General features: G+C 37.6%; 1 protein-coding gene across 1 annotated transcript; it reads left to right on the forward strand.

The window, feature by feature from the left end:
• The first annotated feature begins 126,477 nt into the window (after positions 1–126,477).
• Positions 126,478–127,058, forward strand: LOC117071449 (tubulin-specific chaperone A-like). The gene is given in 2 exon segments (XM_033191431.1): positions 126,478–126,667; positions 126,669–127,058. Coding segments are annotated over 2 exon segments (327 nt in total). The 5' UTR covers positions 126,478–126,553; the 3' UTR covers positions 126,882–127,058.
• Positions 127,059–144,179: the final 17,121 nt, after the last annotated feature.

The raw sequence follows: 144,179 nt of genomic DNA on the forward strand, positions 1-144,179 counted from the left end.
GTGTTGTTCCCATCTATGTGTCCATGTTCTTAACAGAACTAGAGAAAATTATTTTAAAACTCAAATGGAACAACAACGAAAAAAAGAGCTGAAATAGCCAAGGCAGTCCTAAACAAAAAGAACAAAGCTGGAGGCATCACACTACCTGACTTCAAACTATACAACAGGGCTACTGTAACCAAAACATCATGGTACTGGTCTTCCTATTTTTCTGAGAGTTTTATCCTGAATGAGTATTGAATGTTGTCAAATGCCTTTTCTGTGTTAGTTACTATGGTCATGTGATTTTTTTTCTTTAGTGAGTTAATATGGTTAATTACATCTATTGATTTTCAAATATTATACCAGCTTGCATCCCAAGAATAAACTCCACTTGGTCATGGTATACAATTCTTTAGATATACTGCTAAGTTATATTTGCAATATTTTCTTAAGAATTTTTGTTTATATTTATGAAGTCTGTAGTTTTCTTCTTTTGTACCATTTTGTCTGATTTTGGTATTAGTGTAATACAAATGTCATAAAATGAATTGGAGAGTGCACCCTCCTCTTTTAGTTTTTGGAAGAGATTGTGTAGAATTCGTTTTAATTCATTTAAAGTTTGTTAGATTTCTCCAGTGAACACATGTGGACCTAAAAACATTCTTGTAAGGGAGATTTTAAATTATGAGTTTAATTTTCTTAATCGCTGTATGACTATTCAAATAATCTGCATCATGTTACATTCTGTGGTATTTTTTGCTTTTTGAATAATTTGTTCATTTCACCTAAATTGTCAATTTTTTTTTTATTATACTTTAAGTTCTAGGGTACATGTGCATAACATGCAGGTTTGTTACATATGTATACTTGTGCCATGTTGGTGTGCTGCACCCATCAACTCGTCAGCACCCATCAATTCGTCATTTATATCAGGTATAACTCCCAATGCAATCCCTCCCCCCTCCCCCCTCCCCATGATAGGCCCCGATGTATGATGTTCCCCTTCCCGAGTCCAAGTGATCTCATTGTTCAGTTCCCACCTATGAGTGAGAACATGTGGTGTTTGGTTTTCTGTTCTTATGATAGGTTGCTAAGAATGATGGTTTCCAGCTGCATCCATGTCCCTACAAAGGATGCAAACTCATCCTTTTTTATGGCTGCATAGTATTCCATGGTGTATATGTGCCACATTTTCTTAATTCAGTCTGTCACAGATGGACATTTGGGTTGATTCCAAGTCTTTGCTATTGTGAATAGTGCCACAATAAACATACGTGTGCATGTGTCTCTATAGCAGCATGATTTATAATCCTTTGGGTATATACCCAGTAGTGGGATGGCTGGGTCATATGGTACATCTAGTTCCAGATCCTTGAGGAATCGCCATACTGTTTTCCATAATGGTTGAACTAGTTTACAATCCCACTAACAGTGTAAAAGTGTTCCTATTTCTCCACATCCTCTCCAGCACCTGTTGTTTCCTGACTTTTTAATGATTGCCATTCTAACTGGTGTGAGATGGTATCTCATTGTGGTTTTGATTTGCATTTCTCTGATGGCCAGTGATGATGAGCATTTTTTCATGTGTCTGTTGGCTGTATGAATGTCTTCTTTTGAGAGATGTCTGTTCATATCCTTTGCCCACTTTTTGATGGGGTTGTTTGTTTTTTTCTTGTAAATTTGTTTGAGTTCTTTGCATATTCTAGATATTAGCCCTTTGTCAGATGAGTAGACTGCAAAAATTTTCTCCCATTCTGTAGGCTGCCTGTTCACTCTGATGGCAGTTTCTTTTGCTGTGCAGAAGCTCTTTAGTTTAATCATATCCCATTTGTCAATTTTGGCTTTTGCTGCCATTGCTTTTGGTGTTTTAGACATGAAGTCCTTGCCCATGCCTATGTCCTGAATGGTACTACCTAGGTTTTCTTCTAGGGTTTTTATGGTATTAGGTCTAACATTTAAGTCTCTAATCCATCTTGAATTAATTTTCGTCTAAGGAGTAAGGAAAGGATCCAGTTTCAGCTTTCTACTTATGGCTACCCAATTTTCCCAGCACCATTTATTAAATAGGGAATCCTTTCCCCATTTCTTATTTCTCTCAGGTTTGTCAAAGATCAGATGGCTGTAGATGTGTGGTATTATTTCTGAGGACTCTGTCCTGTTCCATTGGTCTATATCTATGTTTTGATACCAGTACCATGCTGTTTTGGTTACTGTAGCCTTGTAGTATAGTTTGAAGTCAGGTAGTGTGATGCCTCCAGCTTTGTTCTTTTGACTTAGGATTGTCTTGGCAATGCGGGCTCTTTTTTGGTTCCATATGAACTTTAAAGCAGTTTTTTCCAGTTATGTGAAGAAACTCATTGGTAGCTTGATGGGGATGGCATTGAATCTATAAAATACCTTGGGCAGTATGGCCATTTTCATGATATTGATTCTTCCTATCCATGAGCATGGTATGTTCTTCCATTTGTTAGTGTCCTCTTTTATTTCACTGAGCAGTGGTTTGTAGTTCTCCTTGAAGAGGTCCTTTACATCCCTTGTAAATTGGATTTCTAGGTATTTTATTCTCTTTGAAGCAATTGTGAATGGAAGTTCATTCCTCATTTGGCTCTCTGTTTGTCTGTTACTGGTGTATAAGAATGCTTGTGATTTTTGCGCATTAATTTTGTATCCTGAGACTTTGCTGAAGTTGCTTATCAGCTTAAGGAGATTTTGGGCTGAGACAATGGGGTTTTCTAAATATACAATCATGTCATCTGCAAACAGGGACAATTTGACTTCTTCTTTTCCTAAGTGGATACCCTTTATTGCTTTCTCTTGTCTGATTGCCCTAGCCAGAACTTCCAACAGTATGTTGAATAGGAGTGGTGAGAGAGGGCATCCCTGTCTTATGCCAGTTTTCAAAGGGAATTTTTCCAGTTTTTGCCCATTCAGTATGATATTGGCTGTGGGTTTGTCATAAATAGCTCTTATTGTTTTGAGGTACGTTCAATCAATACCAAATTTATTGAGCGTTTTTAGCATGAAGGGCTGTTGAGTTTTGTCAAAAGCCTTTTCTGCATCTATTGAGATAATCATGTGGTTCTTGTCTTTGGTTCTGTTTATATGCTGGATTACATTTATTGATTTGCGAATGTTGAACCAGCCTTGTTTCCCAGGGATGAAGCCCACTTGATCATGGTGGATAAGCTTTTTGATGTGCTGCTGAATCTGGTTTGCCAGTATATTACTGAGGATTTTTGCATCGATGTTCATCAGGGATATTAGTCTAAAATTCTCTCTTTTTGTTGTGTCTCTGCCAGGCTTTGGTATCAGGATGATGTTGGCCTCATAAAATGAGTTAGGGAGGGCCGGGCGCGGTGGCTCAAGCCTGTAATCCCAGCACTTTGGGAGGCCGAGACGGGCGGATCACGAGGTCAGGAGATCGAGACCATCCTGGCTAATACGGTGAAACCCCGTCTCTACTAAAAATACAAAAACTAGCCGGGCGAGGTGGCGGGCGCCTGTAGTCCCAGCTACTTGGGAGGCTGAGGCAGGAGAATGGCGGAAACCCAGGAGGCGGAGCTTGCAGTGAGCTGAGATCTGGCCACTGCACTCCAGTCCGGGCGACAGAGCGAGACTCCGCCTCAAAAAAAAAAAAAAAAAAAAAAATGAGTTAGGGAGGATTCCCTCTTTTTCTATTGATTGGAATAGTTTCAGAAGGAATGGTACCAGCTACTCTTTGTACCTCTGGTAGAATTCAACTGTGAATCCATCTGGTCCTGGACTTTTTTTGGTTGGTAGGCTCTTAATTATTGCCTCAATTTCAGAGCCTGCTCTTGGTCTATTCAGGGATTCAACTTCTTCCTGGTTTAGTCTTGGAAGAGTGTAAGTGTCCAGGAAATTATCCATTTCTTCTAGATTTTCTAGTTCATTTGTGTAGAGGTGTTTATAGTATTCTCTGATGGTAGTTTGTATTTCTGTGGGGTCCTTGGTGATATCCCCTGTATCATTTTTTATTGCATCTATTTGATTCTTCTCTCTTTTCATCTTTATTAGTCTTGCTAGCGGTCTGTCAATTTTGTTGATCTTTTCAAAAAAACCAACTCCTGGATTCCTTGATTTTTTGGAGGGTTTTTTGTGTCTCTATCTCCTTCAGTTCTGCTATGATCTTAGTTATTTCTTGCCTTCTGCTAGCTTTTGAATGTGTTTGCTCTTGCTTCTCCAGTTCTTTTAATTGTGATGTTAGAGTGTCAATTTAGATCTTTCCAGCTTTCTCTTGTGGGCATTTAGTGCTATAAATTTCCCTCTACACACTGCTTTAAATGTGTCCCAGAGATTCTGGTATGTTGTATCTTTGTTCTCATTGGTTTCAAAGAACATCTTTATTTCTGCCTTCATTTTGTTATGTACCCAGTAGTCATTCAGGAGCAGGTTGTTCAGTTTCCATGTAGTTGAGCGGTTTGGATTGAGTTTCTTAGTCCTGAGTTCTAGTTTGATTGCACTGTGGTCTGAGAGACAGTTTGTTATAATTTCTCTTCTTTTACATTTGCTAAGGAGTGCTTTACTTCCAATTATGTGGTCAATTTTGGAATAAGTGCGATGTGGTGCTGAGAAGAATGTATATTCTGTTGATTTGGGGTGGAGAGTTCTATAGATGTCTATTAGGTCCGCTTGGTGCAGAGATGAGTTCAATTCCTGGATATCCTTGTTAACTTTCTGTCTTATTGAACTGTCTAATGTTTACAATGCAGTGTTGATGTCTCCCATTATTATTGTATGGGAGTCTAAGTCTCTTTGTAAGTCTCTAAGGACTTGCTTTATGAATTTGTGTGCTCCTGTATTGGGTGCATATATATTTAGGATAGTTAGCTCTTCCTGTTGAATTGATCCCTTTACCATTATGTAACGGCCTTCTTTGTCTCTTTTGATCTTTGATGGTTTAAAGTCTATTTTATCAGAGACTAGGATTGCAACCCCTGCTTTTTTTTGTTCTCCATTTGCTTGGTAGATCTTCCTCCATCCCTTTATTTTGAGCCTATGTATGTCTCTGCATGTGAGATGGGTCTCCTGAATACAGCAGACTGATGGATGGGTCTTGACTTTTTATCCAGTTTGCCAGTCTGTGTCTTTAATTGGAGCATTTAGTCCATTAACATTTAAGGTTAATATTGTTATGTGTGAACTTGATCCTGCCATTATGATATTAACTGGTTTTTTTTTTGCTCGTTAGTTGATGTAGTTTCTTCCTAGCCTCGATGGTCTTTACATTTTGGCATGTTTTTGCAATGGCTGGTACTGGTTGTTCCTTTCCATGTTTAGGGCTTCCTTCAGGGTCTCTTGTAAGGCAGGCCTGGTGGTGACAAAATCTCTAAGCATTTGCTTATCTGTAAAGGATTTTATTTCTCCTTCACTGATGAAACTTAGTTTGGCTGGATATGAAATTCTGGGTTTAAAATTCTTTTCTTTAAGAATGTTGAATATTGGCCCCCACTCTCTTCTGGCTTGGAGAGTTTCTGCCAAGAGATCTGCTGTTAGTGTGATGGGCTTCCCTTTGTGGGTAACGCGACCTTTCTCTCTGGCTGCCCTTAAGATTTTTTCCTTCATTTCAACTTTGGTGAATCTGGCAATTATGTGTCTTGGAGTTGCTCTTCTCGAGGAGTATCTTTGTGGTGTTCTCTGTATTTCCTGAATCTGAATGTTGGCCTGCCCTACTAGGTTGGGGAAGTTCTCCTGGATGTTATCCTGAAGAGTGTTTTCCAACTTGGTTCCATTTTCCCCCTCACTTTCAGGCATCCCAATCAGACGTAGATTTGGTCTTTTTATATAGTCCCATACTTCTTGCAGGCTTTGTTCATTTCTTTTTCTTCTTTTTTCTTTTGGTTTCTCTTTTCGCTTCATTTCATTCATTTGATCCTCAATCGCTGATACTCTTTCTTCCAGTTGATCAAGTTGGTTACTGAAGCTTGTGGATTTGTCACGTATTTCTCGTTTCATGGTTTTCATCTCTGTCATTTCATTTATGACCTTCTCTGCGTTAATTATTCTAACTGTCAATTCTTCCACTCTTTTTTCAAGATTTTTAGTTTCTTTGCCCTCGGTACATAATTCCTCCTTTAGCTCTGAGAAGTTTGATGGACTGAAGCCTTCTTCTCTCATTTCGTCAAAGTCATTCTCTGATCAGCTTTGATCCATTGCTGGCGATGAGCTGTGCTCCTTTGCAGGGGGAGATGCGCTCTTATTTCTTGAATTTCCAGCTTTTCTGCCCTGCTTCTTCCCCATCTTTGTGGTTTTGTCTGCCTCCGGTCTTTGGTGATGGTGACATACTAATGGGGTTTTGGTATAGGTGTTCTTCCTGTTTGATAGTTTTCCTTCTAATAGTCAGGACCTTCAGCTATAGGTCTGTTGGAGATTGATTGATGTCCAGTCCAGACCCTGTTTGCCTGGGTATCAGCAGCAGAGGTTGCAGAAGATAGAATATTGCTGAACAGCGAGTGTACCTGTCTGACTCTTTCTTTGGAAGCTTCCTCTCAGGGGTGTACTCCACCCTGTGAGGTATGGGGTGTCAGACTGCCCCTAGTGGGGGATGTCTCCCAGTTAGGCTACTCAGGGGTCAGGGACCCACTTGAGCAGGCAGTCTGTCCCTTCTCAGATCTCAACCTCCGTGTTGGGAGATCCACTGCTCTCTTCAAAGCTGTCAGACGGAGTCGTTCGGGTCTGCACAGGCCTCTGCTGCTTCCCCTGTTGTTTTTTAGCTGTGCCCTGTCCCCAGAGGTGGAGTCTACAGAGACAGGCAGGTTTCCTTGAGCTGCTGTGAGCTCCACCCTGTTCGAGTTTCCCAGCGGCTTTGTTTACCTACTTAAGCCTCAGCAATGGCGGGCGCCCCTCCCCCAGCCTCGCTGCTGCCTTGCGGTTAGATCGCAGACTGCTTTGCTAGCAATGAGGGAGGCTCCGTGGCCGTGGGACCCTCCCGGCCAGGTGTGGGATACAATCTCCTGGTGTGCTCGTTTGCTCAAAACGCAATATTGGGGTGGGAGTCACCCGATTTTCCAGGTGTTGTGTGTCTCAGTTCACCTAGCTAGGAAAAGGGATTCCTTCCCCCTTGCGCTTCCCAGGTGAGGCAATGCCTCGTCCTGCTTCAGCTCTCGCTGGTGGGGCTGCAGCAGCTGACCACCACTGATTGTCCGGCACTCCCCAGTGAGATGACCCCAGTACCTCAGTTGAAACTGCAGAAATCACCAGTCTTCTGTGTCACTTACGCCAGGAGTTGGAGACTGGAGCTGTTCCTATTCGGCCATCTTGTTCCCCCCCCAATTGTCAAATTATGCATAGAATTGTTTGTGGTATTCTTGTATTGTCCTTTTGATGTCTGTGGGATCTGTGTTGATAGCCCTTGCTTCATTCTTGATACTGATAACTTCTGCTTTTTTTTTTCTTTTTTTTTCTGTCAATCTTGCTAGAGTTTTGTCAATGTTATCCATCCTTTAGTGGAACATATTTTTGTTTTATGGATATTTTCCATTGTTTTAAACTCTGTTTATTTCTGCTTTCATCTTTGCTAGTTTTTTCTGTTTGTTTTGAGTTTATTTTTTCTTCTTTTACTAAGTTTTTATGATGGGAAGTCAGGTTAGTGATTTTTTCTTTCTTAATTTATAAATTCAGTGCTATAAATTTTCCTCTCAGCACTGCTTTACCTGTGCTTGCCAAATTGTAATATGTTGTATTTTTATTTTAATAAAATTTAATGTATTTTTCATTTCCCTTAAGAAATCTTCTTTGACTCATGGAATATTTAGAGATATGTTTGTTTAGTCTCAATGCATTTGGAGAATTTCCTGTTATTTTTTCATTATTAATTTCTATTCCATTGTGTGGGGTTGAAGATCACAATCTGTGTAATGGCAATTCTTGAGATTTGTTTTTTGTCCAGAATATGATCTATCTTAGCATATGACTTTAAAGGAGATTATCGTTGATAATCTGAGTTAGCCTGATCCATTCATTTAAAAGGATTTAAGAGCATAAGTGAGGTTTGCTTAAAAAGAATAAATTCAATTTCCAAGTTGGAAAAAATGAATAATTGAAAAGGGATTTGCATTTTCTTTTCCACTGACTTCATTTTGAAGGCAAGAACTCTGTGGAGAAATCTCCAAGTGAAGCTGCTATTTCCTAGTCTCACATTTGATTTTAATGCTCAACTTTTGACAAATAAGAAGGAATAATATTTCTGCTAAGGTCAGATGTTTCTGTGGTTATATCTGGCCCTGAAATATAAATATCCTCGAAAAGAAAGAGTTCATATCATGTACTCATACACTTAAGGTTGTTAAAAAGTACGTATGTATGATTGTGCATATGTGTGTGTGCATATGTGCATGTATGTGTAGAAATTCATTCTGCAAAAATAATTTTTAACATTGAAATATGAGGCTTTTGCTGTACAAGTTGTACATGATTTCCCCAGAAATTAGTGCAATAACTTTTTGCATGTATACTGTGTAAGACAGCGTCCTTTGGATGCAAGAGCAGTGTTTTATTTGTTTTTGGATCCCAAGCACCAATAGAGTGGACACCTCATAGATATTCAATAGATCTTCCTGATGATTAAATCTTGTGGCCAGAAATTTCCAATGGCATTTGATATTACAAACTAACTGGTTTCAAAAATATATATAATTAGAGGTGGCAATATAATGGAAAAAATGTACTTGAAGTAAAAAGTAATGAAACTATCTGGATTCAAGCCTTGATTCAAGCCTTGGTTCTCATAAGTTACTACTGTATGGCCTAGATTATTGTGCCTTCGGTGGATAAAAGGAGGAGGGTAAAGAAGTGTAAAAATAGTCAAATAAAAAGACTACATGGGGATTACTAAAAAAAAAAAAAAAAAAAAAAAAAAAAAGAACAAATTCCACCTGTAGACGGCAGCAGCATCAGCCCTGGTTTGGAAGTTTCCAGCTTCCTTTTCTTGATGATTGGCCCTGCAGACTTTGAATTTCAGTCTCTGAACCTATCTGTGGTTGTTTCCCCAATTCCAGGATGCATAACTGTAATAGGCATAGTCCACTGGCAGAATTGTTACATTCTCACATTGGTTCCCTGACCTGTGGTGTGAGAGCTATTATTCTGGAAATGGCCAAGTGGAAGACACTAAAACTGCCTCCACCGAGAAAGATAGTAAACTAATATCAACACCTTATTCTGGAGGGATTGCAGAGATTAGTGTCACCTTTAAGGGCTTTAACATACAGGGAGGTAATTCTCATTCAACTCATCTATTTAGCTTGTGCAGGAAACAGATGGATTTTAGAGAATAACCGTAGATTATTATAAATTTAAACCAGATAGTGACTCCAATTTATAGCTGCTATTTCACATGCGGTTTTCTTGCTTGAGAAAATTGGTATGTCTCCTGATACATAGCTATTAAGATATTAAACCCAACATTCAAGTATTAATCTGGCAAATGCTTTTTTTTTTTTTCTTCTCAATATCTGTTACAAAATGCCAATAGGAGCAGTTTGCTTTCAGCTGGCAAGACCAGCAATGCATCTTTCTGTCTTATTCCAGGATGTAGCAAGTCTTCAGGTTTATAATTTAGTCTGTAGGGATCATGGTCACCTTTCCCTTCCACAAAATATCACACTAATCCATTATACTGATCACATTATACAAATTGGCTATTGTCAGAAAGAAACTGCAACTACTCTAAAGATAATGCTAAGTATGTGTCAGAGGATAGGAAATAAATATAAAAAATCAGGGGCCTTTTACATCATTGGAATCTCTAGAGGTCTAGTGGCCTGGATCCTGTCAAAATATCCTTTCCAAGGTAAAAGATACATTGCTGCAAGTGGTCCTTCCTGCAACCAAAATAGAAGTACAATATCTAATGGGCCTCTTGGGAGTTTAGAGACAACATTTTTCTCATTCAAATGTGCTACACCAGCCCATATACCAAGTGATCCCCAAAGCTACTAATCTTGTGTGAGACCCAGAACAAGGGAAGCTCTGCAACAGGTCCAGGCTGCTATGCGTACTGCTCTGACGCTTGGGCCATATGACCCAGAAGATCCAGAGTGTCAGTGACAGATAGGGATGCTGTTTGGGACCTTTGATCTGCCCACATAGGTGAATCACAGTGCAAATCCTTAAATCTGGAGGAAAACTCTGACATCCTTACAGATAATTATTCTACCTTTGAGGAATAGCTTTTGGTTGTGGCTGGTCATTAGTGGTGATTTCACACTTAACCACAGGTCACCAAGTTATCATAAAATTTGAGCTGCTCATCATGAACAGGCTGTTGTCTGACCCTCCATGTCATAAAATTGGGCTTGTGCAGCAATACTCTATTATGAAATGAAGGTAGTATATACAAGATCAGATTCAAGCAGACCCTAAAGGCAGAAGTAAGTTACACAGGAAAGTGGCCCAAATGCTTGTAGAACCTACTTCTACTATATTACTGAGAGGTGAAGCCAGCTGGACTTCTGGGTTGGGTGAGGACTTGGAGAATTTTTCTGTCTTACAAGAGGATTGTAAAATGCACCAGTCAGCACTCTGTAGCTAGGATTGTAAAATGTACCAATCTCCGCTCTGTGGCTACTTAGAGGTTTGTAAAATGCACCAATCAGCACTCTGTAAAAACTCACCAATCAGCTCTATGTGGCTAGTTAGAGGTTTGTAAAATGGAGCAATCAGTGCTCTGTAAAATGGACCAACCAGCACTCTGTAAAATAGACCAATCAGCAGGACATGGGCAGGGACAAATAAGGGAATAAAAGCTAGCCATCCCAGCCAGAAACTGCAACCTGCTGGGGTCCCCTTCAGTGCTGTGGAAGCTTTGTTCTTTCACTCTCCACAGTAAATCTTGCTGCTGCTCATGGGTTCACGCCACCTTTGAGAGCTGTAACACTCATCGCGAAGGTCTGCAGCTTCATTCTTGAAGTCAGCAAGACTATGAACCCACGGGAAGGAACAAACTCTGGACACATTACCTTCTCTCTTCCAGACCACACTTATGGCTTCATGGGAAAGCCTTTTTGAGCGGTTGACTGAGGAAGAAAAATCTTGACCTGGTTTGCAGATGACTCTGCACAATATGCAGTCACCACCTGAAAGTGGGTAACTGTAGCACTAGACCCCTTCCTGAGACATCTCTGACAGTAGGGAAAGCAAACTTCATGGTAGGCAAAACTTTGGTAAGTGTGCCTGGTCCTTCATTTTGCCTGGAAAAATAGTGAGAAGTATGATTCTACATTCATGGACTGTGGCCAATTGTTTGGCTGGATGGTCAGAAACTTGAAAGGAACATAATAGAAAAATGTTGACGAGATGCATGGATGTCTCTGAAGGGTCAAAGATCATTAAGATATTCGGGTACCTTGCAAATGTTAGCCAAAAATTGACATCAGCATCAATGTGAGCTGGAAATATCCCTTGATTTTGACATCCACTTACTGAAGAGGATATTTTCTGGGTATCTTTACCCAATGCTGATTCACATTTTTAAGCCTATCCCAGGAGGAAGATTTTAACCGTCAAATAAATAAAATGAACCATTTTATGTATACCAGTAAGCCTCTTTTCCTAGCCACACCTGTAATTGTGAACAAAATGGCTATGATGGTAAGAATGGGAATTATGCATAAGTCTAGCAAAATGGGCTCCATGGAGTTCCAATACCTCTACCAGGCAAAGAACTGGGGCTATAATTCCCAGTTGTTCAACCTAGCTGCAATTAGTGCTGAGAGCCCAATCTGCTGGCAGCAGAGACCAATACTGCATTCCTGATATGGCTTCATTCCTTTAGTCATCCAACTACCTAGTGGCTGGTTGATTACAATGTAAAGAGTTACACTTTGTTCCCCTCTGATAAACAGTTACTCTGGATGTGGATTTGCTTTCCCTACAAGCAATGCTCTTGCCATAGCTACCATGTGCAGACGTATAACGTCCTTTATTCATTGTCATGGTATTTCATACAGCATCGTTGATTTAAATACTGTGCAGCAATAGACCCGATGCCATTGAATTCACTGGCATTGCCATATTCCCCAATCGGCCTGAAGCAGCTGGCTTGATAAAATTCTGGAATGTCGTTTTGACAACTACTTTACCATCTGGGTAGCAACAATTTGCAGGTCTGGGGCAACGTCTTCCAGGAGACTATATACACTTTCCATCATCATCCAATATATAGGATGCTGCTTCTCTCATAGCCAGGATTTATGGGTTCAGGAACTAAGAGGTGGAAATGGGAATGACATCACTTACTGTTACCGCTAGCTGATCCACTAGCAGAATGTTTATTTTCTGTTCATGTGGCCTTATATCCTGCTGGCCTAGAGGCCTTCGTTCCACAGGGAAAATTATTCTTATCAGGAGACACAACAATGATTTCACTGAACTGGAATTTATGACTGTCACCTAGTCACTTTGGGCTCTTCATGCCTCTGAATCAACAGGTTTCAAGGGGAGTTACTGTACTGGCTAGAATGATTGATCCCAATGACCAAGAGAAATTGAGCTGCTACTGTGCAATGGAGGTAAACAAGGGTCTGTATGGAATATAGGAGATCCCTTAGGGTATCTCTTAGTATTACTATGTCCTGTGACTAAAATTAATGAAAAGTTATATCACTTCAATTCAGCCAGAAATTCTAATTACCCAAACTCTTCAGGAATGAAAATTTCAATAAGTCCACTAGGCAAGGAACCATAGCCCAGAGGTGACTGCTGAGGGCAAAGGAAATATAGAATGGTTAGTGGAAGTTAGCTATAAATACCAACTACAATCACATGACCAGTTGCAGAAATGAGGACTGTAATCATTGTGAGTGTTTTTTTGCTTATTTTGTTATGAATATATTTGTATATGGACGGGTATACCAAATATTTTTTCTTTCCTCTTTTATCTCATTGCCATCTAACATATGATGTTTTAATAATAGTTAACCTTATATATCAGTATTTAAGTTGTAGGATATCAAGGAGAAGAGTGCACATCATCTAGGGAGTTTGCATCTTCTGCTGAGGAAGGGGTTAGTGCATTTCCAGCTGTAAACACAGTTTTGTCATGTTAGATGGAAATATGACTTGTTGTTGCCTTTATTTAAAGATTAAGTATAATTTTAAGAAACATGTATTGGTGTCAAGGTGACAAATTATGGTCTGTGGAAGTCAATTTTATGTGTCACCTTGACTAAGCTATTGTTCCCGGTTATTCAAACCCTAATCTAGATGTTATTGCAAAGGTAAATTTGTAGATGATAGGATTAATACCTACAATCAGTTGATGAATAAAATATTGATAGATTTACAACATGAGTGAATCTTGAAAACTTTATAGTAGGGAAAAAGCCAGTCACAAAAGGTCATATATTATATGAAATGGCCAGAATACACAAATCCATTTAAAAAATAATAGATTAGTGGTTGCCGGGGGAAGGGATATGATGAAATGAGGAGTGACTACTCAAAAGCTCAGGACTTCTCTTTGTGGTGATTAAAAATGTTCTGAAATTAGGTAGTGGTGATAATTGCACAAGTCTGTGAATATTCTAAAAACCACTTTTAGAGGATGAATGTTATGCTGTGTGAATTATATCTCAACAAAGCTATTAGATAAAGAGAAGTTGAATGAATCCCTAACAAGATAAATTCAAATAAATCTGTAAAAACATCTATTAAAATTAAACTTCTGAAAACTAAAGACAAGGAAGAAAACTCAAATAAAGGAATAGGGAAACAAACCCTTATATATATCAGAAAAATAGTCCAGTTACTACTAAATTTTTCATCAGAAACCATAAACACCAGCAGAAAATGGCACAATATCTTTTTAGGGGCTTCAAAAAAAAAATAACTGTCAACTCATAATCTTACTCCTGGAAAAGATACCATCAGTAATGAAAGGGAACTCAAGACATTCTCAGATGTAAGAAAACTGAGAGAATGTGTTGCCAGCAGACCTACTCTAAAAGAATAGCTAAAGGGAGTTCTCTAATCAGAAAGGAGATAAAAAATAAAACAAGGAATCATGTAACATCAGTGTGTCATTCAGCATACCACCAGAGAAATAGATATTAATAGGACATATATTAAGAGATTTATTGAAACAAATTGGCTTACACTACTGTGAGAGTTGGCTATGCTAGTCCAAAATCTACAGGGCAGGCCTTTAGGAAAAGCAACCTGGAAACTCTCAGGCAGAAGTTGACAGTCTTGTCCACAAGCACAATCTTTCTTTTCTTTTTGTCAGCTCTTGTTAAGATATAATTCACATATCATGCAATTCACCCATTTAAATTGTGCAACCCAATGGTTTTCAGTATGTTCTCAGGGTTGGGCAACTCTCACCACAATCAATTTTAGAGCATTTTTATCACCCAAGAAAGAAACATCATAACCATTAGCAATCATTCCCAACTTCTCCGTCTCCCTCAATATTTTTCTTCTTCAGAAATATTCAGTTCTACTCTTAAGACCTTTCAACTAATTAAATAAGGCCCCCACAAAACATTAGGAGTAATCTCCTTTACTTTAAGTTAATTGATTATAGCTCTTTCCTTAATCTGCTTGAATAATATTTCACATATGAATATAGCACATATTGTTTATCCATTCATCAGCTTATGAACATTGGAGTTGTTTCCACTTTTTGGCTGTTATGCATTATGTGACTATAAACATTCATTTAAAAGTTTTTGCACAAGCATATGTTTCTAATTCTCTTTTATAAACCCTAAGCGTAGATGGTTGGATCATATGGTAACTTAATGTTTAATACTTTGAGGAACTATCAAACTGTTTTCAAGAGTGGCTACAAAATTTTGCAGTCCTACCAGCAATGTATGAGAGTTCCAACTTCTCCACATCCATACCAACACTTGCTGTTTTCTCTCCTTTTATTATAGCCATCCTATTTGGTATGAAGTAGTATCTCATTGTGGTTTTGATTTATATTTCCCTAATGGCTATTGATATTGAGCATCTTTACATGCACTCATGCACTTAACAATTTGTATAAATCCTTTGGAGAAATTCCTACTCAGTCTTTTGCCCATTTTCAAATTTTCTTGTTTGTTTTTTTTTATCATTGAATTGTAAAAGTGATTTATATTTTTTGTGTTTTGATTAATATAGGTTTGTAGTAAGCTTATAAATTTGAGAAGTATGAGCCGCCCAATTGTGTCTTTCTCTTTTAAGATTGTTTTGACAAAAACGGGTCTTTTCAGTTTTAATATCAACATGTCAATTTCTGCGCAAAAAGTGCAGCTGGGATTATAATAGGGCTTAATAGGGATTACAGTGAATTTGTTGATCAGTTTATAGAGTATAGCTATTTTCACAAAATGAAATATTCTGATTCATAAACGTGGAATTTTTTTATCGATTTTGGCTTTATTTGTCTTCTTTCAACAGTGTTTTGTAATATTCAGTATATACATGTTACATTTTTTATTAAATTGATTTCTAATTATTATTTTTGATGCTAATAGAAATGGTTTTCACAAATTCATGTTTGCATTGCTCATTGCTAATGTATAGGTAAATAACTGACTTTTGTATACTGACCTGTAGTATACAGATTTTCTGAACGCATATATTAGTTCCAATTGAATTTTTGTGGATGACTTAGAATTTTCTGTGTACAAGTCCACTTCATCTCTAAATAGAGATAATTTCACTTCCTTCTTTGCAATCTGGATGTCATATATTTTTTCCCTTGCCTTATTACCCTGGCTAGAACCTCCAGGACGATCTTCAATAGAAGCAGTAACAACAGATATTCTTGACTTCTGCATGAACTTAGGGTGAAAGTTTTCAGTCTTTCATCCTTTAGAATGTTAGCTAGATTGTACTTGACTTCTTTGAACATCTTACATGTGTATGTAAATATTTTTTGTTAGATTTTGAAAGTTGTTAGCCACAACTTCTTCAAATATTTTATCTGATTATTTTTCACTCTCTTTCTTTCTTTCTGGGATTTCCATTATGCTTATGCTGGTATGATTAATGGTTTCTTACATTTCTCTGAGGCACTGTTCATTTTTTGTCCATTCTTTTGTTTCTCTGTCATTTGGATTGCTCAATCTCTGTTGAGCTATACTTAAGTTTGCCAATTTCTCCTTCCTTCCTGTTCAGATGTACTCTTGAGTCCTTCTGGAAATTTTTATTTCAATTATTTTTCTATTCCATCACAGACTTTCTTTTTGTTGATCTTTATAGCTTCTCTCTATAGATATGTTGCACTTGGTGAGACATTGTTCTCACACTTTAATTATTTACATAAGGTTTCCTTTAGTTTTTAAAGTACATTTGTAATTGTTGATTTAATTTCTACATCTAACATAAATCTAACATCTGGGCTTCCTCAGAGAGAGTTTACATTGACTGCTTATTTCCTATTTATGGGTCACACTTTCTTGATATTTTTGTGTGGCTCTTCATTGGTTAAAAACCATACTTTTTTTTTTTTAAGACAGTCTCTCTCTGTCGCCCAGGCTGCAGTGCAGTGGCATGATCTCAGCTCACTGCAACCCCTGCCTTCTGGGTTCAAGCAATTCTCCTGCCTCAGCCTCCTGAGTAGCTGGGATTACAGGCCTCTGCCACAGTGCCCCGCTAATTTTTGTATTTTTTTAGTAGAGACCAACATGGGGTTTCTCCATGTTGTCCACGCTGGTATCGAACTCTTGACCTCAAGTGATTTGCCCACCTCGGCCTCCCAAAGTGGTGGGATTACAGACGTGAGCCACTGTGCCTGGCCAAAACCCACACATTTTAAGTAATTTTGTTTTGCATTCTGGAAATAAACCTCCCATTGCATGATTTGTTGTTGTTTGGGTTCCTTTGTTCCTGTTTAGTGACTTCTCTGAATCAGATTGCCTGCGTCTCTAGAACCCAGTATGACAAACATGAAGCAAAAAGAAAATCCAGGCAACTCACTACCATACTGTTCTGTGTGTCCTAGGATTCCCAATTACTCTCTCTTTTCTCTCTGCTTTTCAGAGTTGTCTTATGTTTGTTTTATAAGTAATGTTTAGAGATTCTTTTGTTTTACTTAGGAGGAAAAATAGAAAAATGTTTATCTACTGCACATTCCCAGGAGTGGAAATCATAATGTCATTCACTTTTAAAATCTATTTTAAATATGGAGAATTTACTGATAATTCAGTGATGGTTCTAAAGGGGAAGGCAAGGTTACAACAATCATTTGCCTGAACAGAAGAAAGGACTTCTCTTCTCTTCTCTTTAGAGATCTTTGAAATACCTATTCATAAATCTCTTTCTTGAGCAAACATTACCTCTAATACACTGGTGATTCTAGCACAGTATCAATTCCTGAATAATTGAACTTTCTGCTGTGTCTCAAAAGTTAGAAAAAAGTAAAAGTATTTTTATTATATTTTAAGTAAATTCACCATTTTCTTTGTAGTACTTTGCCCAGGCTGCTGCAACAAAATACTGGAGAAATTTATTTTATCTTAGTTCTGGACTCTAGGAAGTCCAAGATCAAGGTGCTGGCTAGTTGAATGTCAGGTAAAGGCTTTCTTCCTGGCTTGCAGACAGCCACCTTCTCCCTAGGTCCTCACATGGCCTTCCCTCTGTGCATGAAGGAGAGAGACAGAGGGAGAGATTTCTAGATTTCTATTCCTACAAGACCACCAGTCCTATGAGTTTAGGGTCTCATCCTTATGATCACATTTAACTTAAATTACTTCCTAAAGATCCTATATCAAAATGCAGTCACTTTGGGGGTTAGGGCTTAACATGTGAATCTGGGGAGACAAAATTCAATTCCTAGCATTCTTTTATTTTATTTCTTTCCAGTATAAACAGGTCCAGTACACAATATTCACAATAAAATGGACTTGTTTAGTGAGTGTGTGAATATATGGACGAATACATGAGAGAATGAATGGAGGCAATCATGAATGCATCAATGGCTAAAAGTGCTATATCTAATCTTTCCCTAAGTGCCTTCCCAGGGTCTCAAAATAATACTCCTTTGTGCTTGGAACTGTGCTAATTGGTTTTACACTGGGTCTTATAAATCCTCACAACACCTCCTTCAGGAAGGCATGTGGGACCCTCATTTTACTGGTCAGAGAACTAAGGCTTAAAGAGCTTATGTGAGCTACTCAAGATCATACAGCTGTTAAGTGTAGAACACCATGGATTAAATAGAAATTTAACTGAGTCCAAGCTCACATAACAATTACTACGTGTCACTGTGCTATGTCAAATCCCATGAGCATTATAGTCTTGTACCTTGTAACACATAAACTAAATCATGCATATAGAGTACAGATAACTGTAATTCTAGCATTATTAAGTAAACTTGGAATTTGGTTCCTTTTACATAAATCTGCAGAACATTCAATAATTTCAAACTGACATTTGTTTATTTTGATTGAGAAGCTAACATTAAATTCCAGCAAACCAGGATTTGAAGCTCTAGTGGATGATAATACTTGCTTTCTGGAGAAGCCTCAGAGGAATCCTGGAAGCACGAAGGAAGGAAAGCAGAAAGTTAGGTCAAGAGTGAAGGCCCTGGGGGAGATGCCTAAGAGAATAGGTATGATATTGACTGCTTCTCCTCCGAATTTTTTAAAAGCACTGACGGATAGAAACAGAAGCACTGACTTGGGCTTTATGCACAATTTCCCAGCCTCTAGAAGATAACATTTCTGGCCAATCAACTTTACTCAATCTAAGAATGTCAGAGACAAGACTCACGGTAAACAAGTGATAATCTGGGATTTAACCGCATGCTGGTCCATTGGTAATGAGTTTTTTTGTGGCTACAAAATGATGTTTCAAATGCATGATGGCAACTTCTTGTCCTGTAGATTGAGTTTTCTAACTAAGAATTTTATAAAGTCAACTCAGATCAGCATATATTCCAATGAAGAGTAAGGTGAGATGACAGTCAAGTGTTAGTGGAAGAAGTGATAAGAAGTCAGGCGTGCTTTATACACAAGTGGAATAGTCCCACCTAGATATGCATACTGTCTGGTGGGAAAATAATTTCTAGGAGATACAGGTCTGAGGTGGAGTTCCCAACAATACTTTAGAAAGAATGCATTTCCAGACCTTACTGGAACTAGGGCTTTTCAACACCCATCACACAGCAGGCACCCATTACCTATTATGTGATACCCACTACCTGACAGGTAAGATAATAGTCACTCATTATGTGAAGCACCTGGTGGGAGATGACACAGACATCCAAAAGTGAAGAATGGCTTTTCTGGTCCTGAGCAGACTGCAAACTTAGTCACCCTTGGCCATTTTTTGAAAATTGAGTGATCCTACTTCCATTTATCTCCCCCCGCCCCCCACAGAAAGGGGCACAGAAGGCTACAAATTGTACAAGGCAGATCAAATTATACCAAATGAAAATAAAGTTTTTGATAACACCAACGGTCTCTACATGTGGAGCAGCAGCACATCCTAGCAATGATGTGTTTGCGATTTCAACACCTCATTCCACAGGACTGAACTTGTCTTTCTTTGGCGGAGCTACTAGCTTTATACCCGGGGATAATAAGTTTACTTTTTAAAGTTCATGCAACTTGTTGCGTATTCTCTACATCCCACTACCCTATTACCCTATAAGAGATGAGGCTATGCCTTCTTCCTTCCATACTAAGGGGAAAGGTGAACGAACAGGACATGTATGCAAGATTTGACCTCCCCTGCAAAGGAGGTAGTTGGGCCTATAGACTGTTTGATGTGAACCTGACCATAAGGAAAGGCAAGAGAGAAATAACAAAGTTGCTTGTTATTTTGTTGACAATATTTTTTTCTGAAACCACCTTTTCTAAACCTTAGTCTCAACAGTTACTCTCAATCTTTGCCTTTGTCTTGTTTATCTAAAACCAATACTGAGTGCTGCTCACATCAATCAACGCTGCTCTCAGAATGATGACAAAGGATTCCCAATTCTCTTGTTTAACAGCTTATTCAACACCTATTGCCTTCAGAGACCTTTTAAGAGCTACCCTTTCGACTTCAGGGCTACCAATCTTCTAAAGTGAAAAATGATACAGTTTAGATGAAAAATAGAGCTAGACTTGGCCACTTCTAGAATGGTAGTAGCAATGGGTATGAAAAAAGGTCACATTCATCAAGGAGATTTGGGAGACATCAAAACAATTCAAGGTTTACAGTCTCCAACTATTGGACTAATGAGAGGAGTTTAACAAAGTCTAAGTAGTTCGTACCTTACTAATTTTGAATTTATAATAAATAAAACTAAGACTGAACTGAAACAAATCTATACATAAAGTAATTTGCTAGACAAATTATCAATGCAAACAAAATGGTGGTCAAGAATATTTACTTAAGGCAAAAATGTTTCAAACACTGGAGAGGCATGTATTTGCATATAATAACAGAATTATTTGTATATGCAAACTGAAAATCATAAAGGCTGTCCTTCTTTTCAGAATCTCTTTACTGTAAGTCACAGTGTTTGCCAGAAAATAGCAGACACTGCCTTGGATTTAAACAAAATATTGTGGCCGGGCGCGGTGGCTCAAGCCTGTAATCCCAGCACTTTGGGAGGCCGAGACGGGCGGATCACGAGGTCCGGAGATCGAGACCATACTGGCTAACATGGTGAAACCCCCTCTCTACTAAAAAATACAAAAAACTAGCCGGGCGAGGTGGCGGGCGCCTGTGGTCCCAGCTACTTGGGAGGCTGAGGCAGGAGAATGGCGTAAACCCAGGAGGCAGAGCTTGCAGTGAGCTGGGATCGTGCCACTGCACTCCAGCCTGGGCGACAGAGTTAGACTCCATCTCAAAATAAATAAATAAATAAATAAATACAATAAATAAACAAAATATTGTAGTTATTAAAGCAGATAGGTGTTTTCCCTAATCTGAATTAGTGTCATTTCATAATATTTTAACTTAATTATTTCATTTTTTAAAAGTTAATTAATAGCCTACATTCTCACATAAGAAAAAATGTAACACTACTCTTAGAACCAAGTGCTCCTACTGTAACTTTTTGTTAATGTCATCAATAATGTCATGGTTTAAATACTGTGCTACATTAAAAAAAGAATCATGTGCCATCAAATAAGGGAAGGTAATACCAACACGGGGTCAAATATTGATGTCCTTGAGACTTCCTCTAGTGGTCCAAAAACTCACCCAATCTCAACATATGTTTATGGATTTTTAAATAAATTACCTAATTGCAGAAACATACTCGTGTTGTGTATGCAGTATAAACAATAGAGGAATAGTAAGCAAAAAAGTATGAGACACAGGATATATTTTGTTTATTAACAGTGTAAGCAACTTTTTGTATTCACTAAAATTATTATTAATAGAATTTCTTTCTAGGACAGAATTATTCTTTATTTCTCCAAGTCTATAGAAATTTAAAGGTCTGATTCTAAGTTCAGTTTGTTTCAATTACTCTGTTACTATGGTTGTCAACGTTGAAAAAGATTTCACAAAAACTTGGCATGTTCTGTAAATATCCTCCACCAATATAAATAGGTGTTACTGAAATTCAACATATTTTTATCCCATTTTTATTCAATTGGTTTATTGTACAAAATTACCAAAAGGTGTTGCATTTTTATATTCTCAATAAACGGGTTGAAAATCTACTAAAATTGTAATTTAAATGTTGTTTTAGAGGTTAGAAAATTTATGTTTTGAAGGTTTTGTGTCTGTGTGTGTAGATATGTGCATATATTCATGTGTGTGTGTCCATCCATGTGGCTATGTGGGGATTTCTATGTGCACATATATTATTTGATAATGATTCAGAATATACTAAAAAGCTACTGTAACTAAAACAGCATGGTACTGGCATAAAGACAGATACGTAAACCAATGGAACAGAACAGAAGGGCCAGGAATAAATCTACATAACTATAGTCAACTAATTTTTGACAAAGGTGCCAAGGACACACATTGGGGAAAAGATACTCTCTTTAACAAACAGTTCTGGGAGAATCAGATACCACCAGCAAAAGAATGAGACTAGACTGCTACTTCTTACCATATATAAAAACCAACTAGAAATGGATTAAAACCTTAAACATAAATTCAAAACCATGAAGGAACTAGAAGAAATCATGGGAAAGTGCTTTAGGACACTGGACTGACAATGAACTTTAAATAAGACCTTAAAAACACAGGCAACAAAAGCAAAAATAAACAAGTGGGATTATATCAAACTAAAAAGTTTTTTTTCATAACAAACAAAATGATTAACAGTTAAGAGACAATCTACAGAAAAAGAAAAAAATATTCACAAACTGTACATCTCGTAGGGGTTAATATCCAGAACATATAAGGAACTTAAGCAACTCAGTAGAAAAATAAATAACCTGATTTAAAAATGGGCAAAATACTTTAACAGACATTTCTCAAAAGAAGACACACAAATGTCCAACAGGTACATGAAAAAATGCTCAACATCACAAATCATCAGGGAAGTGTAAATGCAAGCCATGATGAGATACCACTTCATTTCTGTTAAAATGGCTATTATCAAAAAGACAAAAGAAAAGTGTGGCGAGGATATGCAGAAAATACTGCCCATTCTGTGATACTGTAAATGAATGCAGCTACTATGGAAAACAGTTTTGAGTCTCCTCAAAAAATTAAAAATAGAACTACCATATAATCTAGCAATCCCAGTGCTGGATACATATCCAGAGGACATGAAATCAGAATGTCAAGGAGATATATGCACTCCCTTGTTTATTGCAGCACTATTCATAATAGCCAAGACATAAAATCAGCCTAGGTGTCCAATGACAGATTAATGCCTAAATAAAATGTGGTGCGGATACACAATGGAATATTATTCAGCCATAAAAAACAGTAAAATATTGTCTTTTGTGCTAACATGGATGAACATGGAGGACCTCAAATTAAGTGAAATAAACCTGCACTATACAGATTTACTATAAAGATAAATAACACATGATCTCATTCATATGCAGAATCTTAAAAACAAAAAAGTTGATATAATAGAAATAAGTAGAACCGTGGTTACCAGAAACTGTGGAAGGGAGTGGGGAAGAGAGAATGGGAAGAGGTTCGTCAATGGATACCAAGTTAAAATTATGAATGCTGAATCAGTTCTGGCATTCTGTTGTTAAGTAGAATAATGATGGTTGACAGAGAGATATTATTGTATATTACAAAATTACTAGAAGAGAGGCTTTTGAAAGTTCTCACCACAAAAATGATTAACATATGAGTAATGGATATGCCAAATATCCTGATTTGATTATTATACTATATATATGTATTGAAACATCAAATTATATCCTATAAATATGTACAATTATGTGCCAATAAAAATAACTTTAAAAAAAATTTTGATGTGCAAAAATGTCATTTTCATTTTACCTCAAGGTATTGCTATTAAGTTCTATCTTTTTGTTCACATACATATTTTGAATCAATATTAGATTTTTCAAGAATTAAAAATGATATATGGCAGTAGTTAGGGTTTTTTAATAGTCCATGTACATTTTATTTAAGTTAATTAATATTATATATATTACATTTATATATTTATATATATATATACATATATATATCTCCCCCAGGTGCAGTGGCTCACACCTGTAATCCCAATACTTTAGAAAGCTGAAGCAGATGGGTTGCTTGAGCCCAAGAGTTCAAGACCAGCCTGGGCTACATGACGGAACTCCCTCTCTACAAAAAAATACAAAAATTAGCAGGGTATGGTGGCACACGCCTGTAGTCCCACCTACTCGGGAGGCTGAGGTGAGAGGATCACCTGGGCCTGGAAGGTAGAGGATGCAGTCAGCTGTGATTACGCCACTGCACTCCAAGGCTTGGGTGACAGGGTGAGACCCTCTCTCAATAAAATAAAATGAGGCTTATATGTATTACACACACAGTTAACCAGGTAGGACCATGTAAATTGCAATATCTCACACTATGCTTAAAGTGAATGCTAAGTCAGAGTTCCTCCATGAGACTACCTCACCTAATGAGTGAGTATCAGACATATTGATAAATGATGAGGCCCCCTAGGGCTAATCCACATATTATATATGAATAATGCTTAGTTTTCTTATTTTATTGGATGGAAATATTCATACCTCTTAATGTATTTTTCCTACACTCAAGGAGCTCTCCCTGGTATTTCTGAGGTACTTGCTCTCCTCTTGGAAGAACAATGATTTAAATAATAAAACCTTATCATCTTGCATAGGAAAATGCGCTTTTCCTCTCCTAACTTCTTGTGGACAATACCTCTACATAGGTAAATACTTAGGTGCAGATTTTTTAATGTAGAAATGTGAAGAATTAAAAATGATATATGGCAGTAGTTAGTCCAAATATGGTTTTCTTACATCTCAAATTGTATTTGTATACTGGCATTTTTCTGGACTTTGACAAATATAAAACACAAAAACAATTGGGACATTTGAAACTGAAATAACTGATCACTATAATTTTTCTTTCAATGTTAATCTAGCATCATTTAGCATGGAGAAGCCATCTATCCTGTTTACTTTGACACTGGCCAAAGTTAGAGCCAGGACACAAATAAAATAATTGTGTTTTTGTTTTCTCTTCAAAAAAATGCATTCCTTCTGTTAGTCTCCAAAAATGAATAGAAAACTACTTCTTAGAGAACTAACAACTTGTTAATTCTAAACAATTTATTTTTCACCTTACTGGTAATATTTTCAAATGTTCATGAAACAAAAATGGAATCAAGAACTTGTACAATGTCTGTGTCCTTCCTTATCATAGATAAATTTTTAAATAATGAATCAAATCTTACAGATTCTCAAAATAGTTTTAGCTGGGTAATACACCATCCATTCTCTCAATCATTGACTGTCACTATCAGGGAAACTGTGTGGCAATATGAATAGCCTAATCCTCTCACTTCCATTTCAGTATGATATTCTACCAACTATCGGAAATAAAAGGATGCAATCCTTCATCATAAATTTGTCAGTTGTATGATTATTATAATACTAGAAAAGATCAGAGCTTTGGTCAAATGCTAACTAAAATTTATTTGCAAGTGAAAGTATGGGTAGTGGGTAAATTCTTACTGTGATAGAATTTTGAAGCAGTGCAATTTCATCTCCATTGGAGTTCCCAGCATGTGTAACAAAAGTGAAACAGAAAAAATCTGTTCTCCATCAACATAAGGTTAATTTTTTTTCTAATTGGTAAGGAAAAACAAATCTCATTTGACTGCCCCGTATTTCTTTCCAAATTAAAGCATAGCAATCCAGCTCCAGCTCTGCCACTTTTGGCAAGCTATCTTTAATGGACATGAAATAAACGGTATCTCTCTTCATAGTTATGCTTTCTTTACCTTCTCAAATCAACCATAAATACAAATATACAGTTGAAGAAATAATATTACAGGATTGGCTTCATTAATGAATGAACTGGATTTTAAAAGCTATTGTGTGATCCATTGTGTAACCTCACTTGTTGAACATATGTATTGATGTAAGTCTCTAGGATAGCAGGGAAATATGTATTTAATATATAACATACTCAACGTGTAAGTCATGTGAAATATACACCACGTGGGTCCATGTTTATATTTAGAGTGATTGGTGACTAAGTGCATGTAAAGGAACATATGTGCAGGAGTCTGATATCATAGAAAGTGTGTGCTTTTTGGAATCAAATAGTCTGTGCTTGATTTCTTGTATCTGTTTGTAAATATCTAAAAGAGCACAGTAATGATTACATTTCTTTCATTAGATTGCTGTATGGATTCTGCATGCAAAAGGCTACACTTCACCCATTCATTTAATGAACCTTTACTGAGCACCTCTGCTATAGTCTGAATGATTATATATCCCCAAATCCATATATTGAAACCAATCACGATGTGATGGTACTAGGAGTGGGGCCTTTGAGAGGTCATTAAGCCATGAGGATGCAGACCTCATGAATTAGATTAGTGCCTTATAAAAGAGTCCACAGAGAGCTGCTTTGGCCCTTTGCTATGCTAGGACACAGAAAGACAGTATCATTTATGAATCAGAAAGACCTTGCCAAACACCAGTATGCTGGTGCCTTAATCTTGGACGTCTCAGCAACCAGAACTGTGAGTAATAAATTTGTGTTGTTTATAAGCCACTCACTTGTGCTATTTTATATTTTATAGCAGGCCAAACAAACTAAGACAATCTCCTATGCCTAAATTTTCTGCTAGGTGCAAGAAAACATATAAATATGATACGATCCCCTCCATTAAGAGACTGGTCTTTTGTTTTTTATCCCTGGAAGTTGTACATGCAGTTGTAGTAGCAGTAGCTACAGTAAAACAAGTAACAGATAATACTGATGGACTTCAGCAAAGGCAGTATGAGAAGTATGTATTTATTCATTCGTCAGCAAACACTGATGATCAAATGATAAATATGGTGTAATCGCTGACCTCAAAGAAGGGAAGAGTATCAGGTAAGGTAGTTGTAATATTCTTAAATAATGACTGAAGAGGTAGCAGGAATGTTTTATGGAGCATCAAAGAACAACACACAAGTCTTGCCTGAGGAGATGATACTAGAACACTCCTCTTAGGAGATCCCTTGGAGGCATCTTGAGAAGCCTGGGCATGCATGGTATGCTGCAGTTTCTTCAGGGAGCACAAGTGGTGGATGGAGTTGCAGACAGAGGTGAGAATTCAAAGGCCAGGAGAGTCAAGATTGTGAAAGGCCTTCAGTACCAAATTTGGAGGCAACTGACACACACTAAATAAAAGATTTTAAAGAGAAACACCACCTTTGCTTTCTGTACCAGATAATCAAGGATATGGGAATTAACTCTATCTCATGTGGGACATGGGTGATCATTCCTGGGGTCAGTCTCCAAAAGCCTGGACATAAAAGAAAGAAAGAAATGAGGCTGACAAGCACTAACAGTAGTAGCAAGGGCCCTGTGGGGTCTGGGGTAGCAGCCTTGAGAACCTGACCTTTTGGGAAAGTGGGGGACTCAGAAGACCCTGGAGACACAGCTCTATTCTCTAAAAAGCTCTGTGTTTTCCATTTCTTTTTACTTTCCCATCATGTAAAATGGCCACAAAGACTCTATCTGAGTCCTCTAAAATGCAGAAAGGGGAAGGGGAAGGTTTTCACATTGATTTTACAAGGGCAGGCTATAGACCTCGGGTTCATGAGCATTTAAATTAAGTCATCCAATGAGCACTTACAGAACACTTCCCACAGGCCAGGATCTATATATAAAGGTAGAGCAGTGTTTCTCCAACTTTGGCATGCATGGGAATCTCCTGGGATCTTGTGAAAAGAGAGACTCTAACTGAGTTGGTTTGAGGTAGGGAACCAAGATTCTGCATTTCTAACAAGGAGCGACACTGATGCTTCTGTTCCAGGGACCACACTTGGAAACACAAAGAGTTACAAAACAGAAAGGGCCCTGGTTTCTGCTGCAGTAGAGATGATAATCTAAATGGTGATACAATTTATAAATCTCTGCAATGTAGTGTGGTAGGCACTATCATGCAGAGGCATAGGCACTGTGCAAACAAATATCAGTAATTGTAAATACGCAGCTGTCATGAAACATTCCTGTTTACAGACCTTTTTTTAAACAACTAGTGAAGGACATGTGTGTGCTTCAAGGATTGAAAGTAAGAAGAGTATGCTCCTTCAGTTGAATGCATTTAAGAATCTAAAAACAATTTACAACATCAAATTTGATTAGGAGAAACAAGTTATGGTCTTAAAGACGGAACAAAGAGAAGTGACTGTGTCTTACTCTGAGAGTCAGGGCTTGAAAATGACACTACATTGTTATTTCCTCCTGTGTGCATTTTTCCTCCCCACTATTCACATTGATTTCTGCTGTAGGCAGATTTGGCTAACAACCTTTGAACCAAGATCTGTGGTCATTACTCATAAGTCTTATTAGCAAAAAGAAAACTTGAATGCTCCAGTGTCTCTCTCACAGACTAACCTATTTGGGAAATTGGCAGAATCTTTGATAAGAAAAACTTTCACAGCATTATGAAAGAGGATTTCTAATTGGTAGCTACATTTTCCATTTAGAATATGTTTGAGGCAGCTGTTCTATACTCCTTCAGGGTGGAATCGCAAAGGTAACTTTCCACTTTTCACATTTTACATGAACTGAGATGAGAAAGACCAGTCAATATTATGAAGTGAATAAAGTATGAAATGAAGAGCTCTGTGTTCCATGGGAAGCCCTACAGCCTGCATGCTTATTTATATGTTAAAATCCTAACTCCCAAGGTGATGGGTATTGGGAAGTAGGGCCTTTAGGGAGGTGATTAGGTCAGGAGTATAGAGTCCTACACTCTTGAATGGGATTAGGGCCCCTATAACAAAGGCTCAAAAGAGCTCATTCCTCCCTTCCACCATGAGGACACAATGGGAAGAAAGCCATCTATGAACCAGGAAGTGAGCCCTTACCAGACAGTGAATCTGCCTGCACTTTGATGTTGGACTTCCCAGCCTCCAGAACTGTGAGAAATAAATTCTTGTTGTTTATAAGCCACCCAGGTTATGGTATTTTGCTCTGGCAGCCCAAAGGACTGAGTGAGTTCGGAAAGAATAATTTGACAGAATGGTGAAGGAAGCTGAACTGAAATAGATGGAAGACAGAAAGCAACATGAGAACGATTCTTTAAGGTCACATGCCTTTGTCATGAAGCTAGGGTAGTACATGCAGAACGTGAATGTTAAGATATTTACAAATTTAGATAAACAAGTATTCAGTTATACATCATATTTCTGTACAACAAACACTAATGGTATTAATGCTTATGTATTATTTAGCAAATATTTACTTAATTCCTACTATGATCAAACTGAGATATTTTGAGTTACAAGATTCATTTTATATCTGCTCAAAGGCTGAGTTGGTGAAAGTTTTCATAATGGACTTCCTTAGTCTTTGGTCTCTACTCCAGACTATGATAAGTAACTAGGTAACTTTAGGCACCAATCAAAGGATTCTGATAGGCAGTATGTTAGAATAAATAATTATGTATGAAGAACTTAGACAAAATCAAAGTGAATTTACACTCACTAATTCAACAAAAATTTAGTGAACACATTTCCCCATACAGGAAGCTTCAAGTGGAGAGGGAGGTACAAAGAAAAATTTCTTGAGCACTCTGCAGTCTGAAAGCTTGTAGAAAACTTGCAGGTAGATAAGAGACAAACAACAACAACAGTGCAAGGCAATATTTAATAAATGACATGAGGTGAGAACATGCAAAAATATAAGAATTTAGGGGAAGAAAAAATTACATCAAATGCTGATTAAATTTGAGATTAGCACTAGCTGGGGACAGAGCTAATGGATTGATGACAATCAGTATTTCAAAAGATAGCAATGAGCTAAGGTTATGTCAATGTATCAAGATAAAATAATGTCATTTGGATAACAAAATGAAACAAAACTAAAAATATTATAACCTGAAGCAATATTAATAGCTAATATTTATTGAACAATTTCTATGTAACTTGCAATATTCAAACGCTTATGCATATTAACTTATTTGACTCTAAAGCATCCTAATAAATGAATATCATCATTATTTTCATCTCAACTATCGAGGAAATTCCCATGTGTGACAATAAATGGTATAGCCAAGATTAGAACCCAGATATTCTGGCCTGAAAGTTTACATGTGTCAGACAGTACAGTGTACTACCATTGTTTATATATTATTTATTAAAAATTGGAGCATTCAAAACCAAAACTGCAATAGTCCTACTATACTTAACACTAATCCAACCATTTCTAGAGAGTTGTGCTCAAATTACTTCATGCATTAATTAAATATACCATGTCTCATCTCAAAAAAAACTGAGAGGGGATTTAAAAAAAAAAATTGAAATTCAAGATTCAAAAAAGGGATAGTAGAATTTAAACATCCTAGGTCATATACAGAAAAATGAGACCCGGATATCTTTTATTATAATACATGAATATTTACACTTGCAAGCAAAGATAATACTTGGCGTAGAGAGAAGACTTCAGTCATGTAGTGGTGAATAACTTTAGAAAAATGGAGTAAACTCCTGGACCCCAGATGAGAGAGTCTTGTTTGATTTAGTACTTAAGTGATCACTAGTCTTCTTAACTCTTAACAGAGTAAAGAGAACAAATGATGGATTTATTTATTTATTTATTATTGTCACTATTTCAGAGAGAGGGGATTGAGGAGTGAATGGAGGCTGGGATGCACTCACAGAGAATTCCCAGAGTGAAAAGAAAGCAACCAGGGAAAGGAATCATATTATGGAAGGAGGAAGAACACTTTCTGGAAGTTTCATGAATACTCGCCTGATGCTTTCACTCCATAAACCTTCATGTCCGGCTACAAATGAGCCATGCCTCATCTCACCAGTTGGACTCATTATGTGTGTGTTAAGTGGCTGAATCATCGCCTTTTCTACCTCTCACATTACTTCACAAACACTAAAAAGCAGAATTGTCTTCTTTCCCATGCTCTAGTCTCATGTCTCACAGCAAAGTATACCCATTGAACTAAAATAGCTGTCAACTTGCTAATAAATAAGAAGTATTAAACTAAACTCACACTAATGGAGCTGTGTAGGGGTGACAAGGTATTCAGAGCTAGTCAAGCGTCCCAGCAGCTCACTCCTGAGGGCGCCACTTCATAAACAGAGGCATTGATGGGCATCCCTGAGCGCCGGGGGCTTCCCAATTCCCACATGTCATGAACAAGTGAGGACAGATATTAATGGGAATGGCACTTGATATCACCATCAGAGTTAAACAAACTCGCGATTACATTACGGGAGAGCCTTCACAACATTTGGGTATGAAAGACCTCTGTTTTCACAGCGTGTGTGTGTGTGTGAGAGTGTGTGTGTGTGTGTGTGTTTAATGCTACATGGACTGTTTATTTTGCTTTTTTTAAAAAAAAAAAAAAACAGCTAACATGCACAAGCAGAATGTTTCTGACAAAATAGTGAGAAAAAGTTCTTGGAATAAAATTTTTCACTTACAGTCCTCCCACTCCCACCCAAACTCTACCAATATTTCCTTCTTATGTACCTGAAGTATGGCAACCCAGAATGTCCATAGCCCCTAGAGCTATTGATAAACAGTTGTTGGTAAACAGAGCATAGTTCTGAACAACATGACTCAAACCACTCCAGAAGACAGGCGGTATGGCTGTGGACCATTGAACTTTCTACTGCTATTCCAGGAATAGCAGGGAAATAGGAAGGCAGGAGGGACTTCATAATTTTCAGCACCCAGGGCTAAATAAAATGGTAGAGCTTCTTGTTCAGCAAAGGGTTAAATATTTCCAGACTGTGACTCAGAATATTAGAGCAACCTTGGTGCCTTCCATGAGACTGCACAGACCCTGTGGAAAGGATTCAGGGACTGGCATGCCTCTAGAACAGCCACATAAATTTTTTACTATTTTGTTCAACTTAGAACACCTACATTCATTATTTTGCATTTCCACAGTGCCCCAGTTTTTTAAAAATTATCCTTTCTTTTCAAAATCTTGTCTTTGTTTAAATCATGGGTGACTTAGAATTATTTTCCTTAAAGGCCGTATGAGTCAGCTCCCCCATTGCCCACTCCTGTCCTTCTATTTCCTATCCTTCTACAAGTCCCTTGTCATCTGAGAAGAGCATAATTCTGGAAAGCTCCTCATGTTTCCGTTCTTTACTAAATCAATGTATTTTCCTGTTTCAGTTATCTTCCCAGGGAAAGACGAAAAGTGGATCCTGGCCGGGCATGGTGGCTTATGCCTGTAATCCCAGCACTTTGGGAGGACAAGGCAGGCAGATCACAAGGTCAGGAGTTTGAGACCAGCCTGGCCAACATGGTGAAACCGTGTCTCTACTAAAAATACAAAACTTAGCCGGGTGTGGTGGCAGATTCCTGTAATCCCAGCTACTTGGGAGGCTGAGGCAGGAGAATCTCTTGAACTCGTGAGGCAGAGGTTGTGGTGAGCCAAGAGTAGCGCCATTGCACTCCAGTCTGGGTGACAGAGTGAGACTCCGTCTCAAAAAAAAAAAAAAAGAGAGTGAGAGAGAATTCAAAAAAATGAATCCTGTTTCTGCTCTTTTTACCACCCTCAGCCTTGGGAAATGATAAACGCTTAGAAAAATTCTCAAGCCATTACTAAAACTACCTGGTTGCTCACTGTGATGTGGGGAAGTTTTACTGCCCAGATTTCCTAAGCTGACCCTCATTAATATCCAAGGGTCATCCCCTAGATTTCTAAAAAGTTCATTGTAGATGCTGCTGCTGTTGCATCTTCTGTACTGGGAAGTATATATTGGGAAAAATGCCACCCCACCCCAAATATGAGGAACTGCTCAAAGGTAGTCACACAGAAAAAGAGGAGGAAAAACGTATTTCTGACATTTCTATCTAAAGGTGAAGTATGTCTCTTCTTCTTCTTTTTTTTTTTTTTTTTTTTTTTTTTTTTTTTTTTTTTGAGTTTCACTCTGTCACCCAGGCTGGAGTGCAGTGGTGTGATCTTCATTTCGGCTCACTGTAACCTCCAGCTCCCAGGTTCAGCGATTCTCCTGCCTCAGTCTCCAAAGTAGCTGGAACTACAGGTGCACACCATCATGCCCAGCTAATTTTTGTATTTTTAGTAGAGATGGGGTTTCACCAGGTTGGCCAGGATGGTCTTGATCTCTTGACCTTGTGATCCGCCTGCTTTGGCCTCACAAAGTACTGGGATTACAGGTGTGAGTCACTGCGCCTGGCCAGTATGTCCCTTCTGAAACAAGATCCTAAGTGTTTCAAAGAAAACACAAGTTTTGTATTCACCTCTGTTAGACAAAACCATAGAGATAACAAGAAATCCTGGTGATAAGACATGTAGACAAATGAGACTATTTGGCTTTAAATGTTTGAGATGAACAAGGTTTCTCTATAACCACCTCTCACATCACAAACTGAGTTGAGCTACAGGTTGTAATTAAATCTTCATTTTCTCACTAACTTATTTTCCCCATTTACAGTAAGTAGAGAGAGACAAATGTGAAAGTATCTATAAGGAAAAAATATGTATGTAATATATAATAGAAAGGCATGGGAGCTGTGGCTCATACCTGTAATCCCAGAACTTTGGGAGGCTGAGGTGGGTGGATCACGAGGTCAAGAGATTGAGACCATCCTGGCCAACATGGTGAAACGCCATTTCTACTAAAAGTACAAAAATTAGCTGGGTATGGTGGCACACACCTATAGGCCCAGCTACTCAGGAGGCTGAAGCAGGAGAATCACTCGAATCCGGGAGGCAGAGGTTGCAATGAGCCGAGATCATGCCCCTGCACTCCAGCCTGGCTACAGAGCAAAACTCCATTTAAAAAAGAAGAAGAAAAAAGAAAGAAAGAAAGGCATATTTATAATTATGGCCTAATTCACTTTTTCTCCTAACCCAACTAGAAAGGCAGTCATGTACGTAGGGCCTTTTCTCGCTTTGATGGTACAGTTGGATGGTTTTTCAGTCATTTATTTCAAAAACTGATTATTGCCCAGCAGAGAGATTTAGTTAGGTGGGCATGTCTGGCAAGAGCTGAATGATTAATCATATCATTCAGATATCTGTAATTAAAAAACAAACAAAAAAACCATTACCTAAAACTGTCTATTTAAAAATAGATTTGGTTTCTGACCAAGAAATCAGGGGGGAAAGTGTTTCTCTCTCCAAGCAGCAAGGAACACAGATGCATCTAGAGGGTTAAGGCAGTTAAATAGAAAGATATATGTTTTAACGGAGTTGTGCTTTAAAATTACTTCTAATTTATCCACTTACCAGACATGTATTGAGGTAAAATGATCAGCAGTAACGTGCAGCAGAAAGATATATACTTTTTTAATTGTAGCCAGGAGGAAAAAAGCAGCATGGAATAACTTAATCGTTGCTAATTATAATATCACTGAGGTAATTACAATGGATTTTGATTGTCTCATTTTCACACCAGCGGAGGGCACAATGCTGGCGTTTCTCTTAATACATATTTGTTTTTAGAGAAGAGCTGACAATTATACTAATTGTAGTCACAGCATGAAACTTTGTTTTTAAAGAAAAATTTGTCTACGTGTCACATGGAATAAATGCACCCTTTCTGTTTGGTTAGGTGCAAATTAAACACACATTAATTGCCTTGTTTGTTGTGGTAAGAGATCTCTGCATTGTTGCAAGCATTATCAATTTTCCAAGAGCCTAATCCACTGCAAAGTCCTCAACATCCAATAAACTGTCCCACTGCTTAAACAGGTCACTTTTTGAAAGCTTTGGAAGGCTGTTCTTTCACATTGCCTGGAAACCACTTGTTCAGATTCACAACTTCCATTCAGGAAGTTGAGAGAAAATGCTGATAAGAAAATGCCAATGAAAGCTGAGTTGTAAGATGCATCTTATGCTCCTGTTGCAAGAACCCACTGGGGTCTCCAGCATATCAATGTGTACAGAATGTACCTGCGAGGAACAAAGTCTCATAGCCATGGGCTGTGGAAAGCTTGACCTAAGCAGAATAGAGGAGAGAAAATTATGGATTTCAGATTTGTAAGTGTAATCAGATTTGGTATTGGGTTGATTGGTTCCTCTTGTTGCCCATAAGTGGCCTGCAGTCCAGCAGAAGTGGCAGTCTTTGTCCTTGGTAGTAAGAAAGCAGCCTCAGATCTGTGCATCTCCCTCCATTTTATGAGATCCCTAAGCCTGCTCTTCTGTTTTGACCTCTCCAATGAGACATATTAGAAAAATAGACATGTCTCCTCTCATTTACAATCATCATGCCAGAACTTATGCAGGAGGAAGGCCTCCTAGCCAGCTGGAATGGAAGGGGAGAAAAACAATGGCCAGCCGTTAGGATTCCTAGAATTCAGTTGGTATCATTGACTTTGATGACATTTATTGTATCAAAAGCTCTTTATAGTAACCCACGTCGAATTTCTTTTGAGTAACCTACACAGAGAGGCAAATTAACTACTCAAGATCAAATCATCTTCTCCTGCACTGGAGCATACCAAGCAGTTCCCCCAGCACTGGTCACCTACAGCACCACAGCAGCACAGATACTATGCAGTTAGAGTAAAACCACCCATTAGAGGAAGAAACATTTACTAATTTATGATACAGTGAATAGCGGAAGTAAAATGCTATTTTAATGTTTTGGGATTTTAAATTTGTTTCACTTGCTAAAGAATCATTACATGTGAATGTTAGAGAAAACTGGACATTAAATGTGTCTACTGAGCCAGGCAAGGTGGACATTTTAGACCCTTGTAGACAGTCAACACAATAGAGCTAAGGTCAGGGACCTTTCTGCACACATTATCAATGTGGGTATTAGAATTTTCAAGAACCCTCAAGTATTTCCCCAAGCCACTAGGCCACTTTTACTGCTTTATGACATCCCAGAGTCAGGCCTTCTACTTCCTCTTCTGACCTCTTGCACCCAATTTTTCTCTCCCCACTCTTGTGATCATTATTGTGAGCTCAAGCCTCTTGATCTCACCATCAACTCTGCAATGAACCCTAACTGGCCTCTTTGCTTTCCATTACACCAAATCCAATCCACCATAATATCATAGGCAGGTAATCCACATTCATGACACTTCCCTGCTCAGGAACTTTTAATGCATGCCTATTACCTACCAAATAAAACTTCCACTGCTGAGCCTGGCTGACAAAGCCCTTTGTTACTCTTCTCCCAACATAGATTCTCAACGAGACCCCTTCCAGGCATCCTGTGCTTGCTCCAGCTAAGCCAGATGACTTCAGCAAGCATATGTAGCACTCAAGAGCAAGACACTTTGGCATTAGGAAGGTCTAGGTTTGTATCCCAGATTTCTTATTTACTGTTATGTTTGCTTTCTAAGCTTTGGTTTTATTACATAAATAAAAAATACATGATGGAAAAAAAAATCTACCAAGAACACATGAGGCCAGAATGAGAAACAGGTATCTACTTATCCCCATTTCCTAGGCACATGGCAGTGTGTTAGGTAAATAAGAGCAGCTTCCATCAGCACCGTCATTATTTTTAAACATTTCTCTTATTTTTCCATCTCTAAGCATTTGTGCCCTCAACCTAAAATGTCACTAAGATGCCAGTTAAAAAACACCACCATTTTCATGAAGTTGGTGCCCCTTCTCTTTGCTTCACTGTTACCTGCATTTTTCTGACGTGTTCACCAAATGTTGCCTTTTATTGCATTGCTCAGAGCAGCAGGCCCTAAGTCCCACACTGGGGAATCCAAGACTAGTGAGCTCAAGCCCTTCATGCATGTGGAAAACCAGAGCTCTAGCTGAACTTAAACCAGAAGCTCTCTCTCTTACATCCCAGATCCAGCTGTTACTGGGTCTTTCCCTCTATGCTCTTCACTCCACTCTCACTCCTCTTCTACATTGAGGTCATCATCTCAGCTCAGGCCCTTCATCAATAGGACAAGAAGATGTGGCTGAAGTCAAAGAATAACAAGAAATCTTGAAAATATAAAATATGTTCCCCTCAAAATTCCCTGAACAGGTTGTATTAAAAAAAAAACACAGACTTCATTAAGATTACCTTGGGGATCTGGAAGATAATAACATATAAATAAATTTTCCATTACCAGGAGCAAAACGAAAGAAAATAGCATTTGTGAAAATATGAAATAAAGGTCTACCCATCTGCTTCCCTCACTATGTTATAGGAGCTCCAGAACAAAAGATAGACAATGAAAAAAACAATAGAAATAGCTCAGAGCTATTTTATACCTGAAGACATATTCCAGTCTTTAGATTTGCAGGAGTGCAATCCATTTTTTCAGGGATTACAGGCTTGAGCCACCGCGCCCAGCTGTGAATATGTTTTTAAATGAGTAGCCAATGAATCATAATTATCTCCACTCCAGGGAGAGCTAGCTGAAATAAAATAATAGAGACATACTTCTAGACACATTGTGATGAAATTTCTGATCTCCAGAAATTGAGAGATATAGAAGAACCGAGAGGTGGTGAAAATACTCCAGCTGCCTAAGATTTCACAACAAACCAAAATGCACCAGTGGACCTGCATTATTTAAATTATAGAGATATTCACCAAATATATTACAGAAATGGAACAGTGGCTGTTTCTGGGGAGTGAATTGGAAAGAAAGAGCTAGAAGAAAACTTTTATGTCACACGTGATTCCCTTCTATACGTTTGCAATTTTTTTTTGTTTTGTTTTTACTATGGGGATATAGTACTTTTACTATGAAATAATTTTCTATTTGTTTTTTAGTTTATTTATTTATGTATTTATTTATTTATTTATTTATTTATTTTGAGACAGAGTCCACAGCCTGGACCTCCTGGGCTCAAATGATCCTCCCTCCCCAGCCTCCTGAGTATCTGGGACTACAGGGATGCACCACCATGCCTGGTTAATTTAGAAAATATGATTTTTATAGAGATAGGATCTTGGTATGTTGCCTAGGCTGCTTTCAAACTCCTGGGCTCAAACAATCTTACTGCCTTGGCCTCCCAAAGTGTTGGGATCATAGGCATGAGCCACAACACCTGGCCTCTGCGTATTTTTAAAATTTTAACATGGCATTGTATTACAAACATTTTTACATAATTAAATTTTCTTCAAACACAGTAATTTAATTATTTTACAAAATTTTAGGTTATAAATATGTCATATATTATACAATGACCTATATCTTCTGGGATATTTCTTGATTTTTGCTACTATAAATAAATTTATGAGGAAAATCGTCACATATTCAGTTTTCTGAGAATCTCTGATATCCTATGGAATTAATTTGGAGAAGTAAAATTATATTTTAAAGGCTTTGGTGTTTATTACCAGTTGTTCTACCAGGAGATTGTAAGAATTTAAAGCTCAACCAAAGAAAGATAAAATGCCCTATTGCCACACTCACAACAATGAATGCTGGTTGTGAATATGTTGGGGTTTTTTTGTTGTTGTTTGTTTTTTGAGACAGAGTCTCGCTCTGTTGCCCAGGCAGGAGTCCAGTGGCCGGATCTCAGCTCACTGCAAGCTCTGCCTCCCAGGTTTACGCCATTCTCCTGCCTCAGCCTCCCAAGTAGCTGGGACTACAGGGGCCCGCCACCACCCCCAGCTAGTTTTTTTGTATTTTTTTTAGTAGAGACGGGGTTTCACCGTGTTAGCCAGGATGGTCTCGATCTCCTGACCTAGTGAGATGCCCATCTCGGCCTCCCAAAGTGCTGGGATTACAGGCTTGAGCCACCGCGCCCAGCCGTGAATATGTTTTTAAATGAGTAGCCAGTGAATCATAATTATTGAATTCATCCAGTTCTCAAGGTGCAAAGCTAGAATGTAATGACCTTCCATAGGAAACAAATGATATAATACCTACTCCTTAACCAATGATCTACTTGAGGATATGGGTAAAATATTTGGACAGTATAACAAACTAAGGAAGCTTTTCATGAGTGCCAAAAGCAAACAATGCAATTTTTTAATGCAGATGACAAAGGCCTTTCTAAGTATGTTATAAAGATCAGAAAGCACAAAAGAAAGGAGTTGACATATTTCAGCTACATCAATTTAAAATAAAACAAAGCAAACTTCTCACCGAGCTGCGGGGCAGGAGAGGACAATAAAACAACAGAATTCCAACTATATGTGTAATAAATAACAATAAACGACTTCAATGAAGAGGTTTCTAAGGAAGGAGAGGAGATAGAAGGTAGAAGAGATTCAAGAGGAAGATGGGTAAAGATCATGAACAGACAATTCATGAATGAAGAAATACAAATGGCAAGTACATGTGCACTTGTTCAATTTCACAGATAATCAAATAGTGCAGTATTATTTTTGTTAGTAAGACAAAATTTAAAACTTTACAAAAACCCAATGTTTAATGAGTATGTGCAAAAATGTGTGCTTTCACTTGAGATGTAAATCATATGAACAGGATGACCTTTCTAGAGGAGAGTTTGATCACATGTATCAATTATTATGTGCATATATCCCTTGACCTTGCTAACCCACCATGAAGATTTCAAACAAGAGATAATCAGACACGCTGGAAAAGATGATTGTACAAGTTATTCATTACATCATTATTCAAAAAAATAAAAAGATGCTCTTCCGTAGAGTACTTAGTCAAAATGATACATGTACGCTATGAAGTACCTACAGACAATGAAATTCAGCCATAGTTGTCTACCTGGAAAGTGGTCCATCAAATGTTGTGAAAAAGACAAATTACATAAATTCAGAGAAGCATAGTGTAATCCTACTTATGCAATGTGCTTGTGTATATGTGCTTAGAGAAATGTTTGGAATAATTTTCATCAAAGGCTAATGGTGATTACTTTTGGTTATTTAAATTTTATGAGTATCACTTTTGCCAAAAATGGTAGTCTTTTAAAAAACCCTCATATTCATTTTTTTATTTTTTTATTTTTCTTGAGACAGAATCTTTCTGTCACCCAAACTGTAGTGCAGTGGCGTGATCTTGGCTCACTGCAACCTCCACTTCCCAGGTTCGGGTGATTCTCCTGCCTCCATATCCCAAGTAACTGGAATTACAGGGGTGCACCACCACAACAGGCTTTTTTTTTTTTTTTTTTTTCTTGTGTTTTTAGTAGAGACAGGGTTTCACCAGGTTGGCCAGTCTGGTCTTGACCTCCTGACCTCAAGTGTTCTGCCCACCTTGGCCTCCCAAAGTGCTGGGATTACAGGTGTGAGCCACTGCGCCAAGCCAAAAACTCATACACACACACACACACACACCACACACACACACACATATATATAAATATTTTGAGACAGAGTCTCGCTCTTTCGCCCAGGCTGGAGTGCAGTGGTGCGATCTTGGCTCACTGCAACCTCTGCCTCCCAGGTTCAAGCAATTCTCCGACCTCAGCCTCCCAAGTAACTGGGACTAAAGGCGCCACCACCATGCCTGGGTAATTTCTGTATTTTTAGTAGACACAGGGTTTCACCATGTTGACCAGGCTGGTGTCAAATTCCTTACCTCGTGATCCACCCACCTCAGCCTCCCAAAGTGCTGTGATTACAGGTGTGACTCACCGCACCCGGCCTCCTATTTTTGATATTGGTTCAGAGATGAGACGGGTTTCGTGGAGAAACTGGGGCTTGTTTTTGGCCTGGAGAAACGATAAGTTCCTGTCTCTTAGGTTTTATTGATTGAAGCAAACACTGAAGAAAGTGTTGGTCATAAAATGATACAATCACCACCATCATCACCACTGTGTATTTCGTCCTCCAAATTGAATGTCAGTGTCAAAACAATTGGAAAATCAGGAGTGAAGAAATGGTCACTTACTAGAGAGAGATTAGAGGGAGCCTGTGTGCACTGTGGAGGTCAAGCTGGAAGCAACTAGTGCAGAAGGAGTTTGACTTCTTTCTGACAAGTGTTCGTGGTCTGACTATGAAAGAGAGACAGGTTCTAGGAAGGCAAGTAACAGCCATATCCTCCCAGTTAAAGGAAAACAGGAACAGAGAGGACAGCCTTAAATAAACAACTTTTGTTTCCCAGATTAGATAGAAACTAATTTACCTGAGAAACAAATGGGACTGATTAACAAATAGAGGTTCTGGACCCCTCAGGGGTTCTAGAGTTAGCAGGAGGAGGTTAAGGACCTTCATGGGTTTAATACAGACCTTACAGAACCCAGAAACAGAGTCGAAACCATACTCAGCACTAAGAATCAGTTCTGGTCCTTCACCTGCAAAACCTGATAATGTTAAATTATTTAGTATTCATAAATGAAAATCAGAGATAAGTTTAATTACAATATATTATCAATGTAGAACAAGCTTCTATATGGGTATGGGTTCTATTATTTAGAGACACTATGTTGAAAACAATTCCACAATTGCTTTGAATAATAATGCATGAAAAACTAAGCATTTTAAATTTTCAGTATGGTGTCTAAAGAAAAATGTGGCTTAAATCCTTAAACATACCAATTCACCACATTCAATACATTTATTTTCCATTTGCTGTTAACCTCCTGTTGAGCATCTTGAAGTGGAAGACCCCTGAGTAACACTGAGGTTTTAGGATTCAAACATTTGAACGCATTGAAACTATAATATTGCTTATGTTCTTTCCCACATCACTTCATTCGTTCCCTGAATGGGTGCTGGTTACAAAGGTATATTCAGTTTGTAAAATTCTGGCCATTTGTATAATTAGAATAAGAAAATTTTTCATATTTATATTTTATTTCCATTTTAAATGGCAATCTGAGTTACTTGGGAATCTAAAAGAGAAATAATATATGATTTTCTGACATCATAGACATAATCCTCAAATTTCACAGAATGTCAAGTCAGTATAAATATCCCCTCATTTTCAAAACCAGAAAATGCTCAAAACATGGATTGTTCTAAACCTCTAAAAAAGGTTTACAAAAGCTCCTGTGCTTTCCAACAAGTCAATAGCCTTCTTTATACGCCTTGGAGATCCTAGATCACATCTTAGATAATATAACAAAAAATTAACTATAAAAATGTTGTCAAAGTATGTTCATATTTCAGGGAAAGGTTGTTTATTATTTTTTGCTGTTTTTATCACAAGAAAAAAATGGTTATTTTACTTATCCTGTATGTTTCTTTTCTTTCTTAAAATAATTGTGTTAGATCAAACATATGAAAAAAAATAAGGTTTTTCAATATTCCATAATTCCTAAGAATCTTATTAATTATATTTCTACTTCTTAAAGTTATTAGTTCACAGATATGAGGACAGGGAAAAGCAAACATTTTTCAAACCATTAAGATATTTCCATTGAAAATCAGGTGTATATTTACTTTTGTTTGGTGATTATCCTCTGAGCTTCTCAAATTTGTTACTTTTTCATTTTTCAATCCATCATGTTGATTTTTCTCTTCATCCAGGTCTGTGCAGTTTGGAAATTATACCTCTTTATGAAGATCTGTGAAATCTTTTATGGGAAAAAGTAATCGAGTTCCTTCAACTGAATCACTCCTGTCAGTTCCTGAAAGACACACAGAATAAATTATGGCTGGCCAAATGTGACCTTTTAAAAACCACAGTGGCCCTTTAAGGTATAAGCTTTATCCCACCTCCTGCCAAAAGGAATGATTATGAGACAAGCTCAGACCCTATTGTCAGTGTTGTATGTAATATTTATGCAGGGTAATCCCCTTGGCATGTAAATAATTCAGAATTTAAAAGTACTAAGTGAACAAACAAATACTAAAAATTCAAAATGTTGCCACACTCCCTAAGTGGTGAATTATCCAATCTTGGTTGCATTCCATGACTGAGGGAAAGCAAATCAATCAAAAATGAAAAATAACCTGTGTGTAGTAGTATGCATTCTGGGGAGAACTGGCTGTGTGCAAACGAAGTATTATTTGACACAGTGCAATATGTTTCTGAAAGTGGATCGGAAATACTATATTTGTTTAACTGGTGTAATACACACACACACACACCACACACACACACACACACACACACGGGACTTGAGTAGGGTCCGAACGAGGTTTCAGAAGAAAAGGAAAGGGAAATTCATCTGGATTGGGAAGATTGGTATGAAGGCAGAGACAGAAAAGGGAAGGTAAATGTGAAATTAGCTGGATTGGAGCAAAGTCTTGGGAACTGAATGGGGTTGCAACTAGAGTTAAAGAGGCTCTCAATCATATGTAAAGCAGAGGCATACTTTTATGTGTTCCAGAGGCAACAGAGATATATTAAAGAGGACAGAAAGAAAATTGGTAAAAGTTGTTTTATGAAAATATTGTCAGAGCATGAGCTTTTCTAAATCTCCATGAATTTCCGTGCTGTCTCTTAGTTTGGGAACATATAATTGGTAAGAATCTCAGGAGGCCACCTAGTTTTTCCTCTCCAAGCAAGACCAAGCAATTCCTGACAGACATTCATTGTATTTTTAAATGATTAGTGAAGATGGCGCCATGACCTTGAAAGGTGATCAGCTGCATTTTATATAGCACCTGCACAGTTATGGAAATCAACTCGGGTTTAGCTCAAGTCCATTCTTCAATTGATGCTATATCTTTTTGTTGAAATTGGGATGAGTGATGGGAAGAGCCTTTGCCATAACATTGGACTCCTACAATTCCAGCTCCCTAAAAATAGGTCAGTGTTGTACATCAAGGCACTTTTTCATCTAAATGACTAACATAATGAAGAATACTTTAATTTTCTATGTGATTTTAGAGCACATGAGCCCCTATAATATTTTTGCATATCCAGGTTTCTATTTGCTTTTTCGTCTTCCTGGAAACATTTCCCTTTTTATTTTTCTGACAAAACCCAACTCAACCTTCAAGAGGCAATTTGGATGTTAACTATATTTTAATAAAGCCTTTTCTTACCTCCTGCAATCTCTTAAACCAACTTCTGTCATAACAGTTATTACATTGCTGTAATAGTCTTCTTGCCCATCTGACTTTCTGCCTGGCCTTTGAGCCCCTGTGACTTCAATGACTGATATGCAGTAGACTTTAACAGAAGAATCACTGTGGTGGTTAATACTGAGTGTCAACCTGATTGGATTGAGGGATACAAAGTATTAATACCAGGTGTGTCTGTGTGGGTGTTGCCGAAAGAGATTAACATTTGAGTTAGTGGGCTGGGGAAGGCAGATCCACCCTTAATCTGGTGGGCACAATCTAATCAGCTTCCACTGAATATAAAGCAGGCAGAAAAACGTGAAAGAGAGAGATGGGCCAAGGCTCCAAGCCTACATCTTTCTCCTGTGCTGGATGCTTCCTGCCCTCAAACATGGAACTCTAAGTTCTTCAGTTTTGGGACTCGGACTGGTCCTCCTTGTCCTCAGCTTGCAGACAGCCTATCATGGGACTTCGTGATCATGTAAGTTAATACTTAATAAACTCTCCTTTACATAGAGATAGATAGATAGATAGATAGATAGATAGATAGACACATTATATTTTTAAATGATTAGCAGAAGTGGCACTGTGACCTTGAAAGGTGATCAGTTGCACTTTATATAGCACCTGCACAGTTATGGAATTCAACCCAGGTTTAGCTTAAGACCATTTTTCAATCGATGCCATATCTTTTCATTGAAATCAGGATAAGTGATGGGAAGAGTCTTTGCCATAACATCGGACTCCTATAATTCCAACTCCCTAAAAATAGGTCGGTGTTGTACATCAAGGCACTTCTTCATCTAAATGACTAACATAATGAAGAATACTTTAATTTTCTATGTGATTTTTAGAGCACGAGACCCTATAATATTTTTGTATATCCAGGTTTCTATTTGCTGTTTCATCTTCCTGGAAACACTTCCCTTCTTATTTTTCTGACAAAATCCAACTCAACATTCAAGAGTCAATTCGGATGTTAACTATATTTTAATAAAGCCTTTTGTAAAGGGTTTATTATATATGTGTATATATGTATACACACACATGTATTTATACACACACATACAATCACTATGTAGGTGAATGAGTTTAATTAATTCTCATTTTACAAATGAGAAAACTGAGACTTTGTTAAAGATTACAAAAGTTTTTTGAGTTCTTGGTCCTTTCAACTGGTTCACACCCCCTCCCTAATTAGGGTTTGCCAAAACAAATGAACAAACAAAAACTGAAATATAAAGAAAAAACTGTAATCTGTAAATATAGTGAGTTTATGTATGAAACTAGTTAATTTGTGTTAAAGTAGATAGTACAGAGTAGCACATCTATGTCTCGGTGAATCAGAGTGCCTTAATTTGTCATGAAAGAAACTGGTGTAAGTGGGTTTGTTTGCTGTAGATTATTAGGGAATCCACTTCATTCTTTTATGATACAGAATAGGGATGTATCCAATTGAATATGAGAACTATAATAAAAAATTATTTTCCAAAATCATAATATTCCAATGTACAATTATGGAATTCCAAAATTAAATTATCTATACCATTTTAGCTCTCACCATTTATTTGACTTTTTAGAATAAAAGTCAATGTTTTTCTGCTCGCTAACTTTGTTACTAATAAAGCTTTTGGTGGTGTATTTGTTGAGTATTTTGATTAGCATTTTTCAACTGATTGGAACAAAATGTAACCAAAGCTTCTCTGAAAATGTAACTATCTTTGTCAGTCACTTGTGGTTATTTATGAATACATTTCTCTAAATTTCAAACATTTTAAAATTCAAGTGAGGGGGCAGCAAAGAGAAAACACAAACTGCTATCTCAAATTTTTAAAAATTATTTTTACTTCCACATCAGCTTTGTCACACACAGACAAATTGTTATTAAGTTACTTTGGGCACATATGTGTATGTACATATAAATTTCATCAGTTCTAACAATAACTAATTCTATTTTTTGATACATTACAGTAGTGTGTGGGAACGACCTAGGAATTATGTATGCACCACAACCAATTTGACAAGAATATTTCTATACCATTGATTCATTAAATTAATAAAACATTATTTGTAGCACAATATAGTGTTGCCCAAAATTCATGCTGGATTAGCCTAAAAGCAAACAAATGAAGTTTATGTTGAAACTCTTGACTGAATTGACTATAGCAGGGTTCCCCAATCCCCAGTACTGGTCCCTGGTCTGTTAGGAACACTGGTGCATGGCAAAAAGTGAGCAAATCAAGTTTCATCTGTATTTATGGCTGCTCCCCATCACTTGCATTACTGCCTGAGCTCTGCCTCCTGTCAGATCAGTGGCAGCATTAGATTCTCATAGGAGTGTGAACCCTACTGTGAACTGCACATGTGAGGGATCCAGGTTGCACACTTCTTATGAGAATCTAATGCCTGATGATCTGTCACTATCTCCCATCATCCCCAGATGGAACCACCTAGCTCAGGACTCTCACTGATTCCACATTATGGTGAGTTGTACAATTATTTAATTACATACTACAACGTAATAATAATAGAAATAAAGTGCACAATAAATGTAATGAGCTTGAATCATTCCAAAACCATCACCCCCACCCCAGTCCATAGAAAAATTGTCTTCCATGAAACAGGTCCCTGGTGCCAAAAAAGTGGGGAACCACCAGACTATAGCATTTACAATAATATCAGATACAGTAATGTCAGATACTTCATCTTTGACAGAATATACCTCAAGAGGTTTATTTTGACTCTATAAATTGGATGAAAAATTAAGTCACTACTGGTATTAAGTGATTTTCTACCAATACATTTGATGACACTGACATAAAACTGGTGTCTTTTCACCATTTGCAACATCCTTCTTTTGCTAATGAATCCAACATATTAGCAGCTCTCTCTTCAGTTTTTGTATGTGCATGAGAATTCTGGTACCACTACTTGGAGCAAAAAATGAGCAAATTCAATTGAGAGCAGTTATTTGATTCAAATAAATGTCATGTGCCACAGAACTATCTATAATAAACCTATATTTTGTAGCTACATGTATTAAATTGTTATCTTTAGGCACAGTCTTTTAACATAACTATGAACTGTTGAGGTTAGATGTTGATGTTTCATTGGCAGATTTTTATCTTCTGGTTTACATGTGGTCAGTAATATCCTCATGGTCTCTGTGGTGAGTGACATATGTTGACGTTTTGTCAAATTAATCATTTGTCAATTTGTCATCAAGTTTCCAACAGAAATTCACAACTTGAACCCGATTTCTTCTACCCAAATGAACTTTCTGCTTTTTATGTCATTGGTGCTGAAAAGTATATTGCCTAAAATGGGGGTAATATCAATAATATATAATAAATGCATAGTTGTAAATCTACACAAGGTAATAAATAATGAAACTGCAGTTGCAAGAGTATTCAAGCTACTCTCTGTATACTTTTTACCGCAGGAGTGCTTAGCCTCTCCTTCTCACACATATTTCATATGTAGTTGACCAGTAATTTTCCAAATTTCCTGTAGAGCCCATCAGCTAGTAGTCTTGAGGCTTTTTACATTGGCAAGGACCAGTGGGACCAGTGGGACCAGCAGTGCCAGTGGGACCAGTGATGTCAGATGCTTCTTCCATAGCCCCATATTTCAAGGCTTACTCAGCTGCTTGCATCCTGTGTACTTCCTTTTATTAGGGAGTTTCCTGCATGCTGTCCCTGAAATGGATGTGTCAGGAGAGGGTTATCACTGGTTGCTAAAAGCCAGATTTGACCAAGCATTAGAGCAAGAACTTCCTTCGCTGCACATGCATCTCACATAGCCCTGGACACAATAGTAGAAATGCTGGGTCTTACCAATCCATCTTACCTTCTTTCACACACAACTAATGATAATACTAAGAAAATGAAAAGTTTGATAGGAGACTTCCAGTTTCTGGATATGCATTTAGAGAATTGAGAAGTTGCCACTTCATCCTAATAACAAGTGAAATGCTTAAAAGACTGAAAAATCAACAATCCAATCTTCTTGGATCTAGTAGAGAGCAAAAGACAGGGTAAACTGCTACTCTTAAGATGATGGAGACAGGCAGACAAATACAGAGAGTCACAGCTTTCCAGAGTAAAGAGTAGAGACCCAAGAGTAGAACCCACCAAGGGAATCAGTGCTGGAGTGGGAAAAAGTGAGTTCTAATTAATAATTGCTAAAGGCTCAGTGTGGACAACTGAGAGAGTTAGAGACTCCAGGGGCAGTCAGTCAGGGTCAGGGTACTCCACCTGCTTTTGTGAGTTAGTTCATAGACTTTGATGAGTTTCTTATGTAAATATCCAAGAAAAATTATCTTGTGCTTTCAGTAAGGGGAGGGGAAGAGGAACCATTTTGAAAAACACCAGAGCACTCTGCTCTTTTTAACGAGGCCTACCTTCAGGGGAAACTAATTAAATAGCACCTAGCCTGCTGGGGTATTATCAGAAGCTGACTTGGGGGAAGAAATATACCCAATTCTAGCTCAGTATAATCATCCTATTCCACCTAATAGGGGAGGGAAAAAAAACTCCGAGAAACACTTACGAACCCACAGGTCAGAAGGATAGGCTTGCTGAAAGACTGAGCCTTAATCATACAACCATGGAACACTCCCTCTCCCACCACACCTTAACACTAGATTATTAAATGCCTATTTACAGCAGTTCATTTTATCCAGCATATCATGTCCAGCTATCAAGAAAAAATTACAAGGCATACCAGAAGGCCCACCCCCCAAACAAAGACCCACAATTTGAATAGATAGAGTAAGCATCAGAACCATACAGGGCAGGGATGTTGGGATTATCAGACCAAGAATTCAGAACCACTATGATTAATATGCTAAGGATTTTTATGGATAAAGTGAATAACATGCAGGAATAGGAGGTCAATGAATGTAAGCAAAGAGATGGACATCCTGAGGAAGACCAAAACAAATGCTAGAGGTAAAAAACACTGTAATAAAAAATGAAGAATGCCTTTGATGGGAGTATTAGTTAACTGGACATAGATGAGGAAATAATCTCTGAACTTAAGGATATATCAAAAGACCCTCTAAAACTGGAAATCAAAGAGAACAAAGTGCCCCCCTTCAAAATTAAGAATATTCAAGGACTGTGGGGCTACTACAAAGGGGTAGCATGTGCATAATAAAATACCTGGTGGAGAAGAGAGAAAGAAACAGAAGAAATAGTTGAAACAATAACAACTGAAGATTACCTACAAAAAAAAAGTCAGACACCAAACCACAGTTTCAGAAGTTCAGAGAACACCAAGCAGGATTAATGCAAAAACCCCCAATATCTAGGCATATTGTATCAAGTTGCAAAAATAAAAAAATAAGGAAAGGAATTAACAATGAAAGAAGCAAGAAGAAAAGAAAAAACACCTTTTATATAGAGGAGTAAAGGTAGGTCTTACATCCAACTTCTCATAAATCATGGAAGCAAGAAGAAAGTGAAGTGAAATATTTGAAGTATTGAGAGGAAAAACTGTCAACCTAGAATTCTGTATCCAGTGAAATTATCTTTAAAAGCAAAGAAGAAATATTTTCTCAAACAAATAAAAATTAAGGTATTTTTGTCAGTATATTGCCTTGCTATAGATATTACAAAGATGTTCTTCAGAATAAAGAAATATAATATAGGTCAGAAACTCAGATCTACATAAAAAGAACACTGAAAAATAAGTATTGAAGTTAAACAGAAACATTTATTTTTCTTATTTCTAAGTGACTTGATAGGTAACAGTTTATCCAATACAATAATAGCAAAAATATATTTTATTACATATGTTTGTGTGTGTGTGTGTGTATGTGTGTGTGTGTATACTTAGGTATGCTTATATGTAATTGAAATGAGCTACAACAATGATACAAGGGACAGGAGGGAGAAATTAGAATTCTTTTATTATAAAGTACTCACTATGCAAGAGTGGTATAGTGTTGTTTGAATGGTGACTTGGATTCGTTGTAAATGCATATTGCAAACTCTAGAGCAACCACTGAAATAAAGTTGTAAAAAAGTATAAATGATATGTTAACAAAAGAATCATAGAAAATGTTCAATTAAAACCACAAAAGGAAGAAAAAGAGAAGACAAAAATAGAATATGAAAGAACGAAGGTAAGAAATAGAAATCAGTAACAAATATAGTAGACATTGATCCAAGTATATCAGTAATCACTGTGAAAATAAATGGCCTGAATGCACAAATTAAAATACAAAGGTTGTCAGAGTGGAAAAAAAAAAAAAAACAAGATTCAACTATATGTTGTTTAAAAAACCCACTTTACACGTAAAGACACCTATAGATTAAAAGTAAATCAAGAAAGAAAATGTATCATGCTAACACTAACCAAAAGACAACATGGTAGCTATATTAATTTCTGATGGAGCAGACTTTAAAGCAAGAAAAGTTTTTAGTGCTAAAGAAGGGCATTACATAATGATATAGGGTTCTATTCTCCAAGAAGACATAATAGTCTTTAACATGTGTGCACCTAACAACAGAACACCAAACTATATGGGGCATAAATTGATAGAACTACAAAGAGAAATAGATGAATTCACTATTATCATCGCAGACTTTAACATCCCTCTATCAGAAATGGACAGATGCAGCAGGCAGAAAATCAGTAAGGACATAGTTGAACTCAACAGCAACATCAATCAACGGGATATAATTGACATCTATAAGATTACTTCATTCAAGCACAGCAGAATACACATTCTTCTCAAGCTCACATGAAACATTCACCAAGATGGGCCATATTCTGAGACATTACAACAGTTTAACAATTTTTTAGAAAATATAAATCGTTCAATGCCTATTCTCAAACCATATTGTAAATAAACTAGAAATTGATAACAGAAAGATTACTGGAAAATTCTAAAATACATGGAGGTTAAATGATACTCTCTAAATAACACATACGTCAAAGAAAAAATCTTTAATAAACACTTAAAAATGTTTTGAACTAAATGAAAATGAAAATACAACTTATCAAAATTTGTTAGATGCAGTGAAAGCAGTACTTAAAGGGAAATTTATAGCATTGAATGCATATATTAGAAAAAAGAAAAATCTAAAATCAGTAATCAAAGTTTCCACTTTGGGAAACTACAAAAAGAAGAGATAAAAAGAATTAGAGTAGAAATAATTGAAACTGAAAATAGGAAATCAGTAGAGAAAATCAACAGTACTAAAAACAGGTTTTTGAAGATTAATAAAATTGACAAGCCTTTAGCCAGGATATCTAAAACAATATAAAGGATGCACATTCTAATATCAGAAATGAAATAGAGGATATCATTATCGATCCTACAGACATTAAAAGGATAATAAAGGAATACTATGAGCAACTCTATGTCCACAAATTTGATAACCTAGATATAACGGACCAATTCTTTGAAACACAAAATCTTCCAAGACACATACAAGAAGAAATAGACAATCTGAATTGGTCTATATCTGTTAAAGAAATTGAATCAAAAATTAGTTACCTTTCAGAACAGAGAGCACAATGTCCAAATGAGTGTACTGGTGAATTCTAGCTACCATTTGAAAATGAATTTTTATCAATAGTCCAATTATACAAAGAAATTGTACAATGTGTTTCAAAGACAGAAGCAGAGGGAATTCTTCTTAAGTTATTCTATGAGCCCACCATTACTCTAATACTCAAACTAAAGACATTATAATGAAAAACAAGTACAGTCCAGTATCTCTAATGAATATAGATGCAGAAATCATCAACAAATATTGTCAAATTGGATTCAGCAATGTATAAAATTAATTATACAACACGACCAAGTGGGATTTTTCCCCGGTATGTGAGGCTGGTTCAACATTCAAAAATTAATTAATGTAGATCACTTCTTCAAGAGGCTAAAAAAGGAAAATCACAAAATCATATAATTAGATGCCAAAAAAAGCATTTGACAAAATCCAACACTTATTAGCTACAAAAACACCCAGTAAACTAATAGAGAGAAACTTTCTCAACTTGACAAAGAATATATACAAAAACCCCACAGCAAACATCTTACTTAGTGGTAAGAAACTTGAAGTTTTCCCAGTAACATCATGAACAAGCCAAAGATATTTCCTCTTACTACTACTTTTCAACATCCTAGTGGAAGTTATAGCTAATGCAATAAGGCAAGAAAAGAAAACTAAATGCTATGAAGATTTGGAAATAAATAAATAAAATTATTTTTGTTCTCAGAAGACAAGATCTTCCATGTAGAAAATTTGAAAGAATTAAATATAAAAACTCCCAGAATCACTTATTAAAGCAATTATGATGAGGTTGCAGGATACAAGTATTCAAAAGTCAGTTGCTTTCTATATACCAGCAATGTACAAGAATAATATGAAATTAAAATCATAATACCATTTACATTGGCATTTCCCCTAAAACTGAAATACTTAGTTATAAATCTCACATAACATGCACAACAGCTGTATGAGAAGAACTATGGAACTCTAATGAAAGAAATCAAACACTAAATGAATAGTGACATACTCCAAGTTCATTGATAGGAAGACTCAAACTGAGAAGATGCTACTTCTCAACTTGATCTACTGATTCAGTGTAATACCAACCAAAATCACAGCAAGTTTGGGGATATCAACAAACTGATTCTAGTCAGGTGCAATAGCTTGGGCTTGAAATTCCAGATATTCAGGAAACTGAGGAAGAAGGATTTAGCCCAAGAATTCAAGATCAGCCTGAGTAATACAGTGTGATCTTGTCTCTACAAATTTTTTTTTTTAATTAACCAAGTGTGGTGGTACACTCCTGTAACCCCAGACACTCAAAAGGCTGAGGTGGCAAGATCACTTGAGCCTAGGGATTTCAGGTTGCAATGAGCTATGATTGTGCCACTGCACTGTAGCTGGGCAACAGAGTGAGACCCCATCTCTTACAACAAACAAGCAACAACACAAAAAGCCTGAATTTAACGTTTTTATAGAGAGACAAATGTCTCAGAACAGACAGCACCTTATGGAAGGACAAGGACAAGAACAAAGTTGGATGACCAACACTGCTCAACTTCAAGACCTATTAGAACACTATAGTAATCAAGACAGTGTGGTATTGGTGAAAGAGTACATCAATGCATCCATGAAACAGAATACAGAGCTTAGAAACAGACCCACATAAATGTAGTCAACTGATCTTTGGCAAAGGAGCAAAGGAAATACAATGGAATAAAGACAGTATTTCCAGAAAATGGCACTGAAAAAACTGAACATCTAAATGCAAAAAAAAAAAAAGTCTGGACACAAAACTGACGTTTTTCTTTTTTTTCTTTTTTTATTATAATTTAAGTTCTAGGGTACATGTACATAACGTGCAGGTTTGTTACATATGTATACTTGTGCCATGTTGGTGTGCTGCACCCATCAACTCATCAGCACCCATCAATTCGTCATTTATATCAGGTATAACTCCCAATGCAATCCCACCCCCCTCCCCCCTCCCCATGATAGGCCCCGGTGTGTGATGTTCCCCTTCCCGCATCCAAGAGATCTCATTGTTCAGTTCCCACCTATAAGTGAGAACATGCGGTGTTTGGTTTTCTGTTCTTGTGATAGTTTGCTGAGAATGATGGTTTCCAGCTGCATCCATGTCCCTACAAAGGACGCAAACTCATCCTTTTTTATGGCTACGTAGTATTCCATGGTATATATGTGCCACATTTTCTTAATTCAGTCTGTCACAGATGGACATTTGGGTTGATTCCAAGTCTTTGCTATTGTAAATAGTGCCACAATAACATACGTGTGCATGTGTCTTTATCGCAGCATGATTTATAATCCTTTGGGTATATACCCAGTAGTGGGATGGCTGGGTCATATGGTACATCTAGTTCTAGATCCTTGAGGAATTGCCATACTGTTTTCCATAATGACTGAACTAGTTTACAATCCCACCAACAGTGTAAAAGTGTTCCTATTTCTCCACATCCTCTCCAGCACCTGTTGTTTCCTGACTTTTTAATGATTGCCATTCTAACTGGTGTGAGATGGTATCTCATTGTGGTTTTGATTTGCATTTCTCTGATGGCCAGTGATGATGAGCATTTTTTCATGTGTCTGTTGGCTATATGAATGTCTTCTTTTGAGAAATGTCTGTTCATATCCTTTCCCCACTTTTTGATGGTGTTGTTTGTTTCTTTCTTGTATATTTGTTTGAGTTCTTTGTAGATTCTGGATATTAGCCCTTTGTCAGATGAGTAGATTGCAAAAATTTTCTCCCATTCTGTAGGTTGCCTGTTCACTCTGATGGTAGTTTCTTTTGCTGTGCAGAAGCTCTTTAGTTTAATTAGATCCCATTTGTTAATTTTGGCTTTTGTTGCCATTGCTTTTGGTGTTTTAGACATGAAGTCCTTGCCCATGCCTATGTCCTGAATGGTACTACCTTTGTTTTCTTCTAGGGTTTTTATGGTATTAGGTCTAATATTTAAGTCTCTAATCCATCTTGAATTAATTTTCGTATAAGGAGTAAGGAAAGGATCCAGTTTCAGCTTTCTACTTATGGCTAGCCAATTTTCCCAGCACCATTTATTAAATAGGGAATCCTTTCCCCATTTCTTGTTTCTCTCAGGTTTGTCAAAGATCAGATGGCTGTAGATGTTTGGTATTATTTCTGAGGACGCTGTTCTGTTCCATTGGTCTATATCTCTGTTTTGGTACCAGTACCATGCTGTTTTGGTTACTGTAGCCTTGTAGTATAGTTTGAAATCAGGTAGTGTGATGCCTCCAGCTTTGTTCTTATGACTTAGGATTGTCTTGGCAATGCGGGCTCTTTTTTGGTTCCATATGAACTTTAAAGCAGTTTTTTCCAATTCTGTGAAGAAAGTCATTGGTAGCTTGATGGGGATGGCATTGAATCTATAAATTACCTTGGGCAGTATGGCCATTTTCACGATATTGATTCTTCCTATCCATGAGCATGGTATGTTCTTCCATTTGTTTGTGCCCTCTTTTATTTCACTGAGCAGTGGTTTGTAGTTCTCCTTGAAGAGGTCCTTGACATCCCTTGTAAGTTGGATTCCTAGGTATTTTATTCTCTTTGAAGCAATTGTGAATGGAAGTTCATTCCTGATTTGGCTCTCTGTTTGTCTGTTACTGGTGTATAAGAATGTTTGTGATTTTTGCACATTAATATTGTATCCTGAGACTTTGCTGAAGTTGCTTATTAGCTTAAGGAGATTTTGGGCTGAGACAATGGGGTTTTCTAAATATACAATCATGTCATCTGCAAACAGGGACAATTTGACTTCTTCTTTTCCTAACTGGATACCCTTTATTGCTTTCTCTTGTCTGATTGCCCTAGCCAGAACTTCCAACACTATGTTGAATAGGAGTGGTGAGAGAGGGCATCCCTGTCTTGTGCCAGTTTTCAAAGGGAATTTTTCCAGTTTTTGCCCATGCAGTATGATATTGGCTGTGGGTTTGTCATAAATAGCTCTTATTGTTTTGAGGTACATTCCATCAATACCGAATTTATTCAGCGTTTTTAGCATGAAGGGCTGTTGAATTTTGTCAAAAGCCTTTTCTGCATCTATTGAGATAATCATGTGGTTCTTGTCTTTGGTTCTGTTTATATGCTGGATTACGTTTATTGATTTGCGAATGTTGAACCAGCCTTGCATCCCAGGGATGAAGCCCACTTGATCATGGTGGATAAGCTTTTTGATGTGCTGCTGAATCCAGTTTGCCAGTATTTTATTGAGGATTTTTGCATCGATGTTCATCAGGGATATTGGTCTAAAATTTTCTTTTTTGTATGTGTCTCTGCCAGGCTTTGGTATCAGGATGATGTTGGCCTTATAAAATGAGTTAGGGAGGATTCCCTCTTTTTCTATTGATTGGAATAGTTTCAGAAGGAATGGTACCAGCTCCTCCTTGTACCTCTGGTAGAATTCAGCTGTGAATCCATCTGGTCCTGGACTTTTTTTGGTTGGTAAGCTATTAATGATTGCCTCAATTTCAGAGCCTGCTATTGGTCTATTCAGGGATTCCACTTCTTCCTGGTTTAGTCTTGGAAGAGTTCCAAAATTGACCACATAATTGGAAGTAAAGCACTCCTCAGCAAATGTACAAGAACAGAAATTATAACAAACTGTCTCTCAGACCACAGTGCAATCAAACTAGAACTCAGGATTAAGAAACTCAATCAAAACCACTCAACTACGTGGAAACTGAACAACCTGCTCCTGAATGACTACTCGATGTATAACGAAATGAAGGCAGAAATAAAGATGTTCTTTGAAACTAATGAGAACAAACATACAACATACCAGAATCTCTGGGACACATTTAAAGCAGTGTGTAGAGGGAAATTTATAGCACTAAATGCCCACAAGAGAAAGCTGGAAAGATCTAAAATTGACACTCTAACATCACAGTTAAAAGAACTGGAGAAGCAAGAGCAAACACATTCAAAAGCTAGCAGAAGGCAAGAAATAACTAAGATCAGAGCAGAACTGAAGGAGATAGAGACACAAAAAACTCTCCAAAAAATCAATGAATCCAGGAGTTGGTTTTTTGAAAAAATCAACAAAATTGACAGACCACTAGCAAGACTAATAAAGAAAAGAGAGAAGAATCAAATAGATGCAATAAAAAATGATAAAGGGGATATCACCACGGACCCCACAGAAATACAAACTACCATCGGAAAATACTATAAACACCTCTACGCAAATCAACTAGAAAATCTAGAAGAAATGGATAATTTCCTGGAAACTGACGTTTTTCACAAAAACTAACTTAAAAGGAATCGTAGACCAAAATGTGAGATGCAAAAGTATAAAACTAGAAGACAACATAGGAGGACACATAGGTGATATTGGATATGGCAATGACTTTTTAGACACAACATGAAAAGCACAATTCACCAAAAATATTGACATGCTGGAATTTATCAAATGAAAAATTTCTGTTTTGTGAAAGAGAATGTAAAGAGAATTAGAAGACAAGCAGTAACCTGGGAGAAAATATTTGCAAAGACACATCTGATAAAGGGCTATTACCCAAAATATACAAAGAACTTTTAAACCAATAATAAGAAAACAAACAACCCATTTAAAAAATGATCCAAAGACTCTAGCAGACTCCTTATCAAATAAGATATATATATGGCATATGAACATATTAAAAGATCCTCCACATCATATGTCATCAGGGAAACGCAAATGAAAACAATGAGGTACCACTTACACACCTATCAGAATGGTCCAGATCTGGAACACTGATAAAAACAAATGCTGACAAGGATGTGGAGCAACAGGAACTCTAATTTATTGTTGGTGAAAATGCAAAATGGTAACCTCTTTGGAAGGCACTTTGGCAGTTTCTTAGAGAAGTAAACCCATTCTTGCCATATGATCTAGCAATTATGCTCTTTGGTATTTACCCAAAGGAGATGAAAACTAATGTCCACAAAAAAAACTTGCACAAAGATTTTTATAGCAGCTTTTTGAAGAATAAATTTTTCATATATATTTAAGGTAAGCAACATGATGTTTTGGGATACATATCATAGTAAATTGTTACTAGACTAAGGCAAAATAATGTATCTATCATCTTACATAGTTACCCTTTATTGTGTGTGGCCAGAGCAGGTAAAATCTGCTTCAAGACACATTAGAAAACCACAGTAATCAAGAAAGTGATCGTAATCAATGTCATGATTACTGTAGTGTTCTAATAGGTCTTGAATTGACAAAGTCAAATATGCAGAGTTAAAGAATAAAACACTGGTTATCAGGAAGAAAGATAAAAGAAATGGAGAGATGTAGTTAAAAGGATACGAAATAGTAGATATGGAGGATGAACAAGTCTAGAGATCTAATGTAGAACATGAGAATAATAATTAATATTTTATAGTAGATTTACTAATAATTAGCCAAAACATGGAATCAATATGTCCTTTAGTGAGTGAATGGGTAAGTTAACTGAAGTGCATTCAGACAATGGAATATTATTCAGTGCTAAAAAGAAATGAGCCATCAAGCCACCAAAAGACATGGGGAAAACTTAAATGCATATTAGCCAATCAAAGAAGCCAGTCTGAAAAAACTACATGCTACATGTATGAATACACGTATGATTCCAACAATATGACATTCTGAAAAAGGGAAAACTGTGGAGACATTAAAAAGGTTAGAGGGGTTGTGCTCACCTGTTATCCCTGCACTTCGGGAGGCCGAGGCGGGCAAATCATGAGGTCAAGAGAACAAGACCATCTTGGCCAACATGGTGAAACCCTGTCTCTTCTAAAAAATACAAAAGTTAGCCAGGCATAGTGGCGCACGCCTGTAGTCCCAGCTACTCAAGAGGCTGAAGCAGGAGAATCGCTTGAATCCGGGAGGCGGAGGTTGCAGTGAGCCAAGCCAAGATTGCACCACTGCACTCCAGCCTGGTGACAAAGCAAGACTCTTATCTCTAAATAAATAAATAAATAAATAAAGGACTGAGTGTGGTGTCTCACACCTGTAATCCTAACACTTTGGAAGGCTAAGGCAAGTGGATTGCTTGAGCCCAGGAGTTCAAGACCAGCCTGAGCAACATAGCAAAATGCCATCTCTACCAAAAAATAAAAAAAAAATAGCAGGGCATGGTGGTGCATGCCTGTAGTCCCAGCTTCTAGGGAGGCTGAGATAAGAGAATTGCTTGAGCCTGGGAGGCAGAGGTTGCAGGGAGCTGAGATTGTGCCATTGCATTTGAGATCCAGGGCAACAAAGGGTGACTCTGTCTCAAAAAATAAGTAAATAAATAAGATTAGGGGTTGCCGTGTTTGGGTGGAAAGAATAGGGAAAACACTGCACAGAAAAACAAATGTAGCTTTTCACCGAAAACCAAAATGACTAAAACATTTTTTTTCTGGAAGTTTTTTGAAATGTAATTTCTATCTTTGCAACTGCAGGTGATGAGTGTGAGTTTTACTCCTCTGCTTTTTTATGACCTTCCACAGCACACGAAGTATCAGTTGCTGGGGCCCATCTATGGAAGGTGTTTCTGTTTCCCTGGCAGGATGAGTCCATCCACATCCTATCTGAGCTCAGAGAAGTGGACAGGGAAGATTAAGGACATATTAGGGTCTTACATGACCTGCTTTTATCTTAAACTGTGTCTGATGAAATGGGACACTGTACTCTTGAGAGGATAATTAACTCTATTTTTGTTTGTTTGTTAGTTTGTTTTTATTCAGGAGATGGGAAATGGGTAGAGAATGAAAGGAAAAAAACATTCTGGGAAAATATCTAACCTGCTTCTGGAGTCAGACAGCACAGGGCTTAAATCCCAGCTTTGCCTCTAAGTAAATTAGAGTCCCAGGAAAATTTAATGAACCTCTTTATACCTCAATTTCTATGTTTAAAACTGGTGAGAAAAACACCTTCTTTATAGAATTGAAATGAGGAGTAAATAGTCATCTATTTTAAAGCTCTTACTACTGGATCTAGCACAAGCAGCTAGTCATTGCAAGGCATCTATCAATTTTATTTTTTCATGTAATTCATACAAACGATGTAAAGGATGTAACTATATTTCTGCTCTAAATATTGAGGCTCAGAAAAGTAAAATAACTCTGTACACAGGACAGAGCTAGTATCCAGACTTAGGTTTTCCTGATATAAAAGCCTGTGATGAATGAAGTGGTGCATGAAGATAGCATATTTGAGGATATAATTCCAGGGACAATGAACTAAAGCCAGGGAATGCAACAGAAAGAAGAAAAGCCAAAACAAGGATGCACCATCCAAATGGCAACTGAAGAGGGCTTATAGGACCTTCTGGCGAGCTTTAAGAACGGTCCCAAAGTACCAGCGTGGGCAGGTGAAGTCATGTCTCCACGTTTCTCATTCCCCAGTGGTCAGCACTGACTATGTTGCAGGAGAGATGTACGGCCTAGTCGGAGGCAGACCAGGCACTCTGAAGTTGCAGGTGCTGAAGGTTTTCCAGGCCTGTGAGGATCTGGCTGCCTCCATACTGGGTGAAGTAAGAGGCAGGGTATCTAATGGATCTGAACCAGCTAGTCACTGGGGAGCTTGGGTCTGTTTGCCTCCAGAGCTTGCACTTTTTCTAATATACTGCATGATTTTCTGGAATACAGATACAATGACTTACCAGTACAAATCTTTCTGTGGGATGGTTCCAGTTCGTTGAGCTGGAAGGAGGTCAGACGGCTGTAATATGTGATTTCGTTCTGATAATTACTTCTTTTGTTTTGTTTTGCTTTGTTTTGTTTCGAGACAGAGTCTCTCTCTGTCGCCCAGGTTGGAGTGCAGTAGCGCCATCTTGGCTCACTTTAAGCTCCGCCTCCCGGGTTCAGGCCATTCTCCTGCCTCAGCCTCCTGAGTAGCTGGGACTACAGGCGCCCGCCACCACGCCCGGCTAATTTTTTGTATTTTTAGTACAGACGGGGTTTCACCGTGTTAGCCAGGATGGTTTTGATCTCCTGACCTCGTGATATGTCCACCTCGGCCTCCCAAAGTGCTGGGATTACAGGCGTGAGCCACCGCGCCCGGCTTCTGATAGCTACTTTTTAAACTGCGTCTACCAGGTGGCACAACTGCAAATTGAGGGGGATTATGGTTTAATTATTTCCGTATTGCATGCAAAGGAAACCTTGATGGTTCTCAATCTTGAATCCATATTAGAATCACCTGGAGAGCTTAAACGAAATCCAGAAACCCAGTTTCCATTTCTCAGAGATTCCGATTTATTTGATCTGAGATATATTCTAGTGCTGCAGATATGCAAACTCCCCGGGTGATTCCAAGGTGAAGGTAGGTTTGAGAATCACTGATTCAGAAGCCAGCAGCCAGAGCAGCTGTCCAGTCTTTGTCTTTGTAGATCACATCCTTATATAGTCCTGAAACTTGCCCAAGAGTCTCCTCAACGTTCACTTCATTTTGCTCATATGAGAACAGCTGTAAGTGATGCTGTCATTCCTCTCCCATCCTCCCTCCCACTGCATTCCCAGCTGAGGTAATTCCCTTATCCCAAATTCTCCCTGTGTCTTTGGAGACCAGAGGTTACAGGTTTGGTTACACATACCTCTTATAAATAGAGAAGAGAGCCCCGAGAAGATGAGGCTGAAGAGAAATAAACATGTTATATAAATGAAAAATCAATAACAGAATATATCATGTTAAGATAATTTTTCCAGACATAAACTTTTCATGATAGAATACTTCAAAAATATAGAAGAAAACTATAGTCACCTAGAGCTAATCACTGATAAGACGATGTGTTTCTTTCAGTAGCCTTTACTTATGTGTATATGTGTATTCATTGCAACTTCCTTGTTTAATTAAGTGTCTTTTCTTAAGCATCTTTCAATTATCAAATGAATGCTGTGATTCTTCAAAGCCACTGATGGTGGATGACCATATCTGTCACTGCAGTTTGGAACTGATGAAGGAGGGGCTGTGGCTCTCCTAGAAATCCCTTGTTGGGCAGAGTCATTTGCCATAAGGAACCTCTATTGTCCCTGCCTGGTTCTTCTCCTACAGCCAGAATCAATCCGCCAGAGGCAAGGTTAGGCAGGTGATGCTCTTGCCAGAAAAGTCTCGGGGTAGTCGGCTCTCTGAAGGCAGGGGCTGTGTGCTCTCTCCCGGCTCTCCTGCTGCACTTTGCTTGGCCTCAGACTCTGCACAAAGGGGATTGTCAGTAACTGGGAATTGACCGAGAACTATGTCATTAAAAATTCATAAATACCTCCCAGCATTTCAATGAATATCCAAAGAATATGGTGCCCTTAGCTACATTATTGTATAATCTAATCAATAAGAAGATGAAAACAAGGACCAGAGAAGCTCCTCAATGTCCTAATTGTTTATCAAGAAACAAGAGAAAAGAATAGAAAGTGTTTGGTCCTGAAGCAAAAGGAATAGGTCACCTTTACTCGTGTTCATTTCACTTCAGCTGCCAGATTCAGTCCCTTTTCTCTTTCTAATTGCCTGGGTGTTTTGTTTTTGCTTGTTTTCAGTTTTTTAAAAATTGTTGAATTTCCCAGGAATTCACCTATTTTTTTTCTCAAAAAGCTAGGTTTTGGACTATTAAATTTTACTTCTTCATATTTTTAACTCATTGTTTTCTGTTTTACTATTTACTGTGTTCTATTTCTTATATTCTTAGGGTACAGTTTAATAATTATTTGAATTAAAGAATAGTTCAATTTACATCCTTTTGGCAACATGCATTGCAAGTTTACCATTTAGCATTGATTTTGTCACATTAGACAAGATTATGCTTTGTTCTCATATTCTTGGCTTATGAAAAATCTGATGCTGAGATTTCATTCTTATTCTCTTTAAGCAAATTTTCAAAGTGATTTTTTCAGTGATTTCTTGTTAACATATTATTTTCCATTGTTAATTGATTTGTGATGAAATTTGTGATGAAAGTACCTTGGCTATTTTATAATTTGAACAAGGTCTGATATTTTTTCCAATGTTCTCAGACTTTAATGTGCATATAAATCCTCCTGAGATCTTGTAAAAAAACAGATTCTGATTCTGGAAATCTGGAGTCACAGAGGTTGCTGCCTACCTGTCAAGACCCCAGAGGAGGTCCAGGCTGCTAGTCATAGAGCCTATATAGCTTGAGTAGCCAGAATGCAGAATATGAACATTTTTAAAATAGTTCAGGGATGTTTGTAAAGAAGTAATGTTTTAATTTTGTTTGTAATAAACAGATTACAAACAAAATATTGCAATTAAATATATATGTACTTACTGTAGATATATTGTAAATACAATCTTTGAGGGGCATTATATGCTTTAAAAGCAAAGACTTTAGAGCCAGATGGCTTGCATTCAAAATCCACTGAAGTCACTTTCTACACATGACCACATGGAAAAGCAACTCATCTGCCTCACAGAGTACAATCATGACAAATAATTAATATCTGTAAAGATAAGTGTTTTTGTTTTTATTATTTATTATACTTTTTGTATTTTTCCAAGCATTATGAAAAGTATTCACTCTATATATTTAGATGTTCTGTAATTTAGTGCAGAAGAATTCACTATTGTTAGGTATTTATTATGTATTTTATATATTTAATACTAATAAATATCTACTATATTACAAGTAGTATTATGATTCATGCTTCATTTCGTTTGAGTTTGCCTACTTTGAATATTTCTATGCCATTTTCTTTTTTGTGTCGATTATAAGCATCAGGCAATAGGACTTTAATCCCAACAGCTTTAATTCAAGAGTCATTGCTTTGATCAAGTTTATTTATTAAACTGCTCTAGTTAAAGTAGAACCTGATATAATCATGGCAAAAGCTTAATAATATTATTAATAAGATAAGTGACTAACACATTCATTGCCTGTGTATATGTTTCATTATTCTTACAAGCAGCCTTTTGGCTTATTTTGAGAAATAATTTAGAGGTAATTCAGTCTCACTTTCCACTCAATGTACAAGATTCCAAAATGGTTGTCAATTAACTTTCATCACCAATAACTTGCACCTATATGTCCCTCTTCATCCCATCTCCATGCTTCTTTCCAGAAGTATTCATTATCCTGAATTTTAGGTTTCTTTTTATGTTGCCTAGTTTAGAATACATTTATATGTATTGTGCTTGGAAAATATACTGATTAATTGTAATGGTTTTGAATATTAACAATAATGGTATTTATACTGTATCTAGTATTTGTATTGCTATTTTTGTTCAATATTATTATTTCTGCATCGTTTATATTTCTAGACTTCATCCACTTCGTTGCTCATAGCAATAGTTTATTCATTATCACTGCTGAAGATATTTCACTGTGTTTATTACTACAGTGTATTTATTCATTCTCTTGTTGATAAATATTTGAATTTTTTTCCCAATCTTTTACTATTATGAGCAGTGGTGCTATGAAGATTCATGCTAAATCTCCTGGGGCACATGCACTTGGGACTGGTGAATGTTTGACTTCACAAGATGCTTCTACATTGTTTTCCAAGGTAATTACACTAGTGAATATTAATATGTAAGTGTTTTACCTCGACTCCTTGATTTTGCCAATGTAGTGGTACAAAATGATATCTCTTTGTACTCTTCATCAACATTTACATGATTACTACCACAGCTAAAATGAATGTTTCACATAGTAAATAGTAATATATACTGCCTTTGCTCTAACATTTCTGTTCATGTTTTTTCTATTTATTAATTAGGTATATTTACCATTCATTTTTGTTTGCAAGGGTTTTTTGCATATTTTTTAATTCCAGCTTTGGTCTGTTACATGGGTTGCAAATATCTTTTTCTACTTTCTGGCTTATCTCTAATCTTTAAATAGTGCCTTAATGGAGGTACATTCTTAATTTTTTAAGATTAAACAGCTAAGGACTCATCAATTCCATCAAGGTGTCCCTTAAACTTGTACCTGGTGCAGGCAGTTCTCCCTTAGCACCTGTTCAAATGCTTGTAGAACAGCCTTTGTCATAAAATAGTTTATTCTGGTGTTTCCTCAGTTTGACTGTGAACTCCTTCAGAATGAAAATTTGTAATTTCCTCATTTATTATATTGGAGTAAACATAATTCATTTCTCACAAGTTTGCTTTGAGTATCAAATGAGCAATTGACTGTAACATATTTTGTTGGTTTAGGTTATATTAAAATGTTACATCGTATTTATAATATACTGCTCTAATGACTCCAAATTGGTCTAGCCAGCGTTCAGGTACACAGAGACTACGGAGTTTATGCTTTTGTTATTACATCATGATTGAAACCACTTAAGTGCTTTCATTAAACTACCCTAAGCACAGTCTATGTTAAATTTCTGCCAAGTAATCCAAGTCTTCCCCGCAACACCCCCAAACAGAACACTGCTATGGTATGCTTTTCTTCTTTAAAAGTGGAGGAGAGTAAGACATTTGTTGGGAAAAGAAAGTCCCAGGGTGCTGGAGAAAGTTAGAGTGTTTGTCTGCATTGCATGAATTTCTGCATACATGCTCCCCCAACACTAGTGACAACTTCACCCTGAGAAAGTCACATTCATTCTCCTGTGATCTGCAGCCCATGCTTGAGTATGGTTTCTCAGGTAGGAGCCTACTGGGTGGGAACACGGGCAGGTTTGTAAACTTACAACAAAGCCACACCAACTGGACCCCATGGTAATTGAAAGTACAACCTTGGCCTTTTTGTACCACACTGTAATCAACTGAGTAGGGGAAATTGTTTCCTCTGATACCAGGAACAGGGATAACAAGGAGAACGTGGCCTGAGTACACCAACCGAGCTCCCTGGGCACAGCTGGCTTTTTCAGAACACCTTTGCATGAATGGGCACAGTGGCATGGCACTCCCAACAGGAAATGTATATTCAGAAAACCTTTTGAGATTTCTCCCTGTTCTCCTTCCCTTGTCATTCATTATTTTATTTCCTTTAGGTTTGATTAAATAGCCTGCTCTGTTACCAGAACAAAATTAATGATTCAAGTGTACAAGGAACCAAATTAATCTCTCTTGACCTTTCTAATATGAAGTGTAATCTTTTGTGGCTGTAAGAAAGAGAACTTTGTACAAACTGAGGTTAAGCATGATTAAAGAATGCCTGTGTAACATGAAAATATTCTGCACATTATTTTCCTGGTGAGAGGTTTTACAACATGAGGAAAATACTGTTACAGATATTTTTGCTTAAAAAAGATCATTATCTTAAAGGTAATGTTGGAATCCTTAAGGTTTGGGAGAGGAAGAATTTTAGAAAAAAATACAATTCTATACATAAAATGGAATTAAATATATTACTGTTAGTTCCTTGCCATGTCTAAATTTTCACTATAGGAGAAATACTGTGAGTCGTAGCAGCTACAGGTTTTACATACTTGGTTAATTAGCAATTCTTACCAAACCGAGTGTATCATTTCTCTTTAGAATCCTACATGGCCTCGATTAGACATATTTACGGGAAAAGTCAATGGATAAGACATTAGAGGCCAACCTCAAAGTCAGAATAGAGCAACCGTAGACCTTAGAGAAGTGCTTTATTAGCCAAGAATTGGTTGGTTATTGATCCTGGTCTGTATCCCTGGTCACAATAGCACTTACCCTAATTTTTCTAGTGTAAATATAAGTAAATTTGAATGGGTGTTGCTGAAAACAATCTGTAAATCTACATTTTGTGGTTTTGGTTGTAATTGTAGTTACTGGAAGGTTCAATATCTGGGGCATGTGGAGGAGACAAGGCTGTGGCCTGGTACTCTGCTCTCTGCAAATACCTCCTGAAGCACTTTCTCAAGGGCTATTAAAGCGACTCTGGCTCTCTCTACTCAGAAGCACAGAAACCACATGGGTACTCAGCCAAAAGGAAACTGGGGGCTGGGATGAGTATTGTCAGAAGATACGTTGTGCATTTAACTTAGACTCATTTTCCCCCCCTGAGGTCAACCAAGCAATTAAGGAAGAAAGATATGAACAGTTTCACTGCTTTTCTGAAGGTAAACAATAATAAATTCACATTGGTTGCAACATTGTCATTCCCCAGCCTTTGAGTCTTCTTTTCTTTTCCTTTGTTTGTCTCACCCTCATCTTATATTTGATTTTAGAGAGTTTATAACAAACACTGTATTCTTATCACAACCTAAGTTTGAGTCGTACTGGGAAACACCTCCCCTTAACAGAAGATGCTAGAGGGTTAATGAGGGTTAATGGGTATTGTATTTCACCTGGATATTGCCAAGAAAATTTTAGCTGAGATGAAGTGGTGGTGGGAAATGGCTTCGGTGATGATGAAACAAGCACAAATAAAGCATTGAAGAAATCACACCACTGGAAGACCATGAAACTGGAATTTTGTGAGTCTGAATTACTCTAGTGCTGAGGTATCATCATTTTCATTCTTTCCAAAGAACTCTGTACCTTTAACTTCCATTGAAGTTAACATTACCTAGAAATTGTTTCTGCAAAAGGAAAAAGTAATAATTAGACATGTGAAAAAAATGATGTGAATTAAATTTTCTGAACAATACCTGCACACACACACACACACACACATACACACCAAATCATAACAGAATCTTCAGAAGAGGCGATGAGTGGTGAAGATGGATTTTCTGGATCTTACACAATAGCCAGTTATCTGCTTTCTGGCTGGAGAGTGGTTGTCCACTTGTGTTAAGTAAGTAATTTGTGTTTACTGGGGGGCAATCTATTTAACTCCAAGCAATGTTTTCTTCTAGTTGGCACTTCTGTTTTTACAGCTGATGTCTCTAGCTTCAGGTCCTCACCATCTCTTAGTCCCAGCCACAGTGAACAAATAACATTCTCCAAAACTTTTATCTTCAGTTCATATTTCAGTGGCTTGCCACATGCTGTTTCCTCTGCCTACTACACCATTCACACCTTTTTCTCTACCTGGCAATTATTTGCACTCTGGAGACTCTCACCAAGTGTTGCCTTCTCTGGAAAGCAAGATGCCTCCCAACCCATTCTATATTCATGCAGAAATATGTGCTGAATTCTAACAGTATAATAGCATCTCAGTTATTCCTGCAAAACTGTGAGCTCTCTGGAAAGAGGGAGAGTGTGTTGGTTTGTCTGTCTATAGAAAGCAACCGTCCTACTGTTTGTGATGCCATCGCTACACTCAATAAGTATTGACTGATGGATGAATGCACGGGTGAATAAATAAATGAGTGAGTGTGCCAAAGTCTCTTGGTAAGCCTAGGCAAGCCCATCAAAGTAAGGCAGAATTTACAACCAAAATGCATGTTTAAGGGTTAGGTAAGTGACCTAAATTAAAGTGATGTGGCGTGGCATTTATGTTGCCTAAGCAGATTGATATATATATGCAAGATTCTTCTACTTTTGAAGATTAACCAGAAATTTTGCTTTATATTTAGAACCAAACATCTTTTTAATTTTGGAAATTTACTATATTTTGTGTGGTCTACACTGTCCCAGATAAAATTATTCACCAGAAAATTCTGTAGTGTGAGACATGCCCAGCTCTGTTTCTCCAACAAAGTAAGATCTCAGAGTCATCGAAAGATAATGAATGATATGGACAAGACAAGGTGCCTTCCGGACCTCAGAACTAAGTACACTTAGAGGGTTGACCAATTGCTTGGGTAATGAAGCAGTTACTTGGCCTTGGAATTTATTTTGCCTAAGAGAACTTGTATGGAATCAGGAAAGTGTAATGTCCAATGTTCAAGACAGTCTCCATTGACAGCATCTGGGAATCCATTATCAGTGAGGTCATGATAAGGCAAAGAGAGCTAGAAAGACAGAGAACCCAAGAGCACATGTCAGCCAAAGCCACAGAATACAATTATCAAGATGTATCAAAGAGAGAGGCTTATTTGAACAACAGATGATTATCTATTTCTATGGAATCTACTAGAAAGCTACTAGAACTATTAAGTGAATGTCTTATTCTGTTTTATGCTGCTATAACAGAATACCTGAGACTGGGTAATTTATAAGGAATATATCTTTATTTCTCACAGTTCTGGAGGCTGGGAAGTCCAAGATTAAGTGCCAGCCAGCATCTAGCGAAGGCTATTCTCTGCTTCCAAACTGGAGCTTCTTTCAGAGTGGAGGAATGCTGTGTCCTCGAATGGCAGAAAGCTGAAAGCAAAAGTGATAAGCTACTTCTGGCAAGACCTCTAGAATGACATTAGTCTACTCATGAGGCCAGAGCCTTCATGCCCCAAATACCTCCCCAAAGGCCTCACCTCCCAATACCATTGCATTGAGGATTAAGTTTCCAACACATGAATTTTAAGGAACACATTCAGACCATAGTAGTAAGTTTAGTAGTCACAAGATATAAAATCATTGCAAAAATAAATTGTATTTCTACATTCTAGTAACCCAAAACCGAAAATTAAAATAAAAAAACGTCAATTACAATATCATCAAAAATAGGAAACTAGGGATAAATAGGAAACATAAAATTTAAAAAATAGAAAATAGGGATAAATCTGGGGGAGAAAGAGATACGTGCCTGGGAATGGTGGCTCGTGCCTGTAAACCCAACAGTTTGGGAGGTCATAGATATAAATGTAAAACATAAAAGTATACAACTTATAGAGGAAATAAATTCTTTATAATTTTGGATTAAGTAAAAATATCTTAGGTAAGATGCAAAAAGTCCAGTCTGTGACAGAAAAGAAATTGGTAAATTGAAATTCATCAAAAATAAAAACTTCTGCTCTCCAAGACATTAAGATAACAAAAAAAGTCATAAACTGAGAGATAATTTTTTCAATTCATATATCTAATAAAGAACTTGTACCCACAAGATATGAAGAACTCTCAAGATACTATAATATGGAAACAAACAACCTAATAGAAATGGGCAAGTGATTTGACACTTCATCGAAGAAGACAAATAGATGACTCATAAGCACATTAAAAAATGCTCGGCATCATTAGTCATTGGGGTATCCAAATCAAAACTACAATGAAATACCACCTTATGCCCATTAGAATGGGTACAATCAATAAGTCCCACATATCAATGGTTGGCAAAGATTGGGAGAAACTGGAATTCTGTTACACTGCTGGTAACAAAATAAATTGATATAACCACAGTGGAAAACAACTGGGCAGTTTCATAAAAAGTTAGACATACACCTGTCATATGATCCAGCCGTTCTACTTCTAGATACTTGTCCAAGAGAAACAAAAACATATGTTTATGGAAAGATTTATTCATGAATGTTCATAGAAGCTTTTTTGCAATAACCAAAAACTGGAAACACCCCAAATTTTCATCAGCAGATGAATACATCAACAAGTTGTGGTATACAATACAATGGAATGCAACTGAGCAATAAAAGTTATGAATTATTGACACGCAACTACAGGGTTGAATCTCAAAATAATTATGTTAAGAAAAATAAGCTTGGCCAAAAAATTGCATGTGGTATAATTTCATTTATATAAAATTCTAGAAAAAGAAAATGAATGTATAGTGACAGAGAACAGGTCAGAGGTTGTACAGAGGCAGAGGGAAGGATTACAGAGAGGTAAGAGGAAACTTGCAGGTAATAGATCAGTTATTATCTTGATTGCTATAAAGGTTCCATAACTGTGTAAATAAGTCAAAACTTACTAAATTGCACATTCTAAATATACAGTTTATTGTGTGTTAATTATTCCTCAACAAATCTATTAAGTGAAATATGGAGAAGACTCCATCTGCTGGGTTGGCCTGCAGTGTTGAAAAATGAGCAGACCAAGGTCATTCCTGGTTCCAGAAAAGATGACTCTCCAGCTGTTTCTCCATGCAAGGACTTAGGCCTGGGAAAAATGAGTGTATCTGAGATACTGGGTCTGGGTACAAAGAGAAGGAAGGCAATCACCTGGTTACTAGAACCAAGATGCAAGGTCAGAGTCCCTGTTGCTGGACTCTTGAACCAAAGCTTCTAGAGTTTCTCATGAGAACAGAATTGTTCTGATATCCTAACAAGAGATATCAAAGGTCCTTGTCACGTATGGTGTGAGGCTGAAGAGGCAGAGCACCAGCCTTCCAGCCCAGTTATCTGTCCCCTACACTGGAACACACTTGAGCTTCAAAATGCCTCATTGCAGTTCACCTGTCCTATAAAGTATCTCTGCAAGGTTCTAAGGGTTTCCTTCTCTTCTTCCTTTTTAAGGAATTCACCTAAACTATCCTAGACCCATTTCAGCAATTTCAGCTTTTAACATAACCTATAGTCCTCTTGCCTATTTTACATGTTGAAGAAATGTTTCCAACAAGGAAGGTGCTATGCTAAGTTCTAGAGATACATGTAACCGCCTACTGGCAGAAATGCTCTGAAATATATTATACAGATATCTTCTTGCTTCAAAGGGGTGAGGAGGGCTTCTCATAAAAAAAGACACAGGGGGATGACCAATGTATGTACCTAAGCCTCTCCACCCCCTCTCCTGTAATTGCTCACTCTCACTTCCACCCTTACACCTTTTTGCTGATCTACCTCAGTGTCTCAGGTCTTTCACCTCCTTTCCAACAAGTTCACACATAACCCCATCCACTGGCCTTGCTATGCTTACTGATGATCTGGATCTTCTAATACACACACACACACACACACACAACACACACACACACACACACACACACACACACACACATGCTTGTAGTCATTATGTCCATGTGGTTAAAAATCAGTTTTTAAAATTGCTCACTTATTGCACCTGTACAGTTGAAGAATAAGATTCTTTACTGGCAGAGGTCATGTCTTCTATGCTTATTTGCCCCTGAAGAGTTCTGTTCCCATAAATGAAGTCATCTGGAGGGAGGCAGACTTAATGACACCATCTTGGTTTAGACAACCATCTGATTAAATAGAGCCCAAGCCTTCCAGAATTGACAATTCACCTCTTGTGTAGCATACCTATAGTTTAATTAGAAACCATTAAACTTTTGCAACTCACTCTAAAAATAGAGATTCTGACAAAAAATAAGTAATTGGGCAAACTTATAAAGTTGATTGCCATATGGTTCAAAGTGGCAAAAATGACTAAAGCAACTTAAAGTTCCGTCCACAGGAGAACTGTTAAATCAATCATGTCATACTCATCCCCTCGTGTATCATACAGATATTAAAGAGATGAGATCTAGAGAATGATGCCTGCAGTACACAGGAAAATGAAAAAAAACAATTATACACATGGACTAATTTTACTTTTGAACACACATAGTATATGTGTACATATATACCCATTTGATTTTGGCATCTGGGTGGTAGGATTATAGGTGGTTTTTATTTTCTTTTACATACATATTTTATTATTATTTCAGAATTCCTTGCAAAGAGCAGGCATTACTTTCATAATCGGAAATTATTTTTTTCCACTTGAGCAAATATCCACTATTCACATCTCACCACTGGCCTTGGCTGTAGGCCAGGAAGTCCATTCTCAGGATGTGGGGAGAGGGAATGGATCTTTCTTGTGTAGCTGATGGTTCTGACCCCTGACCTCCTCTTTGATTAACACTGAGACCAGCTGACTAATTTAACATGTGCTATTTCATACAGATGGTTAGAGTAGCCTTTTAAACAATGCTTAAAGATGGTCAAGTTTACCAAAAAAAATTCATCTCCAAAATGTGCCTTTGCTCATACCTATTAAAAACTTCTTCCTCAGAGCATGCTCTGTCTAATGTAAATCCATATTTTTAAATTCCTAATGAAAGCTAATCATTGTATACAATGTACAATATATTATAACACATAGTAACAACACAAACTGTGGCTGTATTAGTTTCCTAGGGCTGTCATAACAAATTTCCACAAGCTAGATGATTTTTTAAAACCAGATTTTGGCCAGGCATGGGCTGATTGTTGTAATCACCACAATTTGGGATGCCAAGGTAGGAGGATCACTTGAGGCCAGGAGTTTGAGACCATCCTGGGCAAAAAAGTGAGACTTCATCTCTACCAAAAAAAAAGAGAAAAAGTTAAAAAAAAAATAAAAGTGACATTGAGTATGGTGGCTCATGCCTATAGTTTCAGCACTTTGGGAGGCTAAGGAGGGCAGATCACCTGAGGTCAGGAGTTTGAGACCAGCTTGGCCAACACAGTGAAACCCCATCTCTACTAAAAATACAAAAGTTAGCCAACCATGGTGGTGTGCGCCTGTAGTCCCAGTTGCTAGGGAGGCTGAGGCAGGAGAAATGCTTGAACCCAGGAGGTAGAGGTTGCAGTGAGCCGAGATCATGCAACTGCACCTCCAGCCTGGGTGACAGAGCGAGACTCTGTCTCCAGAAAAAAAGGTAGCCAGACATAGTGATGTGTGCCCATAGTCCCAGCTTCTCAGGAGGCCAAAGCGGCAGGATCTCTTGAGCCCAAGATTTCAAGGCTATCGTGAGCTATGATTGCGTCACTGCACTCTATCCTGGACAACAGAACAAGACGCTGTCTCTTAAAAAGGAAAATAATAAATACTTTGGGAGGCCAAGGCGTGCAGATCACAAGGTCAGGAGTTCGAGACCGCCCTGAAAAACATGGTGAAATCCCGTCTCTACTAAACATACAAAAATTAGCTGGGCATGGTGGTGCATGCCTGTAATCCCAGCTACTCAGGAAGCTGAGGCAGGAGAATCTCTTGAACCCAGGAGGTGGAGGTTGCAGTCAGTCAAGATCATGCCACTGCACTCTAGCCTGGACGACAGAGAGAGACTCCGTCTAAAAAAAATAATGATGATAATATTAATAATAGTGATAAAATAGAACGAAAACCAGACATTTAGAGTGTTAGGTGGACTGGTTCCTCTTGAGAGTTCTGAGGGAGGAGAATCCGTTCCTTTCCTCTCTCCTATCAGTTCTTGGTGTTCCTTGATTTGTAAATGCCTCATTCGAGCCCCTGCCTCCATCTTTACATGGTATACTCTGTGTGTGTCCTTACATGGTCCTCTGCTTATAAGGACACCTGTCACACTGGATTAGAGGCCCACTCTATTCAAGTATGATGTCATCTTAACTAATTATATCTGCCGTGACCCTATTTCCAAATAATACCACATTTTGAGGACAACAACATAACTATTTTTAAGGGGCTAGGTGGCACAATTGAATCCATAAAATTTGCCTAGAAGAATTTGTAGCATTAAATGCCCAACGAGGCCCTGCAAACACCTGGCAATGCCAATTCCAGCCCCTCTGTTCATATCCACCCTGCTAGAATTGATGAAGCATGCAAATCATGCACAGTTGGAACTTCACAGGTTTTAACATATCCAAGTTCTGTCACCCCAGGAAGCAGCCATATCGAAACAATTTACTACCCTTCCTTTATCTCTTTTATGCTTGAGGGGCCAGGAAGGAGCTCCTGGCTGGTCTTATCTTCCCTGGGAAAGAGTCAGAGGCACTCAGATTCACACCAAGCAACCCCTGGCCTCCATCACTGCTCCCCACTGTCCTCTGGCCTCCAGTCTCTCCTCCCTTGAATCTATGGTATTGACTTTCCAAGTCAAACCAGCATACAGAGCTACCAACACCCTAAACCTCCTTATTCTGTGCACTAAGAGTTAAGCCAGTGTGCTCAGAGAGGCCTTCGTGCTCTCCTCTTTGATCCTCGTCCTCTGATCCACTACACGGACGCTGTCCAGGAGTCAACAAATCCACTCACTGCTTTCCTCACACACACACACACACACACACACACACACATGCACCTGCATGCACACACACACACAGACATGAACACACACACACATGTGCACGCACACGCACATGCACACGTGCACACACACACAGTGTGTTTCCTGCTGCAGTGCCCTTGCTCTTCTCGCTGCCTGGGATGCTGCACCAGCCCTCACAACAGGATTACATCCTATCTATTCAAAATTCTGCTCACATACGCTCTCCTCCAAGGAGCCCTGTTTGTTGCCAATAACTGAATGTCATTTCTCTTTTTCCTGTTCTATCCACATCTTTCCTACAGAAATTCCCATCTACTTTGTTGATGTCTTTTATATTCCTGCTCTTCTACCAGAGTATGTATCCTCCAAGGCAAATCCATCCATGCTGGCCTTAGTGAGCAAAAGCTCTCAGTGCTTCCCTGAGCCTACAGAGTCAGAAGAGGGTAATGGTGGGAGCATAGGATCTGGAGGCAAACTGCCCCGATGTGAATCCTGGCTCTGCCGTGGTGTCATCAGAGGAGTGTGGCTCCTGGTTAAAATCCTAACTATGATTTCTCAGGTCTGACCATAGACTATTAAGAAGGCTTTGCCTAGCAGATCCCTCAGGGGAAACTGCCATCCCTACACTAGGTTTGGTGCACAGCCAGCACACTGCAATCTTTGAATGGAGTTGCAGTCAAGGCTTCAGAATCCCCTGTCAGGTCAGTCTCTTGCACAAGTTTGTATTCTTAGCTCCTGCTCCTGCATTCCTGGGTCACTTTATCTGAGGTCTTGCGGGGGAGGTCTTCTTCAGGCACCTCTGCAGAGACCTGTTTATGGTGGAGCAGAGAAAATCTTGAAGATACTTTTCCCCACTCTACTCCAGTACTTTTCCACTCCTAGTCTTTCCTTCTTGTCCTCTCCCTGTCACTACCTCAGGGTCCACAAAACTTCTAGAGCTTTTTGTTGAGGGCTCCCTCCACCCGTGAGATGACCCCACATCTGCATTGATCCACCTGACCTGTGTGCCATTCCATGGGGGAAAATGGAACAGGGGGAGTCGGTGCTTTCTCTGGCCTTACCCTCTTGCTTGCACTATCACAGTAAGTGATTAAAGGCTTAACTCATTTATGGCGTGCTACTTTAATTGGCTACTCCAAAACCTAGCAACTCAGTGTCCTCCTTTTCTCTCTATCTCAGCTCAGCTGAGCTCTTGACAAAACCAGGGTATAATAGAACTTAACATCTAGGAATATTGCAATAGCCAACTAAGACAACGCATGTAGCATTTTATTTTTAATTGTGGTAAAAAAAAAAAAAAGTAACCTGAGGTCTACATGCTTAATTAATTGATTTTTTAAATTAGTTAATTTATTTATTTATGAGACAGAGTCTCACTCTGTCACCTAGGCTGGAGTGCAGTGGCTCAATCTCGGCTCACTGCAACCTCCACCTCCGGGATCAAGCAATTCTCCTGCTTCAGCCTCCTGAGCAGCTGGGATTACAGTCACGTGCCACCACACATGACTAATTTTTTTAAAAAATATTTTTGGTAGAGATGGGGTTTCATCACATTAGCCAGGTTGGTCTCGAACTCCTGCACTCAAGTGATCCGCTCACCTTGGCCTCCCAAAGTACTGGGATTACAGGCATGAGCCATCGCGCCCAGCCTACGTGCTTAATTTTTAAGGATGCGGTGCAGTATTGTTACCTGTAAGCACAATGTCGTAGAGCAGATCTGCAGAACTTTTTCATCTTGCACTACCAAAGCTCTAGGGCTAGGGGGAGTGGCAGATGGGAAGTTGCTGTACCTATAGCACCTTTTAATAGAAACCTGGTACATGGTCTTTCTCAATAAATGCTTACATTTATTGTTATCATTGCTATTGCTACGTTATTATCATGACCTTCTTCAAGCCCTAAAGCATAGCACATGAGGGCTTACATGAGTGTGCCCTATTCAAAACAATGCCTCATTTTGCACTCTGCTGAATGGGAGAACATTAAATCTATAATTCCACTTCCTGCCTTATACATCGTCTTCAGCCATAGCAAATTATTTTTAATTCCCGCTAAATACATCATTCGTCTCCCTCTCTCCTTCTTCATTAAATTGATGCCTCTCCCATTTGCCTGACATTTTCTCACTTATCCCTCGTGGCCCTGCTCAGAAGCCACCTTCTCAGTGAAGACTTGCTAATTCCTGCAGCTACTTATCTCTCCCTTCTTTCCGATACTTCCTTTTGTTAAATGTCTTCATTTATACACATATTTCATTCAATTGCATTTATTTAGTTCTATTTCTGTTTCACTTTCTAGAAGGAACCACATCTTTTTAACGTTTGCATTTCTAACCAATCATTAACCATTGGTAGAACAAACTGACATACAGTTGCTACTGGGATGGTAGGATTCGTGTCTGATTCCAGGTGCCCCCCCCCCCCCCCACTCCCTGCCCAGGTGCCTAGTACAATGCCTGGAATATAACTGCCACTGGGAAAATGTCTAGAAACTACACAAACAAATGAAAGGAGGATCTCCCCAAACACAAACATCAGCTTAAACAAGATCAGAGGTTCATAAAGATCCCATCAAATGCAAGAAAAAAAATTATAATGGTAGAAGAAAACCACACCAAAATCTTTAAACAAGATCTAATTTTCACCGTATCTTTTAAAGATGTTTAAGTTGAAGGGAATATGTATTCTTGGCTTCTTGGCTTAGTCATTGTGAGCACATTTTATGTTGGTTTGGTCTTCTTTTATAACAAGACAAACAACAAACAACAACAACTGAAATCCTTTCTAATGCTCAGTTATCACCAAACACTTGGGAATACTATTCATGTGGAGTCTTGGGTTCAGTATGTGTGTGTGTGCAACATGTGTGTGCAAGTGTGTATACTCCTGTACATTTGTGTTTTTTAAAAACTGCAATTTTAAGGGATTGGAGTTTACTATCCTTTGAGAGTTCTCTAATTAGGCTCTGCTCCTCTTCTTAGATGAGTTTAGTACCCAAGTAAATGAACTAATTAGTAGTCTGTTGTTGAATGGGTCCACAATGTTGTATAAAATCCCTGGTCATCACTGAGAGCTCCTGCGTAGAACAGCAATTAAATAGTTTAGAAAAAATAAAACCTTCTCTCTATTCCCTCACCTTATTCCATGACGACAAGAGTGTTTGCATGTGCTGTGCCTGGTTCCCAAATGGGCTTGGGCAGAAGGCCTTGGTGATGGGCAGCAGGCAGCCCAAATCTGGACAATAAAACCAATGCAGTGATGAAAAGGCAAAGGCAACCCCCAGTAGACCAGTGATCTCTTGAATGACCCAAGTAGTCTCTGCAAGCCTTTGAATTTTACCTTGATGTTTAAATGAAGGCAAGTAGAAAAAGGAGGGGCTAATTCTATTGATTGGTGTGACTCAGAAATCTAGCATAAAAGTAACAAACTGATACGCAGAGCATGTGACATAAAAACAAACCTAGTCCCCCGTGACTAAATCATACTCTGACCTTCTTTTGTCCCCACGGATTCTTGTAACACAGCAAGCCAGAGTTTTGATGGGGATTCATTTATTAATAAGCAAATACATCAAACCTCACGTGAATTATATTTAGCCTTTTCTGAAATGAACACATTTAGACAAGAGAAAATGAATTAATAATTAGTGTTTGGTACTGGATTTTAGACAAATCTTGAGGATAATTTTTTTTATTATTATTCTACTTTAAGTTCTGGGATACACATGCAGAACGAGCAGGTTTTTTACATAGGTATACACGTGCCATGGTGATTTGCTGCACCCATCAACCCATCATCTACATTAAGTATTTCTCCTAATGCTAACCCTCCCCCTACCCCCAACTCCCTGACAGGCCCCGGTGTGTGATGATCTCTTAGACGGTAATTACATTTCACTCTTATCACAGTTCTCTGCTCCTCAACTCACCCCTGACTCTCACTCAGTGGGCCCAAGTTGCCTTCTGTGGGAATACATTGCTTTAGAATTGGATGTAGCTACCACTAGGAGCTGTGTTACTGGGGTCCCTCTGTGCCTCAAAGTGAGCATGCAAGACTCAGGGCTGTATAGAGGGTGGAGACCATTAAATGCTATAATACGTATAAGCACTGACCAAGAGCACATAGAGCATAAGGGAAATGCTCAATCTATTTCAGGTTCCTTCTTCTCAGTGTAACTTTTCCAAGTCACCTTCCCTACTCAACACATTCCCAATCAACCTACAATCCCAGCCTCACCTACCTGTACTCAGAGCCCTGTTTCACTATAGCATCTTCTCATCCCAGGCATTAATCTTTATAATTTTGCAGTGATGATTTCATCCCCAGCCTCCTGAGTTCTGGCAATCCACTCTTACCAAAGCCACTGACTGCAGAGCCACTGACTACTGAAGTTTTTCCCATAAATGCTAAGGAAGTGGGGGCCTGGGCCTCAGTGGCTACAGATCCCACAGGGAAGGAATAGGAGGTGAGGGAGGTGCTGTCCTACTTGCACAGGAGAAGGAAGCAGAGATCAGGTCTTCATCAGGCCACCACTTCCTCTTCCTAACACATCTAGAGTGAAACATACCTATTAATACACAGATTTACATCCCCATCTGTTCTGAGAAAGTCACTCCCATTCACTGAAGCCTGGTTCTGTTTTGGGAACTAACACCCTGAGTTACTTGATGAGGCATCTTAGAGTGATGGGACACCAGAGAAACGAGGCCAGCTCTCACCTCCTCCATCCCAGCTCCCACCTGCTCCTGAGAGCAGGAGGGAGATCCTTTCATCCCACAGTATTTAGATCAGTAGCAAGTTACTAGTTCAAATTTCAATTAAAATAGGAATATCTAGTAGAGGCTTCATGTGTCTTCAAAGATATTTCACTCAGATGCAATACTAAAAGGAAAATTAATTTGTCTACAGAAAACTGTCACAACTAGGCCAATATACTAGAAACTGCTAATATGTCTCAAGTTGAGAGAGGCTGGTGGAAGGGCTGTGTATTCTCTGAAGGATCATTTCTGTCAGAAGAGTCCAACAAACCTTAAAACAAAGCCAGCAACCTTCCAAAACATGGGGTAAGGGAGAAAATAAAAATGATAACTTAAAAATATAGGATATTACGCTGAAATCCAGATTTTTTAATATGCTAAAAATATTGCACGATGGATCTTAAAGATTTTGTTACTAAGAGTCAAGATGGTCAGCACAGGTCTTTCAGGGCAGTAGGTCACCACAGGTCTGCTAGGACTCTGTTGTCACTGCCCAGGACACTGCCAGGCAGGAGTGGGTCTCCATAATGGTTGTGTAACAAATGGAAGAATGAAGCACTGCGATTGCCACTCCCCCAAATGCCCCAGGGTAAAAGCTAGAATCTGTCATGCACAGATGAAGAGCTAAGTATGATCCAAGTGCTGAATCTCTGTCAACTCTTCCAATTTTTACATCAAGCTTATGAGATAGATTCCATATCATTTCTTTTTTACAGAAAGTTTGGGGAATTTGAAGGTAGTCAAACAGGCCAAGAGAGGAAGGGCTGAGAGTTGGTACAGTCAGTTTAGCTGCACATGTCACCTCCTCACTTTATGGCCTTGCAGAAATCAGGTTAAATTTTGAATGTGAAGAAGACTTAAAATCACACACTGTCTAAGAAAATAGTCAACCGTAATGTAATGCTGTGGTCAGTCTGTTTAACAAAATGTGTATTGAATTCCATGTTCTGTTTTCCCTTTGAAGCCATTATTAACCTATGATACAGTCTACCATGAATAATGTCTTAGGTTCAAGGGAATAAAGTGAATAGACCCTGTCTATTTTCTCATAGGAAATACCATGACAGCAATTTAGGGACTCTCAATTGTCATTGTTTAAGAAGAAAACACAATCTGTCTTTTTTTAATTAATTAATCTTTTTTTATTGAGTTGGAGTCTTACTCTGTCTTCCGGGGTGGAGTACACTGCAGTCTCTACTTTCTGGGCTCAAGTGGTCTTCTCTCCTCAGCCTCCTGGATAGCTGGGACCACTGGCATGCACCACCAGACCTGGCTAAATTTTTTTACTTTTCATAGAGATGGAGTCTCACTATGTTGGCCAGGCTGGGAAAAGACAACCTTTAATAGTTAGTTTCCTGTGGCCACAACATCTTTCTGAGTCTCAATTTCCTCAATTACAAATGGGAATGAGAATGCCTAAACCTCGGGAGTTATCTGGAAGGAATGGCAATGGTATGTATAAAGCATCTGGAATTGTGCCTGACATACAGGAGGGACCTCAAGTACCAATGAGGTTAGCAAGTACCACTGTTAACTGATATTCGTAGTGCAAACCTAGCAAGGATGCACTTCAGGCTTCACCAGCCTCTCCATGATGGTCCATATTATGAGTCTGTGGTCAAAATAATGCATTTAGAGTTGGTTTTAATGAGCCACCACCCATCTATTAACCCTTACAAATTCGTTTAATAATCCTGTTGGGTGAGGGTCTCTAGAGTACGGTCTCTGCCCCTTTGGTCTGGCAGCCTGACAGAAAGCGATCTCTGGCATCATACCTACAATTAGACACAGCTTCCCATCAACACGGCCCTTTAATAGCTCTAGCAAACAAAGCACCTTGTAAATAAGGTGGTGTTGGCATTTTCATGTTGGTTTCCTTTAAGTAAGAGTCTATGGTTTAGAAATGGTTTCAAGTTAAGCTCAGCATTCTGATATCCCACTTAAGGAGGATTGCTTTCTGCCTTTCCTCAACATTCACTCATCCTTTGGGGAAATCTTTTTTACTCAGTCCCTGGGATGTGCTTGGCATGGGGCTGCTGTTGAGATACAGAGGCAGTGAAAAGGGAATTCCCATCCTCATCTAGACCATAGCCCAGGTGGAACACAACCATTTGACAAGTAATGATGAGGAATTGTCCTGGGTAACATGAAAGAAGTACAGAAAGGTGAAACCAAAAGACCTGGGCTAGTCTGGAGGAAAATGGAGGGGGCTACTGGGATGCAGATTCCTTGACTACAAAGTGAAGAACGAGAAGGCTTCAGCTAGGTGAAGCGGCACAGCTGGGAGAGAATTCAGGCCTGGTAAAACCCCTGAGTTAGCATCCAGAGAAAAGGGTGAGCAGGGCAATTTCTAGGAAATGTAAGCCAGGAGAAAAGCAGTCCACCTGGACCATGCAGAGCAGCAGGCAAGAAGCATGGGAAAGAGTGGTCAAGGTGGGCAGCATTCCATTTGGAGGACCTCTAATCCATGTGAAATATAGGAGGACAGCAGCAAACACTAAAGCCAACATGCATTTTTCTTCCTTTGATTCACTTGGGCTCTAGCAAATATACCTAGGTTGCAGTTATAGTGAAATGACTTACACATTTGGATATGTGTGTAAAAGAGCGAATGATGACTGTGCTCCTTTATAAATCCTACCCATCCTTCAGGCCCAGCTTAAAATCTACCTCCACTAATCAATCCACCCTTGATCAGTGTAAAGTGATTTCTCCAAATTCAGATCTCCCAGTATTTACTGCTTTCATCACTTAATTTTATTGGCTTGTTAAATTACCTTCTCATACACTAGTGGCTTAACCCTCTTATTAGACAGATGCCTTCTAAAGAACTATGATACTCTTTGAAACTTCTCTGTATCCCCCACCATACCTGGTATTCACGTAATTATTCTCTTGGCCAAAAATGTGATTTTAAGCACAAATAATACATCAAGGAATAAGATAGAAATGGGCTTCTGGTCTTGGGGGTCTTAAGTTTGGTCAGCAATACAGATCAGATAAAGAAATAATTTTATAATATTATACATGTGAACATATATGTATATATATGCATAAATATAATTTTAAATAATGCTAAGAACAATGATGAAATAAAGGGAAGTGCATAAGGAAGTGCCTGGTTTAGGGGCAACCTACTTAATATTTTATGGCAGAGAAAATTCAAATAGTTGATAAATTAAGATAAGACATGGATAGGCCAGGCATGGTGCCTCACGCCTGTAATATCAGGATTTTTGGAGGCCGAGGTGGGCGGATCATGAGGTCAGGAGTTCGAGACCAGCCTGGCCAACATGATGAATACCAGTCTTTACTAAAAATACAAAAACTAGCCAAGTGTGGTGATCCATGCCTGTAATCCCAGCTACTTGGGAGGCTGAGACAGGAGAATCCTTAAGCCTGGGCAGCAGAGGTTGTAGTGAGCCAAGATCACACCATTGCACTCCAGCCCAGATGACAAGAATGAGACTCCGTCTCAAAAAACAAAAAAAGAAAAAAAAGAAAAAAGATGAGACAAGAAGGAGCACAACATGCAAACATCTGATGTGAGGAGGTCTAGATAGATAAACACTAAATGAAAATCTCTAGGATGGGAAATCCTCTATGACAAAAACAGACCATAAAGGCAGGGCAGGGAAAGCAAGAAGAAAAGAGAGCAGTGGGAAGTATGAGATCACATAGAGACTTGTAGAACACAGACAGAGTTTGGATTTTATTCCAGGTATAATTAGAAGTCTTTGAAAGGTTTTAGGTACCTAGAAGGTACTCGTTTTTAAAATGTATTGACTACTTGAATGGTTATGCACAATAAGCCTCAGAAAAAAAGTTTAACAGAATAAAATTTACCGAAAGCTATATTTTAATTTTGAGTTAAACACTCATAACAAAGGCACTAACAATTGTGGCAAATGATAGCAAAATAATGGAATTGGCCTAACAACACTTATCAGAATTGTCCCTTACAGTGGATGTTAATCTTTCAATATTACCTTCTTTCTACAAATGTTTCTTTCATGTAAACAACATCTGCAAGTTTACATGATGAAACTGAAATAAGAGCCTGCTGGAAAACCATTGGCAATCCTTGTTTCTATCCTTGAGTGGATGTCACAAAAAATAAACTTCATGACTTCAAGTCTTTAAAGAGAAAGTTGGTTAATCAGAAGAACAGCAGCTGAGCTGGGAAGTACGTTTAAAAGGAAATCTTGTGTATGTAAGCACCTATTTTGCAAATGAAGCGTGGGAAGCCATGTACATAGAAGGCAGAACTTTTAAGTGGTGGTCATTAAACATTTCATGGGCAAAAGCGGTAATTAATTACCTCTATCTTAGCTTCAACAATTGCTTTGATTTGCATTTTTAGCATGGAACAACCTAGTAAAAAGTCTAAAATATCAATAATGACATGACTCAACAGCAAAAATAATAATAATAACAGCTGACATTTATGGTACTCCTACTCTGTGCCAAGCACCATGCTAAATACTTGGCAGATATTTGCTCATTAAATCATCAAAAAATTCCTAGAGCTATTGCCAGTAATAAACCCATTTGAATGGATGAAGAAAACTAAGCTGAGAAAGATGAAGCAACTTACCCAGGGCCTCAAAGCTGACGAGCATGAGAGCCAGAGTTCCAGCCTCTCATTCTCAACCATCTCACTGTCGCCATCAGAGTGGCCTGGTTGAAGCATCTTGCTTGCAGCTAATATAGACTCTTTGTCTATCGGTGTTTATTAAATATTACACACTTCAGGTTGGTGCTTAAGTCGTGCCACCACCTATTTACCCTTAGCAAAGCACCCCTTGATTTATTCAAAATATAAGTATTGAGTGTATGCTATGTCCCAAGCAATGGGGCTACAACCATGAACAAAACTGACTAACTTCCTGATTTCTACACTTGCCATTCCAGTTGATTTTAATTCAAGGGAAAGGGGCACAAACAGGTTAATATATAGTGCAATGTCTTATAGTGGTAAGTATATGAGAATAAAATGGAGTAAGGAAACAGAAAGTGATAAAACGGGATTCGGAACTTCTCTTTTTAAATGGTGTGATCCTGGATCACCTCCTCTAACCTTATTTCCTCAGAAAAGCATATACAAATCAAAATGACACACCCACATAGGGAAGGATGAGAGACATTTGTGCGGATTAGAACATTGTTGTGCACAGTCTTGGGAGAAATCCTTAGAGGCAGGCTCTGAGTTTTCAAGTCTGCTGATTGTAACACAGGAGATTTTTAACATTACAAGCAATTGTTTCACGTTGCATATAGATTCCTCATGGGATTTCTTTGTATAGTAAGTCAGCTCCCTTCTACTTTTATGTGGCAAGTCATTTGTAAAAATGCATTTCCCCATAAGTCTCTGGGGAATGCATCACATAATATGGTAAACATATTTATGGTATACATTTGTGACATAATACTGACATCAGCAAGAAGGAGGGGGTGGGGTGATTATCCCAAATGGCTTCATATCTAACTCCCTCAAACTTATGAGCAAAAAAAAAAAAAAAAAAAAACCCATAAAACAAATAACAAGAAAGTATGCCAATATCAAATCGCAAAAGAAACTAAAAATGTGTCTTACTTGAAAAACCACTAACTTTCTTTTAAGGTATCAAAGCCCAGTTTGCTTTGTAATTCATTAAAGGTGCCTATTCTGGAATCAATAGTAAAAGACCATGGGCTAATTTTTGATTGATAAATTTCTCATTAAAATTAATGTCAATCTAAGCTTCCAAACTGTACCTATTAATAAAAATATTAATTGATATCATCTGCAGCCAATGCCTTTCTATGGGTATAATCAATTTGGTAGAGATCCTGTACTGTATTGACTTTTGGCTACACACGGGAATTTTGTCTCCTCCTTCAGGGAGGGCCCATCTCTGTGCAGAAACCCGAAAGCAGACCTGAGGCATGAGGGCACTTGCCATTTAATTTAGACTTCCTGTGACATTCCTAACATACAGCACCAACGTCAGACAATGCTGTTAGTGCGCTGGTCCCAAGGGTCACCAGCTATGAAAAGCCAATTGCTGCACTTAAAAGCTAGGCTGTCAGAAAGCTTGGTGTTCTAGACTCCCTGGCTCCAGCTCCATCTACAAAACTTTAAGTGCCACTTGCTAAAAGTAAGGAAAAACCATATCCTGTCTTTATCCATACAGGGTGCCATTATATGTTTTACTATATCACACAAGCTGAATAACTGGAGCCAGGTAAAAAGTCAGTGTTCTACTTCAAATATTCCTGAGTCTTCAAAGAAAAGTGGTATACTTGGATTCCTGAGGAAAACCAGCTCCCATGCAACAGGGGCACATGAGTATTGACTCATTCAAACCAAAAGGAAAACTGCACCTACTAAATGATTCTCTAAAAACACCCCTAAGGCTCATTGACATGCTGTTGCTTTACACTTAACATTTCTGAGTGTGTGTATTAACTTGGAGGATCTCACTGCACAGAAAAAAAAAAACAGAAAAGTTCTATTGGACAACTAAAAGCCTAAAAGAAAGAAAAAAATTCAATATCTGTTTTTTGCTATATTCAAACAAAATACGAAATGAAATTTACTCTCGCTGTAAAACTCCAAAATCATCAAAGAGCAGCCCAATAGCTAAAGAAAACTCAATGAAGGCCCATGACCCCTCTGCAGGGATGGGTGATGCGAAAGGTTTAGATTAAAACTGGTGCAGATAAATATCTTGAAGATCAGATTTTTATCTGAGCGCTAAGCAGCCCTTGAGTCTTCAGAGGTGCTCTGCAAATGTCAAGAGAAAAGAAGCTCCTTCAAGGCTACGGCACTTCTTTCCACGTTGCTATTAAGCTTGGAATGCCAGAGCTGTACGTTCTCTATGAAATTTCCAGCTAAACTGTAAAACTCAAGCATGTGAAGAACACTTACGGAGAATTGTTTTACCCTCAGTCTCGCTATCAAACGTAACTTTGTGAATGGGCTTCAAGAGAATGACTTGAGGGTGAAAGGGACTGTGTCCTCCTTCGCTTAATCTGAAAACAATGAAAGGGTATTTTCTCTTTCTGTCTGTCTGTCTCTCTCCCTCTCTCTCTCTCTCAATGTCTCTCTAGCATTTCTAGACAATCAGCCTCAGACAGCTAGCTGACTATTGCTCAATTCTCCATCACATTTTAAATGATTTTGTTGATCCCCTTTGTCAGGGCTTGGGTAAAGACTAACGAGAAGTTTCCAGAGAAGCTCAATGAATGTAGGGCCTACTTTCAGTTCTGAGTTTTTCCCAAGACTATGTGGCCTTCCTCACACCCATCCGGGACAGAAGGACAGTGCTGTCCCATTAGGCTGACTCTGCTGTACGGTCCACTGCTGTTTACTTATCGATCCCCTAAAATCCAAGCTTGTAAAGCTTTAATTTCTCTGCTGAGGGAAACTTCACTTTGTAGAATGTATTTACTTTTTTTTTTTTTTTTAAAGTGTGTAATTCTTGTTGATTATAAAAGTATTAAAGAAAAATTTAGAAAATAAAGAGAAGAGAAAGATCCCTTCCAATTGCATAGTGCTTTATAACGAATAACAAGAAAACATGTTTTTCTCTAGGTTTGGCTATTTTTCTTCATTTTGGTGCATCCATTTGCATTTTTCTCTAAGCACAATGATGGTTATTTTCTGAAATTTTGTGTGATTATAAAAAACGATTTGGTGAAAGCTAAAAGAAAGTTTACAGGTCTGTAAATTGTTCTTTCTAAAATTGTTCCGTCAGGTCCTCGAAGATTTTATTTACATTTCTCCTCACAGGTCACTCTCTGGGGAGTTTCCCCAACCCACAGCAGGAAGCCTTTGCAACCTGCTCAACCCAACTCTACTCCACATGTCCAACTTTCTTTATTATTTTTTTTGGCACTGGCCAGCCAGTGATACATATAGGTTCAAGTGTTGGTTTGTTGTTAAATAGAATCTAAGCACCATGAGCTTTCAGTTTTCTGGTTAAGATTCAGATTCAAATTCAACAATCATTTATAAACGCTGGAGATCCACACTTATCTTACCCAGTAGTTCCCTAAAGCAAAAAATAAGACACCAGAATCAGATCAGATATGCCCCTCAAGTTCACCTTGAATTGGTATGTGTTGTTCATTCTATCACTTGTTCACACATTCCACGGGCACTTTCTGCACACCCACCAGATACCTGAAGATGTCCAAATGGAAACAATCTTCCCGTTCTTAAAGATGAGTGGGCAGCACCGGTCCAGGGTGAAAGAAAGGTCAGACTGAAAGGAGTGGCATCAGAAGTCAAATTAGACAAAAGATGGTGAGGAGAATTGCAGCATTGGCTATATTTAGCCAGACCCGAGTCATTCTCTTCTTTTGAAGTATGCCGGGTCCATGGAGTTAAAAGAGAAGGGGGAAAGAGGTGAGCATCCTCTGAAGGATTAAGCAAACAAGACAAGAACATTATCTCAGTTCCTTGTCAGGCCTTCCCTCCAGGAATCCTAGCCTAAGCCTCTTTCTGTCATAATCAGTCATTTGTCTCTTCTACACTAGCCTTGAGTGGTCCATAGTCCCTCACTGCCCCTTTCCCTCGCCTGCTCATTATCAGTGTTATGTTGCCCGCTGCCCGTCGCCCCTCCACATAACTCATAACTCACAACAGACAGTGAGCTCCTGACAGTTGAAATCAGGCACAGCAGCTCCCGTGCCCAGCCTGGCACAAGGAGAGGGTTTATGCCATCGTTGGAGAAGGGAACAAATGAACAAAGAATCAGCAAATAGACTCTGGACCTAGAGGTAGGCAATTCATGAGATGAGAATCTCATTGATGCCACATGGTAGTTATCACTGAGACCAAACTTTGCCATGAGTTTTTAAAAGTGAAATGCCAAATTAAGGCACATTAAACAAAGCATAGCATCCAGAAACAAGGAGGTTATTACACATTCATCTCTGGTGAATGGTGGTCAGTTCCAAGCAGCTGTTTTAATAGGAATGTTTTAACGGGAATATTAATTAAGTAGGATATAAACAAAGAAGACTGATGAAGAGGTCTGGCCTGGAAATGCTTGCCATACAAAGAGTCGTTGGCCTCCCAAAAGAGGGATTGTTTCATTTAGGAGAACAGGGACTGAAGGAAAATGTGATACCAAAATGTGGATGTTTAAACACAGACATGTGAAAGATGTCCTATATGACTCAAAGGGAGAGCTGTTAAACATTCAGATGGACCTATTTCATGCCAACAGAGGGACAGTTTTTTGGTCATTAGAGCTACCCAGAATTACGTTGGATTATTTGGTGAATGAGTGAGGCTTTTTGCCACTGGAAACCTTCAAGTAGAGACAGCAATTTTAAAGTTTTGTTTTATTTTTTTAAGAAAAGTATCAAAAGTGTTGGGATAGATGGGTCTCTCTTTCAAGATAATGGTTCTATGACCTCTGACTTGCTGAAGTAAGCCCAGAATACTCAGAAAAAAAGGTCGTTATAGAAGCAGGAGATTTATCTCATTATCCCTGGGTGACTGGCTGACTTTAGTAGGAAGCGACTGCACCCAATAAGTGCTAATGGTACCGGTAAGAAATTGAGACTCACAGTAAATGAAGCTAGAAGGAGAAGCAAGAAAAAGTAAAAACAGAAATATCATTGGGGATGGTGTGACTACCATCAACAAAACTGGGTGCCAAACACTGTATATAATCTTCACAATACCATGAAGTCTCTAGTATCATCTTCATGTCACAGTTGAGGAAAAATAGGCTCAGAGATGTTAAGTAGCCAGTTCCAAGTCACACTGTCAGTGGATGTCAGTCTCAGCATTCAAACTGAGACTTATTTTATACCAAAGTATATGCTATTTTTATCTCACGATGGCCTGGAAAAGAATATTGCCCTACTTCTCTGGATGGCTATTAGAGGACTGACCAAAACATAAAGTATGTAGAGCTGTTCTGAATGAAAGGAAAATGGTAGGAGTTTTCAGCAGATAATGAGGACCTCAGTATCAAGAGACACAGTTTTTGCTACGATCTATTCACCATTCCTCTAACCTCTCTGACCACCCAGACACGGGTAAAAGAACAGGGATCTTTTGACAATGAACACAAAGAAACAACTCTCAAATTGGATCATGGATCAGTATAAGAGGGCAGGCATTTAGAAGCAGCTTTTTATTAAAATCAGACCAAAACAAAAAGATAATACTTTAGGAAACTTCTTTTTATTATAAATGGCATCCTAAATGTTCTTGGGTTTGTATTTGTTTCCATCTTGGCTGATTTTCCCACTGGCTAAAGTACTGCTCGGGCATAGCAAAAAGATCAGGGAAAAAAACCACCATGTGGTATTAACTTCTACGAATCTTTTTTGACTGCAACTTATTCATCTTCCTCTTAGTGCCATACGCCAAGTAACAAATTATAGATCCCCTTACATCTTGATTCATTCACATGGATATCTATGAAAAGCTCCAATTTTGGAGGAAGATACAGGATTTTTAAAAATAGAAAGTCACATACCAAAATAGTTAAATAACATGAAAAGATGTTTGACATCATTAGCCATTGGAGAGGTTCAAATTAAAACCACAATGAGATATAACTACACACTTATCAGAGTGGCTAAAGCTAAAAATAGTGAAATACCAAATGCTGGGGAGGATGCAAAGAAATCAGATTACTCACACATTTCTGGTAGAAATGTAAAATGGTACAGATACTCTGGGAAACAGATTGGCAGTTTCTTATAAAGCTTAACATGAAATTATCATATGACTCACTGATTGTACTCCTGGGCATTTATCCCAGAGAAATAAAAACATATGTTCATATAAAAAACCTATACACAAATGTTGATAGCAGCTTTCTTCATATTAGATAAAAACTGGAAACCCAAATGTCCTTCAGTGGATGAGTGGTTAAACAAACTGTAGTATACCCATGCCATGGAATACTACTCAGCAATGAAAAGAAACAAACTATAGATATATGCAGCAACTGGATGACTCACAAGGGAATGATGTTGACTTAACACAGCCAATCTCACAAGGTTATGTACTGTATGACTCCATATATATAGCCTTCTTTCAAAATGGCAAAATTTTAGAGATGGAGAACAGATTAGTGGTTGCCATGAGCTAAGGAGGGAGAAGAAGCAGGGAGAAATGGGTATGGTTGTGCAGGGACAGTTAGGAGGACCCTCACTGAAATGTTCTGTATCTTGACTCTGGTATTAGATACATAAATGTGATTAAATTCCAAAGAACTAAATATACACACACACACACACATAAAACACAGAAATGAGTACATGTAAGCCTGGAAAATCTGGATAAGATTGATGGATTGTATCAAAATCGATTCATTGGTTGTGATGTTATACTCTAATTTTGCAAGATGTTGCCATTGAGAGAAGCCAGGTAAAGGGTACATTGCATCTAAGTTTTCTTTCTTACAACTACATGTAAATCTACAATTATCTCAAAATTAAAAGTTAAATTAAAAAAATTAAACAATTAAAGAACTTAGTTGAACTCCATTTGCCTGGTTCTTGTAATTTTCCACTCTATTTCACTCTGCTATTCAAACTCTGGATGGAGGATAATCATAGGTGATTGTGGTGATTAAATGAGATGCTGCTTGTAATGTCCTTAGCTCAGTGACTTGCACATACTGTTTATTCAATAAACATGATCTACCATTAAGGGAAACAAAAGAATTCACACGCTTGTGCTTGATCTCAAAAGTAGATGGAAACTTTGTTATTTAGTTCCTTTTCTAATACAACCATGTGAGTAAGTAAATGAACACAGGGCCATAGTGGGTTGGCTGCAATTTGGGAATCATCCATTATTTTAAATCTCATTGTATTTTTGACATGGATGGAGATAGACGCACAAAAAGAGGGGGCTACCAGCTAACTCAAGACAGTGCTGAGAACCTTTGCTTTGAGCCTCCTTTCCTTCTGTACTCCCCTGAAGATGTGCCACTTGACCGTTTTTTTTGTTTTGTTTTGTTTTGTTTGTTTGTTTGTTTGTTTGGTAAGCAGGCAAGGTATGAGGGGTACACATAAGGAAGAGAGAAAAACCTTTTTCTCACCATCTCATGCTTTATTTACCTTAAATTTCTGTCTTCTGTTGTGCCAGTTTTTAAAGCTACATACCCTGCTGATATGTTTACACGGCCAAAGAGAGCAGCAGAGGCTCCTGGGCTTCAAAGAAGGAAGCAGTCTGCTCAGACACCATTCCCTTCAGCGTTTTGGGGTCAGTGCTGCTGACTTGATAAGTCCATGCATCCATATGTATCCAAATTTCTTGTGTGTGCTTTTTAAAAGCACAAAATTAGAGTCATCTTGCTCTTTTTGAAATGGCCCAATTCCCAAGAAGAATGGGAGAGTGAACAGAATAGAAAAATCTTAATGAAGCAGGAGAGGAGCCAGACCCAAGGTGCGAGCTTGCTATTGTGGTTGAGACTCTCCTGCACACGCCCACGGAAAGGCCTCACTGCCTGCCAAGCCCGCTTTCTCTACAAGCAGATCCGATAGAAAACAGTGCAGCCAACACTGGCACCAGGAGAGGTCTTGCCTTAGCCTCCTCCTGCTCCAGAGCCCAGTGTTTTCCCCAAGGTTTGGGAACCAGGGAAATATGCCATATTGAAATGAAAATCACTAGGCAGAGCTGACATTTTCATCCACCCAAATTTCTAAATGAGTTTGTTGGGAAGATAGCCACCAAATAAAGCTGGCAGTCACCTCTGAAATTGCATTCTGCATTCTGCCACTCTAGGGCAGGTTACGGAAAGTGACAGCGAAGGGATCTCGAATTTACTAAGGGTGGGAAGATTGCTTTTGCAACTGCCTGGGTCAAGAAAAATAAAAAAGGAATATAACATATGCAAAGTGCACCCATAATTCAGTATTCAGTCTTCAACCTTTATTCACTCATGGCACAGACTCTCCTGTGCAGGGCACTGTGTGAGGTGCTGAGGCCACATGGGAAACAGACTTAGTCCCAGTCCTCAACGGAGCTAACACTCCTGAGGGCTTGGGGTGAAAGGTCATAAAGACCAATGTATGTTAGGTCTGGGAGAACAGGGTAGACATCTAAATCTTTCCAAATCAAGGAGGACTTCCCAGACGGGGCTACCTACTCAACTAAGACCAGAAAGTTTAGAAGGAGGAAACTAGGAATGGCATTAGGGGAAAAGGATGGATGGAGATGAGAAGAAGAGATGGGGAAAATGCCAAGGAGTATAAAAAAATGAAGTGTCCCAGAGCAGTGGTTCTCATTAGAGGGATATTTTTGTCCTCCCTCTACCCCATGCTTTCATTGCCAAATCTTGCAATTTGGAGGGATATTTTTGGCCACTTTAACAGGAATGGGTAAAAGCCAGAGATGCAGCTAAATATCCTGCAGTGCCCAGGACAGCCCCACCACAAAGAATTGAACAGAGGTCGATAGTGCCAAGGCCAAGAAACTGGCCTAGAAACAAGATTTGGGGCAGGATCTCTTCTCAGAACCCTAAATAAAATAAATGACTACCCATTCTTGGGTTCTGAAAGAAGTTAAAATGTGAGTTCCTTGTGACATTTCTGGATATTGGTATATTATTCTCACTCAATTTTCAGGAAATTTTTTTCAGTGGATGAGGAGGTAGAGCCAGGGGAAATCAGTAATGGGAAAAGGGGGTAAAAACACACATGCATGTACTGAGGTTTGCAAAATTATTTCTAACAGTGATGTCTCTACTCTCTGTTTTGTACTTTCTATCATTATTTCTCCCAGTACCTCCGGCATCTTAGGCCAAGCTATTGCTTTTAGTCTTCTTCTTTTTTTTTTTTTTTTAAATAAATAAGTAAATAAGCAAGGAAGACTTCAGATACCATCAAATTGATCAATGACAACTTTACAGATTATTAAAATAGTTAAAAATAGGATTACCCAAATAAGGCAAGTAGGGTAAAGATCCTAACATTTTGTTTGAATACTGAGATTATTTTGGTCATATTATCTGTGTTAAGACACTCATAAATAGGCCCTGGCTTATACTTCAGCTCTCATCAGTATTAATATAAGAATAAAAGTGTGTCATAAGGATTCTGAGTCCACTAAGAACATTTCCTGGGAAACACCGACAGTGAAAAGCAGTGACATGTCTGGGTTGGACACTAAGATGTGATATAAAATCCCCCTTTCTCATTTCCTATCTTGACAATCCATACAACCCTTAAACAAAGGGGGCGAAATCACTTTTAGAAAATCTTCTTACAAAGTGTGAATATCTAAGAGCCCAGGCACATGGTCAGTTAATGTATTTGAGCATACACGAAGGAATTTGCTGAATGCTGACAGCACTGGGTAACACTTCATTTTACTACTGCATATTTATGAAATTAATGATATAATACCATCCCTCCTAACTTTAACTCTGGATGATGGTATTTGATCCTGTGGGAATGCATTGTCATTAAGTCCAGAATTAAATGCAGGAATAATCTCAAATTTTGAGGAGGTGACAGAGAGAGATGAATATGAGAGACTACATTGTACATTAAATATAGGAGCTTAATGGGAACAAAGTAAAACAAATAAGAAAATAAGCCAGGTATTTTTCCCCAATATGCCAGTTAAGGTTTTATCTTTACAGAAGTGACCCATGCTTACTTATATGATTGAGGGATTAGCAAATCCCAAATCCTGTCAGTCTAAGTATATGTTTCATCTCCAGATGAATATATCTACCATAGACTCCTTGCCTCGTTGTAAAAATCTGACATACAGAATGTATGTATATTAGAAACAGAAAAGAAAGAAAAACTCCTTAATAGCCTGTCCATGTTCTGTTAGCTAAAAAGGATTTTTATATACTAATAAAAATATTTTAATTGATTATGGATCACAGATTTTTACTGTGGAGATATATAGGTATGATAGCATTATCAATTATCATCAGCTAATGAATATGGCAGCTATTTGTAAATATTACATTTTTTTCTCATTTTCAAAATCCAGCTTCCATTCATAGTATTCAATGAGTGATCCAAAAGGTCTCTATATTTCATGAATGAAGTCAAGGATATTCTCACAATGGAATATCAAAATCAGAGTCAAACGTCTCTCCAAAATCACTTGGGGTTGGAAAAAATGTAAAACGAACCTTCTTGTCATAGGGGACACTGAATAAAAATTTTACATTCTAAAGATTCCAGAACTGATAGTAAGAGGTGACTTTAGTAGTTCACAACCACAAAATATGCTTGTTACTCTTGATCAGGGATGGTCAATAGCATCCGTACAGTAGATTGCTGGTGGCCCTCTGGTGGGTGGGTGGGTGGGATAAATTATTGAGATCAAGTGTGACCTAGAGCAAGGTTTTTCTTCAAAGTCTGTTATGGGTATGGAAGTAGGAAACAGTGGAATGAACATTACATAATAACCATATCAACTCTGAATTATTTCTAATTATTGAAATGGTAAAGTTCTAGAAAAGGGCCTCAAGAACTTCTCTTTAGCTAAATAGAGTACTTGTGAATTTACTTATGTACATAAACCATGTTATACTTTTGATATTGTATTAGGCATACAATTTATGTATTTGCTACACTTAGTTGGTCACATGAATTGTAAGGATTGAAGACAAAAACTTATTTTAAATTTTAATGCAGGACTCCCACATGCCTTCCCCAAACACATCACAGTGATTAGGAATTTATGTCTTATCATGAGGCAAGGCTTTAAGGGGACACTTCCTTTTTTATAGGCAAATTTTATGATAGATAACTAATGCCAAAGAAACTTGCCCTGACCTTTCAGGCTGTAACTAACTAAAGCAAATTAATAAAAGTTATGCCTGTGAAATAGTAAGGGAACACAGAATCTCTGGAAATGCAGCCAGAAGGTCTAAAATAAAGCACAAGAGAAAAAGTAGAGAAGAGAATTCAGACTGTAGGAGCAGCAACAGCTACGGAAATGTCTTTGATCAAAAATGACTTGGCAGAAGAGTTTTACTCCAATAAAATTTTCACTGAAGCCAGTGCCTCAGGCCTTAGTTGCAGCTTCCGTGGGATTTAAGAAAAGCAGATGAAGCAGGCGAAAACTGAGTGAGGAAGCAGGAAAAGGCAATCTTCTGATCTGTTCTACATATTTCTGCAAACAAGAGCAATCTTTACCCGGAAAAGAGTTGAAATACAGAGTCTCTCTCTGGGGCTGATTTTGGAGACTATGTTATGCTGTATATACATAAATAACCACGCATGCATCCACTTCCATATACATTGCAGAAATCTTCCATTTAAAACGTATTTCCCTGTGATGGTGAAGTTGTTTGAATTTCAATTACACGGTAAACTTAAAACAGTTATTCTCTAAAAGGCTTGTGCATACTTAAGCGTACAATACGTATTTTAAAAGTGCAGTTTGTAATCTCAAGTTGCTGAATTGGCAAGCGGTTTCCTTATTGAAATTGTTAATTTCATTCTAGAACAATAATAATGCTAAATAATAAAAATTCTGTGAAACATTTTAATTCATCTGATGTGTTGCTTTATCTTAGGCTGCTACTGAGTTTCTATTAGGAGTGTAGGGAAAAACGAATAAACAGACTGTCTTTTATTTATTTATTTATTTATTATTTATTTATTTATTTTTTGGATTTTTAAAAACTAAGATTTTTCGGCTACTAAGCTAGTTATTAAAGAGCCACAGCCATCCTGGGCTCCTTGCAAGAACAATGCGGCAAATGATCGAGGTGGTGCCGGCCAGGCTGATGACTTTATAGGCTGCGTCCCGGCTCGGTGACCCACAAATCTCCTTTGATATGCCAGGCAGGAGAAAGAGCTTGAAAGGATCAGGAGGAGAAGGGCCCAATGAAGCCATCATGTGACAAGAATCCTAAGACTGCCGCGGAAAGAAAAAAAGCGAGATTCGGGCAGGAGCGCGGGGAGGCGGGCGGCGCGGGCGCGGCTGATAGAGACGTCGGAGCCGCCCGAGTGACCCGCTAGCTGCTCAGCCGGGGCGCCCAGACCACCGAGGATGCAGGCCGGCGCGGGCCAGGCGGAGCCCAGGAAGCAATCTTCGCTAAATTAAAGAAATCTCCATGGAAATTAGCATGAAACATTTTCTAATCTCCCGCTTTTCACTGCCGACAAGGGTCACTGGTTTAGCTTCCCTCTTATTTTATTATTCCCCAGCCACTTCCCCGGAGTCTTTATACCCTTCCATCCTGCCACGAGTTTTCAGCCCGTCTATGTTGTGTTTTGCTGGGATTCTTAACCCTTTTAGGCTATCTTTTCTGAAAAATATAGGATAGTATTATTATTGTTGTTGCTGCTGTTATTGTTATTATCACCACATCCACTATTAACATGCTAGCTCATCTAATACAATTACGCGCATGGGAAGTCTTGGAGAACATTGCTCTTTCTAATCTCTGGGCAGTGCAGTCACTACATTGCACCCAGTCACTCCCAAACCCGGCTGCCAGATGGGCAGGTGAAGCAGCTGTCCCCTTCCTTAACCGTGGCATTACAGTTTTCAGGCTGCTCCTCTCTGTCGCCTTGATTGTCTGACAGAATGAAGTGCCACCAAACTCGACTACTCCTAAGGTGCGTTGCACCAGGCAACTCCCACCTGGGCATGGAAGGGGCACAGCTCCAAGCAGTGTGTGTGTGTGTGTGTGTGTGTGTGTGTGTGCGCGCGCGCGCGCACTCATGCTTACCTGGCCTTAGATATGTCACCTAACTTCTTTGAGCCACACTAAGTCATTAAGAAAATGGGAATATTATACCCTTATAAGGTGTTGGAAAGCATTATGGGATGTGGTGGAAATGAAGCTTTCTACATATTAAGAGATACCCAGAAAAAAGATTTTTAGTATTAAAAGTAAGAACTAACACACGCTGCAACAATGTTAAAAATTGATGACAAATCTTAAGATGTGAAAATTACATATTTAGGTCTCTTATTCATTAAACATCTCCAACTGGAGCTTTGAGAGTCAGGACTCTACATCCATAAAATCAATTATAAAAGGACAAAGTATTAATAACGTGTATTGCGTGCTTACATATGCTAGATAGCTTTAGGGACACTGGCTTATTTAATCCCTAGGGCATCTCAACTTTAGTGGGTTCTTTGAAGTCAGAGGCTGTGCTGTTTTGTATTCATCTAGGTACTGCTAGTCCGTGAAATAGTTCCTAACATAGAGTAGAAGACTCTTGTTACTATCAAAGGCCTCTCTGTTCCATATTCTGCACTCAGAACCATACATATCCTATTCAATCATCTTAAGAACTCTGTGAGTTAAGCATTGCCGCATTTTGTAGATGGGAAAACCGCAGGAAAAGTAAAGGAGCTTGCTACAAATCATACCTTCAGTAGTCAATGGCGATGAAACTTGAGGACCTGATTCAATTCGCCAAATGGTCTCCATTTACTGAAAGAGAAAACGGAAGCAAAGAGAGGTGAAGTAACTTTCCCAGACTCACACAGTGAATACATTGGCAGATCCAAGATCTAGATCAGGTTTACCTAGTCCTGGTGTCTATGCCATCCTTCTCCACGGCAGCTCAGGAAGGCAACGGGCTCTCATTTTAAAAGTTGTCATCTAATTTCAGGCTTCAATTCCACACTTTGTAGAGTAGATCTAGCCTTAGTAGATCTTTATCAGTTTGTGAAAAAGTTTATATAATATAGTCTTTGCCATTTTTATGTGTGTGGAAATTTAGAGATCTCTTTGAACCTTTACAAGCGACTAAACATCGCATTCCCAGACAGCACCGGGTGTGTTGGAAACAATATTTCAAAAATAAAATCTGTTTTCTTCAACAATTTTTAGACAAGGCCAAATGAGAACCATTTCTAGAATAATTTGTTTATCTGCTTTTATCTTATTGTGAAAATGTTAATTTTTTGGTATGGAACATTAATTCCATAAATACTGATTTTACATGTAAATAAAATTATATTTCAGATTCATAGAGAAATTTACAATTTAAATAATGTGAGTTATTTTATAAAAATTGACATTTTGAGACAAAATACATCTGTTTTTAACCTTGGTTTAGTATCTCCAGTTTCCTTTGTGGGTGTGTGTATGTGGGCATTTACATGTGCATATGTACATATGTGTGTGTACATATATCTTTGATTACTGAAAATTGACAGAATGATGACAACAGTCTGTAATAGTAGGAAAGTTGGTAAGTTTGGTTATTGCCTATCTATTGCAATTAAGAAATAAAATCAGTGTACTTTATACTGCTGCTGATAGTATAACAAGGTTTTAATGCATATCCATTTCTTTCAGCCAAAGGCCCAAATAAGATTTCCCAAACTGATAACATTAAAGAAACTGTGTCCTACTGATACTTGGTCTATAGTTAGGAAGGTTTCCCAAAGTCCTAAGGCATGCTTTGGAATATTAACCGCTGTTGATATAAAGTACCAGGATCCTGAGTTCACAAGGTAGTCTCAATCCACATCCTCTTCATCTGCTACTGTCATCTCGGTTTTCAAGGCACCTTTATCCCAAGTCTCCCCTCTGAGTGTTGCTCTCAACCCCACCAATGAAATGTATTGTTTACCCAGGACTGGGTAAACCTGATCTAGAGGAGAGGACTTATGCTAAAGTACTTACTTTTGCAAAGAAATAGCATTAATAAACCAAAGGCCAGCAATAAACACACTATAAAAACATTATTGAAGCTGACATACTAGAAAAAATGAGTGTGTTTCATGTGAAAATTTAAAGTGATAATTCCAGTATACTTATGCAGGTATTAAAGCATATGAAAAGGAATTCTAGACAAATCTAAGTCAAAGATGCTTAATTGCAGAGGATATTAAAGGCACAATTCCTAATAGATAAGAAATAAACAAAAATATCCTAGCAAAGAAACTGTAAATATGAGGAGGTTGTTAAGTTTGTGATTGTTGAATGGATCTGTTATTCATATTTCTGGAGAGACCAATGACTACCGAGGAGCACACTGTTCCTTACCCCATCCCACCACTTAACACGTCTTCATTGTGTTTTTAAATACCCAGCCCACCCTCATACAGCCTCTTACTTTAGGAAGGCTGAGCCCTTCAGCTGTGGGCCTGTTTGCTCCAAGGACATTTTAATTCCATTTCCAAATTAGCTAAAAATTGAACATTTGATTCAATTCTGGATAATGAGTTGCTGGAAGTTGAGGAGAAGTTCTTCCTCATTCTTAGAGAAGTTAAGGGAGACTAGTTCACCTCTCTCCATCACCATCATATACAAAAAATCATGTGCAAGGCTGATAACTATTATCACAAGCCATCACAGTATATAGGTTTAGGGTGAAATTAAACTCTTTGTAGAGCAAAGCAGTGAAAAGGAAAGATTCTGGGTACAGACAACATTAAGTCTTCTCACTTTGAACCTCCTCTTAGATGAACTTATAGTTTCCATTTTTTACTGTTTCAAAGAGTGTGAGCTGTTTTTCTGTAGGCATAATTAAAAGCATCCTAAATGATGCATGCTGAGCTATTCCAGAAAAATCGCATAATAGCTTTATTAATTAAGGCTCTGTGGGATGCTGAGACAGGTGTATCACCTGAGCTCAGAAGTTCAAGACTAGCCTGGGAAATGTGGCAAAATCCCACCTCTACAAATAAAATACAAAAATTAGCATGACATGGTGGCACACGCCTGTGGTCCCAGCTACTAGGCAGGCTGAGGTGGGAGGATCACTTGAGCACAGCAGGTCAAGGTTCCAGTGAGCCATGGTCATACCACTGCACTCCAGCCTGGGTGACAGAGTGAGAGCTTGTCTCAAAAAACAAACAAACAAACAAACAAATAAATAAAGTTGTTAAGTTTCTAAAAAAAAGAATCTGACATGCTCTTCTAATGCTGTTTTCCTGTATATTTGGTTGCTTATCATTGACTGGCTTTTCATATGTCAACACTTTTGTCATATAATTTTCCATAGAGCTAGTAGAGTCATTTTTCCTCTACCGTGGTTGACTGAAGTTTTCTTTTTCTACTGATAGATGGGAAAACTATTCTTCAGCTTTGTAACTTGGTATATGTAAACTTTTAAATAAATATATTTATTAAGTTGGGCGCAGTGGCTCATGCCTGTAATCCCAGCACTTTGGGAGGCCAAGGAGGGCAGATCATGAGGTCAAGGGATCAAGACCATCCTGGCCAACATGGTAAAACCCCATCTCTACTAAAAACACAAAAATTAGCCAGGCATGGTGATGGGCACCTGTAATCCCAGCTACTTGGGAGGCTAGAATTGCTTGATTCTCCTCGGGAGGCTAGAATCGCTTGATTCTCCGCCGGGGGGAGGTGGAGGTTGCAGTGAGCTGAGACTGTGCCACTACACTCCAGCCTAGTGACATAGTGAGACTCTGTCTCAAAACACTAATAATAATAAGAAAAATAAATATATTTATTGAAGTACAACCTACATATAGAAAATTGCAGAAAGCATAGCAGTGCAGCTGGATGACTTTTCACAAGGTAAGTGACTCCAAGAAACCACCACCCAGATAAAAAAAAATTGAAGTTTTATTAATACCCTGAGAGCTTCCTCATGTACCTTCCTAGTCACTAACTCACTCTCCTAGCCAAAAGCACCAGTATCATAATGACTAATACCATAGATTCATGCTGCTGCTGCTGTTGCTGCTGCTGCTGCTGTGTGTGTGTGTGTGTGTGTGTGTGTGTGTGTGTGTGTGTGTGTAGAGATGGGGGGTCTTGCTTGGTTGCCCAGCCTGGTCTCGAATTCTTGGATTTAAATGATTCTCCCACCCTGGCCTCCTCAAAGAACTGGGATTGCAGGCATGAGCCACTGCACCTGGCTTGCTTATTTTTAAATTTTATGTAAATAGACTCACACTTGATGTATCCTTTTGAATAATACAAAGTATGTGTTCTAATTTTTCTAAATGCCTTTAGTTAAATATTATGGTGGTGGTATTCTTCCACTGTAGTTTATTTTAGTTGCTGTATAGTATTTTGCTGCATGACCATAGAATTAATTGTTTTTCAGTTCTACTGTTTTTGTATCAGAGTTAAGTTAGTCTTTTAAAACAAGTTGTTTCCCTTTCACGATTTTACATTCTTTAAAGGAGTTTGCATAGGATATTATTTTTTCCTTAAGTGTTTGACAGAAAGTAATGGTGAAGTTACCTTGTCCTAGAGTTTTAATTGATGGATAGCTTTCAATAACATATTTGATATATTTAATAATGCTTGTAATTCCTCTTTCAACAGATTTGCAAAGCTGTGTATGTTTTCCTAGGCATTTACTAAAAATTATAACTGATCAATATCATTGGCATAAAATTTTTTTAAAAATCTCAATATTTACTAACATTAATATATTTCTCCCATTCCTGATTTTGGTAATTAGCTTTTTCTTACTTTTTAGTCCAGCAGTCTAAAAAATTGAGATGTTAAACTTTGATATTTTTCTCTAATTTTTCCTATTTTGTTAACATAGTTATGTTCTTAATATTGCTTTCTTCTTTTTACTTTTTTGGAAATTTAGTTTAGTCTTCTGGTTATAACTTCTTCAGAGGACACTTGCATGAACAATTTTCAGCCACTCTTTTTTTTCTAATGTATAATTTTAAGACTATTATTTACCTTTATCTACTGTTTAAGTTGAATGTCTCCTTTCTTTTCTATTTCTGTCTTTTTTTTTTTTTTTTTTTTGAGATGGAGTCTCTTTCTGTCACCCAGGCTGGAGTGCAGTGGTGTGATCTCGGCTCACTGCAACCTCCACCTCCTGGGTTCAAGCAATTCTTCTGCCTCAGCCTCCTGAGTAGCTGGGATTACAGGCATGTACCACTACGCCTGGCGAATTTTTGTATTTCTAGTAGAGATAGGGTTTCACCACATTTGCCTGGCTGGTTTCAAACTTCTGACCTCAAATGATCCATCCTCTTCAACCTCCCAAAGTGCTGGGATTACAGGCATGAGTCACCACACCTGGCCTGAATCTCTTCTTTTGAAAAGTTGCATTTTTATTGTCACTCAGCAGAAAACATTCACTCATATGCATCACAAATTCTTTGACCCACAGATTCTTTAGAGGTATACTGATGAATATTCAAATATTAGAGCTTTTCCTCTTTTTCTATTGACTTTTAGCATTATTAACATAATTACACTATGAGTACAGAATATACTTTCTGAAATTTCAATACTTAGAAATTTGTTGAGTTATTTTATGGCTTAGCATATGGTGATTTTGGTAAATGTCTTATGTGTATTTGAAAAGATTATATATGCATAAGGTATTGAATGCAGATTTCTATCTACGTAAATAAGGTTAAGTCTGAAAATCATAATCCAAATAATCTATATTCTTATTAATTTTTTGTCTACTTCTTCTAACAGTTGCCCAATGAGATGTATAGAATCATACACTTTTTCTTTTTGTTTGCCTTTTGTTTGTTTATGCAATCAGTGTTGTCATCAGTTTAAAATAATGAGTTATAAAATAGTATTTGCAAGCCTCATGGTAATCTCAAATTAAAAAAGAAAAAACATACAATGGATACACAAAAAATAAAAATCAAGAAAGTAAATCACACCACCAGAGAAAATCACCTTCACTAAGAAGACAAGAGGGAAGAAAAGAAGGAAGTGAAGACCACAAAACAACCAGACAAAAATTAACAAAATGAAAGGAGTAAGTCCTTACTTATCAGTAATAACGTTGAATGTAAATGGACTAAATTCTCCAAATGAAAGTCATAGGTTGGCTGAATGGATTAAAAAAAAAAAAGACTCAGTGATCTATTGCCTACAAGAAACATACTTCACCTATAAGGACACACATAGACAAAATAAAGGGATAGAAAAAGATACTCCATGCCAGTGGAAACTAAGAAAGAGCAGGATTAGCTATACTTATAACAGACAAAATAAATTTCAAGATAAAAAACTGTAAGAAGAGACCAAGAAAGTCATTATATAATGATAAGGGGGTCAATTCAGCAAGAGGATATGACAATTGTAAATATTTTTGCACCCAACACTGGAGCAACCAAATATATACAGCAAATGTTATTAGAGCTAAAAAGAGAGAAAGACCTGAGTACAATAATAGCTGAAGACTTCAGCATTGGATAGATCTTCCAGACAGAAAATCACCAAAAAAAAATTACACTTAATCTTCACTATGGAACAGATAGACCTAATAGGTATTTTCAGAACATTTCATTCAATTGCTGCAGAATATACATTCTTCTTCGCAGCACATGGATCATTCTCAAGGATAGACAATATGTTAACTCACAAAAAATGTCTTAAAACATTCAAGAAAATGGAAATAATGTCCAGCATCTGCTCTGATCATAATGGATAAAACTAGAAATCAATAATAGAAATTCTGGAAACTATACACACGGAAACTAAACAATATGCTCCTGAATGACAAGTGAGTCAATGAGGAAATAAAGAAGGAAATTGAAAACTTTCTTGAAACAAATCATGATGGAAACACACACAACATACCAAAACCTATGGGATACAGCTAAAGCAGTACTAAGAGGAAAATTTATAGCTACTAGCACCTACATCAAAAAGGAAAACCTCAAATAAATAACATAATGATGCATCTTAAAGAACTAAAAATGGAAGAACAAACCAAACCCAGAATTAGTTGAAGAAAAGAAATAATAAAGACCAGAGCACAAATAAATGAAATTGAAATGAAGAAAAAAAAAATCCAAAAGATCAACGAAGTAAAAAGTTGGTTTTTTGAAAAGATAAACAACATTGACAAATCTTTAGCCAGACTAATGAGGAAAAAGAGAAGACTCAAACAAATAAAATCAGAGATGAAAAGGCAACATTACAACCAATACTGCAGAAATTCAAAGGATCATTAGTGGCTACTATGAGCTACTACATGCCATTAAATTGGAAAATCTAGAGGAAAAGGATACATTCCTAGACACATACAACCTACCAAGATTGAGTCATAAAGAAATTCAAAACTTGAACAGACTAATACCAAATACAAGATTGAAGCCATAATAAAAAGTCTCCCAGCAAAGAATTGCCTGAGATTGGATGGCTTCACTGCTGAATTCTATAAAACATTTAAAGAACAACTAATACTAATCCTATTCAAACAATTCCAAATAATAGAGAAGAAGACTTCCAAAATCATTCCACAAGGCCATTGTTACCCTGATACCAAAACCAGATGAAAATACATCAAAAAAGAAAACTATAGGCCAATGTTCCTGATAAATGTTGATACAAAAATCCTCCCAAAATACTAGCAAATTTAACTCAACAATACTTTAAAAGGATTATTCATCGTGACCAAGTGGAATTTATCTCAGGGATGCAAAGATGCAAATCAATCAATGTGATACACCATATCAACAAAATGAAGAATAAAAATCATATGATAATTTCAATTGATGCCAAAAAAGTATTTGATAAAATCAACATTCCTTCATAATATTATAAAAACACTCAAAATACCAGGTATAGAAGGAATGTACCTCAACATAATAAAAGCCATATATGACAGACCTACAGATAGTATCATCATGAACAGGGGAAAAGTGAAAATCTTTCCTCTAAGATCTAGAACAAGAAAAGGATGCTCACTTTCACCACTGTTATTCAATATAGTATTGGAAGTCATAGGTAGAGCAATCAGACAAGAGAAAGACACAAAGACCATCCAAATTGTAAAAAAAGAATCCAAATTATCCTTCTTTGCAATTAGTATGATCTTATACTTGGAAAAACCTAAAAACTCCACCAAGGAACTATTAGAACTGATAAACAAATTCAGTAAAGTTGCAGGATACAAAATCAACATTCAAAAATCAGTAACATTTCTAAATGCCTACAGTGAACAATCTGAAAAAGAAATAAAAAAGTAATCTCATTTACAGTAGCCACAAATGAAATTAAATACCTATGATTTAACTTAACCAAAGAAGTGAAAGATTTCTACAAAGAAATCTATAAAACTGTAAAACACTGATTAAAGAAATTGAAAAGGACACAAAAAATTTGAAAGATATTCCATGTTTATGGATTGGTAGAATCAATATTGTTAAATGTCCACACTGCCCAAAGCTATCTATGGATTCAATACAATCCTTATCAAAATACCAATGGCATTCTTCAAAAAAAAATTAAAAATAATCCTAAAATTCATATGGAATCGCAAAAGACCCAGAATAGCCAAAGCCATCCTGAGCAAAAAGAACAAAACACAAGGAATCCCATTTCCTGACTTCAAATTACACCACAGAGCCATAGCCATAGTAATCAAAACAGTAAAGTACTGAAATCAAAACAGACACACATACCAATGGAACAAAATAGAGAAGCTAAAAACAAATTCATACATATAAAGTGAACTCATTTTTGACAAAGGTTTCAAGAACATATGTTGGGGAACAACAACAACAAAAAACGACAGTCTCTTCAATAAATGGTGCTGGGAAAATTGGATATCCATGTGCCAAAGAATGAAACTAGACCCTTATCTATCTCCATATACAAAAAAAAAAAAAAAAAATCAAAATGGATTAAAGACTTAAATCTAAGACCTCAAACTATGAAACTACTAAATGAAACATTGGGAAAACTCTCCAAGAAGTGGCAAAGATATCTTGAGTGACACCCCAGAAGAACAGTCAACCAGAGTAAAAATGGACTAATGGGATCACATTAAGTTGAAAAGCTTCGGCTCAGCAAAGGAACCAATTAATTAGCAAAGTGGACAACCCATAGAAGGGGAGAAAATATTAGCAAACTATCCATCTGACAAGCGATTGAGAATCAGAATATATAAGGAGTTCAAACAACTGTATAGCAAAAAAAATCTAATAATCTGATTCTGCAAATGGGCAAAAGATCCAAATAGACATTTCTCAAAAGAAGACATACAAATGGAAAACATGCATATGAAAAGTAACCGAACATCATCAATCATCAATGAAATGCAAATTGAAAGTGCAATGAGATATCATCTCACTCCTGTTAAAATGGCTTTTATCCAAAAGATAGGCAATAACAAATGGTAGAGAGGGTATGGAGAAAAGAGTATGGAGAAAAGACCCTCATACACTATTGGTGGGAATGTAAATTAATGCAACCACTATGGAGAACAGTTTGGAGGTTCCTCAAAGAACCAAAAATAAAGCTACCATATAATCCAGCAGCCCCACTGCTAGGTACATACCCAAAAGAAAGAAAATCAGGATATCTAAGAGGTATCTGGACTCCCATGTTTATTGCAACACTATTCACAATAGGCAAAGTTTAGAAGCAACCTAAGTGTCCATCAACAGATGGATTGATAAAGAAAATGTGATACATATACACAATGGAGTATTATTCAGCCATAAAAAATAATGAGATTCAGTAATTTGCAACAACAGGGATGGAACTGAATAATAATAAGCCGGGCACAGAAAGATAAACTTGGCATGTTCTCACTTATTTGTGGGAGCTAAATAGTAAAATAATTGAACTATGGAGATAGAGAGTAGAAAGATGGTTACCAGAGGCTGGGAAAGATAGTGTTGGTGGTGAAGGGGATGAGGAGATGGTTAATAGATACACAAAAATAGAAAGAATAAATAAGATCTGGTATTTGATAGCACAACAGGGTGACTATAGCACAGCAGGGTGACCTTGAAAATAACTAAAAGTGTATATATATTTGGATTGTTTGTAACATGAAGGGTAAGTATTTGAGGGGATGGATATCCAGTTTTCCTTGATGTGATTATTACATCATGATATTGCAGACCTGTATCAAAACATCTCATGTACCCCAAAAACTTATATACCTACTATGTACCCACAAAAATTTAAATAAAATTATATACTAATTGTAAATTATCTATTTCTCCTTTCAGTTTTATAAATTTTCATTTTTTCTTGAGGCTACCATTTTAAATGCATACATATTTATAATTTTTGTATCATCCTGCTAGATTGAACCTTTTCTTATTATGAAATATTTTTGTCATAAAGTCTACACTGTTTTCTATTATGATAGCTACTCTAGCATTCTTTCGTTTAGTCTTTGTGTGGCTAAATTTTCTCTTTTAATGTTTTAAACTGTATTTGTGGGTTTGTGTGTTTATACATATATCTTCTAAATCCCACACATATATGATATAAAGAAAGTTCATATATACCATTTATGTTTTTCATATGTAGATATACATATATAATAGTTCATTTTGCCCAATTTGATGATCATTGTCAGAAATGTATATAATCTTTTAATTAGAGCCTCTATTTACATTTAATGTAATTTAATGTTACTATTGATAAATTTGTAATTAAATTCTCCATCTTAACTATTTTTCCTAATTGTTAATGTATTTTTATCTTCTCTTTCTACCATGATTTGGATGAAGCAAGCATTTTTTATCATTCTACTTTTCTCCTCTATTACAATTTTAGTTACATATTATTTTCCTTTCTTTCATTTCATTACCATAGAGATAACCACATTCATCCTTGATTTAAATGGTAATATAAATTAATGCTTACCACTTCTTAGAGAGTTTAAGTCCTTTATATGTTAGGACTTCAAATAATGCAGTGTTATTTTATATATTCAAAATCTATTTGAATACATGCACTTATTTCGTGCCATTGATATTTAATTTTGTGGCTCTTCATTTCTTACTTCATTTCCTTGTCTTAAAGTCACAGTTTTTTTCCCCGGAAAACCTCCCTTTAATAGTTCTTTTAATATATGTTCCTTGAAATAAATGATCTCCATCATGTATATGTGTCAAGATATCTGTAATCTTTTTTGGTGGTTATAGAATTTGAGGTTAGTAGTTATTTTAAGCACTTTAAAAGTGTCATTCAATTTTCTTTTCTTTCCCATCATTTGTAATACAAAGTCAGCTGTCAACTTTACTGTTGAAGTTTTAAAGTAGTGTGTCATTACAGTTCTTCAGCTGCTTTTAATTTTTTTCTGTATTTTTTATTTTTAATCTTTTTACCTGTGATATGCTTTCACGTAATTTTCTTTGTATTTATCTTGATCTATGTTTACTGTCTCTTGCAATCTATGGCTTGATGCTTTTCACCAGTTTTAGAAAATTCTTGACCAATACCATTTCAAAATGTAGCCTCTACACCATTCTTTCTCCCCTATCTTTAACGTGTTTTCAAATTTCAAGCAATTTGAATTTTCATTGCATTACAAATATGCTTGCACTCTTATATGTAATTTTTCACAGATTTTGGTCTCTGTGCTTAATACGGATCTCTTCTAGTGGATTATCTTTCAGTCAACAGCTCTTACAGTCTCCTGTTTAATCTGCTATGAAACTCATTTATTCAATACTTAGTTTCAGTTATTTTATTTTTTAATGCTAGATTTTTCCCTTTGATTTATTTTCATTCCAGTTTACATGGTAAAATCATACATTTTGGCACTCAATTGCCTAGAAAATATCTATCTGGTCACCAAACAATTTCTAAACCATTCCTATGATTCATTCCACTTTGATTTGTTCTGCTAAATTGGTGAACCTTATATGTAAGGTCACCTTGCACTGGAAGTGAAGGTCTTACAATGAAGCATTCACAGAGGCTATACTCAAAGAATGTTGACACATATTCAGGAAGAGAGAGAAAAGCAGGCATGTCTAGGGAGACAAAAGCATGAATCCCTCCAACTTTGCCTTTTAAGCCCCCAAAGTGTAATGTCCATTGTCCAACAACAAACTACACAATACACATGTGTTTCACAACTCCCTGTCTTGTTATTCAGCCTTATCTCACACTTCTTTGTCCATTGCCCCGACACCACTGAATTCCTTTCTGTTTCTCAAATATATTCAAGGTTTACTCTATAATGCAAACTTGCCCATACTCTTCCCTTTTTTAAGCCCTGAATCCCCTACTTATATGGATAAGTTGTACACATCTGTAAAGCCCCAGCTTCAAGTCCATTTCCCAGGGGATATGATCTCAGACACTCCAGATCACATTGAATGTCCTTGCTATCAGATTTGTAATTATTTGTTTAATGATTCTCTTCCATTGATCAGTGAGGGCATGGATCACATCTGTGTTGTCCAGTGTTTTACGCCCAGTGTCTGCTGCAGGGCTTATGTCAAAGTACATAACCTTTAACTTCATAGAAAGGAAAGGAAACCAATGCAAAAATCTTCCCAGGATTCAAGAAATTTTGTAAATTCTTACGAGAAACATGTTCTGATTTTAATATAAATAAAGCTAGACAGAAATTTTGAGCTGGAAGGAATTTTTAGAAACCAATCTATGTAATCACATAACCGCACTCATAAGAAAACTGAGGACCAGAGAGCACCAGTGATTAGCAAAGAGTTGATATTAATGATGATGATAATAATAATGGCAAAATGCAAGCAATCTCAGTCAATGACAGACTAGTCCACAATGCAGAGTCCCTCCTATCGACTCCAAATATTTTCTATGATTCTCAGCAATAGTGCAACAACTCAGCGGTGGCAACTGATCATGCCAATGATCAAGAACTCAAGTTTGTAGATTTGCTTTCCTAGTAGAATTAAATCAATACTCTCTTTAAAACAGTGTCATTCTAACATGCACTTGAATAGCAATTTCAGGGGTTTTTTTGTAATGAAGACATTTATTAAACCATTAGAGTGTTTAACCTGCAAGTACACAAAACCTAGCAAAAACTGTTTTCCATAATAATGAGTTTCATATGTCGCGCATAGCCCAGAGGTAAGTCAGTTCCAAGGATAATCCACTGAATTAATGATGTCATCCATGAGCCATGTTCTTTTGGTCTTCCTGCTTTGCAAATCTTTGCACACTGGCCCTTGTCCTCACGACTTATTTTTCTTGGTTGTAATGTGACTGCAGTAGTCACAAGCACCATATCCTAAAAGGTGGTAAAAGAGAAAAAAAAGTTTCACATTTTAACAGCAAGAGAAGCTTTCTCAGAATCTCTACCTAAGCACTGGTCAGAACTGTGTCAGAAGCTCACTTTTGAACCAAATGCTATAAACAGGGTCATTAAATCACCATGGTCAACCTGGACAAATCAGCATTTTTTTCTTGCTTTGGAGAAGGACAGTTTTTTGTGAAGTAGGTGATCCAAGAAGGGGGCAAAGGTCGACCAGCTGATGTCAGTAGGTAATGAAAAATGCTGACCATATTTATCTTAGACTTTTTTTTTTAAAGATCAGGTGATTGCCTAGTTGACATTTGATAGGGAAAATGTTAAGTGTTTCTGATTTCTGTCAAATTTTATAAAAAGCTTTAACGATAATATTTTAACTTCCCTGTGATGTCTTAATTGCTAGTACAATACTTCCAATTGTTAAACATTTTCTAAGATCGAACATTAATTATTCAGAACTTCAACTGTATCTGATAAATAAAATGAAAATAAGTGCAGGGTTTTTATTTTTTGTTTGTTTGGTTGGTTGGTTTGGTTGTTTTTTTGTCATTACTAGCCCAACAGCTACTTCTGGGATTCTGTGTTAAAGGAACAAAGACCAACTATTTATATGAAACTGATCAATATGAAGACACATCCGGAGGATCTGAGTGTATTGGGTTAGATGAAATTAGTATGCCAGAAGCTCAAATGTTAAAAAGACAGAAGACTCAACTTCATGAGGGATTTGTTAGCAGTCAGACATAGCACATTGTCCTGTACAGACATATGCTGTCTATGCTAAGCATTCTTGATGCTATCTTAATTCATAGAGGAAGAACTCATTTTGAATGTGTAAAGTTTACCACCAAGTTGAATAATTACACTGACAATTGGAAAAAAAGCTCTTAAATTTTCCATGTTCCTTTCTCATATAAAAACGTTATTTTTCACCCAATCTTTCTCCTGACACCCAACCATTGTACTCCATATCAAATAAATAGATAAAAATATTAATTTCCCTCATGTCTGTCCTAGTCTATGAATGTTCATGTTTATTTATAATCATGCTGGTTCTCTTGGGCTGCAAGCCGCCTTTGCGAGAAGGTCTCTGTGTCTGTTTATTCAGTCTCTACATCACACTTAACGGAGTGTCACATGAAAAGCTGCTTTGTGATTATTATCATGAATCTAATTGTAAAAGGAAAAATTAAAATGAATTTTATACCTGTTTAAGTTAACTAAGCAGTGACTCCTCACTCAGACGAAGAACATTGTTACAGGAAAAATGTGATTCATTACCTTCTCACAAAGACTGACAATGAATGACAGGTTAGAGAATGAAAAGAAAATTTTAAAAATATGTGATGACTTAGCAATAACTTGATATATGTATAATGGATATATTGATAAAATCAAAATAGTTTTGAGAATATTTAAAATTAGAATATAGTGTTATATAACACGATACAAATGTTAACAAAACATATTGTATTAGCTAGAGTTGGAGGCCACAGATTTTCATTCTGTTTCACTTGACCACAGAGGATATCAAAGAGCTCAGAACCTTTAAAGGAAGGCACATGGACAGGCATAAGAAAACAGTAGGAGTGAGGGTGCAGTGTGGGGCTGCTGGTAAGAAACATAGACAGACAAGGAGTCTAGATAGGAGGACTCTTAAGCAAACTACTCCGGAGCTACTACCCTAACACACCTGCTGCTCAGTTTCTGAAACCGCAACACCTCCACCACTCATCATTCACACCTCTCAGACCAAATTAAATTGTTTCTAAAATGCTCCTGTGTCTTTGAATCTCTCTTTCAACATAAAGTTCCAGATAGTTAAGCCTCCTCCAACTGAAAAGAGAGAAGATACGGCCCTTTCCATTTCTGAAATGGAATCCTCCCAAAACTGACACAGCGGTGAACTTGCCCAAACCACATAAAGCATACAGATGCTGAGTAGCCAAGAGAATAGGAAAAGGCCACCCTGTCTGTCATCTGAGTACCAGGTCTACCTTGTTTATGCTTCGCTTAGTTGCAAATTTTTCCATATTGAAGATTTCTGGCAACCCTGTGATTAGCAACACTCCCTTAAGCCAAAGCCTAATCCAGAGCAAGGTCCTAACCCTTTTCAAATTCATGATGTCTGAGAGAGATAAGAAAACTGCAGAAGAAAAGTTTGAAACTATTAATTCGTGAGGCTTAAGAAAAGAAGCCATCTGGATAACATAAAAGTGCAAGGTAAAGAAGCAAGTGCTCATGAAGAAACTGCAGCAAGTTATCCAGGTCTAGTTAAGATCATTGGTGAAGGTGGCTACATTAAACAATATATTTTCAGTGTAGATGAAACAGCCTTCTACTGGAAGATGATGCCATCTAGGACTTTCATAGCTAGAGAAGATAAGTCAATGCCTGGCTTCAAAGCTTCAAAAGACAGGCTGACTCTCTTGTTAGGAACTAATGCAGCTAGTGACTTTAAGTTGAAGTCAGTGCTCATTTAGATTCAGAAAATCTTAAGATTCTTAAGAATTATGCTGAGTCTGCTCAACCTGTGCTCTGGAAATGAAAAACAAAACCTGAATGACAGTATCTCTGTCACAAGATGTTTTACTGAATATTTTCAGTAAATCTCCTGCTCGGGAGAAAAAGAAAGATTCCTTTCAAAATATTACTGCTCATTGACAAAGCACCTGATCATCTAGGAGCTCTGATGAAGGTATACAAAGAGATTAATGTTGTTTTCATGCCTGCTAACACAACATCCATTCTGCAGTCCAGGGACCAAGGAATATTTCAGCTTACAGTCTTAATAGTTAAGAAACACATTTTGGAAGTCTATATCTGTCATAGATAGTGATTTCTCTGATGGACCTGGGCAAAGCACATTGAAAATCATCTGGAAAAGATTCACCATTGTAGATACCATCAAGAGCATTTCTGACTGATGGGAGAATGTCAAAATATCCACATTCACAGGAGTTTGAAAGAAGTTGATTCCAACCCTTGTGGATGACTTTGAGGGGTTCAAGCCTTCAGTGAAAGAAATAACTGCAGATGTGGTGGAAATACCAAAGGAACTAGAATTAGAAGTGGAGCCTGAAGATGGGGCTAACGCTGCAACCTCAAGATAAAACTAACAGATGAGGAGTTGCTTCTTATGGATAAGCAAAGAAACTGGTTTCTTGCAATGGAATTCACTCCTGGGGAAGACGCTATGGACATTGCTGAAATGGCAACAAAGGACTTAGAATATTACACAAATTTAGTTAATAAAATAGCAGCAACTTTGGGAGGATTGACTCTAATTTTGAAAGAAGTTCTACATGGGTAAAATGCTATCAAATTGTACTACATGCTACAAAGAAATCTTTTATGAAAAGAAGAGTCAATCAATGTGACAAACTTCATTGCTGTCTTAATAAAAAAAAATTACCATAGCCACAGCCTCCCCAGCCTTCAGCAGCCACCACCCTGATCAATCAGCAGCCCTATGCATCAAGGTAAGACCCTCTCCAGCAAAATGACTACTGCTCACTAAAGGCTCAAGTGATTGTTAGTGTGTTTTAGCAATACATTATTTTTGATTAAGGTGTGTACATTTTTAGGCCTAGTACTATTGCACATTTAGTAGACTACAGTATAGTGCAAGCATGATTTGTATGTGCACTTGGAAAGCAAAAAATTCATGTGACTCATTTTATTGTGATAGTCACTTTATTGTGGTGGTCTAGAACTGAACTCACAATATCTTTGAGGTATACTTATAAATACCTCTTCCTAAATTTATCCAGTCAGAAAGGAAAAAAGAAATGGATACTTGGGACATCACACACCTATGCAACAATAAACATACTCACTCTTTCCCCCAAATGGAGACACTTCAGTATCTTATCACTGATTTCACACAACTCTAAGTCCAAACAAACTGGATGATGTTCATTCTTCCTCTGCAGTCACAATCCCATGTTTAAATTCTGCTTTCATGAACAAGTGTTTAGTAGCATACCCCAAATGTGGTACTAAAAGACAAAGAACATGAATTAGAAGCTAAGATACATAAATGTATTCATCACTCCATAAAAATAGAAAGTCTAGAGGATAGTAATCGAATTTCTATGGCAGCATGTGAAAGCGTAATTCATATCTATGACTTCTTTCCTTTCTTGAACACTCTGCATGCTCTGCCTTCAACCAGCACCCCAGCTGACCAGTTAGGTGTTGACGTTTAATCTAATGAGTTACCCCAACGTTTATTGTTGTTGATTCCAAGTCTTTGACAGCCTTTCCTGTTTGTAATTTTTTCTACCACCTACTTTTACTACTATAAATGGTAGAATAAGAAGGTACACTGAGAGACTACCTGCGTTCCACCCATAATTCTCCTGTTCCATTGTAAAGTAGTAACCCACTTTGTCTTTCATGGTTAGGATCGATTACACCAGCTGGCCCTAAAATCCCTATCATTTCCTCTTTTCCTTGAGTCATAAGAAGCTGAGAATGGCCAGATGGCAATATGAGCTTCCAATTCAATGGAAACATTGTTGTATGTCTTAGTGGAAACATTCTTCCTTCTGGATTAATACCTGTAACCAGCAGACCCCAACTTATTGGAACAAGATGCAAAAAAATTTTAAAGCCATACTATAACTGTAACTGAAACTTCAATAGGCCATTTCCAACATCCTATAATGATAGATGCTTCTGAGTTATGGCAAATATGCTGAAGATAATGAATCAAAACACAGCAGTCTTTCCCTTGTCCTTTATTCTTTTAACCGTTTTCATTAGAAGCAACATTATGTGAAAATCTGTACCAAGGGTAGAGCAATAAGGAAGTCCCCTAATAGTACTGCTTGCAGATGCTTGATGACCAAGAACATCACATCCAAATTCACGTTAAGTATCTATACCAGTGTGGAAATTGTTTGCAACCTCTATCTTAGAAGGATTTCAGCGTTATTATCCTGCTACCAGACACCTGACTGTTCATGTTAGGTGTAATATATATGTGGATTTTTGTGTCACTCACTGGATGGCAAATTGGACATCCATTAGTAGAAGTGGCCTGAATAGTCTTGGTGAAGGAAAGTCCATGTTTATAAGCCCATCTTGAACATCTCACCTTGTTTCATGACACTTGAAGCATTTATGTAACTAACATAAGGGAGAGACACTTCTAGAAAGCCACCACTGATTACTAAGAGCCTCCTCTTCTATGGGTATGATCTTAGGTAAACATTCCGAAATAATCTCAAACTGTAATTTTTCTGAAAAGTATATACCTCATCCCTAAACCCTCTTGTTATAATTTTTCAGACTTGTCCCTTCAACTTCCTGATCACATGGACAAGTCGTTGGCCATTCCCCATGGACTGCTATACATACAATACATCCTGATTTTAAGCCATCTCTTCATCTAGACACACTTTGCCATGAAGTGAAGAAGCAACATACAGAACTTAAAATTATTCTCTAACTTTTTTAGGGACCAACTCTCCTGGTGCCATATATCATGAAAAGTCATATAGAAAACTTGCTCATAGCTAGTTAATACATATAGTTTTTAAGGAGTAAGAAAGTCAGATGCTACTTACTTGTCTCGTGTCCTTAGGAGCTGCTTGATTCCAATCCTATTTGAACCACTTCCATTTTATGATGGAGGGTAGTTGGTGTGTTCACTTTATAAATAGGCAGACCATATAAAACTCCATCATAATGGGAAATTTGACTCAAGTGTCATGATTATATGGCTCTTATGATCAGAAACTTAGTCACCATGAGAAATGAATAGCAAACCAAGAACTTGTTCTTAGAAGTGGCATGATTATTTGTTTAAAGAAGGTAACTTTGTCCCCCAAACTAGGATTTCATCCTTAATGACCACAAATATGTCCAGCATTATTGAACCTGGTGCTTTATAAAGACCAAGGACCATAGCTACTTGTCTTGAAGCCTAGATCACTGGGGAAAAGTAATTTGTTCTGGGCTCCATTCATATTTGAAAGCTCACATAATTGGGAAAGAGTAGAACCCTCATTTGTGATATAATTTGCTTCCAAAAACAAAAAGCCCCACTAAGCATTTTGCTCCTTGGAGTTAGGTGACAAATGTTCATTAACCTTCACTTTGAGGTTCCAGATCAATGGATCACCAGAAAATTCACTGAGATGGTATGCTTGCACATTTTTGTGGAACTGATCTCCAAATCTATATCCTGCATGTGTCTTGTCAAGGCACTTAAGATACCTGCTAATTCTTTCTCTCCAGGTGCTATCAATATGATAACATTCATGTAGCAGACTAGCAATATGTCCTTTGGAATTAAGCGATAGCCAAGGGCCCTAGAAACAAATTTGGACACTGTTGAAACCATGAGGCAAGACAGAGAAGGTATACTGCTGCCCCTCTTTGTTCAGACAAATTTCTGCTGATATTTTTATTTATTGAGAGAGAGAAGAAAAGCATTTTCAAATCCACAGATGTGTTCCAGGTGCCAATGAATGCACTGAGTTTCTCCAGCAGAGAAACCACATCTGGAACAGCAGTTACAATGTAAGTCAAATCTATTTATTTTGAAGATAACTCACTCCCATTCTACAAGGTCCTTCACTTTCTGCACTTCCGCAACTACAGAGATAAGTAGAGTTATATTAGGAATCACCACGCCTTCTTTTCTCAAGTCTTTGATGGTAGCGCTAATCTCTCTCTGGAGGAAGATTCCCTTAGGGATGGGATATTGCTTTTAATTAACTATTTCCTTAAGGACAAGAAGTTCTAGGGGACATAATAGGACCATAATACCTTTTACTTTACGGGTCACAAGATCTAGTAGGGGTTTTTCTAGTACGTAAGTGTGTGTGAGTGTGTGTGTGTGTGTACGTGTGTTTTAAATATAGAATCTTAAATTTCAAATACATACTATATAATTAGGAAAGGAAAACAGAATAACTTTCGGGCCTATTGAGCCAAAAATTTATTTATTATCTAATACCCATGAGCTACCACTCTAACCTATGGACTATAGTGGTATTCCAGGTTTTGCAGCAATAGTGTAGCATCGAGCTGTATACACTAATCCACAAAAGATGTGAATATTTTCCTTTTCCTAGTGATAAGTTGTGCCACATATCTTTGAAATAGACTTGGAGAAAATATCATAATATACACTATCATATCACTACAGCGTCCAATCGCAATACTATCTCCCTCCATTTCATTCTAGGAGCACTAGGTCTAGGTACTGACTCAGGCATTGGGATAGCAATATAGGTTTAGGATAGCAAATATACATTATGATTTCTCAGGTCTGGTCTAAGTTCACCAAATATAAAGCTCTTCCCTATCCCAAAATATCCAACCAATTGTACACATTGTTTAGGAAACTTGTAGCAATTTTAAATCAGCTTTGTCCCAAGGAATCACATGATATCAACTAAAGTCAAATATTCCTGAAGTTCTGTTTACCAGATTGGCCTTTTGATTCTGGAGTTTAAATGGAACTACAGTCAACCCTCTGTATCGGGGGGTTCTGCATTCTCATTGTCAACCAACCACAGATTGAAAATACTGGGGGAAACAGAATGGGAGAAAATTTTTGCAATCTACTCATCTGACGAAGGGCTAATATCCAGAATCTACAAAGAACTCAAACAAATTTACAAGAAAAAAACAAACAACCCCATCAAAAAGTGGGCAAAGGATATGAACAGACATTTCTCAAAAGAAGACATGCATACAGCCAACAGACACATGAAAAAATGCTCATCATCACTCGCCATCAAAGAAATGCAAATCAAAACCACAATGAGATACCATCTCACACCAGTTAGAATGGCAATCATTAAAAAGTCAGGAAACAACAGGTGCTGGAGAGGATGTGGAGAAATAGGAACACTTTTACACTGTTGGTGGGATTGTAAACTAGTTCAACCATTATGGAAAACAGTATGGCAATTCCTCAAGGATCTAGAACTAGATGTACCATATGACCCAGCCATCCCACTACTGGGTATATACCCAAAGGATTATAAATCATGCTGCTATAAAGACACATGCATACGTATGTTTATTGTGGCACTATTCACAATAGCAAAGACTTGGAATCAACCCAAATGTCCATCAGTGACAGACTAGATTAAGAAAATGTGGCACATATACACCATGGAATACTATGCAGCCATAAAAAAGGATGAGTTTGCGTCCTTTGCAGGGACATGGATGCAGCTGGAAACCATCATTCTTAGCAAACTATCACAAGAACAGAAAACCAAACACCTCATGTTCTCACTCATAGGTGGGAACTGAACAATGAGATCACTTGGACTCGGGAAGGGGAACATCACACACCAGGGCCTATCATGGGGAAGGGGGAGGGGGGAGGGATTGCATTGGGAGTTATATCTGATATAAATGATGAATTGATGGGTGCTGACGAGTTGATGGGTGCAGCACACCAACATGGCACAAGTATACATATGTAACAAACCTGCATGTTATGCACACGTACCCTAGAACTTAAAGTATAAAAAAAAAAAAAATTAACAAAACTTAAAAAAAAAAAAGTGATACAGATTTTTTTTAAAAAAGCAATACAGTATAACAACTATTTTCGTAGTATTTACATCTTATTAGGTATTATAAGTAATCTAGAGCTCTTTTCAAGTATATGAGAGGATGTGCATATGTTAGATGCAAATACTATACCATTTTATGTCAGGAACTTGAGCAACCCCAGATTTTGGTATCTGCAGGGGGCCTTGGTCCCTATCCTCTGTAGATACCGAAGGTCAATTGTTATTTTGCTTCTGCTCCTCTGCAATCCTCCTACTCACTGAAACCAGGAACGTACTTCAAGTGCAATCTCTCATAAGCATCTTGAACCCTAAGCAAATTATCACTAAGCATCTGCTCTCGTTACACAATGTTTTTCTCAAAGTCTTGGTAAAGAGTGTCTTCTCGTGTTTCTCAGGGGATAAAGTTAGGAAATTATCTGAAGTAACACATGGTGAATGGACTCCCACCTTCTAAACTCTAAGTCTTTACAGTGTTCTCTCTGTACTATACCAAGAGTTTTCTGCATTTCAATTGTTTGCTTTCTTTTAAGTGCAGGCCACCCTTAGTTCCAGGTTGCAGATTTAAGCATCCATCCAAACGATTAAATTCACTCCCAGGGAATCCAGCAAGCATACTGAAACCATATCAATGAAATTGGCCAAATCAAAAATGATGATTGTTCCTCATTTTACAAATAAGTTCAGATTTATTCCTACACACACTTCTCAGATTTTGATCAACATGAATTAGTAAAGCTATATAACTATTTTTTAGGTGAAAGCATTCTTCTTAGGGTTGGACTTTGTAATTTTCTCCAGGAGCATTCTGAATTATAATGTTAATTACATTTGGGGAGGCAAGAAGGGTTTAGGAAAGAGCAGAGAAGATGGCTAAGAAGAATGATCTGCTTTTAAGATAAATAGCTTACGTAAGATATTTATTCAAAGTTCTTTCATGCAAGTGTGAAAGAGTTTCATCAACAAGGAGAAAAGGACTGCTCTGGCTGCCATAGGAGTTGCAAGGCTCTGATTCTCCCCATACACATCCTCATTTAGCTGTATTCTTTTCCATCATTATCCTATTGATCTAAGATCTGGTGAAGCTTTCAATTTATTTAATATTATCATTTAGTGTCCTGCAACTCAAATGCTAAGTTTAGGTTATAATTACCCCATCTTCCTGTAAGCATAAAACCAAACAAGAGACAAGAGGTTCTTCTGGCCTCCAGGAGAAATTTAAGACCTTTGATTTCTCATGTAATCTCATTTTAATACGTGGGGTTCTAGTCTTTCCCAATCATTTTCCTAACTTAGACATACAAGATAGGGAGAAGCTTTGAATTCAGTAGATGTTATAATTTAGCTCAAACGTTAAGCATAGACTTTGGCTGTTTCCACTCTACGGAAGCATGAAATGAGATCAAGATAGTCTCTAGATTTCAACTGGTATCTTTAGCAAGGTCTTCAGGATTTTAGCCTACCATGGTCTTTCAGCAGCCATCTTGACTCCCTTCTGTCTTTGATTCACGAAAGTGGCAAAATAGCCACTCAAAAATTTTTCTTCAGAAAAGCGTTTCATTCAAAGTAATCTCAAGCAATCAGAGTGATATTTCATTACACATCCTGAGCTACCAGTCTTCCAACCTAAAAGACTATTTTAGCTCAAAATAGGTAAGATAGGTCTTTTCAAATACCTGTACTAATCGTGGGTTCTATTGTTTATAAACCATTCTCTATATATCCCTCACCTTGTTTCTGCACCTTTATTCTACCTCAGCTCCATTAATTGATGGTTCTACCTTCCACTTCTTTTTTTAACGATTCCTTTTATTTCATTTAGCCCATCCAGATAACACAAGATGATCTCCCTACTTTAAGGTTAGCTGATGAATAGTCTTAGTTCCATGTGCAAAGTCCCTTACATTAGTTCCTAGATTAATGTTCGATCCAATAACCAAAAGATGGAAATCTTGGAGTGCACCTTTAGAATTCTGCTTACCACACTTCCACATGATAAAAACCCCAATTAGAGCATACAACTGAGCAAGACAAAACATTACATGCCATAACTTTCTCTAGCTAATAGTGAGCAGATAGAGGATCTAGAAGTTTGGACCTCTGTAGTCTGAGGCAAGGCTTTTGTTGTTGTTGTTGTTGGAGTTTCGCTCTTGTTGCTACAGCTGGAGTGCAAAGGTGCGATCTTGGCTCAACACAACCTCCACTTCCCAGGTTCAAGCGATTTTCCTACCTCAGCCTCCCAAGTAGCTGGGATTACAAGCATGCACCACCACACCCTGCTAATTTTTTGTATTTTTAGTAGAGATGGGGTTTTACCATGTTAGCCAGGCTGGTCTCAAACTCCCGACCTCAGGTGATCCACCCACTTCGGCCTCCCAAAGTGCTGGGATTACAGGCATGAGCCACTGCACGTGGCCGAGGCTTTATCTTGTACCTATTCAAACACATTGGGCTTATCAATCAAAGAAACATGTAGGTTAAGATACTGAGTGACCTTTCACAAATGAAACAATGTCCACTATTGGAAGTAAAATTTCTTTTTTTCTTTGACTTGATACGTTTATTATTTTTACTATCTTAGTAAAATTAAACCATTAAATTTACATCATTCAAACATACTTCTATTCATGCTAATCAACTAATTGAGGAACAATTTGCGAAGTCTACTAATTAGCACTTAGTTCCCCAAATAACTATTTTCAATGAATAATTTATCACTTAAATGTTTCTTAAAGAAAAATGAGAGCCTGAATCATAAAAATTTGGTGGGTTTTCCACACTTGCTGTTGATTTAATGATACATAAAAACATGATAAAATTGTAAGGCTCTCTAGGAAAATAATTGTTAGAACATATTGCAATTTATTTGATAAAAATTCTTATCAAGTGCACTCACTTAAACAGGTAAACTCAACAAAATATGACAAATACACAATCACTTTTTTCTTTATTAGGATAGTTACATTAGATACTTGGTTGCCAAATAAAAGTTACATAATTGAGTTTATTTCTGAAGTTGAAGAGAGAGGCAGTATGAATTGAATGTTTCTAAATAGGAACAAGTCTTATAAATGTCTTTTGTCTAGTGGTTGCTCTCAAACTATTTCAAAAAAAGGTAGAAGAGGAAAGAGTACTTTATAACTCATTCTATGAGATCTGTATTTCTCTGAAAAAACAGATAAAGGTATCACAAGAAAAGAAGCTACATGGCAATATGCCTTATGAACCAGCAAAATAAATCTAACAGCTCATTTAAAAGATTCTACCCCACAACCAAGTATGATTGATACCAGGAATGTAGAAGTGGTTTAATACACAAAAAATCAATGTGCTAAACTTTACTCGTGGAATGAAGAAAATAGATCATATGATCGTTGCAATTCATGTAGAAAAAGCATTTAAACCCCTTTTACTTAAAAAATTCAAAATTAGAAATAAGAAGGAACTTCATCAACTTGATACAAAAGGAATCTGTGAAAAACTGACAGAAAATACCATATTTAATGGTAAAACGATGAAAAATTTCCACCGAAGACAAAGAACAGGACAAGAATGTCTGCTTTCACCATTTATTCAACATTGCACTGGAAGTTGTAACCTGAAAATTAAATTAGGTGAGGCCAGGCATGGTGGCTCATGGCTGTAATCCCAGCCTTTTGGGAGGCTGAGGTGGGTGGATCCACTTGAGGTCAGGAGTTTGAGATCAACCTGGCTAACATGGTGAAACCCTGTCTCTACCAAAAATACAAAAATTAGCTGGGCATGATGGCACACACCTGTAATCCCAGCTAGTTGGGAGGCTGAGGCAGTGAAACTGGCTTGAATCTGGGAGGCAGAGGTTGCAGTGAGCCAAGATTGCATCAGTGCACTCCAGCCTGGGTGACAGAGCGAGACTTCATCTCCAAAAAAATTTTTTTAATTAAATGAGGTGAGAAAAAAGAAATAAAGGGCATCTAAATTGGAAAGGAAGTAAGACTATCTCTATTTGTAGATGAAATGATTTTTCACGTAGAAAATTCCAAAGAATACACAGAAAAGTTACTAGAGCTAACAAATGTATTAATCAAAGTTTCAGGATGTTAAATCAACACATAAAAATCAGTTGGGTTTCTATATGACAGCAATGAACAACCTGAAAACAAAATTAAGGAACCAATGCCATTTACAGAAGCATCTAAGAGAATAAAATAGCTAGGAATAAATTTAACCAAGGATGTGAAAGACTTATATACTGAAAACCCAGAAAACATTTCTGAAAGATATTGAAGAAGACAAATAAAAGAAAAGCCATCCCAGGTTTATGCATTGGAAGACATACTACTACTAAGATGGCAATATTTTCTAAAGTGATCTAACAGATTTAATGCAATCTCTATCAAAATTTCAATCAACTGTGTTGTGGTAGAAATAAACAAGCTAATTCTAAATTTCATTTGGAATTTCAAAGAATATTAAAATGGCTAAAACAATCTTGAAAAAGAGAACAAAATTGGAGGAGTCACACTTTTCAATTTCAGAAATTACTACAAGCCTACGGTAATCAAAACATTGTGCTTCTAGCATAAGAGAGACATGCTGATCCATGGCATAGAATTGAGAGTTCAGGAATCAACATCTACGGTCAATTTATTTTCAACAAGGATATCAAATCTTTTTAATGGGAAAACAATAGAATTTTCAACAAATGATGCTTAGAAAACTGGATATCCACATGCAAAATAATAAACTTGGCCTCTTCACACCATATGCAAAAATTAACTCAAAATGGATCAAAGTCCCAAGTGTAGGAACTAAAGCTATAAAACTCTTCAAAAAGAAAATACAAATATATTCTTCAAAACCTTGAATTAGGCAATTTTTGTTGCTGTTGTTGTTGTTATGACCTCTAAAACACAAGAAATTAAAGGATAAAGATAAATTGGACTTCAACAAAATTAAATGCTTTTTTCATTTCAAAAGACCCTATCAAAAAAGTGAAAACACAACCCAAATAATGAGAGAAAATATTTGAAAATCATGTATCTGATAATAGTTTATTACACAGAATACATGAAGGACACTTACAACTTAGAAAAAAGACAATCATTATGATTAAAAAATGAACAGAGGACTTGAAAAGATGTTTCTCCAAAGAAGATATGGATATGGCCAATAAATACATGAAAAGATGCCCAACAGCATTAGACATTAGGAAAATGGAAATCAAAACCACAAAATTTAACTTTACCTACAAGGATGAGTATACTTTTTTCTAAGAAAAAAAGGAAACTAACAAGTGACAGTGAGAATATGGAGAAATTGGAAGTTTTGTGCATTGTTAATGTATTATAAAATGATGCAGTTACCTGGAAAATAGTTGGACATTTTCTCACAAAGTTAAACACACAATTCCTGTATGACCCTGAATTCCCACTCCAAGGTATATATACTTAAAAGAATTAAAAATAGATGTTTATTCAACAACTTGTACATTGAGGAATTATTCATAGTAGCCAAACACTGGAAAACTTGAAAGTCCATCACTGAGTTGAACATGGATACATGGATAAACCATAGACAAACAGTTAAAGTGGTATACCCATGCAGTGGAACATTATGCAGCTATAAAAAGAAATTAAGTAATGATACATGGTACAACATAAATGAATCTTGAAAACATTATGATAAGTGAAAGAAACAAGACAAAAGGCCACATTTAATGTGATTCTATTTGTATGAGTTTCAGTGAATTGTCCAGAATATACAAAGTCATACAGATAGAAAGTATATTAGTGATTGCAAGAAATCAGGAAGGGGAAAATGGGAAACGAAAAGGAAATAATAGCTAATGAGTACAAAGCTTTGTCTTTGGGGTGAATCCAATGTTCTGGAATTAGGTGATGATGATGGTAACATAAAATTCATGAATGTACTAAAAGCCATTGAATTTACAGCTTAAAATAGTGAATTTTATGTTACGTGAATTATACCTTAATTTAAAAGTGTGTGTTGAAGTGGCTTAACTAATAATATGGGGCAAACAAAATATTTAGTTGATAATGGTTTATTTAAGCAAAAAATGAAAATATACGAATAATCTAAGATTGATTCTGGTGTTCATCTCCAACTCCTCATAGGCAGAGCACTGGTGAAGTTTTATGCTAGTAAGAATACTGTAGTAAATACCATTTGTCAGGGGCCTAGTTGCCTAGTTTGTTCCAGACACCCTACTTACCACTTCATATAGATGAGTTATTTTAAGGTTATGACCAAAACATTACTATCTCCATTATATTGATAAAGACTTTGCATTTTAAAGAGGCTAAATGATTTGACCAGATACCTGCAACTATTCAGGAGTGCATCATTCATGTTCAAGTCTGCATGATACATAATCTATTCTTGCCCTTTCTATCATGCTTCTCTCATTCTCTAAACTGGATACGACTTCTGCTAGCTCTATCTTTACTTTAATTTCCAAAAGTAAACATTTGTCCTTATCAATCTGCATTATATCCTGTTCTGAGTTTCTATACAAACTTCAGGGAATCCTCTCTTTTGAGAATAACCACTGAAATTTCAAATTTTCCAGATGACTTGTGCCATTTAATTCTTACAATTTTAGAAGCTAACAAAACGAGTTCTTCTCTTGATCTAAACTCTTTAAAAACTTTTCTGCCTGGAAAAAAAGAAAACAGTTAAAAAAGAAAAAAAGGATAGAAAAAAGTAAAAGAATCTATGATTGGTATTATTCACATTACATTTGGGGAGAAAAGTCAGGCTTCCGTTTTCAGAATGGAGTGGAATCAGAAGAGATACTGATACCAACACATTTACACTTTTAAAAATCCACTAAATGTTCAAGAAAATATTTTAAACAGTTTTTAAAGAATTGGATATACCTGAAAGAAAGATGAGAGATATGAAGTCACAAGTAAGAAAGGAACAGAGGCTGGCAAGAGAAGCTAGCAATTAGGCAATTTGTTACACTAGGGACACATAAAGATGCTAGAGTATCAGTGGCAACGGGTGACTATAAGTGATACACTAGGCTTGGCATGGCAGCTCACACCTGTAATCCCAGCACTTTGGGAGGCTGAGGCAGGTAAATCATGAGGTCAGGATTTTGAGACCAGCCTGGTCCACATGGTGAAACCCCATCTCAACCAAAAATACAAAAATTAGCTGGATGCAGTGGTGCACACCTGTGGTCCCAGCTACTAGGGAGGCTGAGGCAGGAGAACTGCTTGAAACCGGGAGGCGGAGGTTGCAGTGAGCCGAGATTGTGCCACTGCACTCCAGCCTGGGTGACAGAGAGAGACTCCACCTCAAAAAAAACAAAACAAAACAAAACAAAAAACAGATGATACACTGAAATTACTGACTGAGAGATCCTGCATAAAGGTGGACCCTCAGATAGGTCTCAACCTCAGAGAAAGGTTAAACTTGGGGAAAAACAACCACGTAAGGGAGTCAACAAGAGAATGATTTATTGCTTCCAGTTAGAAGATAAAAGAAAACATTAACACAATGACCAATGACCTGCCTTCATATGAGATTGAGGACTGAATTTACAATATTTTATGGCTTTAAAAACTGCCAACAAAAAAACACGATTTAAAATGGACAAGATCTCTAGTGTCCTCATACACCTGTCAGAAACAAATATAAATCTTCCCCACAGGAAGAATGCATCCTCAAAACAGGTGTCTAAAATCTCATATAGTGAGTTCGACAAAACCTGGACTCATGATTAAATCCCAATACACGATAGAAAATAAGCCACCATAAGTAAAAGTCAGTGGAAACAACAATAAATAAAATTAGATCTGTATACAACTTCATTATTGAAATTACTGGATGTATAATTTGAAACAAGAACATTTAATACATTTTTAAAATGCAAAAAGAAATAATGAATTTGGAGCAAATTACTATCAAAGCATAATAAATGAAATAAAAAGGAAGGAAACAATTTCCAGAAATGACAAATAAAATAATTAAAATGAGAAAATCAATGACTGATTTACATGTTAGTTAAGACATAATAAAAGAGAGAATAACTGACCTGGAAGACTAATCTGAAAAAATTACCAGTAATTCTCCTCAAAGAGACAGAAAATACAAAATGATATTAAAGACATATGGAGAATAGAGTCTAATCATATATACGTCTAATCAAAACTATAGGTGTGATCATAGTTCTAGAAAGAAAATACAGAGAATGGGAGAAAAGAAATATTTGAAGAGACCATGTCTAAATAAATATATTTCCTTAAATATATGAATCCTCAGTCTGGAAGACCAGTGAGTCCCAAGTATGATAAATAGAAACCAACAAGGAGAAACATTGCAGTAAACTATAAACCCCACGGGGAAGGGATCAATTTAATGTCATTCGGGAAGATAAATATTTAAATGTATTGCTGTCAAAGGAATGCCATTTGTGCTGACGATTTCTCAACAGCAAAAGAAAGACTGAAGAGTGCTGAATAACATTTTTAGAGAGCTGGAGGTAAATACTGTCATCTATAATCGTTAAATCCAGTGAAATAGCATTTTAAGAAGTAACATTCAATAAATAGTAATAATAATATAATAATATATTCACCAAGAGAACATGACATATGTACCAGACACTATCACTTAAAGATATGAAGAAAAAATGAGAGAATCACAATGAGAATTTAGCAATTTTACCATAGTAATCATTATTTGCAATCTAACACCCTCAATTCAGCAAGGTGATAAAAGCGAGGAGATAAAAGATATTTAAAAACAATAGTCTATATAGCCACCGCCTCTGTGCATCGCCCTCCACGGTTACCCCGACTCTTCGCCCCTCCTTCTCGCGGCGTTGGAGGGACCATGGCCGAACCTCGCGTGAGACAGATCAAGATCAAGACCGGCGTGGTGAAGCGGTTGGTCAAAGAAAAAGTGATGTATGAAAAAGAGGCAAAACAACAGGAAGAAAAGATTGAAAAAAATGAGAGCTGAAGATGGTGAAAATTATGACATTAAAAAACAGGTAGAGATCCTACAAGAATCCCAGATGATGATCCCAGATTGTCAGCGCAGGTTGGAAGCCGCATATTTGGATCCTCAACAGATAGTAGAATGTGAAAAAGACTTGGAAGAAACTGAGGAATGTAAAGAAGCACATTTAGTACTGGATTCAGTGAAGTTAGAAGCCTGAAACTTTTCTTGTATGGGGTGGTTTTTGCATTGAATCCTGGGGTCCATTTTACAATCCATTATTTTTGACCACTGCTGTGTGTTCAAGTAGTATGAGAATGTGATTGTTTTTATCTGGTTACATATATATTTCTTTGTCTAATTTAATATGTCAAATAAATGAGTACATCTAAAAAAATAGTCTAATAAACATACCAATTATGCTCCAAAATGTTGGAAATGCACAATACTTTTTATCATACAGAAAACTTAGAAATTACTATCAAGTCATAAGGCACTAAAACTATTCTCAAATATTAAAGGAAAAGTGTCATATACAGTATAGTTTATTTTATATATATATAAATATATATATATATCCCAAGAAACAAAGGGCAAAGGATGTGAACAGTTATTTCATACTCAATCTCATTAACAATCTGAGAAATGCAAATTAAAACCATAATTAAATATCACTTTATTCACTTTATTGGCATATGTTTAAAAATCTGAAAGTGCCAAATGTTGTCAAGGACACCAAGAAATGGTAACTTTTATACTCTGCTTGTGGGATTATAAAATGGTACCATCATTTTGAGAGTCTGCACTAATCTCTTAAAACTTGGATATTTGCATTGGCTTATAGCCCAGATTCTATGCCTAGGTATACACACTCAGAAGCACTTTAGCACCTCTGAATTCATTTTCTCACCATCTCAAGTTCTTTCATCCAACTAAATATCCACCTTTTAAAGAGAAAGAAAAATAAACCTACCTGATAATGTTAATCAGGTATCCCCAAACAAAAGGAGAAGGTTGGCCTAATTATTAACACATTGTTTCTTGGTGAGAGGAATGACAAACAGCATCTTCCTCTGCCAATCATAAGTGAAACTCCAACAAATTGGTGGAAACCCTCACAGAGAGGATTTAGTTTTCCAAACTCAACTACGTATTCTTTAAGGGATTGAAGTGAGATCACTGGTTTCTGCTGGTGATGAGGAGGCTGTGACACTGGAAAAGGTCATATGTAACCCTTAGTGGTAATGCTGGGATTTGGTTTTATGAAAGCTAGACTGTGAGTGTTAGTTTTTTTGAAGAAAACTGAAGGATAACTAGCTAGCCCCTAGTTTCTTAAAAATTGAAGGCCATTTTTACTTTGTCACACCTGTTGGTCTATAGACCACAATTAAACTCTGTATTTATTTTATGATTATTTTATTAATTTATTTTAAATTAAATTGAGACAGGGTCTCACTTTTTTGCCCAGGCTGGTGTCGAAATCCTGGCATCAAGTCATCCTCCTGCTTTGGTCTCTGAAAGTGCTGGGATTACAACTGTGAGTCACTGCACCCAGCCATTCAACTATATATTTTCTATACTTATTCAACATTCATTTCCTTCTATTAGACCCATCTCTGTGCTCCAGCCACTGAGTGTCACCCTAATTTTAGTAGGGCCTTATGATGTCCACATAGCTTTACTGATAACAGGATAGTTCATTACTAAGAATTCTTTAACATGAAGGAAGAATGAACACAAACATGAAAATAGAAAATACCACTTTTCAGAATGATATTAACTCCAACAGAACTGAAGAGCTCTGAGTAAGGGCTCTCATTTCTGAATCATGCAACAGACAAGCATTGGGGACCTATTATTCTCTGAATGGCACTGTCCCAGGTGTTGGGATAACACAAAGCTGAATATGATACTAATTTTTCTGAGATCATTTACTTTGCAATGAGGAAATCACAAGTCAGTACTACAGCAGAAGGTAAAACAAAATCTGTATCAAAAGAGGTCAAACATCTTACAGTTGAAGTAGAATAAGGAGGAACTGGTTCTGACCACAGCAGCCAAAAGTCTCCATAAATCAGTGGTGTTTGCACATGGGAATTTTAGAAACATCATGGGGAACGGAGGTATGAATGTGCACGCTCTACAGTGAGGAGAGAGAATGCTAGTGATGAAATTAATAAAATGGGGTGGAAAGTGAGGCCAGAACAGTTTGGGACTAGATCACAGAGGTCTCAAGCGTCATTTTAATGTACTGTAACTTTATGCAGCAGGCTGTCAGCCCCTAAAGACTGTGATGGAGGGAAGAAATGTCAATTGACCTAGGTTTTAGGAAGATAACTGGGGCAGCCATGTGAATGACAGATTTGAAGATCTGGTTAATGAGAAATAGCTGGTAAGATACTTAAGGAATCCAGGTTTACTCATGTGATCTAGTGGATAAGGAGTTCCTCATAAGAAGCTTTTAAATGTGTTTTTTTTTTTCTCATTTTATTTCCCCAAGTTTTACTTTTGCTCAGGCTCTTATTCAAATTCAAGCAACTATAGAGTTTTCTTTAAAACTATGATGACGTTTTCAGATACATAAATACAACATTTCAACAGGAATTATGAGAAAGATATTAAACAACTGATATAATCTGCCTCCTTAAAATTGGATTCTGATGGATATAAAAGTCTGCTTTGCTGTAATAAAAATTCACATTGCAAAACTATTTGATTTATGAATCAGGGAAAGCTGGTTAGAAAGAGCATGAACTACAAGTAAGTGGAGAAAAGTACCAAAAAAAAAAAAAAAAGGTGAAGGGACAGTTAAGGGGTTAAAGTAATATGCATATTTTAGATAGTAGGCCTTGTCATTTTTACAATGTATTTAATAGATTGGAAAGATCTGAAAAAAATACCTGCTTTGAGTATAAAAAGTCATAACAAAGCCTTTTTATATACAGAGTCAGTGTTAATTAGATGTGACTTTGAGAAGTCTTTTAAAGTGCAGGTGAGATCAAGAGCACTGCTGGTGCAGAAACCAGCCAGTCAAGAACAACCTATTGGGTACATCAGGAGGAAAAGTCTTTTCCCCAGAGACTCGTTATTTGATGATTGAAAAAGAATGTCTGGACATCAAATGGGTTTTGGAATGTTTAAGATACTAAAGTATATTTCTGGGGAAAAAATTATATTACAGACAGATCATAGAGCTATACAATGGTGGAACAGATTGAAAGATGAGTAATCCTCAGCTTCTAAGATATTAAATGTCCCTGTAGCAATGTATATGTGCATTTTCTCCAATAATCTCATAAAAAAACTCATGAACTGTGGTATGTTTACTGAAGATGTTTCCTGGGTAGTGAAATTACACTAGTGAATTATCCTATTAGTTCATGCAAGGTAAGATTCTCTGCACTCAAATCTCAATAAAAAATTAAAGAAAATTAGCATGTGATTCTTTCCTGCCACACTTTTCTCTACTGCCCTTCTCATCCTCTAAAGTAAGGTGCCATTTTAGTTTCTGCAGGCTGTGAATGAAGGAATGAGGTGTGCCAGTAGAGGTTCTGGTGGCTATTGCTTGGGCAACTAAAGAGAAAACTGGTTGATGGGTTGACCCTAATCAAGGGTCTGCGTGATGCGATGTGCTATGACAACCATGTGGTCCCCTCTGCTGACCATACACCCTTCTTTGAGGAACATTGTACTTTCTTTTGTTTATTTTCTCCCACATTTGCTGTGGTTTTGGTACATAATTTCTGCCTCGTTGATGAGAATGCAATGCTAAGGAAATCGAGACCCAGGGCATAAGTCAGGAAATCCTACCATTAATTTGACTTTACCAGTAACAGCCTCACTTTGGGAATGGTAAACACTATATGTGTATCAGGGCACCTGATTTGGCTAAAACCATAGCTTGACTACTTTAATAAAACATAACTTCCTCCTCCAAGTGTCTAAGGGGACTTCTGTTATTTATTGAAAGGGAAAGTACACTTTGTGGCATATAGGTGTTTGCAGATCAAGGCAGATGAGTGAAGAAAAACACGACTGTGGAGTTGTGGCATGTTGTTTTCCACTCTGCACCCTAGCCTGACAGACTGCTTCTATGCCCCTATGAGGGGATAGCTTGGGGTAGAAGAGAGAATTTGAGAAGTTATTCACGTTGGGTGGGTTTTGAAGACAAATAGTCCTTCTTCCAAGTTTCAGTGATGCTGTGTGACAAACTGCTTTCCAAGAAGCACAGTGAATGCTGACAACTGAAGCCATCAGCTAGCCATATCTGCTGAGTAAAGCCTTAAGGAGGAACACTGAGACCAGAGCCTGTGCAAGCAGTCAGTAAACTAGCCCTCCATCCTTAGGATCTGTTGGTTGGGGAAAGTCTAAAAGTGGTTTTTAGATATTCTGCTTGCAATAGTTAAGTTATGTAAATATTTTAAAATTTTGAGATCATGAACCCAAGCCCACTCAACAGAAAAATGTTATGTCTTTCATGTATGTTTTACTCTGTTTTCTGTTGCTTATAATAGAATACCTGAAACTGGATGCTTTATGAGGTAACAAAATTTATTTCTTATAGTTCTGGAGGCTGGGAAGTCCAAGGTAGAGGATGAGGACCTTCTTGCTGCTGGGGACCCCCTGCAGAGTCCCAAGGTGGCATAGTGTACATTCACATTGTTTGGGGGCTGAGTGTGCTTGCCCAGGTCTCTCTTTCTCTTCTTATAAAGTCACCAATCTCACTCCTGTGATAACCCATTAATCCATTAACCCATTAGGCCATTAATCCATGAATAGATTAATCCACTCATGGGTTCACCTCTTAAAAGCTCTCTATGCTGCCAAATTCTGATTGAATTTCAACATTAATTTTGGAAAAGACAAATATTCAAATCATCGCAATATATATCAGGAAGACTGGTGAAACTTCCATTTTCCCAAATAATTTTTATAAATTTACACTGGTTCCTCCACATATTCTCTTCTAAGACCATCTTGTTTTATGTCAGCTTTTATTCTAACTCCTTGAATAGGGATGTGCAAGTCCTACTTGCCTTCAATCTTGGTCATTCACTAGTACATAAAAGTGGTTAAAGGCCATGAGGGAGGTAAGAAATTCAAGGTCAATTTAATATTGTGGTTTGGCCCTTGACAGGGTTGCCACATAAAATACAGGGTGCCCAACTTAGTCTGAATTGTCAACCATGACAAATAATTTTTAGTGTAAATAGGTCCCAAATACTCCATGGGACATACTTATATTTTGGGACATACTTATAGTTTGGAAAATTAATTGAATATCTGAAATTCAAATTTAGCTAATAATACTATATTTTATTTGTTATATTTCCATGTACGTATATTTAAAAAGCTGAAAATAAATATATTATCAAGAGGTTAATAGAACCACATGTTTTACCAAAAAAGTATTCATCATACTTGTATAATTACTACAAAGTTAAGATGGTCAACCAATGAGAGATTCAGCAAACATTTATGGAGTTGGTTTTGTGCTCTAAGCTTGATTCTACCACATTCTCACTCATGGATGGATGTTTTGGATGCTGAAGTATTTAAGAAGAAGTCTTTACATGAATATTTGAGCAAAATGACAAACAATCAAGAAAAAAGTTATGAAATCAACAGCAGGGTGAAACAGTTAGTATCCAAAAAGAATGTCAGATTAAAAAATATAGACATACTTCATAACTTTTGGGAGAAACTATATGTGCACTGTTTCAAAGAAATGTGAATGCTACTTTTTTAGTTTGATTTTGTTAATATTATTTTTCCTTTTTCCAGAAATAAACAGTTTATATTTAATTTAAAATTAGACGAAACGGTGGAGGTGTTGGGGTGGTAACAAACGCATATTTTAACAAAGATCTGAAGAAAAGCTTTATATATTTTATTACAAAATACTTTATACAGAATGTTATAAAGACTAGCATAATGAAAGTCTGTGTACCTACCTCATAGCTTTTTAATTTATAAAGTATTGACATTTCACTCCATTTGCTTCTGATGTTAAGTTATAAAACATTGCCGATAAAGTTGGAACTTCCTATGTTTTCCTTCTAATCACATCTTCCCATTTTCCCTTACCTGGGATGCTAACAGCTCTCCTGAATTCTGTGCTTGTAATTCTCAGGCAAGTCCTTATGCCACATATGTATACATATTCATAAAATGTAAATACTATTTTATTGCATGTTTATTAACATTTTAATCAAAGGTACAACACTATTTACATTATTGTGTAATTTGCTTTTTTGACTTAATATTATAGTTTATTTTTCCAAAGCCCATGTTTACAAATTTAGTTCTAAATCATCATTTATAACTGCTGTGTAGTATTCTTAGTTAGAAATTTGTTTACTCAATTGGTATTCATGGACATTTAGGTACTTTCCAAAATTTATTTGTAACATTTTTGTACTCATCTCCTTTCACAGAAATGCAACAGTTTCCAGTAGAATTGGAAATATTGAACCAAAGTGTATAGACATCTTCAGTTTCTATAGATATTGTCCTATTACTTTGAAAGCAGTAGGACCAATTTACACATTCACTGAAAATCTATGAGTTTATTTCCCCACATTCTCACCAACTCTTGTTATTTTTATTATCAGACTTTAAGATTTTGCCAATCATTGGAATGTCATCTTACAATTTTATTTTGCATTTTCTATTTGTCAGTAAGCTTAAACATTTATCCTGATAGCTATTGGGCATGTATGTGTTATTTTATGTAAATAATATGTTTATGTCTTTTGCTCAACTGTTTATTTGGCTGCTTGGATTTTCTTATTGAACTGTAGGTGTTCTTTATAAATTACTGGCACTAATGTTTACATGTGTTTTCCTGAACTGTGGACTGTGCTACTTAACTTTGTATAAAGCATTTTCATTGAAGATAAGTAGGGCTTTTTTATATTTTATTATACTCAAATGTACCCATTTTGATCTTTATATTTGTATCTTTTTATCTTATAAAACTATTTTGGGACAGATTATTATAAAGTCAGACCCTAAAATTAGACAGAAAAAAGTTAGAAGATAGATAGATAGATAGACAGATAGATAGATAGATATGTCTGTGTAAATACATACACTGTGGGATTCTATTCTTGCTAGTCTGTTCTTAGGATTTTTACTTTTATATTCAGTATATGAGATTGGCTTTTAATTTTTTCTTATCCTCTGCTGAAGATATTTATTTGGTACTAGCTTCATAAAAATAATTGTTGTAGTTTCTCCATTTTATTCTCTTAAGAAGATTGTGTAGGCTAGAAATTATCTATAGCCTGATGATTTTATAAAAGTTACCTATAAAATAATCTGAATCTAAAGGTTTTGGTTACTAACTTAGTTTCCTTAACAGTTAATGACTTATTCAAGTGGTTTTAAAAAATCATTTTAATGACTTATTCAAGTGGTTTTTCAAAAATAATTTTAATATAATATAAATCATTGTAATATAATTGAAAAAGTGATAAATCATATCAAGAAACCAAAACAGAGTAATGGGGTGCTCATTTTCATAGGATATTCCAGAAACAAGTCTTTGGGGATGTGATATTTAGAGAGATGACAATGAGCAAGCCTTCTCCAGACAAAGAGTTACAAGACAAAGTTCTGAAGCCAAATAGAGCTTGGCATGTGAGTGAAACCAAAGAGTTCAATATGGCCGGAGAAAAGGCTCAGTGGAGAGGAACTGGAGATAAAGATGAGTGAAAACAAAGGTAATGCAAAGCTCTCTAGACACAGTAAGAGGTTCAGACCTCATGAAAAGCAACAAGAAGTCATGCAAAGGCTTTACATCTGGAAGTTACAAAATCTAATCCCCATTTTAGACAACCATGCTCTTCTGCTTTGGGGAGAGTAAGGCTGTAGAGAGACAAGAATGAAAATGAAAAACCCATGTGAAAGGCAATTCTGCCAATCCAGAGGGACACTGCCTATGATGCTGAGGAGAAGTGGGTAGATTCGGGCTATATTTTGAAGGAAGTCTTCACAGGAATTGATACAGAGAGGAGGCAGGGAAAATACTAGGTAGAAGAGGGTGGTTCCCGACAAAGGCCACACCCTTAAGCCTGGAATCCCGGTCTCTAAAGGAGAAGACTTATCCCTATTTTCCTGCCCAAATGTTACTTTTTTGACCTTCCACCCCGCGCCCATCCTGTTCCCATATAAACCCCAGACATCAGCCGGCAGAGAGACAAGCGGCTGCCATGGAGAGAAGAAGCAACTGAGCATTGGAAACTACAGACAGTCTCAACTTAACTTCAGACTGCACAACTTCACAATGGAGCCTGGCGCGAGAAGGCTGGGCTTCAGGGAAAGATCACCTCCTTCCCATACCATAGCCTTTCCAGCTCCCCTTCCACTGACAGCCATGTCTACCACTTAATAAAATCCTCCACATTCATCACCTTTCAAACCAATCATTCGACCTAATTCTTCCTGGACGCCGAACAAGAACCCGGGTACCAAGAGGGCACGGTGTAAAGCCAAGAGGGCGAGGTATAAAAGGCTGTTGCCTCGTCTCCCCACCGAGCTGATTAACACTTAGCCGTCAGGGGATGGCAACTGCTAAGAGCATTAATTGTTAACACACTCTTAGATGCTACCGTGGGGCCGGAACCCAAAAGCGCTGGGCCTAGCCCCACACCTGCTCACCTGTGTCCCCCTCTGCCCACCAGGGGTTCGAGTGCACGGCGGCCGGGGAAAAAAGCCACACCCGTATTGCAATCCCACAAGGGGGTCAAGGGAATTCTTCCACCTCAGAACGACTTGCTAACAGACCAGATATGGGAATGCCAAGTAAAAGTACATGTTCACAGTATTCTAAAAATTCAGACTGCCTGAAGGTAGAAGAATGTACCACATTAAGAAACAACTGAAGAGGAGAAAACTCGATTCCACATAGACAAGGTAACATGTTGATAGACTACTTATTATATTTTCTTTATGTGTAACTGAGGATTTTAGCTTAGGAGTTATACCGCGGAACTTTCTCATTTTACAGATTAGTAATGCCTAAAGTCTCAGTAAGCTACAGAATGCCACGGGCTCTTAGCTGTTGGGTGAGCCCACAGCGGGAGCTGTCTCTTTGCTTTTCAAATGATGCCTTGCACAGAACCTGGGAATCATTAAAACAGGTATGAGACAAGAACTTGTACCTCATGCAGGTGTTCTAGGTTATTCTCCACTTCATTCTACTGGAGAGAAAAAAAAGATCCCAAAATAGTTGTCTAAAGGAACAAAGTGATTCCAAACATGTAAACCTTAGGTAAATTAGAAACGTGAGCTACATCCAGGAAGCCATGACCAGAGAAATAGTATGGAAAATACACAATTTGGTAACCATGGCTGACAGCTGGACATATATTTTTCTCAAAGTCTTTAAATCCCTATGCCAGCTTCATGAAGCTAGTATAATGATTCTGGCTTTCAGATAAAGAAACTGAAACCAAAAAACAAAGAAAAAAGAAATCAAGAAACATGCCTAAGTTCACACAACTGTGGGAGGCGCAAAAGAATCTGGACCCAAGTCATGTGAGGTCAATGCCATTGAAGGCTGTGTCCACAGCATCACGGAGTCCAACGATCTGCACTGGGCTGAATATTATGCCTTTGGACTGACAAGAGTTCACTCCCAGCTCATCTGAGGGGAAAAGATGAGACAGGAAGAAATCAAGGTATCTACAGCAAATTTTTAAGGAAGATTGTAAGAGAAGACAATTCCTACAGGTGTATGTGGAAGTTGAACTGCCTTCCAACTTGCTAGGACCAAGTTCTAATTTTAACTTTTGTTTTCTTGATTTAAAAAGATTTTTACCTTGGAGTGAAGGTGGATGGAGTTATAACAGGTTCATCAGGCAAACACAGCTCCACACGACACGGGTCAGGATTTCTCATTTGAAATTGTCTGTATCTTCTTGTTTCCAATCCTCTGCCCCGCAAACAATCAGAGATGATTTTCTGCCAAGACAAACAGTTGCTAAATCTTCCCTTCTGCTTCAGCTCAGGAGAAATCCCAAACTATAGCCAGGCAGCTGCCCTCTATGCTAACTCCATTCACCAATTTTCCCTTGTAGTCTAAAACTGGTGGCCCCAGAGCTAGCCCACGTGCAATATTTCTGTGATTCAATATTTTGATTATGTGTCTCTCTCTGACATGTTTTTTCCTGCCCACACAAAACCAAGTAAATTACAACTAGCTTTGAATAGAACAATCAGAGAATAGTCTACCAATTTCTACCTCCTGCAGTAGTATCAGGCAGCCAGGGCCAGAAGACAGCCTGCCACCCACATTCTACTACTTGCTAATCAGCTAGTTTCCAGAAGACAGAGTCATGATGAGTAACTCCAGAAATCTTCATTAACTTGAGAATTAGCATTTAACTAACTAGAGGTAGTATTAAAACTAGTAAGAGGTAGCATTTAACTCTAACAAACTTCTGATCATAAGCCCTATTAAAGTTCAAACTGTTAACTCTCCTCTTAAAATCTCAGAATACAGGCTACCTTTCTCCAGTTTGGTTCTCTCTGTTATGAGATTTTGATATCATTCTCATTTTATATTTTAGAGTTGAGGTCTCACTCTGTCACCTAGGCTGGAGTGCAGCAGCACAATCATAGCTCACTGCAGCCTTAAACTCCTGGGCTCAAGCAATCCTCTGTCACCTCAACCTCCCTAGTAGCTACAGGCACATGCCACCACGCCGAGCTAACTTTTTTTTTTTTTTTTTTAGTTTTTAGAGAGATAGACTGGTCTCAAACTCCTGGCCTGGGCTGGTCTACTTGCTGTTGCCCAGACCAGGGTTGGTCTCAAACTCCTGTCTTCAAGCAATTCTCCCATCTTGTCCACTCAAATTGCTGAGATTACAGGTGTGAGCTACTGCACTTGGCCTTCATTCTCATTTTTATGATGCCTTTTTAAAAAAAATTGAATCACTTTGATCCATCTACATTCTAGAGAAATGAAGATGCTAGACCAGGTGTGGTGGCTCACACCTGTAATCCCAACAGTTTGAGAGGCCAAGGTGAGGTCAGGAGTTCGAGACCAGCCTGGCCAACATGGTGAAACCCCATCTGTACTAAAACTACAAAAATTATCCAGGCTTGTGGTGGCACATGCCTGTAATCTGAGCAACTCAGGAGGCTGAGGCAGAAGAATCACTTGAACTCGTGAGGTGGAGGTTGCTGTGAGCCAAGATTGTGCCACTGCACACCGTCTCAAAACAAAACAAAACAAACAAAAAAGAAATGAAGAAGAAGCACGGAGTCATGAATAAAACCCTCAGGAATAAACATTCCTAAGTGTACACAGATATTTCAAACATAAACTCTTCTCAACATCACATCTTGGGGAAATGATTTCTACTTTTTCTGTTGAGTCTTATTTTTCGCCCCTGTTAAAAGGAAATCCATAATAGGAACTGTCAGGAGACAGTTCCTAGGCCCAGCTTTTTGTAATACTTGCTGTTTCACACTGACTATGCTGCTTAATCTCTCTGACTCTCCATTTCCAAAGAAAATTCACAGGTTATACAAGATCAGTCATTCTCAAACTGTTATTCACAGGACCATATAGTTCCATTCCTTTGCCTTCAGGATTGGCAGAGAGAAGGGGATGGGTCAAGATGGAGGCTGAGTAGGCATGAGTTGAAAAATCCCTCATAGACCTTTTTTTTAAACAGAATTTATATTGTGGTTTGGTATTAGATTCCATCTGAAAATTGAATTCTAGCCCTAACATTTTTTAGCCTGAATTAGATGATGTCTGAAGACTAAAATGCTGTGGTCCTGGTACCTTCAGTTTATAGGCATAGTAGTGGGTACATTCCAGTAGACATGTGGTTATGAGATATGAAACTGTCCCACTCTTCAAGAACAAAGCCATTTAATTGGAAAGGTCTGTGAAAACCAGGACCATGTAAGTGGACACAAGGAGTCAGAACTATCTTTAAATTTAAATCTTTAAATGACAGATTCCCATCTGAATTAGAAGAGACTGAGGAAGAAATGATGTAGGGTAGGGACGTTTCTTGGATACCAAGCTGTGAACAAAGTACTGAATACACTCAGCCAATTTTTATTTTATTTATCAGAAAGGCAATCATTGCAGCATTCCAAATTTTCTTTAAATTTTGATTGTTCTAGGACTTTCTCCTTAGGGTCCCTGTCACATGACCAGGAAAGATTAGGCTCCCAGACACTTTGAAGGGTGAGAAAAAATGGAATTTATTGGATGGGAAGGAAAAAAAGGGAAGCATGGACTCTCAGCAGAGTGAGAGTCCTGCTAGTCAGTTTCCTGCCTTACAGACTGAATCCCAGGTTACCACTCCCGAACAGGAGAGGCCAGGCTCCTCCCCGCTGCAAAGGGTGTGAACTTCCCATGGCTCCACCCCATTCTCCCAGTGCCAGGGCGGTCGGAGGTTCTCTGGGGATCCCTTTATACTTGGCTGTCTCACTATGAGGCTGTATCCTTCATCCCAACATTAAGATTCTTTTGCAAATCAAATATGGACTTTCCACACACTTCGGATTATAAACAATGCTCTCAAAAAATGCCATAACATCTACTCTGAGCTTCTTAGACTATTGTTGTCTGTATCTGACAGATGTAAACAGTCTGCAGTAATAGCTCTGTTACAGAAATATTGTGCACCCATCATCTTGTTTTAGTTTAATCATATTACTCAATTGTTCTCAGTGAAATTTCAGTTATGTTTGTGCTTATTTCAAATCTGATTCATCTTCACCAGGCTGGTATTGAAAAAACTCTTTCAACCTATCTTCCCAACATACACACCTTCTAACGAAGTATGATCAAAGGTAAGGAGACTGAAGAACAATAATTTAATCCACTGGAGATCTGAACAGGCAGAGACCATTGGAGAAGTTAATGGAAATAGGAAGACATTTTATAGGAATACAAGGAGGAGCAGTAGAAGGAGACTGGTCCTAACGGAAACTGACAGTAAAGTGAATAGAAGTCCTCCTGCCCCAGGTATGTAAAAATGGGCCCCTGAGATGTTTTTATCACTTGGGTGGGAGGACAGCCTAGGCAGGTGACCATTACTATGCATATAGCAGTTCTCTGAAGACTGAGAAGTGAGGACATTGGAACATGAGCCTTTAGAACTGGCAGCTGGGGTGAAGCGGGGAGGTAGCATTAGGCTGCAATGCACCTAACCAGTTTCTCCTCCTCTCTGAGATTTCATTTTTTTCTGGAGTCCTGTGAAAGCCGAAGAAAAACACACCTCTTGTCTTAGGTGCCCCATGGCCAAAAGGGTGATAGTAACTTCAGGAAACGAGGAGGAGTGTTGTAGACTGAGTTTGAAATTAGAGTTTTCTTATAAGAATGCATGCTCCATAGTCAAGATATTCTCAGCTGGGTGCAGTGGCTCACGCCTCCCAGCACTTTGGGATGCTGAGGCAGGTGGATCACGAGGTCAGGAGATCGAGACCGTCCTGGCCAACATGCTAAAACGCTGTCTCTAATAAAATATTTTAAAAAATTAGCCAGACATGGTGGCATCTGTAGTCTCAACTTCTCGGGAGGCTGAGGCAGGGAAATTGCTTGAACCCAGGAGGCGGAGATTGCAGTGAGTCAAGATTGTGCCACTACACTCCAGCCTGGCAACAGAGCGAGACTCCATCTCAAAAGAAATACACACACTCACACACACACACACACAAACACACACACACACACACTCAGGTCTGCTGGGAAAGAAAAATAATCTCTTCAATAATAGTCTATAAATGTAATTACATAAGGGAATTTATGCAAGATTATGTGGATTATGGTGCTACCTATAAATAGACATTTCAATAGCTGATGTGAAATCTTACTTATGGGAGGCCAGCAGTAAGTTGAATTCCTGTGTGAGTTTCTTTAAACAACTGGGAGAAGAAATAGTGATGTGGAGAATACTCAAAATTGTGATGTGGGAGAAAACAGGTTATAATATGGTATCATTGTATAATCCCAAATTGGCCAGAATATAGGTTGCATACACAAACACACATACACACACACAGAGACACATATTATATATAGTTATAGACATTAATTAGTTATAGATTCATAAAAAGATTTATGTGTTAGTGGTCATTCTCTTTGTGTGGTGAGATTTGCTACTTTGGATATTTGTTATTCTTATGATTGGAAAACGTAATGTGATATTTATATTTTCTAGATTAACGAGCTAGCTAACCTCAGAATTAGTAGTGTAAAAATACAGCCAGTTTTACAATTCACTTCTTGGATAATTTTTATGTATATTTGAGATTCATTCATTTAAATATTTCTTCAACCCTATGACTTCCTTCCACAGAGAACTGGAGTTAGAAAAAGAATTCACATAAGCATTAAAACCTCCCCCCACAAAAAACATCATAATTTCCCAAAATCTGTATGAGGAAAAAAAAATAAAACAAATGGATGCAAAACCTAGTTCTGAGTTTTCTAGCAGTGACAACAGAGAAATGTGATGTGCTATAAAACTCTCATCACATCAAGAAACATACTAACTCAAGAAACATGAACTGACTTTATTATGGACTAAAGATGGGGTTGAGGGGGGAGTGTATGAAAATGTGAGCAAACGCTGTTGATGGGTGTGGGATACAGGCAAGAAAGAGGGGTCAGATGAACACTTCTGGGAATATTATATATTTGAATTGAGATTATGCCAATTAAGAAAGGGGTTTTCCTGGCAATTTACTAAATACATAGCTCTCATTGCTAATGCTTAAAGATAAAAATGTATCTCCATTCCTCTGGCAAGAGAGAGTACTATGTGGTGATTAAGTGTTTGTCTCTGAACCAGCCTCCCTGGGTTTAAATCTCACTGCTATCACCTACCTATTCGGTGCCTTTGGACAACATATCCAGTACCTCCAATTTCTATGTCCTCATTTATGAAATAGCCACAGTAATAGAACATAGCAAGCACTGCATAAACACTATGGTCTTCCTCATCACCATCCTCATCCTCATCCTCACCATCACCATCGCCAATCAGAGCTATGGAGAAGCACATTAAATAAAATTAGTGAATAACTTTCTCTGCAGTATGATGACATTTTGGTGAAATGCATTTGTTTCTTGAGTCAAGGGACCATCCTAGTCCTGCCAATGCAGCTGAAACATGCACAGAAGTTTCTGTCTTCCAGTTGCCTTGGGATCACATATGACCTAAAATTAATCCTGATTTCCCAGGATTTTGACTATGATCCCTATGGAAGACTAACCTGCGGTCAATTTACAAAGTATTTTCAAAAGTTATGTGAAACTCTTCTACATCTCCTCTCATTGTATTTTTTCTTGCTGGCTTCTCCTCTCTCACATGCCCAGGGGCCATCCCAACCATGATTCTCCCCTAACACATGCACACACGCACACACACAAAAAAATTCGTATACACATGCACACACATCCGCACACAAATACATTTACACATGCACACACATGCACACATGCATCCACATATTACACATGTACACATACACATGTGCACGTGTCGACACATATATACATATAGCACACATGCATACATACACATGCATGCACATCTGTGTACACATATATACACATACACACGTACACACACAGCACATATCCACATACACATGCACACACATGCAAACATCCACAAACACACACAGCACACATATACACATACATATGCACTCACATACACATACACATCAACACAACACAAATGAGCAAATACACGCACATATCCACATCCACACCTAAATACATTATACACATATGCACATACACACGGACACAAATATACACATATACACACATATGCACATCCATGTAAAAGCACATATATACACACATACACATGCATATACATAAACTCATGTACACACACACACATATACACATACACATACTGCTTACCTCTCTAAGCAGATCCAAACATCCTGAGAATTCACTAAGGATGGTTTTGGACTTCACTCTTCTCATCAGAGGAGACTGGCTTTTACTCCCCAAACTCCAGTCTTATTTAATAAAATTCAAAATAATTATATTCCAGAAGCATGTCTATGCAAAAGAATCTGCATGTTTATGTGTGTGTGTGCCCATAAGTGAACTGATAGGCCTTCATGAACCCATAACTCTGCAAAGGTATGTTCTAGGATAGTCATTGCCATGGCCTCCAGCCTGCGTTCCCCAACACATACGCATACACATATGCACACATACACATATGCATACACAAACATGCATTCACACAAACACCTGTGTTGTGTTTCCATTGTATTCTCCATTGATGGTGAAGGAATCAACATTGATAATAAATAATGCCATATCTATTCCTGTCTTGTTTTTTTCTCTTCAATTCAGCATTCAGTTAAAATTCTAAAAGATTGTTTTCAATGCTTAGAAGTAGAAGACAGTGCCATCATCTCCTTTTTTTTTTTTTTTTTTTCCTGAGATGGAGTCTCACTCTGTTGCTCAGGCTGGAGCGCAGTGGCAGGATCTCTGCTCATTGCAAACTCCGCCTCCCGGGTTCACGCCATTCTCCTGCCTCAGCCTCCCGAGTAGCTGGGATTACAGGCGTCCGCCACCACACCTGGCTAATTTTTTTGTATTATTATTATTATTTTTATTTTTAGTAGAGACAGGGTTTCACCATGTTAGCCAGGATGGTCTCGATCTCCTGACCTCATGATCCACCTGCCTCGCCCTCCCAAAGTGCTGAGATTACAGGTGTGAGCCACTGCACCCGGCCCATCTCCATTTTTAGGGTATAAAAACTGAGGCTCAGTGGCAAGCTGACTTTCTTTGCTCTCTGTAGCTCCTATCGTTGTCCAGCCACGGGAACTGTCAGCAGCATTCTAACCTGGGAAACAAGCTGGTAGGAGAATCTACAGCGCGGGATCCTGGTCACTGCTTTGGTATGAACTCTCCATGGGAACGCAGAACCTTATATCAGCTTGCTGGGTCTTAGCTTCCTTCTTTACAAAGAAGGAGAAGGTGGAACTGGGAAGGTTGGAATACAAGATCACACAGGTTGAGAACTTCAGAAATTATACAGTTTTCTCATCCAGAATATTCTTTATAACTTCTTTTATAATCTGTTCCTCTGATTTAGCATTTTGACTTCAATCCCAGTTTTTCATTTATGTTAATATATTAACATTCTACTCTTTTAATTAACTTAATTCAATAGTTCAAATAACGTGCCTAAGAGACACTTTCATTTAGGCTAAAAATGTCATGTGAACAAGCAGTTAATACAGTCCAATACACCACTGTCCAAAAACGTCCACACAATTTCTTGGATGTATTTTTAAGGAAAGCACATTTTTAAGGGAAAAATTTGAGTTAAAAATGACTGGGTATTCAGCCAAGTTTAAAAGATAAGCCCTGGTGGTGTGGGGGGGTGTTGGTTTGGTTTTTTGTTTTTGTTTTTTTACTGAGTGATCCTACACAGGAGGCCTGCAGATGCCGCATCTCAAATCATAGGAAATTACAACTTAGCAAGTGCTCTCT

This window comes from Trachypithecus francoisi, unplaced genomic scaffold (genome assembly GCF_009764315.1).
Source record: "Trachypithecus francoisi isolate TF-2019V2 unplaced genomic scaffold, Tfra_2.0 Lachesis_group3, whole genome shotgun sequence".
Classification (NCBI taxonomy): Eukaryota; Metazoa; Chordata; class Mammalia; order Primates; family Cercopithecidae; genus Trachypithecus; species Trachypithecus francoisi.